Source organism: Perca fluviatilis, chromosome 13 (genome assembly GCF_010015445.1).
Source record: "Perca fluviatilis chromosome 13, GENO_Pfluv_1.0, whole genome shotgun sequence".
Taxonomy (NCBI): domain Eukaryota; kingdom Metazoa; phylum Chordata; class Actinopteri; order Perciformes; family Percidae; genus Perca; species Perca fluviatilis.
In genome coordinates, this window is record NC_053124.1 from 38,670,203 (window position 1) to 38,814,381 (window position 144,179).

A 144,179-nucleotide genomic window follows, 5' to 3' on the forward strand; every position below is an offset into this window, starting at 1 on the left:
AGCCATTCAGCTTGGATTGGTGACTCCTTTTAAGCCATTTTATTGTAATTGTTTTCTTCTCTCTTCTCGCTGCTACCAGTAGTATCTGTAATAAATACATATTTTTCCTACTGTGTATCACAACTGGTTTTATCCCTAGAATTTATATCAGAGGGTCTCTTAGCAGTTCAACACTTCAATTCAATACTTAATAAATGTAAAAATGGATTTCCAAAAGTTATCCAACAATGGGTATTGCCAAAAAATATGTGAGTGAGTAGCCATTGTCTCTCCACACCCCCTCTAATATTGACTTGATTGATTAGGATTCATTTTACCCACATCTTGTGGTGTTCTGAAAAATCTGTTATTTATCTTCCATAGAAATTCCTTCCACAAATTGGTGGTTTGTGACTTTGTGAGCCTGAGTAGATATCTCCAACCAAACTTCCTCACTTATTTCGAGCAGTAGCTCCCTAATCCACTTGTCTTTCACATAAAATGAATTATCTTTTGTCATTGAAGCAATTGTTCTACAAACATTGGTTATTGGTTTCCTCATATGTTCTCCACCCTGAATTTTTTAGCTACAAGTATTGACTTAACAGTTGTCTGTTTTTGATTCTGTTTCCTGCAGATGTTGAGCAGCTGTCGGTGGTTAAAGAAGAGGTTCCCCCTGAGCAGCAGGAGTGTAGCTCCAGTGTGGACCATCAGGAGCCAGAGCCCCCCCCACACATTAAAGAGGAACAGGAGGAACTGTGGAGCAGTCAAGAGGGAGAGCAGCTTCAAGGGCTGGAGGAGGCTGATATCACCAAGTTCCCATTCACTCCTGTCCCTGTGAAGAGTGAAGATGATGAAGAGAAAGCTCAGTCCTCACAGCTTCATCATAGACAAACTCAACACATGGAAACAGAAGCTGATGGAGAGGACTGTGGAGGACCAGAACCAGCCAGGAACTCACATCCACTTTTACAACCAGAGACTGAAGACCAGACTGGAGACTCTTCTGAACCTGAGACTGATGACAGTGCTGATTGGAAGGAGACCAGAGAACCTCAGTCAGCTTTAAACTCTCTGAAACATGATTCAAGATGTAAGAAAACATTCAGCTGCTCTGAGTGTGGGAAACGATTTGGCCGCAAGTCAAATCTGAAGCAACACATGATAATTCATACAGGAGAAAAACCTTTCAGCTGTTCAATTTGTGATAAACGATTTGTCTTTAAGTCATCTTTGAAGACACACATGAAAACTCACACAGGAGAAAGACCTTTTAGCTGCTCTGAGTGTCAGAAGAAATTTGGCCGCAAGTCAAATCTGGAAGATCACATGATAACTCACACAGGAGAGAAACCTTTTAGCTGCTCAGTTTGTGATAAAAGATTTCGCCGCAAGTCATGTCTTAAAAAACACATGTTAACTCATACAAGGGAAAAACCTCAGCTCAGTCTGTAAGAAATCTTTTGCACAGAAAGATTGAAAGATGTATAGAAAATGTATAGAAACACATAAGAACTTATATGGGAAATAAAATGTATAGCTGCCCAGTGTGAGTGTTTAAAGATTTATACAGAAGACATAACTGACACACCACATGGCAGTTCACATACACTACAATACAATACACTGCTCCAAATTATTTTGCACAACAGAGTTTTAAAGCATTGTATAGGTTGTAAAGTACTGAAAATGGTCATTTGCTGAATTTGCAGCATTAGGAGGCCATATTTACTGAAATCAAAAGCTATTTCAATCAAACACATCTTAACAGGGCAAGTTACATGTTAACATAGGACCCTTTCTTTGATATCACCTTCACAATTCTTGCATCCATTGAACTTGTGAGTTTATGGAGAGTTTCTGCTTGAATGTCTTTGCAGGATGTCAGAATAGCCTCCCAGAGCTGCTGTTTTGATGCAAGCTGCCTCCCACCCTCATAGATCTTTTGCTTGAGGATGCTCCAAAGGTTCTCAATATGGTTGAGGTCAAGGGAGGATGGGGGCCACACCATGAGTTTCTCTCCTTTTTATGCCCATAGCAGCCTATGACAGAGAGGTATTCTTTGTAGCATGAGATGGTGCATTGTCATGCATGAAGATGATTTTTCTACAGAAGGCACAGTTCTTCTTTTTGTCCCATGGAAGAAAGTGGTCAGTCAGAAACTCTACATACCTTGCCGAGGTCATTTTCACACCTTCAGGGACCCTAAAGGGGCCTACCAGCTCTCTCCCCATGATTCCACACCAAAAGAATTGTGCAAAACATGACTCTGCCACCTCCTTGCTGACGTCGCAGCCTTATTGGGACCATCCACTACTCCATCCATCTGGACCAGCCAGGGTTGCACGGCACTCATCAGTAAACAAGACTGTTTGAAAATTTGTCTTCATGTATTTCTGGGCCCACTGCAACCGTTTCTGCTTGTGAGTATTTGTTAGGGGTGGCAGAAAAGTTCTGGAGGATCCTACACCTTGAGGTTCGCGGGCCAGCAGCTTCAAATACCTGTTTGCTGCTTTGTAATGGCATTTTAGCAGCTGCTCTCTTAATCCGATGAATTGGTTTGGCAGAAACTCAACTCAACTCAACTTTATTTATAAAGCACTTTCAAAACCACAAGTGGAACCAAAGTGCTGTACATAAGATATAAAAACATAAAAACATAAAAAACAATACAAACAAAACAAACAACTTACAAAGCATTATCAAATGCTAAGTAAAACAAGTGAGTTTTAAGAGCACTCTGAAAAACCCCCAGAGAAGGACAGGTTTTTACAGACAGAGGAAGGTCATTCCAAAGCCTAGGAGCTGCAACAGAGAAAGCCCGATCACCTTTACACTTTAAGCGCGTTCGTGGAACTACAAGAAGTGACTGATCATTTGATCGCAGAGATCTGCTGGATTGACATTGGCTGATTAAATCAGTATCATACTCAGGGGCTAGACCATGCAGGGACTTAAAAACATACAACAGCGCTTTGTAATGGATTCTGTATCGTATGGGTAACCAATGTAGTGTCATTAAAACCGGAGTAATGTGTTCTCTCTTCTTAGTACCAGTTAAAAGTCTGGCAGCTGAGTTCTGAACGAGCTGCAAACGGGACAGAGAAGCCTGACTCACACCCAGATACAACACATTACAGTAATCCAAACGTGATGACACAAAGGCATGAACAACCTTCTCCATATCATTAAAAGTAAGAATAGATTTCAATTTAGATATTGATCTAAGATGGAAGAAACTGTTCTTAACGACAGCATTGATTTGCCGGTCAAATTTAAGCTCAGAGTCAAAAATGACACCAAGGTTCCTCACGCTCATACCCGTCGCTATGGGCGGGCCATAGGGGGCCGGGCCCGCCCCCAAAAATGCTTGTGCCCCCCCACTTGAGGCACAGATCTCTTAAAAAAATTACTTTAATTTTATATTATCATAGTTGCTAATTTTGTGTTGCATTAATGTTGCATTATTTATCATTAAAACATTATAAATATAAATAAACAATGGTGTGATTTTTGTTTGATTGATGGGAATCTACACTGCAACAGCCTATCACGGCCTTACTAAAAAGAAAGTTAGGCTACGACGTGACGTAGCCTACGTCAGTGTAGCCACTCAACAGTTACCGCACATTTTTGAAAGCTGGATGAGTTTACGGCCTACGCTTCAGTTCCTCATGGTAAGTGGTTGAAAAGCCCACCAACATTCTCCTCTGCCAAACTGGATACAACACCGACGCCTCCTGATGTTGTCGTTGGAGAAGGAGCCCCTGGACGACAGTCTGAGCCTCATGCTAGTAGCTCCGTGGAGCCCGACGACAATCTGAGCCTGATGCTAGTAGCTCCGTGGAGCCCGACCCTGGGCCTGGCAGGACCTGCAGGTCAAGTGCAACTGCGACTGGGGCAGCATTTGGGCCACAACTAACTGTTGAATCAGGGGGTGTGACGGACAAACCCAAACAGGTTGTGTTGAGGAAATATCCAGTCAAAATGTTTGGTTAAAAAAAACGTAGCTGTAGCTGGTATTTGAACAGGGACTGGCTTGCGTAGGCTACTCGGTGGAAAAGGACTCTGCATTTTGTTATGCCTGCAGGAAATTCACATCTGTATCATCGGACGCGACCTTCTTCATTAAGGGGTTTAAGATTTACAGACAAGGGCTTAAATAAGCATGCAGCTTCAAATGACAGGAGGGACTGGAGAGAGGACAGGCTGCCTCCACTCAAAGTACCGGTAGGTTCAAAGTCTCTGTGTGTGTGTGTGTGTGTGTGCGTGCGTGCGTGCGTGTGTGTCTCATGGCACATGCATAGCAATGCATATCCTTCTGTTGACTGCTTTAAAATGCAATGTTTGAGAGATGCTTCTGGTGTTACATCTAATATGTTGTATAGTCAAGTGTTTTATGGATATTCATAACATTGCTTCTATGTAATGTGTTGTAGGCTATATAGGCTACCTGGTCATATTGCTGTTGGTTATGTTTAACGTGATGATTACGTGCGAATAGTATAACAAGAGTATATGATTATTATACATATACGTACTGTACGGCAATAATAATTGTGCCCCCCCATGTATTTCATGTGCCCCCCTTAAGACTGAGGTCTAGCGACGGGTCTGCTCACGCTAGACAGTTTTTTCCCAGGAAACAAACCCAGGCAGTCATCATCCACACACACCCTATTTCCAAATAAAATCATCTCGGTCTTATCCTCATTTAATTGGAGAAAGTTATTTGCAAGTCAACACTTAACTTCTGCCAAACATGCTTGAAGAGACTGAATGGCACTGTCCTGCCCATGTTTCAGTGGTAGATAAATTTGGGAATCATCTGCATAAAGATGATACTGAATCCCAAATTTATCAAAAATAGAACCTAGAGGCAGCATATAAAGTGAAAATAAAATTGGTCCCAGTATTGAGCCCTGCGGAACCCCACACACAAGGGGGGCAACGGAAGAAGAATAGTCCCCTAAACTATCCTTCAAATAGGAAGAGAACCATTTAAGGGCTAAGCCCTGAATACCAACCTGATCTCTAAGACAATCAATGAGAATTTTATGATCAACCGTATCAAATGCCGCCGTAAGATCTAACAACAGCAAGACAACACGGTTTCCAGAATCAACACTTCGTAGGATATCATTAGACACCCTCAAAAGAGCAGATTCTGTACTATGACCAGCTCTAAAACCTGACTGGAATCTGTCGGAAATGTTATTTCTAATTAAAAAGTCATTAAGCTGTGCGTTCACAATTTTTTCTAGTATCTTAGAAATAAAAGGCAATTTTGAGATCGGGCGAAAACTACTCTTGTCAAATGGGTCTAAGCCGTTTTTTTTTAAAAGGGGCTGAATAACCGCATGCTTAAAACTAACTGGAACAACACCAGATGACAAACTAATATTCATAATAGACAGAATACTTGGGCCTTCCACATTATGCCTTTATCTGCACAAACCTGTGTGCTCTGAATCAGCCACAAATCTCTTCATGTAACTTGTCCTGTTAAGATGTGTTTGATTGAAATAGCTTTTGATTTCAGTAAATATGACCTCCTATTACTGCAAATTCAGCAAATGACAATTTTCAGTTCTTTACAACCTATAAAATTCTCTGTTGTGCATAATCATTTGGAACCGTGTATTTTGAGTTTTTTATTTTTGAAAAAATACTGTTTTCATTGGGTGGTTCAATGAAATTCGACTTATACCCTAACGGTTGGTGACTTAACATTTTATATATTTATATATATATATATCATTTGCATCGACTATTTAGGAAAATCAGTGTAAAATATAATTTGCATAATAATTTGGAACACAGTGTATACTTAAGAAACAGCACACATAGGCAGCTTTTATTTATATAGCACATTTCAGCAACAGGGCAATTCAAAGTAATAATTGAAAGTGCTCTTCTCAAAAAGTAAACATGTTGTTTGAGGTCCCACAGGGGTCAATCCTTGGCCGTCTTTGTTTTTTAAGATAACTGACCTAGCGTCTGTCTCCCAAACTGTTGAGTGAAATGAAAATAAACCGTAATTAGTTGGTTCAATTCAAAGTGTTTCCTTCTTTATTAAACTTCTTTTCCGATCTTTTTGCACAAGAGATAACTGAGTGATACATTTATAGAGGACTTCATCTTAAATGCCTCTACTTGTATTGACTCTTGTGTGCTGTTGTAGCTTTTACAATAATGTGAAGACATATAACTCAGACACATACAAGTGAAATGTTTCCACACACTTCTGAAAGACTTTTATTTACACTACTGAAACGCTGTCATATACACTATTGTAACATTTCCAACAGTGTGTAAGAGTGTTTCATTATTACGGTAATGTGATGACATATAACTCCGACACACACGAGTGAAATGCTCTCACACTCATACTTTACTGAAACTAATTTCACTTTTAATAGTGTATATGAGAGCATTTCAGTAGTGTATATGACAACATTTCAGTAGCGTGTATGAGATTGTTTCAGTAGGCTATATGAGAGTGTTTCAGTAGTGTGTATGAGAGGGTTAGGCCAGTGACTAGGCATTTTCTTGATGCCATGGAAAGACCAGACTATACCCTGTACAGAAAACCCTGTGTGAGCTTTTATATTTTTGCAAAAGCGTTGTTGAAGTGAGCCTGAGATCGGAGACTTTAACCGCCAACGACGGCTTCTTTATGATTGCTGTGCATATGATAATAAATGAATGACATTAATCAAGATATATTACTTGCTGAAAATGAGTTGCTGAACCAAAATCTTCTAGCAGGTTCCAATTTTAAATCTGAGGATAATGGACTGGAGTTGAGAAAAATGTCTCCATATTTCCATGAGAATAGTTTCTGTTCTGCTTAGAGGGATTCTTAAAATAAACTTTCATGTAACTTTAATCCAGTCAGGGGCGGATCTACCGGGGTGGCATAGGGTGGCAAATGCCACCCTAAAATAAAGCCTTGCCACCCCTGCTGCCACCCCAGTTGGCAGCAACGAATTACGGTAAAAGTTATGGCCAATTTGACAATTTACGAGCGTGCGTCTCCAATGTCCGACTACAGTGAATGCAGCATAAGATGACGCCAGAGCGGAGAGAGTCTGTTTTGTTTGGAAAACTGAGTGGCGCTAAGCGAGAGAGCCAGGAGTCGCGATGAATGGAGACACAGGAGGAAAGAGGTCAAAACGGATTAACTATCTATCCAGAAATGAAATTATAACAAAAGCACATTGCTTAGTTGCGATGCTGATTTACTATACAATATTACTAGGGTCTGACGTTTGTTCAGTGTAAAGTAGGCTACAAAAGCTAATACTGATTCAACGTCTGTCAAGGAAAACATCGTTACTTTGAATCTTACAGAAATGAAGAGGAAAGGTAGCATATTCAGTTTTTGTCTCCAAAGAGAAAGGCAAGAGAAATAGAAAATGAACAAGTGAGCAAGGTAGACGGAGAAGATGAGGTGGAAGGAGAGAGAAAATGGCAACAGAAACGTGACAGAGACAGAATACAAGGCCAAGGCTACCAGGGACAGGAGGAGGTGGAGAAGACCACAGCGGTGAAGATATGGAGGGAGAGCATCACCGAGAGGAGGAGGGAGAAAGCGAGAGACAAGAGAAGGTGCAGGGCTCAGACAGTGAAAGGGAAAGCAGAGTGCCTGGGGGGGCCATCACCAACCATCTCCAGTCAAGCTGGTCCACATGGTATGGAAATTGTTGATGCATAGTATATACTAAGTTAGATATGAATAAGAACAACAAATGAGAAAGCTTAAATATGAATAATTAGTGAAAGTTGTCAGTGTGAAAGTGTGATGATATGGGGAGATGAGTTTTTATATTTTGTGTAGAATGTATTTTAGATCTATTGCTCAGATTAAATATAAAAAATAAAAAATATATATAAATAAAACAAAAAATAAATAAATTAACCTAAAAATACTCTCCCAGGCTAAAATGTTAGTGTGTGTTAACACAGTCTGATGGTTATAACTAATCAATGACAGTTCCTAATTTTATACAAATGCTGCCTGCAACGCTTCCTCTCTGACACAGTCCAAAACAGTTTGCTTCCCCTCTCACACATCTGCCTCTCATCACCTGGGTCTTACCTTAATGCCTTTCCTGTGATAATGCCCCTTACTTCTATCATACTTCTCTCTCCTATTAAGTGAGATCACATTGTATGGTCACTTATTCCTAATATGAACTGTTTCAAATGAAACCTCAAATGCATGAGATGAAGTTTGTCTGTATGAGTTTGTAAATGGCAGCCTGTGCCCTTTTGTAGTGTGTATATACTATTTCTCATCAAACTGTGATAACTGATTAAATTCAGTAAATATACGTCTGACATATGTTGCCACCCCTCAAAAATTCCTGCCCCCCTCTCGCCACCCCATAAATATTTTTCTAGATCCGCCCCTGAATCCAGTTAATTAGGCTGCATGAAAGTAAGTGAAAATAGTAAATGGATTTCCTGCAGAAAATGCGTGTGATTGCTGAAAGATGAAAAGCTAAACTGGATTGATGTCTGAAATGTAAAAGAAGGAGGTGAAGTAGTAAGAATACTTGAAAACAGTGGGAACATGGGTGGGTCAAAGTAGTTGAAGTTTGACAGATTAGTATACTTGTATATGACAATAAACTATCAAATAAAAACATGAACATTAACCCGCTAGCAAGGGCGAAAAAGCATTTTTTGTTTAAAAGATTGCCAATAAAAAAACACTTACCCTAGAATTAAGCTGTAAAAACTAGTGCTGTCAGTTAAACACGTTATTAACAGCGTTAACGCAAACCCATTTTAATGGTGTCAATTTTTTTATCGCGAGATTAACGTTCTTTTTGGCCTAGGAAACTTTGTAGTTTTTTTCATGCTGTTGCAACAACTAGTAACGTTAGAAAAACTACAACACCACACCGGATCTAGCTAGACCGGAAACACAACAACAGGCACGCCGTACACACTTGTTTGGGCTTGTGAGCCGGCCAAAGAGTAGCAGGCTAACGTTACGTTCTTTGGGATTAATTGGGATTAATTGCGAGTTAACTATGACATTAATGCGATTAATCGCGATTAATATGTTAATCGTTTGACAGTACTAGTGAAAACCAAATTGTTTGTCGGATTCTCAAAATTATGACGGTCCCTGAATGTGCCTCGCTGAAATCGGCTGTAAAAAATCGCTGTAAAAAGCTCCAATGTTAAGCCAAAAAAGCACCCATTGAATAAAAAACTTGCATTGAACATTCCCTTCTTTAAAAAACAAATGTCAAAAATCAACCATTTGCATGATCAAGAAGCTGTAAAATGCATAAAATCTGGTGTCTTCTAACATACAAAAGACACAAGAGATTTGTTTACTGTTCACTGTTTACTGGGGCAGCTGTGGCTAAGTGTTAGAGAGGTTGCCTGCCAATTGGAAGGTTGGCGGTTCAATCCCTGGCCCTGCAGTTCCATGCCGAAGTGTCCTTGGGCAAGACACTGAACCCAGAGTTGCCCCCTATGCTGCGCCATCGGAGTGTAAATGTGTGTGAGCGGGGGGGTTTATCATCATATCTGATGAACGTACCTTGACGTACGGCAGCCTCGGCCACAGTGTATGAATGTGAATGGTTCCTGTACTATGTTAAAGCGCTTTGAGTAGGCGTTAAGACTAGAAAAGTGCTATATAAAAACAGTCCATTTACATTTACTGTGAGGCCAAACTGACTGAGACAAGCACCAAAACACAGCGCAGCCTACTGGTGAACAGTGGTAGAAGAAGTATTCAGATCTTTTACTGCAAAAAAAATACTAAAACTACACTGCAATAAGTCCTGCATTGAAAATGTTACTTCATTAAAAGTACATAAGTATCATCAGGAAAATGTAGTTTAAGTATTAGAAGTAAAAGTAACCTATGCAAAACTAGTAATTAAAGCTGTTACAATCCAACACTGGTGTTACCTTTGTAAAAATTTAATTAATAGGCTCTATGCACGCATCACTTCCGCATTGGCGTAAGGATGTTTGGTCATTTCCGGTTACTGGAAGAAAACATTTCACAGTGAGTAGACCGTTATGATGGCTGAGATGAAGTATGCTTGTCATGACTCCATCCTGCTTCAGGTTAATCATGCTTTAAATAAAGTTGAATCATGTGTATATACCTCTCACTTCATGTGTTTGTACTTTTATGAAAGTATCTGGTAAAAACAGGGCTACAAATGAGATCTCTGAGAGAGCCCACTGCTACCGCTCAATGAAGAAACTAAAGCCACCACACCAGCTGAGAGTAGGCATAGATTAAGTGACACATTCAAAGTTCTGTTGAACTTGTTCAAGGTTCCGTTCAACACAAGTTTTACTCTTTTAATGTTCCCACATTTCAGCTTTGATTACCATTGCTAAGAGAACACCTTTGGTTGTGGTTTTCACGATAGCTGAACAGTGGTAGCCTAATACAGAACAGGGTAGCTGAGTGGGAATTGCCATACTTTGTTGTTGGGTCTGTTGTAAACAAATTGGAGTTTGGTTTAAAATGCAAACAACAATGAGATTACTACTTTTGCCTGACTTGATGACTGCGAAGACAGTAAAATAGTCCACTCAGCTATTCTTCAAACTGCTGATGTTCTACTCAAAACTGTCCTGTCATATTTATATATTTATATTTTTATTTATATTATACATTTCTGTTGTTATTGGCACTAGGCTACAATGTCGCACCACTCACCTACTGCTCTGCCAATACTGTGTGAAGGTAGGTAAATGGCACAAGACAATAGGTAAGTGGTGCGAGACAGTAAGAAAGTGACACGAGACAGTAGATGAGTTGCTGTACACCAGTAAAAAGAAGAAAGAATAGGTTTTGCTCCTACTGCTGCTGCTTTAGAGCCTCTTCTTTCAAAACCCATTAAATTATGCTTCTGTGTATTTCAGATGACAGTACGTGATTCACAGCCAGATGTGCTTGTTAAAGACAGCGTCACCAAATGATGAGTTATATGCAGTTTGTTTCAACATTGTCACCTTATAAAACTATACCAGCCCATTATTGGAAAGTGCTGTTACTCTGACATTACATCACATTTATAGGTCGAGAACACCTCACTCTGGAGAAAAGAAGAGAAGAGAACTTGCTGTTTGGCAACGATTTTCGGTACAGTCCAAAATTATTTGTGTGTCAGAGTAACCCTGAAAAACCTCTGGCATGTGAGATTTGACAGTCTCCTCATCCAGACAAATACCCACAGCCCCTAGTACAGTATACAGGAAGTTAGCCCATGTATTTATGATGCGGCTTACAGTTGACTGGTGGATTTTGAATCTGTGGGCCGGATCCTTCAGCAACACACCCAATGACAAGTAATTCATAAAGAGAAAAAAATCTGTCAATGGGTTGAAGAACCTGAAAAAAGTAAGAATTCCATTATTACCTCATTACACAAATAGATTGTGACTGGCTCAACTTATTTAGCTGTAAGGATTTGATAAGATGATGCAATATATCTTGCTTTGTAAGAACAATTGTAAAATATATTCACCGTTGCATTGCCTCATCATTCTTCGTTACACTTTGTGCTCTTGTCATCCGTATGGTCTTGCGGGTGGCTATCTGCTTCCAAAAGGCCATCAGGTGGGCGTGACTTGCAAACCTGTGGTGTACGTGTTACATTTCTATATGTTAAGTGTCCATACACAACATTAAATTGCAAGCATGTTAGCATCCTTATTGACAGTTATACAACAACCTGGAACGTTTAGGCACTAAGGTCAGAAACTGGACCACACACACGTCAGCCCTTTTGCTTACTGCTCTTCTCAGTATTCTTAAAATACAATGCGCTAGAAGATAGCCTAGATCAAGATAGTTTTAGATACTTTACTCATCCCGAGGTTCAAGGTTTCCAGTAGCTTACAACAACACACATCACACATGCAACATTTAAACAGATAATAATGCTAGTCATTGTTGACAGCTCTAATACGTCTATATTAAAAAAAAGTGGACATTTTAATTTACCTTGTGAAAAACCTTATGTCATCATAAGATCTAGCAAACTGCTCCAAGCAGAACTTGCTGCTGATAGTTATCTCTTCAATTTGATTTTGGAGCCTTGCTATCTCTATATGAAGTTCTTCATTGTGGTCAAGGGACATAGCCAGCACAGCAGGTTCAGTACTGTCTCAGTAGTCATGGTCAGGAGGATAGTCCAATTCCACAGACGGATCATGCATGGTTTCTGTGTTGGGACGCTCGGTCCTTTCCCAAACTCCAGGCCATGGGGCTGGAAGACTAAATTGTTCCATTGAAAAAGCACTGGAACAGCTCCCTTCTTCAGATGTCTGCGCTAGTGATGCGCGGATTGTCTCATAACCCGCGGACCCCGCGGGTTACCCGCAGGTCGGGTTGGGGCGGGTAAATAAATTGTCACTTTATTTGCGGGGCGGGTTGGGGCGGGTCATTGCGTGCCCAGGCGTCACGCGTGAACGTCCACGAAAGTGGCGGCGCAAGCGCGCTCAACGTAAAAGAAGATGGAAGATGAGGTGAGGGAGAAATTAAGGTCAGGAATTTACATCATTAAAAGAAAAGAAGGTCAGGCTGCTAAATCTAATGTTTGGGACCGGTTCTCAGAAATAGTTGCAGCAGGAGACAACAGCAGTATCGGCTACGTGAAGTGCAATTCGTGTGAAAAAATATACAAACACGATAGCCACAAAACGGGCACTTCCAGCCTGTCAAGACATGTCTGTGGGGGGTCTAAGAAAAAGGACGACAGTGGCACGTCTCAAAATATTACCGCTTTCCTCAAAAGTAAAGTAGTACCAGCACATGTCAAGTCCGAGGTCACAGACGCTTGTGTTGAATTCTGCTGTCGAGATCTGCGGCCCTTCGACATAGTATCTGGAGATGGATTTCATACCGTAGCCCAGTGTCTAATTCACATTGGTTCACGTTACGGACGTGTGGATGCCAGCAGTGTACTCCCTCACAGGCAAACTGTTTGCGACAGAGCCAAAGCGACCGCGCAAGAAAAAAAAGAAATCCTCTCAAAGAAGATAAATAAAGCTCTGGATTGTGGCATATCTATTACCACTGACATGTGGACCGATGAGTTCAACAAACGATCCTACACGGCGTTTCCTGGTCACTTCATTAATGACGACTGGAAATGGAGAGCCGTGTCATAAGCGACAGCTGAATTTGACTCTACTCTCAAAAAAGACAGCGCAACATCCACGAGCAAATTTATTAAGGAGCTGCATGACTTTGGTATTGAACCTGCCGGCATATCAAAAGTAATGTTTGTAAGTGACCAGGGAGCAAACACAAAAGCTGCCCGCCGCGCTACGAAGTGGGTGCCGTGCACAGCCCATGTCATTAACATCGTTCTCAAACACACATTTGATGTTAAAGAGAACACGCCAACATATATGCGCGGACGTGAATGATGTCATTGCAAAGTGCAAAAGCCTTGTGACATATGTGAAAAATCGGAGATTGTAGTACAACTCCCACACACCGTGATACAAGAATGTGAGAACCCGTTGGAACAGCAAAGTTGCGATGATGCAGTCAGTCAGTAAACAGTATCGTGAAATCCAACAGGCCTTGCAGGAGAAAGATCAGCTCCACAGAATGGATGGCATTCAGCTGGATGTGTTGAACACAGTTACTGAGTTTTTGCTGCCTTTTAAAGCGGCGAAGTGAAGAGTTGAGGGAGGGTGATACGTATCCAACTATTCAGCTGGTCGTGCTTTGGTTTTTAAACTGAAGAAACACTCGCGAGCCCCAATACGGTGATCCGGATTACATGGCTTATATTCGGGCACAGGCGCGCGCAACGCTAAATGAGAAAATGTCCATCAGCGTCACCCACAAGCTTGGAACGTTTCTTTGTCCCCGTTTTAAGTCCTTGAAGATGTTTCAAGCGGAGGAAGCGGCAACGTGCGGAAACCAGGCCAGAAGACTTTGACAGTGCGCCGGTTACACCTCCAGCAAGTCTGAGGGCAGCAGACCGAATCAGCCGATGCCTCGAGGTGAGTATTGTAACACCAGCAAATAGATAGGTGTTTTAGCTATAGTGGTCTAATGTATGTTTTAAATGTTAAATATTGTTATATTTTATTTTTTAGTTGCGACGAAGCCGAGCGAATCAAAAGAAAAAGAGATGATTTTAGTGAGTGGGAGGATGAAAGTGATGTTGCCGCCGAGAAAGACGAGGTTCAGCTACATTGAGGGACAGTTCTTTTGGACGGAGAGGGACATTCTAAAATTCTGGCAGTCCCAGTCAATCTCCTTTCCTGTGCTTTCCAAGCTGTCAAAAATGATACTCTGTATCCCGGCCACAAGCGCATCAAGCGAGCGCACATTCAGCTCTGCTGGCCGGGTGCTAGAGTCTAGGAGAAACAGATTAAATCCCGGTACAGTGGATGCCATTCTTTTTTTGCACAGCGAACGCAAAAACGCCAAATGAACATTCCTGTGTGTTTAAAAAAAAAAAAATATGTAGCGTACTAGGTTGTAAACTGTTGGCTAAACTTTTTTTTTTTTTTTTTTTAGCCTATTAGATGATTATAAACGCTGCTTTAAATGTTTAAATAGTTTATCACATGATCTGATTTATGGTCTATTTAATTTATATTCATAATCTTCTGTTGTTGTCAGTTAAAAGGGCAATGTTTCTGCACTTTCAGGCTGTAATAAAGGATATTTTCATTTCCATTACAGTGCATGTCTATTTAATGGTCGCAGGTGCGGGGCGGGGCGGGTTGTAAAAATAGATAAAGTGGTGCGGGGCGGGCTGGGGCCGGGCCAAATAATTTCATTAATGCGGGACCCGCGGGTTGGAATAAAAGCCGACCCGCGCATCACTAGTCTGCGCCCAGCTGGAGTCGGAGGCTCTATCGCACCTTCAATTTGAAAGTGTTGGCTGCTGACTCGTGTGTTCGTTGTAAGGAAGTTGTCTCATCGGATGTTAATCGCCCACCGTTTATGTAATTCATTGTCTTTGGGAAAAGTAAAAAAACTAAGAGAAGAATTGCATCTTGCAGACACTGTACATTGCGGCACACAGCAGTGGTGGCTGGAAGAGCCGTCATCCCGTCTTTGAAAGGACACTTTTCGTACGTTTACACGTCATCGCGTTATTAGTCAAGTATTACAAGTAAAAACATTAACATAAACAACACAACAACTACGAAAATGAACAGTTTTGGATGTTTTGACGACAAGCATTCAATGGTAGCATACGGTAGCACAGCATTGTACAATAACCGGAAGTTTACATCCATCCTGAGATTTAACTGGAAATACGTCATGCTTGCCTGTTCTTTGTGTGAATGATTTACAGTCAAAATAATTTTTTTCCTGTATTGTATATACATGTGTTCCCATATATATATATGCATATATATATATATATATATATATATATATAATATATATATATATATATATATATATATATCTTACATTCTTACAAATCTTACATTTTTCCTTTTTGTTATGTTAATGCCATTATAACTTTGTTATACTGCTCAAAAGACATTTAGTAGCTATTCGTACTTCTGGTCATGGTTGTGCCTGTTAATTTGAGATACAGAACGTGCAGAGAGAGTGAAACATGTGATCACGGTGAGTAATAATGTGACATGAGCAAAAAAACGCTCAAAAATGGCTTGGTTTAACTTTCCCCTCAGACAAAGGTGACAAGATTCACCCTCACACACAACTTTTCATCTTACAATTATGATCAACATAAATGGTAACTTCGTTTTCAACCTGGAATGATGGGAACAACAATCTTTTTACATTTGGGTAAATAGAGTCCAGATACAATTAAAAAAAAGGCCCTTTAAAGGAATAGGTAAACTAACTACCATAATATTTAAAAGTTTTCTCAGAGCTGTGAAAATGCAATAAAATATTTGTCTTTCTTCAAATGTGTATTTTAATCATTTATCTTGCTGTGTGTTTTTCTAAAGAAGCCTAAAACACTTCCGGACCTTTATTTTGAAGCTCAGCAACTAATCTGCACCGGAAGCTGTAGTCTTCACTGCGGCTAACTTCACACTTTGAACAAGATGGCGTCTAGCAGAAAGGTTGTGTAGAGAAAGAGGTAAATGGGTAAAAGTCCAGATGCTGAGAGCGTTGGTGGAGCAGCGACTAACTGCGGCTGCTGAAGAGATATTTGGGCTGTTTGAAAGAACGATAGCAGAGTACGAGGAGGAACTTTGTCGTTCAAAAGAGGAGAACGAGCGACAACGGGAGCTACTGGACGCTGTTTACAACCCTCAGCTTCGGCTACACAGAGCAGGTTTGGTCCCTTTACTTCTTCCTCTCTCTCTGGTTAAACTGACAGCATGTTTGTTCAGCCTGTCGACGCTTCAAAGCCTCGACTGCTTCTCTGCAGCAGTACAGCAGTTACTCGGTTCAACCCAAGGCCCTTAGCTGAACGGCATCCCACTTTCTCCCCCATTTCCTGTTTTCAAAGTTGCTGACGATTGCATACTGCAGTATGTAGTATCTACTGCATATGTTCGTCAGTAGTATGCAGTATGTAGTATCTACTGCATATGTTCGTCAGTAGTATGCAGTAGCCTATGTAGTACCTACTGCATATGTTCGTCAGTAGTATGCAGTAGCCTATGTAGTACCTACTGCATATGTTCGTCAGTAGTATGCAGTATGAAACGATGCTGAAGTTAGCTTCTGATTCATCAGGGAAACATAACTTCCATTGCTGAGTGACTGATCCGCCATTTTTTTTAACCTCTGTATTGAAAGCGTGTTAGTCATTAAGGTCAATTATTAATTATGCCTAAACCACACTTAGATGAGTGGAAGCTTGATTCTATTTGTGAAAATGCAATAAAGGGGGATCTCCCTGTTCTTTGTCATATATAGACTGTAGAATATAAGCAGTTAAAGTTATTTTTGTGCACGCTGCAAAAGAAGCTGTGTGCAGTCATTGAGGAAGTGGTTCAAGGAAATGTCACTGACTCATAGAACGTTCAGCTTGAGCCGTTAACAGTAGTTTAAGCCTTTTATGGCGCAAGAGTGCATTGTGTACCGCACAGATAAGCAGGAACACAGGAAAGGCAGTTAAAGCTGCCAGAACAGACGAGGAAGTTGCACCACAAGGTCGTGTGTGTGTGTGTGTGTGTGTGCGCGCCTGTCTCTGTGTGTGTGTCTGTATCTGTGTGTTTTGTGAAGATAACAGTTTCTGTCTAGAAACTAGGAGACACCCCTCTGTGAGGAGAGAATAAGGGCGGGGGGGGTCCTGTTTTCTGTTTACCTCTTTTTACATCAGACACATTAGAATAAGTGAATTCTTCTTTTATTGCATTTTCACAAATGGATAATAAATAAAGCTTTCACTAATCTGAAACTGTGTTTTAAGAATATTGAGCCTCTGAATACAGTCAGAGGATCAGTCCCTCAGCAATGTAAGTTATGTTTCCCTGATGAATTGGAAGCTGACTGCAGTATGTAGTACCTGCAGTATAAAGTACGCAGTACATACTGCATATGTTCATCAGTAGTATGCAGTATGAACCAGTTAAATGGCTTTATTCTGCAGTATTCTAGGCCAGGCTGAGCCTTTGAACAAGCTCTTAAATCACTGGGCAAAAAAGAACTCACACCACCACTGCAAAGGAAAAATATAAGTTTTGGAGCTTAGCATTTTTGGTTTGTTTACTTTATAAGATGTGGAAAATTTAAGAAACTGAAACTTAATATCGTACAAACATTAATTATAAACTTAAATATTACATTAATATTATTAGATGTTATGTTATAATTTATTTACAAAGCTATCGAAGAGAAATGGGTATCTCTCTGCCCTGTCAGGCTGTGTGTGTGTGTGTGTGTGTGTGTGTGTGTGTGTGTGTGTGTGTGTGTGTGTGTGTGTGTGTGTGGTGTGTGTGTGTGTTTATGTTAAAAACGAATGAGATCGGGAATAAACGCCTCTCCTGAGAGAGCTTCAACTAGCTCACAGCGGGGCTGTGAAGGTGGACAGGCTGGGAGGCCAGCCAGCGAACCCGGCAGGCACCCGCAGACTGACTATGGAGCTTCTGAACTCCAACACCGTCAGAGCAAATTTGCAATTAGCCATCTGAAACAGAGGGATGTGACATCCTTCCAATCTATTGTCATCCTTCTTTAGGCAACATTGGCACTCCAGCTGCTTTGTTAATGCCTCTTTGGCTTTGAGGGCTTCCTCTTGCTGTCTCTGGGCCTCCTAGGTCTGCAGCTCTAGCCTTTGGCATTCAATATCACCACATGAGTCCTCTCCTCCAGTGTACCAGCAGAGAGAGGCTTCTTCCAGCAGAACCGCATCTAAACAGAGCAGTGACGTCAAGCAAAGGCTTATTATACGCGAGTTGCAGAAAGACGATAGTTTACAATTATTGTGATTCAAGTCAGCACGTGATAATTTTATGAGCCAGTTTGTTTGTACTGTAGTTTGTATCGTTTTCTTTCCTGTGCCTTGTAAATATAAAATAGGCCTATTTTAATTCAGATGGGCACAATTTTATGTGCATTGATTTAATTATTTTGCCCTGTCTGCCTGTAGAAAGTAGCCTACATTTCATTAAAATTACTATAGATCTACATCACTTGATATTATTTGTTATATAGCCTGCCTATCAATTGTAATTAATCGCAACAAACATGGAAAATATTTGACCTGAACTTTTCCCATTTTGTCCGGTAAAATGAGAACCTTACAGGTAACATGACCGGCACCACTTTTTTTCTAGCAGAAACTCTGCTAGTGGGATTACTAAATTAGCTAAAAGTAATGTCTAAATGGTTGAAATAGTTAGCTAAAAGTACTGACTAAACAGTTGTCTGTATTTGATTTTGTTTCCTGCAGATGTTGAGCAGCTGTTGGTGGTTAAAGAAGAGGTTCCCCCTGAGCAGCAGGAGTGTAGCGCCAGTGTGGACCAACAGGAGCCAGAGCCCCCCCCACACATTAAAGAGGAACAGGAGGATCTGTGGAGCAGTCAGGAGGGAGATCAGCTTCAAGGGCTGGAGGAGGCTGATATCACCAAGTTCCCATTCACTCCTGTCCCTGTGAAGAGTGAAGATGATGAAGAGGAAGCTCAGTCCTCACAGCTTCATCAGAGACAAACTCAACACATGGAAACAGAAGCTGATGGAGAGGACTGTGGAGGACCAGAACCAGCCAGGAACTCACATCCACATTTACAACCAGAGACTGAAGACCAGACTGGAGACTCTTCTGATCCTGAGACTGATGACAGTGCTGATTGGAAGGAGACCAGAGAACCTCAGTCAGCTTTAAACTCTCTGAAACATGATTCAAGATGTAAGAAAACATTCAGCTGCTAAAAGTACTGTCTAAACAGTTGAAATATTTAGCCAAATTACTGACTAAACAGTTGAAATAGTTAGCTAAAAGTACTGACAAAAAGTAACGAAATTAGTTTGGTAGATTATTTCTCTGTGGTAACAATGGGCCTCATTCACCAACCGTTCTTACGAAGAAATGTGTTCTTAACCCCCACTTACGTACTTTTTACGAAGATTCTGACATTCACTAATGTTTTCTTATCTTGGATTTGTTCTTATTTAAGAACACAATCTACGAACACTCAAGAGCACTCTTACGCACATTTGAGTGATGACAATTTACTCCAAATAATTGGTTACTGCATTTTATTTAATTCTACAGTCATTTACAATGATAGTATTGTACTGTAATGTATTTCTGATCATAAAAAAAAAAAATCATAGTATGCAAAGCAGCACTAACACTGCAATTTGCATCAGCAATTAAACTGATTAAATCCTATGTTATTTAGTGATTGATCGCGCTATTTATAGGGCCAAAATGCAGTGGTGGAATGTAACGAAGTACAAATTCTTTTGTTACTGTACTTAAGTACATTTTCTAGTATCTGTACTTTAATAATAGTGAGTAATTTCGGGTCCCTTGGGTAATAGTTACCTCGAAGCCAAACACCCTCGAAAAGCTTTTTCAGCTGGGTCGAACATTGGGAGAGTTAGCGTAGAGTAGCGTTATCAGCTGAATAGCTTAGCGCAGGGGCTAATGGACCCAGTGATGTATCTCGTAAATGACCCCACTAATAATGCCCGAAATGATACCAAACTTCTACAGTAGTACAAATAGGTTATGCATTCATAAAACGATGGATTGGAAAGTTTGTAAGTACACCAGAAGTTTATGTAAATAACACTTGCCTGCTGGCTTCTGATCTCTGGTGCTGCTGTAAGACGAGTGCTTAGGGCCGTCTACAAATTACAACACCGAAAAGAGATGCAACAAAAATATTTATTAATTTAATGATTAAATAAGGTAATGTCTCCAAACTTACTTGTCCTGCTAGGACAAGTAAGTTTCGGTAGTTTTGGTATCATTTCGGGCATTATTGGTGGGGTCATTTACGAGATACAAACCTGGGTCCATTAGCCCCTGCGCTAAGCTATTCAGCTGATAACGCTACTCTACGCTAACTCTCCCAATGTTTGACCCAGCTGAAAAAAGCTTCTGGGGGGTTGTTTGGCTCGAGGTCATGGTGCAAAGGACCCTAGGGTGAAATTACTCCGAACCATCACTTTAAGTAGAATCAATAGTGCATACTTTTGACTTTTACTTCATTACATTTTGCAGCAATTATCTATACTTTCTACTCCACTACATTTCTACAACGTTACGTTACATTTTTCTGATCAGTTTTTCCTCCTGCCAAAACGTCTTCCTGACCGTCACACGTTTGTCTCACCAGTGAAGTTTGGTTGCCATAGATACTGCATATATGGGGCACCGCCGATCCTTCATTGGCTTCCAAGCCGGCTTCGGTGCTCCAGAGACTGGGCGCAGCGCCGCTGACCCTCGGTAATACATCCTCCGGTAAACGTGAAAATGAAAATGTTTGTTTTTTATTATTCTCGTTTTTAAATCATAGTTGCCTCTCCACCACCGTCGTTTACTTCTCCGCCAGGCAGCATAAGACGCGTTCATATCTTATTTATTTGGCTGGACCTCTTCACATCTCCCCATTTTCGCTTACTTGCATTGTAAAAGAAAATAAAACCGTATTAAAATACATCCATGAATAAAACCAACCGCATTCCGATTCTAACAACATATTTCCGTTTTTATGCTGGTTAGGATAGGAACTTCTTTTAAAAGCCAGGCCTTGTTTGTGGTAGTGGACATCTTCTACTTTAACTAAAGTAAATATGTCTCTGGTTATTTGTACTTTTACTTAAGTACTGAGATTCAGTACTTCCTCCACCACTGCAGTGTACAAGTCATCTGCGACTCCGACAACAATCTCTTGAATGCAGTCTCCCGCTTCCCATGAGGTCCACAGGAAGTGTCATGTCCTTATATGGGAATTTGCAGGGCGTTTTCGTATGCTAATTAGGAACAACTGGCACGCGCTTTCAATTACGAAGACGTGGGATTCATCAATCCTAACAATTCTGTTGTTTAAGAACATGTCATGAATCCGACGTAGACTTTTCTTAGGGACTTTCTTAAGAACATATTTAAGAGAAAACTTAGAAAGATATTGGTGAATGAGGCCCAATGCTTTTTGGCAATAAATCTTATACCGTTGGAAAGCCTGTTTAGTTCCCTTTCAAATGGTGCCCCATTTGTAAGGAACATGCATTTGTGGGATGAGCAGCAGCACTGAGTATGTGGGTTGCGCCCATGAAAAATTTTCCAAATCTTCTCTGCCAATGCCAAACAGCTTATTCTGCCATTGACTCGTTTGGTGAATTGGATGTTTGAAGAAACAAGACATATTGGCAATTGAACAATTTATTCACAAACCACAGCCTCAGTAGCATGTGGAAGAACCATACACAGCCACAACAGCCTGGCACCTCCTCCTCATGCTGGTCACACACTGCTGCGGGATGGCATCCCATTCTTCAACCAGCAGTCCTGACCTCAACCCCATTGAACACTTGTGGGATCAGTTTGGGCGTGCTGTTCGTGCCAGAGTGACCAACACGACCACATTGGCTGACTTGCGACAAATGCTGGTTGAAGAATGGGATGCCATCCCACAGCAGTGTGTGGCCAAGCTGGTGACCAATATATCTTATTTCTTCAAACTTCAATCATCCAATCCACCAAACACCAAATGAGTCAATGGCAGAATAAGCTGTTTGACATTGGCAGAGAAGATTTGGCAGATTTTTCATGGGTGCAACCCACATACTCAGTGCTGCTGCTCATCCCACAAATGCATGTTCCTTACAAATGGGGCACCATTTGAAAGGGAACTAAACAGGCTTTCCAACGGTCTAAGATTTATTGCCAAAAAGCATTGTTACCACAGAGAAATAATCTACCAAACACAAATTTCCTTACTTTTTGTGCTAAGTTTAGTTGGTTAAAAGTACTGACTAAACAGTTGAAATAGTTATCTAAAAGTACTGACTAAACTGTTGAGATAGTTAGCTAAATGTACTGACTAAACAGTTGAAATAGCTAAAACTACTAAACCGTAAGATGTTATTGCAGGAAGTTGTCAGATTCAGAATCAGAAAGGGCTTTATTGCCAAGTAAGGTTTTTGCACGTACAAGGAATTTGTCATGGTGACTGTTGTCGGTAGATTGGCAGCTCTAACCTTCACATGCTCCAGTCCATAATGATAGCAGTTTAGTCTAAGATGAGCTAATAGCTAATACATCCATGGAGATACAGTACATACGCAACCGGGGAGATGATAGAGCCTGGGAGGCAGCGGCTAGCTAACGTGGCTAAACGTGCTAACACTGTCAACAGTGCTAACACAGCTAGTGGAATTACTCCCTAGTTCGCTAAAAGTACAGACTAAACATTTGAAATAGTTAGATAAAAGTATTGTCTAAACAGTTTTCTGTATTTGATTTTGTTTTCTGCAGATGTTGAGCAGCTGTTGGTGGTTAAAGAAGAGGTTCCCCCTGAACAACAGGAGTGTAGCTCCATCGTGGACCAGCAGGAGCCAGAGCCCCCCCCACACATTAAAGAGAAGCAGGAGGAACTGTGGAGCAGTCAGGAGGGAGAGCAGCTTCAATGGCTGGAGAAGGCTGATATCACCAAGTTCCCATTCAATCCTGTCCTTGTGAAGAGTGAAGATGATGAAGAGGAAGCTCAGTCCTCACAGCTTCATCAAAGACGGACTCAACACATGGAAACAGAAGGTGATGGAGAGGACTGTGGAGGACCAGAACCAGCCAGGAACTCACATCTACATCCACTTTTACAACCAGAGACTGAAGACCAGACTGGAGACTCTTCTGTTCCTGAGAATGATGACAGTGCTGATTGGAAGGAGACCAGAGAACCTCAGTCACCTTCAAACTCTCTGAAACATGATTCAACATGTAAGAAAAAATTCAGCTGCTCTGAGTGTGGGAACAGATTTACCTTCAAGTCACATCTGAAGACACACATGAGAAGTCACACAGGAGACAACTCTTTTAGCTGCTCAGTTTGTAATAAAATATTTAGCCACACGGCAGCTCTGAAGAGACACATGAGAACTCACACAGGAGAGAAACCTTTTAGCTGCTCAGTTTGTAATAAATCTTTTTCACAGAGTGGAACTGTACAGACACACATGAGAACTCACACAGGAGAGAAGCCTTTTAGCTGCTCTGAGTGTGGTAAAGCTTTTACTGAAAGTGGAAACCTAAAGAAACACATGATAACTCACACAGGTGAAAAACCTTTCATCTGCTCAGTCTGTAAGAAATGTTTTACACAGAGTGGACATGTACAAAAACACATGAGAATCCACAGGAGACATACAGGAGAAACACATGAATGTGTTGGTCATATAAACACAGAAGCTGATGCAGAGGACTGTGGAGGACCAGAACAAGCCAGGAACTCGCATCCACTTTTACAACCAGAGACTGATGACCACATTGGAGACTCTTCTGAGACTGAGACTGGTGACAGTGCTGATTGTAAGGAGACCAGAGAACCTCAGTCAGCTTTAAACTCTCTGAAACATGATTCAAAATGTAAGAAAACATTCAGCTGCTAATAGTACTGTCTAAAGATTTGAAGTAGTTAGCTAAAAGTAATGACTAAATAGATTAAATATTTAGCTAAAAGTACTGACTAAACAGTTGAAATAGTAGCTAAAAGTAATGTCTAAATGGTTGAAATAGTTAGCTACAAGTATTGCCTAAATAGTTGAAATAGTAGCTAAAAGTACTGACTAAACAGTTGAAATAATAAAGGTAAAAGTACTGACTAAACAGTTGAAATATGTAGCTAAAAGTACTGACTAAACAGTTGAAATAGTAGCTAAAAGTACTGACTAAACTTTTGAAATAATAAGCCAAAAGTACTGACTAAACAGTTAAAGTATTTAGCTAAAAGTACTGACTAAACAGTTAAAATATTTAGCTAAAAGTACTGACTAAACAGTTGAAATAGTAGCTAAAAGTACTGACTAAACATTTGAAATAGTAGCTAAAAGTACTGACTAAACAGTTGAAATAATAAAGGTAAAAGTACTGACTAAACAGTTTAATTATGTAGCTAAAAGTACTGACTTAACAGTTGAAATACACTCACCTAAAGAATTATTAGGAACACCCTACTAATACCGTGTTTGACCCCCTTTCACCTTCAGAACTGCCTTAATTCTTTGTGGCATTGATTCAACAAGGTGCTGGAAGCATTCTTTAGAAATGTTGGCCCATATTGAGAGGATAGCATCTCGCAGTTGATGGAGATTTGTGGAATGCAAATCCAGGGCACGAAGCTCCCGTTCCACCACATAACAAAGATGTTCTATTGGGTTGAGATCTGGTGACTGTGGGGGCCATTTTAGTACAGTGAACTCATTGTCATGTTCAAGAAACCAATTTGAAATGATTCAAGCTTTGTGACATGGTGCATTATCCTGCTGGAAGTAGCCATTAGAGGATGGGTACATGGTGGTCATAAAAGAATGGACATAGTCAGAAACAATGCTCAGGTAGGCTATGGCACTTAAACAATGCCCAATTGGTTCTAAGGGGCCTAAAGTGTGCCAAGAAAACATTCCCCACACCATTACACCACCACCACCAGCCTGCTCAGTGGTAACAAGGCATGACGGATCCATGTTCTCATTCTGTTTACGCCAAATTCGGACTCTACCATCTGAATGTCTCAACAGAAATTGAGACTCATCAGACCAGGCAACATTTTTACAGTCTTCAACTATCCAATTTTGGTGAGCTCGTGCAAATTGTAGCCTCATTTTCCTATTTTTAGTGGAGATGAGTGGTACCCGGTGGGGTCTTGTGCTGCTGTAGCCCATCTGCCTCAAGGTTGTGCGTGTTGTGGCTTCACAAATGCTTTACGGCATACCTCGGTTGTAATGAGTGGTTATTTGAGTCAAAGTTGATCTTCTATCAGCTGGAATCAGTCAGCCCGTTCTCCTCTGACCTCTAGCATCAGCAAGGCATTTTCGCCCCCCAGGACTGCAGCATACTGGAGGTTTTTCCTTTTTCAGACCATTCTTTGTAAACCCTAGAAATGGTTGTGGGTGAAAATCCCAGTAACAGATCAGATTGTGAAATACTCAAACCAGCCCGTCTGGCACCAACAACCATGCCATGCTCAAAGTTGCTTAGATCACCTCTCTTTCCCATTCTGACATTCAGTTTGGAGTTCAGGAGATTGTCTTGACCTGGACGACACCCCTAAATGCATTGAAGCAGCTGCCATGTAATTGGTTGATTAGATAATTGCATTACCAGAAATCTTACAGGTGTTCCTAATAATCCTTTAAGTGAGTGTAGTATTTAAAAGTACTGACTAAACAGTAGGGCTGCACGATTATGGCCAAAATGATAATCACGATTATTTTGATCAATATTGAGATCACGATTAATTATCACGATTATTTCTTGTTTTATTGTCACATAATTATATAATTATAACTGCTTTTGCATCCATATTGTGCTACATTCCTCCTTTATTGAAGGATACTGTGAAGGAGTATGCCATTTCAGCTGTTGTGCGACCGCTTTCCACACATGCATGTTTGCCGTGAAAGATACAGGCAACGCAATTTTCTGTTCACGTTAACGGCGCATGTGGTGCCTGGTATCTACCAGACGAAATAGCTACGTGGATTTCTGTGGCTCATTACACTGACACTTACATGTCTGCGTTGCGCTCTGATGCTCCGAGACCCACGTTAGAGGCAACGTAAACATCGCTGAATGTCACGCTAGTAAACACTAATAACACGTTACACAGCAGGTAACGTTAGCCTACCGTTAGCCACAGTAGTAACTGGATTAAAACACGGCTAAAATGCTGACTGCTAAACAGTGTAGTGTGTCTGTATTTCACTGTAGGATTCCAACAGCGGGACGTCCAACAGTCTGCTGCTAAAGCTATGAGCTAACAGACACAAACTAGCACTGGTCACTGCTGTTGTCTGAAAAACAACACAGACGGGACAAAACGTTGCGTTTACTGGTAAACTGGTAAACATTGTGACCGGCTTATGATGACCGACTGCTACCTGTTGTGGAATTTTCCTCACGTTACTCTGTCCTCTGTGACTGTCTACATCTAGAAACTAAGCTGCGCGGTGCAGGCAGGGAACAGCTCTGATTGGCTCATGGAGACATGTGATCAGACAGTGGTTTATGGAGCGCTAGATTGGCTTTGCAAAAACTGTTCTATGAAGAGAATGACGCATTTTAAATATCGCTTGATCACGCAAATTTGATCATGGGAAGCCAAAATCGTGATCGTGATTAAAATTCGATTAATTGCGCAGCCCTACTAAACAGTTGAAATAGTTAGCTAAAAGTACTGTCTAAACAGTTGAAATATTATCTAAAAGTAATGTCTAAATGGTTGAAATAGTTAGCTACAAGTATTGACTAAACAGTTGTCTGTATTTGATTCTGTTTCCTGCAGATGTTGAGCAGTTGTCGGTGGTTAAAGAAGAGGTTCCCCCTGAGCAGCAGGAGTGTAGCTCCAGTGTGGACCAGCAGGAGCCAGAGCCCCCCCCACACATTAAAGAGGAACAGGAGGAACTGTGGAGCAGTCAGGAGGGAGAGCAGCTTCAAGGGCTGGAGGAGGCTGATATCACCAAGTTCCCATTCACTCCTGTCCCTGTGAAGAGTGAAGATGATGAAGAGGAAGCTCAGTCCTCACAGCTTCATCAGAGACAAACTCAACACATGGAAACAGAAGCTGATGGAGAGGACTGTGGAGGACCAGAACCAGCCAGGAACTCACATCCACTTTTACAACCAGAGACTGAAGACCAGACTGGAGACTCTTCTGAACCTGAGGCTGATGACAGTGCTGATTGGAAGGAGACCAGAGAACCTCAGTCAGCTTTAAACTCTCTGAAACATGATTCAAGATGTAAGAAAACATTTAGCTGCTCTGAGTGTGGGAGAAGATTTGGCTTCAAGTACAGTCTAAAGACACACATGAGAACTCATACAGGAGAGAAACCTTTCAGCTGCTCTGTTTGTAAGAAATCTTATACACAGAGAGGAGATTTACAGAAACACATGAAGATCCACACAGGAGAGAAGCCATTTAGCTGCTCGGAGTGTGGGAAAAGATTTGTCTTCAAGTCATATCTGAAAAAACACATGATGACTCACACAGGAGAAAAACCTTTTAGCTGCTCTGAGTGTCAGAGGAAATTTGGCCGCAAGTCCAATCTGGAATATCACATGATAACTCACACAGGAGAAAAACCTTTCAGCTGCTCTGAGTGTCAGAGGAAATTTAGCTTGAAGTCAGATCTTAAGAGACACATGAGGATCCACACAGGAGAAAAACAGTTCAGCTGCTCTGAGTGTCAGAGGAAATTTGGCTGCAAGTCAAAGCTGAAAGATCACATGATAACTCACACAGGAGAAAAACCTTTTAGCTGCTCAGTTTGTAAGAAAAGATTTGGCCACAAGGAAAGTCTGAAGAGACACATTAGAACTCACACAGGACAGGATCCCTTCAGATGCTCAGTCTGTGAGAAATCTTTTACACAGAGAGGATATTTAAAGAAACACATGAGAATTCACACAGGAGAAAAACCTTTTAGCTGCTCAGTTTGTAAGAAATCTTTTACACACAGTCAAAGTTTACAGTCACACATGTTAGTCCACACAGGAGAAAAACCTTTTAGCTGCTCTGATTGTGGTAAAGCTTTTACTGAAAGTGGAAACCTGAAGAAACATGTAAGAATCCACACAGGAGAGAAACCTTTTAACTGCTTAGTCTGTAAAAAATCTTTTACACAGAGTGAAACTTTACAGTCACACATGAGAATTCACACAGGAGAGAAACCTTTTAGCTGCTCAGTCTGTAAAAAATCTTTTACACAGAGAGGAGATTTACAGAAACACACGAGAGTCCACACAAGAGAAAAACCTTTCAGCTGCTCAGTCTGTAAGACATCTTTTACACAGAGAGGGAGTTTACGGTCACACATGGCCGTATTCCACAAAGGAGAGAAAAGATTCTCCTGCAGTGTTTGTGACAAAAGATTTGCCTGGCGTTCTCATGTCAAAACACATAAATGTGTTGGTCATATAAACACAGAAGCTGATGTAGATGACTGTGGAGGACCAGAACCAGCCAGGAACTCACATCCACTTTTACAACAAGAGACTGAAGACCAGACTGGAGACTCTTCTGAACCTGAGACTGATGACAGTGCTGATTGGAAGGAGACCAGAGAATCTCAGTCAGCTTTAAACTCTCTGAAACATGATTCAAGATGTAAGAAAACATTCAGCTGCTAATAGTCCTGTCTAAACATTTGAAGTAGTTAGCTAAATGTACTGACTAAACAGTTGAAATAACTAAAAGTACTGACTAAACAGTTGAAATAGTAGCTAAAAGTACTGACTAAACAGATGAAATAGTTAACTAAAAGCAATGTCTAAATGGTTGAAATAGTTAGCTACAAGTATTGCCTAAACAGTTGTCTGTATTTGATTTTGTTTCCTGCAGATGTTGAGCAGCTGTTGGTGGTTAAAGAAGAGGTTCCCCCTGAGCAGCAGGAGTGTAGCTCTAGTGTGGACCAGCAGGAGCCAGAGCCCCCCCCACACATTAAAGAGGAACAGGAGGATCTGTGGAGCAGTCAGGAGGGAGAGCAGCTTCAAGGGCTGGAGGAGGCTGATATCACCAAGTTCCCATTCACTCCTGTCCCTGTGAAGAGTAAAGATGATGAAAAGAAAGGTCAAAAAAAAAATCTAATCTAAGCTGTTCACATCTACCTATACAGATAGCACCCTTTTTGCGATTGCGCCCTATTGATTTTTAATGTACAACAAGATGCAAACAGCAAAGTAAAGGCAGTATTATGAGTGTTCTCTTTTCCTGATGAACAAAACAATATCTCAGTGCCATCCCACGACTAACCATTGCTGTTCTTTTCTACTGCAGCATTCATATTGCAGAAAGGCTTTACCTTACACTCTATTTAATTACTTCAGGCCAAAAATGTTTAAAGGCAGATTTTTTTAATTGTTAATATGCAATTCAACACCAAGTCAAATCTATAAGATCAAGTTTGCAAGACTTCACTGTTTTTATTCAAGGGCTACTAATAATGAAACATAGCTTAGGCTATATACTTTTCAGTGAAAGCTTTTTTATTATTTAAATTCAAACTAAAAAATGGTTTTACAATAACAATAAATAAACACTGTTTTATTCATCTCAGACACGTCTGTGCCTTCCGTTAGCAACGACGCATCCATGACGGGTAGTGGCCTTGCCAAATAGTGGTTACCATTAGACGCGTACAAATCATGACGCTAATATGCGAGTAAACTTGTTCCGGGTTTTGTGCTATAAATTAATATTTAATAGCAAAGTTAGAAGTTGACAGTTTTAATTGCATGATTATTTTATGTCAACATACAGTCATAACCTACTGTTGTTAAAAGTGAAACCAGAATAGGCTATAAGGCTGTCTGTGCGTCATAGCACAAACACGATTGACACAATGGATCGCGATAATGACAAATAGTCTATTGCATTATTGTATCATTATTTCTATTATTATTTTATGTTAACATGCTCGGTAACATGCAAAACCTTCCGTCGTGAATTGTGAAAGATTGTGGACATGTCTTAACAGACAGGATAATAAATTGCATTCGGTACGGTTTATACAGGGTACCCCCAGGAGAAGTTAAATTTAAGACTTTTTAAGACATTTTTAATACCACCTAGGATGAAATTTAATGCCAACTTCACAGCCATATAGTGAAAAATCAGTGTGGATTTTAGGCATGAGAAAATAATGATTTACCAGGTAATGTCACCTGAATTTAATAAAACATTTTATTATAAAACTCAACAATCATATTTAGTTCACAATAGCTCTGTAAGGCGTGTTTGTACTCTAATAATATAAAATAATAAAGTATTTGTTGCATGAATCGCTCTTATGCTATGAAAAACCAAAATAAATAGGATGATAAAAAATAAAATATGTGCATTATGTCACAATTAGTTCCACCTTGTCTAGATAAGATAATATATAATGTAATATAATATGCCAATTTAAATGCCATTTGCTTCAGTGATTGTTTCATCCCGTTCTGCTTATGCGTCTAAAGGCTGCTGTAGCGGGAATAAGGAGTTGGGCTCTGTTTTTTTTTTCTCCCTGGTGATTGGCACATCTGGGTAATACCGTCAAATGTGCGTTAGCATGTTGGCTGCGTTTCAAACATACCCTACCAAAGGTGGAGCACCGCCGACACTGTCATCGTATTATTCACAACCCTCTCTCCGTTGCTAGCTGAACGGGAACCGGCAGTCGGGTCTTCCAGCTCCCCCGTTTCGTTAGCACTAGACTGACTGGCACACCGATCCACTTGTTGTGCTAACCTCGGCCACATTGCTCTCAGCCTCGTCCGCCAGCTGGTCCGCATCTCTGGCCAGACCTTCAGACACTTGCCCATTCTAACCGACGAGCTAACGTTAGCTTGTTGGTAGCACGGTACGAGAAGTTTTATTTTCTTTCGCGACAACTGATTGATTTGCGCCTGAGCTTGAATTTTGGATGTTACAGCCTAGCTACATCTGTGTGTTGCACGCTCACAATCGATCATACACCAAAACGTTCAACAGATTGGTCTACCTTATCAGCTGTCTCGATTGTGTCACTATAATCCAAAAACTTTTAGACCGTTCTTTAGTCCTCCAGACGTGTGTTTTTAAACAAACGGGCTAAGGAGACAAGTGTGTAGCTACGCTACAGCATTAACAAAGTGAAACTCATGGCTGATGCATCTTATTGAGCTTTCACTGATTGAGACGATTGAGACACAGGAAGTTCTCAAAAACACTATTAAGTCTGTAAACATTAAACATCACAAAATTCACATTCATTCAACGGACCTAATATTTCTTGTTGCCTTACAAAAATATTTTTTGTTCTCATCGGATCTGCATCGATCTCAGATATGGCATTTCTAAAATCAAATTGACGGAAATCCGTCATAGCAACGGAGAACTTTAATCCCTGCAGTCCTCACAGCTTCATCAAAGAGAAACTCAACACATGGAAACAGAAGCTGATGGAGAGGACTGTGGAGGACCAGAACCAGCCAGGAACTCACATTTAGCTAATAAATTACCGTCTAAACAGTTGAAATAGTAGCTAAAAGTACTGACTAAACAGTTAAAATAGTTTGCTAAAAGTAATGTCTAAACAGTTGACAATAGTTAGCTAAAAGTACTGACTAAACAGTTGACATAGTTTTTTCTTTTTTTCCTTTTTTAAGATTATGTTTTTGGGCTGTTCCGCCTTTAATGGACAGGACAGCTAGGTGAGAAAGAGGCTTGAGAGGGGGAAGACATGTAGGAAATCGTCACAGGTCGGACTCGAACCCTGGACCTCTGAGTCAAGGCATATACCTCTATGTACAGTGGGGAGAACAAGTATTTGATACACTGCCGATTTTGCAGGTTTTCCTACTTACAAAGCATGTAGAAGTCTGTAATTTGTATCATAGGTACTCTTCAACTGTGAGTGACGGAATCTAAAACAAAAATCCAGAAAATCACATTGTATGATTTTTAAGTAATTCATTTTCATTTTGTTGCATGACATAATTAATTGATACATCAGGAAAGCAGAACTTAATATTTGGTACAGAAACCTTTGTTTGCAATTACAGAGATCATACGTTTCCTGTAGCTCTTGACCAGGTTTGCACACACTGCCGCAGGGTTTTTGGCCCACTTCTCCATACAGACCTCCAGATCCTTCAGGTTTCGGGGCTGTCGCTGGGCAATACGGACTTTCAGCTCCCTCCAAAGATTTTCTATTGGGTTCAGGTCTGGAGACTGGCTAGGCCACTCCAGGACCTTGAGATGCTTCTTATGGAGCCACTCCTTAGATACCCTGGCTGTGTGTTTCGGGTCGTTGTCATGTTGGAAGACCAGGCCACGACCTATCTTCAATGCTCTTACTGAGGGAAGGAGGTTGTTGGACAAGATCTCGCGATACATGGCCCCATCCATCCTCCCCTCAATACGGTGCAGTCGTCCTGTCCCCTTTGCAGAAAAGCATCCCCAAAGAATGATGCTTCCACCTCCATGCTTCACGGTTGGGATGGTGTTCTTGGGGTTGTACTCATCCTTCTTCCTCCAAACACGGCGAGTGGAGTTTAGACCAAAAAGCTCTATTTTTGTCTCATCAGACCACATGACCTTCTCCCATTCCTCCTCTGGATCATCCAGATGGTCATTGGCAAACTTCAGACGGGCCTGGACATGCGCTGGCTTGAGCAGGGGGACCTTGCGTGCGCTGCAGGATTTTAATCCATGACGGCGTAGTGTGTTACTAATGGTTTTCTTTGAGACTGTGGTCCCAGCTCTCTTCAGGTCATTGACCAGGTCCTGCCTTGTAGTTCTGGGCTGATCCCTCACCTTCCTCATGGTCATTGATGCCCCACGAGGTGAGATCTTGCAGGAGCCCCAGACCGAGGGAGGTTGGCCGTCATCTTGAATTTCTTCCATTTTCTAATAAGTGCGCCAACAGTTGTTGCCTTCTGAGCTGCTTGCCTATTGTCCTGTAGCCCATCCCAGCCTTGTGAAGGTCTACAATTTTATCCATGATGTCCTTACACAGCTCTCTGGTCTTGGCCATTGTGGAGAGGTTGGAGTCTGTTTGTGTGTGGACAGGTGTCTTTTATACAGCTAAAGAGTTCAAACAAGTTTTAGATTCCATCTCTCACAGTTGAAGAGTACCTATGATAAAAATTACAGACCTCTACATGCTTTGTAAATAGGAAAACCTGCAAAATCGGCAGTGTATCAAATACTTGTTCTCCCCACTGTGTATATATATATATATATATATATATATATATATATATATATATATATATAAATATATAAATATATATATAAATATATATATATATATATATATATATATATATATATATATATATAAATATATATATATATATATTTATATATATATATATATATATATATATTTATATATATATATATATATATATATATATATATATATATATATATATATATATATATATATATATATATGTGCGCCTGCTCTACCAACTGATCCAACCGGGCCACAACAGTTGACATAGTTAGCTAAAAGTACTGTCTAAACAGGTGAAATAGTTAGCTACAAGTATTGACTAAACAGTTGTCTGTATTTGTTTTGTTTCCTGCAGATGTTGAGCAGCTGTTGGTGGTTAAAGAAGAGGTTCCCCCTGAGCAGCAGGAGTGTAGCTCCAGTGTGGACCAGCAGGAGCCAGAGCCCCCCCCACACATTAAAGAGGAACAGGAGGAACTGTGGAGCAGTCAGGAGGGAGAGCAGCTTCAAGGGCTGGAGGAGGCTGATATCACCAAGTTCCCATTCACTCCTGTCCCTGTGAGGAGGGAAGATGATGAAGAGGAAGCTCAGTCCTCACAGCGTCATCAGAGACAAACTCAACACATGGAAACAGGAACTGATGGAGAGGACTGTGGAGGACCAGAACCAGCCAGGAACTCACATCCACTTTTACAACCAGAGACTGAAGACCAGACTGGAGACTCTTCTGAACCTGAGACTGATGACAGTGCTGATTGGAAGGAGACCAGAGAACCTCAGTCAGCTTTAAACTCTCTGAAACATGATTCAAGATGTAAGAAAACATTCAGCTGCTCTGAGTGTGGGAAAATATTTAGCTTCAAGTCAAATCTGAAGCAACACATGATAACTCACACAGGAGAAAAACCTTTTAGCTGCTCAGTTTGTAAGAAAAGATTTGGCCTCAACTCAATTCTTAAAAAACACATGTTAACTCATAGAGGAGAGAAACGTTTCAGTTGCTCACGTTGTGATAAAAGATTTGGCAACGGGTATAATCTGAAGAAACACATGAGAACTCATACAGGAGAAAAGCTTTTCAGCTGCTCGGTCTGTAAAAAATCTTTTTCAGAGAATGGAAGTTTAAAGAAACACATGAGAATCCACACAGGAGAGAAGCCTTTTAGCTGTTCTGACTGTGGTAAAGCTTTCAGTGTTAGCGAATACCTGAAGACACACATGAGAACTCATACAGGAGAAAAACCTTTCAGCTGCTCAGTCTGTGAGAAATCTTTTTCACACAGTGGAGCATTAAAGTCACACATGGCGGTCCACACAGGAGAAAAACCTTTTAGCTGCTCAGTTTGTAAAAAATCATTTACACAGAGCGTATATTTAAAGGCACACATGAGAAGCCACACAGGAGAGAAACCTTTCAGCTGCTCTGAGTGTGATAAACGATTTGGCCAGAAGGAACATCTGAAGAGACACATGATAACTCACACAGGAGAAAAACCTTTTAGCTGCTCGCTTTGTGATAAAAGATTTGGAAATGATTATAATCTGAAGACCCACATGATAACTCATACAGGAGACAAACCTTTCAGTTGCTCAGTTTGTGATAAAAGATTTGGCGTCCGGTCAATGCTTAAAAAACACATGTTAACTCATACATGGGAAAAACCTCAGCTCAGTCTGTAAGAAATATTTTACACAGAAAGAAAATTATAGAAACACATAAGAACTCATACGGGAGAGAAAAGATATAGCTGCCCAGTGTGAGTGTTGAAAGATTTATATAGAAGACACAACTGACACGCCACATGGCAGTAGAGTTTACATTCTCTGCCCGAGCTCAAACTTGACGATATTTTTCACCGCTATCCTCGGGCAGGGCAGGGCCGGGCCGGGCCGGGCCCTTGATCAAGCATTTGTGTTTTCTTAATCATTACTTTATTAGCCTAATTGGGTGGGGCGAAAGCTATGCCTCTCCAGCTTCTCCCGTAGCTCTGGGTGTATGTCCTGCACTGACTTTAGTGGGAGGTAAACTGTGCCTCCCCCTCTGCAGCACTGTTGTCGACCAGTGCGTCGGCATGCAGACCGTGGCGAAGGACGGTATTAATTAGGTGATCGAGACAAGAAAGTCTCGTATATGGTTCCAGGGCTTTGATTATGTTGCTGCCTTGATCTGTTCCCCACACTATTCAGCTGAGGGAACTAGGGTCGAGTTTTTTTTTTTTTAACGTTTCTTCATTCTGATCCATTTGCGATCCATTCCATTCTGAATAAACAAACTGCAGTTTAGCCTGCTTTGTCCTTGTTGTATTATTCATTAAGATAATTCTAAACAGATTTCTGTAGTTCAAACAACTCTGAATTATAGTTGAGAACGTCAGTGATAACGGCCCATGTATTAAAAAATTGTTGGGTTTAAATCGGGCTCAGGCTCATAATTACAGTTAATGTGTCGGGCTGGGCTCGGACACAACGTGCACAGGCTCGGGTTGGTTCGGGCTTGATTTTTTTGGGCCTGATCCAAGCTCTACATGGCAGTTCACACAGTAGAGAGAAAATACACATGCAGTGTTTGTGATAAAAGATTTGCCCATAGTACTATGTCATAAAACATGAATGTGTCAGTTGTCACAGCTTCATCAGACTGAGGAGAAGAGAGGCAGAGCCTCCAGCCAGCAGAGAAACTCAACACATGGAAACATAAGCTGATGGAGAGGACTGTGGCGGACCAGAACCAGCCAAGAACTCCCATCCAAATTCACTTTTACAACCAGAGACTGAAGACCAGACTGGAGACTCTTCTGAACCTGAGACTGAAGACAGTGCTGATTGGAAGGAGACCAGAGAACCTCAGTCAGCTTTAAACTCTCTGAAACATGATTCAAGATGTAAGAAAAGATTCAGCTGCTCTGAGTGTGATAAAGCTTTTACTGAAAGTGGACACCTGAAGAGACACATAATAATTCACACAGGAGAAAAGCCTTTCAGCTGCTCTTAGTGAGATTTAGCATGAAGACAAATCTTAAGGTGCATATGATAATTCACTCAACAGACAAACCATTCAGCTGCACAGTTTGTGGTGAAAAGTTTCTCCGAAGGGGAATGTAGTTCGTCACATGCAACGTCACACCTGAGAGAAAAACTACAGCTGTACGGTTTGTAAGAGACGTTTTAAATTCAAAAGATGTCTGGAGACACATGACGATCCACACAACAGACGGAGAGAGAAGTCAGCCATGATTCGAAAGAGAACAGAACCACAGTCAGGTTTAAAGTCTCAGAAAAAACAGAAGTCCCGGATTAATGGATTAGTTGTCTACTATTAATAATATAAGATAATTGATCAATAAATAATGTGAAAACAGTGAAAGTTGTGTGATGTCAGCTTGGTAAATGTGAATATGTTCTAGTTTCTTCTCTCCTCTGCGACAGCGAATCGAATATCTTTGAGTTGTGGACAAATCAAGACATTTGTGGACGTCATCTTGGGCTTTTAGGAAACTTATCCACATTTTAGAGACCTAACTACTAAGATTGTTTATCTTGGGAAGAATCTAATCTATTCAGCTGTCGGGTTCTTCGGTACTCATCTCATCATCTCAGTTTGGAGTTTTTCTTCCTTCAACAGACAGACTGATGAAATGGAGAGAACTGTTGGATGTGTGATACGTGTAATTATTATTGACAATTGTTTCAGGACCATCAGACCTGCAGCAAGAATCATTTTTATTGTTCAATATATTCTTCTATTGTTCTGTTTCTTATTAAATTATATTTCTATGAGAACGTGCTGAAAATGTGTCACCAACCTGGCCTGGGGACTCTGACGCGTGGGCTTCAACAATTAATCTGCATGTAATCAGAATCACAACTGGCAGGAGGCACCATATTTGTTAAGAGGCTAAATGTTTCAAAGTACCATTTTAAATCAAATATTTTGGTGCTGCAGAGAAGTTGTTTGGTACAAATCTCTGCAAAAACCACACTATGATCTATTAAATGTTTTCCAATGAAAATAAAAACAATGGTGTAAAAATAATCGTTCTCTCTAAAGCGTGGTTTATGCTTCAGTGTTAAATCTAGGCCGTGGCTATGTACGTCTCTACGTGGAGATACCGACCCTACGCCGTAGCCGACATACTACACTATGACGTTCTCGGAGGGAATGAGGAGGACCAGTTAGACCCAGTGACAACGGGTCAGCGGACCTCTAACGTTAGACCCAGCAACAACTTTTTTCAACAAATTATATTATCACTTTTTTCTCACTTTGTTTTGACATGTTTTGTTATGACTTTTTCATTTTTTTTGACATACTGTACTATGACTTTTTTGGTACTTTTTCAACATATACTCTGATTTTTTTCCATTATTTAGACATACTTTACTATGACTTTTTAAAAATGTTTTGACATACTATACTATGACTTTTTCAATTACTTTTTTCAACATACTTTACTATGACTTTTTTGTACTTTTTCGACATACTATACTATGATTTTTTTCAATTTTTTCGACAAACTGTAGAATGACTTTTTAAAAATGTTTTGACATACTATACTATGACTTTTTATCACTTTTTTTGACATACTGTACTATTACTTTTTTGTACTTTTTTGACATACATATACTATGACTTTTTTCAATTACTTTTTACTAATATACTATGACTTTTTTTCAATTTTTTCGACATACTATACTATGACTTTTTTGTAATGCGTTTTTGACATATCATACAATGAATTTTTTCATTTTTTTCGACATACTAAAGTATAACTTTTTTTTAAACTTTTTTTGACATACTATACTATGACTTTTTTTTACTTTTTTCGACATACTATACTATGACTTTTTTTTTACTTTTTCGACCTACTATCCTTTGACTTTTTTTGTACTTTTTCGACATACTATACTATGACCAGTGGTTAAATTGGGCCGGGGCTCTCCGGGGCTCAGCCTCGGCACATAAGCCTGCTTGTTTGTCCGGATGTGCTTGCTTGCAGTCTAAATAAGTCACATAACATTTTATGAAAGTGATGCTTTTGAAAACATGATATTTCTGACAATAAATGAAAGATGTTTGAAATGGCATGCCTATTTTGTCTTGGCGGAGCTGAGAACAATAAGAACACGGCAACAACCAGCGCACCACTGCGGTCGGTAGGATTAACAGATAAAATACCTTCTCCTAAAGCTAAAAACCCCGTTCGCAGCGGTGGAAGCCCGGTGCTCGGAAGCTCCACCGGCCGCTACGAGTTCATGTCGCTGACCAAGCCGTTGAACCGGTTCTCGCTGTCGCAGCTCCTCCAGCGGCAGGGCTCCGAGCCGGCCACGGCTCGCCTCCGAGCATCTGAGAGCCCCACTCGGTGTCGTGTGTGTGTGTGTGTGCTTGTGTGTGTTAGTAAAGAGAGAGAATGGGAGAAGGAAGTTTGTGTGAGGTGGACCTGGTCACCACAGACCCAAATCTTCTCAGCTGTTGCTACTGTCATGCTGCGCTGTCTCTTCATGTGGCACATTATTTTGGCACATTGTATGGGTCACTTCTTATATCATAACAAGGTAATACAGTGTGTAATCAAGTGATGACTGATTAACAGTAATGTAAATGCTAAATGCCCTAATACCTGTTGATACTACTACAATGCAAAGTATAGGCTCTTAACCTGGCAGTTTTGCACATATCATGTAAGACTCCATTTCTCCATTTCTTTGCACAAAACTCTCCAGAAAAGTGCCATTTAACAGTTTATTTAAAAAAAAAAAAAATTCCCATAGGGGGAATACCCCTGGACGTCCCTAGGGAGAGCCCCCCCCATAACATATCCCAATTTAACCCCTGACTATGACATTTTATTTTTATTTTTTCGACATACTATACTATGACTTTTTTCGACATACTATACTATGACTTTTAGTGTACTTTTTCGACATACTGTACTATGATTTTTTTGTACTTTTTCGACATATTATACTATGACTTTTTTCGACATACTATACTATGACTTTTTTCGACATACTATACTATGACTTTTTTAATTACTTTGTTTGACATATTAATATGACTTTTTGTGTACTTTTTCGACATACTATACTATGACTTTTTTCAATTTTTTCGACATACTATACTATGACTTTTTTCAATTTTTTCGACATACTATACTATGACTTTTTTCGACATACTATACTATGACTTTTTTGGTACTTTTTTGACATACTGTATTATGACTTTTTTTCACTTTTTTCGACATACTATACTATGACTTTTTTTTCATTAAAACTTTTGACATAATATACCATGACTTTTTTACACCTTTTTTTCAACATCCTTTAACATTTTTTTCGCATACCTACAATACTATGACTTTTTTAAACTTTATTCAACACATTGTACCTTTCGACTTTACACCCTAAGCTCCGCCATAATTTAACCATAATCTTTTACTTTTTCGACATACTATACTTATGACTTTTTTGTGACATACTATACTATGATTTTTTTGTACTTTTTTCCATCTATACTATTTTTTGTACTTTTCATCATATTATACTATTTTTTTTTCACATACTATCTATGATTTTTACTTTTTCAATACTATATTATGACTCTTTTCTTTTTTATATACTATATTATGTTTTTTTTTTTTTGGATATAATATACTATGATTTTTTTATACTTTTAATATTATACACACTTTTCGTATACTATGATTTTTAATTACTTTTTTGACATACTATTGTATGAATTTTCTGAATTTTCACCCCATAACTATACCAATTTAACTCTGATCTATTAATTTTATTTTTTTCGAATACTATACTTTGACTTTTCGACATACTATACTATGACTTTTTTTTGATACCTTTGTCTTACATTCACTCTACATACTATACTATGACATTTTTGTACTTCTTTGACTACAATTGTACTATGACTTTTGGTACTTTTTTCGACATACTATACTATGACTTTTTTTACTTTTTTCACACTATACTATGACTTTTAATTTTCATTATACTATGACTTTTTTTCACATACTATACTATTTTTTTTTTCCTCACTATGACTTTTTAACTTTTTTCACATCACACCTTTTTTGACCACAATATTATTATACTATGACTTTTTTACTTTTCGACATACCTTACTATGACTTTTTGACATAATATACCTATGATTTTAAACTTTTTCAATTAATTATGATCTTTATTATTTTTTCGAGCAACTATACCTATGACTTTTTTTTGATACTCATACTCATTTTTTAACTATAACATTTTTACTCTTTTTCGACATACTATACTATGATTTTTGTACTTTCATTATACTATAACTTTTTCGACATACTATACTATGACTTTTAATTATTTTTTCATATATTATAGTATGACTTTTGTATACTTTTTCGACATACTTACCATGACTTTTTCGACATACTATACTATGACTTTTTGGTTACTTTTTGACATACTTGTATTATGACTTTTACTTTTTTCGACATAATTATACTATGACTTTTTTACTTTTTGACATAACTGTACTATGATTTTTGTACTTTTTCGACATATTATACTTATGACTTTTTCCCAATGCTAATACTATGACTTTTAATTACTTTCTTTTGACATATTATAGTATGAATTTTGTAATTTTTTTCGAATAATTGTACTTATGACTCTTTACTTTTCGATATAATATACTATGACTTTTTCGGACATACCATAATTCTATGACTTTTTGGTACTTTTTGACATAATTGTATTATGACTTTTTATCTTTTCGACATACCTATACTATGACTTTTTTAATTTTTCGACATATTATACTATGACTTTTATATCGTTTGGCGATACTCATACCTATGACTTTTTACTTTTTTCGACATAATTATTCACTTTTTCTTTTTGACATACTAAACTATGACCATTTTTACTTTTCTTTTGACATAATTGTACTTATGATTTTTTGACATATTATACGCATAACTTTTCGACATACTATACTATGACTTTTAATTCCTTTTTCGATATATTAGTATGACTTTTGTATTTTTTCGGCCATACTATACTATATATGACTTTTTTCGACATACTATACTATGACTTTTTGGTAATTCTTTTGACATACTGTATTATGATTCTTTTACTTTTTGATTACTATACTATGATCTTTTAATTATTCTTTTTCGACATATTACTATGACTTTTTGTATTTTTCGACATATTATACTTTTTTTATGCTTCTTTTTCGACATACTTATACTATGACTTTTTGTACTTTTGACATACTATATTTATGACTTTTTTACTTTTCGACATACTATACTATGACTTTTTTACTTTTTCGACATAATTGTACTATGACTTTTTTGGCACTTTTTCGACATTATACTATACTTTTATAATTTTTTTCTTTTTTTACATACCATACTCATATTTTTTACATACCATATCATGACTTTGTACTTTTTTAATATTGTATTTCTTACTTTTGACATACTATACTATGACTTTTTAGACTTTTTTTCGATATATTATATCATGTCTTTTTGTACTTTTTCCCAATATTACTATACTATGACTTTTTACATACTTTATACCATGACTTTTGGTACTTTTTTTGACATACTGTATTATGACTTTTTATTTTTTCGACATAATATACTTATGATTTTTTGGTACTTTTTCGACATACTGTACTATGACTTTTTGATTTTTCTACTATTATACTATGACTTTTTGTACTTTGACATAATTATACCATGACTCAATATATCCCAATTTAACCCCTACTATATATTTTATTTCTTATTTTCTACATACCATACTCATGACTTTTAAATATTTTTCGACATAATTGACTTATGATTTTAATTTTTTCGATATTATTCTTGACTTTACCTTTCGATACCATAATTATGACTTTTATTTTTGACATATTATAGTATGACTTTTATCGCTTTGACATACCATACTTATGACTTTTTCGCAACTTACTCACTTACTTTTCTTTCCACATACCATACTTATGACTTTTTACTTTTTTCGACATACATTGTACTATATTTTTTTAATTCTTTTTCGACATTATACATAACCCTTTTTCGACATACTTATACTATGACTTTTCGATAATTATACTTTTTCCATTTTCGACATAATAATACTATGACGTTTTGGTAATTTTTGACATACATTGTATTATGACTTTTTAACTTTTGGACATACTATACTATGACTTTTTAAACTTTTTTGGAGTATTATAGTATGACTTTTTTGTACTTTTTTCGGACATACTATACTATGACTTTTTTCACATACTATACTATGACTTTTGGTACTTTTTTGACATACTGTATTATGACTTTTTATTTTTTTCGACATACTATACTATGATTCTTTTTACTTTTTCGACATATCTAATAAATTTTTTACTTTTTTCGACATATATTATACTATGACTTTTTACTTTTTCTCTACTTCTATTTTCGACTTTTTTTTTTGTACTATACTATGACTTTTTTATTTTTTCCTCTCATATTTTTGTGACTTTTTCTACTTACTATACTTTTGTAATTTTTTCGCATACATACTTTTTCTATTTTTCGACATACTATACTATGACTTTTTTCGAAATAATATACTATGACTTTTTTATTTTTTACATACTATACTATGATTTTTTTGCATTCTTGACATAATTGTACTATGACTTTTTGTACTTTTTGATATACTATACTATGACTTTTCATTAAAAATTTTGACATAATATACCATGACTTTTTTATAACTTTTTTCCAATCCTTAACATTTTTTAACACTTCTGAACTATCACATATTTTTTTTTTTTAACATACCTTATACTTAACTTTTCTCTTTCGACATACTCATACTATGACAATTTTTCGACATACTGTACTATTTTTATGCACTCTTTTGAAATTCTTATACTTAACTTTTCGACAATTATACCTTATGCTTTTTCGACACTATACCTATGACTTTTTTTCCACTATACTATGACTTTTGTACTTTTTTGACACTGTATTATGACTTTTAACTTTTTTGACATACCTATACTATGACTTTTTAATTACTTTTTCTTAATTTATGACTTTGTAATTCTTCTTTTCACGACACTATACTATGACTTTTTTTGACAATTATACTTATGACTTTTTGGAATTTTTTGACATAATTAGTATTATGACTTTACTTTCTTTTCTACATACTTCATACTTATGACTTTTTTGCAATCCTTCATATAATTGACTATGATTTTTGGAATTTTTTCACATATTATACCTATGACTTTTTTATACCTTTTTCTACATTACCATACTATGACTTTTTAATTACTTTTTCGGGACATAATTATAGTATGACTTTTTGTGTACTTTTTGACATACTCATAATTCATGACCTTTTTGTGCAATTTCTCGACATAATGTAACTATGATTTTTTTGTACTTCTTCGACATATTCTTTTATGACTTTTTTTCGACATACTATACTCATGACTTTTAATTACTTTTTTCGATATATTATAGTGATGACTTTTTTGGTGATTTTTTTGATATACTATACTCATGACTTTTTCTCGACATACTCATACTATGACTTTTTTGGTACTTTTTGACACATTGTATTATGACTTTTACTTTTTTCGACATAATTATACCTATGACTTTTACTTTTTTGACATACTTGTACTATGATTTTTTTAATTTTTTCGCACATTATTATACTATGACTTTTTTCGACATGCTATACTTATGACTTTTTTAATTACTTTGTTTGATAGCATGAATTTTTTTGTAATTCTTTTTCAATAACTGTACTTATGACTTTTTGTACTTTTTTCAACATAATTATAATTCATGACTTTTTTCGACATACTATACCTATGACTTTTTGGAACTTTTGACATAATTGTATTATGACTCTTTCATTCTTTTTTCGGAAAATTATACTTATGACCTTTTAACTTTTTTCGGACATATTATACTATGACTTTTTTATACGGCTTTTTTCGACATACTACATTATGACTTTTTCTTTTTTTTCTACAATTATACTTAATGACTTTTTCTTTTGACATACTAAACCTTTAATTTTTTCGGACATACTGTACTATGATTTTTGTAATTCTTTTTCGACATATTATACATAACTTTCGACATACTATACTTATGACTTTTAATTACTTTTTCGATATATAGCATGACTTTTTGTGTACTTCTTTCACCTATACTCATACCTACTCTTTTTAATTACTTTTTCCTATTTGTTTATGAAGTCTTTTTGTTCTTTCGGACATACTATACTTATGACTTTTTCGACATAATTATACTTATGACTTTTTGTAAAATTTTTTGAATATATTGTATTATGACTTTTTATTTTTGGATACTTATACCTATGACTTTTTAATTACTTTTTCGGAATTATAGTATGACCTTTGTAATCTTTTCGACATACTATACTTATGACTTTTTTCGGACATACTATACCATGACTTTTTGGTAATTTTTGATACATTGTATTATGACTTTTTTTTTTCGATACTATTGTAATTATGACTTTTTGTACTTTTTCGCATAATTGTACTATGACTTTTGTACTTTTTCGACATATATACTATGACTTTTTATACTTTTTCGATACTATACTATGACTTATATCCCAATTTTAACCCTGATCTATGACATTTTATTTTTTTTTTCTACATACCTATACTATGACTTTTGGTACTTTTTTTCGCATACTCTAATTATGATTTTGTACTTTTTTCGCACCATTATTCTATGACTTTTTACTTTTCGGCAACTATACTAAGACTTTTACTCTTTTTGACATAATTATACTATGACTTTTATCACGTTTTCGAAATAATTATACTATGACTTTTTTCTTTTTTCGACATACTATACTACGACTTTTCTTTTCGACATACTATACTATGACATTTTTACTTTTTCGACATACTTGTACTATGATTTTTAAATTTTTCGCATATTATACATAACTTTTTTCGGACATACTATACTATGACTTTTTCGACATACTATACTATAATGACTTTTGTATACAATTCATACTATGACGTTTTTAAAATTCTTTTTTGACATACTTGTATTATGACTTTTTTAAACTTTTTTGGACATACTATACTATGACTTTTTAATTACTTTTTTTCGGTATTTATGGTATGACTTTTTGTAATTCTTTCGCGACACCATAATTATGACTTTTTCGATATACTATACGCGACTTTTTTGAATTCTTTTTGACATACTGTATTATGACTTTTACTCTTTTTTCTTTCACACCATAATTATGACTTTTTTTAATTTTCTTACTATTGTACTATGACTTTTTGTAATTTCTTTTCCCCCACAATTATACTATGATCTTTTATACGTTTTTCGAATAATTATACTCATGACTTTTTTAATTACTTTTTGACATATTATAGTATGAACGTGCACTTTTTTGATACTATACTCATGACTTTTTGTGTAATTCTTTTTCGACGTATCATAATTTCTATGATTTTTTGTACTTTTTTCATATTATTCTATGATTTTTCGAATACCATATACTATGACTTTTTAATTACTTTTTTCCGATATATTATAGTATGACTTTTTTAGGTAATTTTTGACATACTATAATTAATGACTTTTTTTCGACATACTTATACTATGATCTTTTTGGAATTCTTTTGATATATTATACTATGACTTCTTATACTGTTTTTACATAATTATACTATGACTTTTTACTTTTCGACATACCTGTACTATGATTTTTTGAATTTTTTTCATATTATAATTACTTACTTTTTGACTATTTACTATACTTTTTTTTCGACATACTATACTATTGACTTTTTTTTAATATATGACTTTTAATTACTTTTTTCGACATATTATAGTATGACTTTTTGTGTACTTTTTTGACATACTATACTATGACTTTTTGTGTACTTTTTCGACATAATGTACTATGATTTTTTTGTACTTTTTCGACATATTATTCTATGACTTTTTTCGACATACTATACTATGACTTTTTTAATTACTTTTTTCGATATATTATAGTATGACTTTTTGTGTACTTTTTTGACATACTATACTATGACTTTTTTCGACATACTATACTATGACTTTTTTGGTACTTTTTTGACATACTGTATTATGACTTTTTTTACTTTTTTCGACATACTATACTATGACTTTTTTTTACTTTTTTTGACATACTGTACTATGATTTTTTTGTACTTTTTCGACATATTATACTATGACTTTTTTCGACATGCTATACTATGACTTTTTTAATTACTTTGTTTGACATATTATAGTATGAATTTTTGTGTACTTTTTCGACATACTGTACTATGACTTTTTTGGTACTTTTTCGACATACTATACTATGACTTTTTTCGACATACTATACTATGACTTTTTTGGTACTTTTTTGACATACTGTATTATGACTTTTTTCACTTTTTTCGACATACTATACTATGACTTTTTAACTTTTTCGACATATTATACTATGACTTTTTTATACGTTTTTTCGACATACTATACTATGACTTTTTTTACTTTTTTCGACATACTATACTACGACTTTTCTTTTTGACATACTAAACTATGACATTTTTTACTTTTTCGACATACTGTACTATGATTTTTTTGTACTTTTTCGACATATTATACATAACTTTTTTCGACATACTATACTATGACTTTTTTAATTACTTTTTTCGATATATTATAGTATGACTTTTTGTGTACTTTTTCGACATACTATACTATGACTTTTTTCGACATACTATACTATGACTTTTTTGGTACTTTTTTGACATACTGTATTATGACTTTTTTTTACTTTTTTTCGACATACTGTACTATGACTTTTTTTGGTACTTTTTCGACATACTGTACTATGACTTTTTTGGTACTTTTTCGACATATTATACTATGACTTTTTTATACGTTTTTTCGATATACTATACTATGACTAACATATCCCAATTTAACCCCTGACTATGACATTTTATTTTTATTTTTTCTACATACTATACTATGACTTTTTGTGTACTTTTTCGACATACTGTACTATGATTTTTTGTACTTTTTCGACATATTATTCTATGACTTTTTTTACTTTTTTCGACATACTATACTAAGACTTTTTTTTACTTTTTTGACATATTATACTATGACTTTTTTATACGTTTTTTCGACATACTATACTACGACTTTTCTTTTCGACATACTATACTATGACATTTTTTACTTTTTCGACATACTGTACTATGATTTTTTTGTACTTTTTCGACATATTATACATAACTTTTTTCGACATACTATACTATGACTTTTTTCGACATACTATACTATGACTTTTTTCGACATACTATACTATGACGTTTTTGGTACTTTTTTGACATACTGTATTATGACTTTTTTAAACTTTTTGGACATACTATACTATGACTTTTTTAATTACTTTTTTCGATATATTATAGTATGACTTTTTGTGTACTTTTTCGACATACTATACTATGACTTTTTTCGACATACTATACTATGACTTTTTTGGTACTTTTTTGACATACTGTATTATGACTTTTTTTTACTTTTTTCGACATACTATACTATGACTTTTTTTGGTACTTTTTCGACATACTGTACTATGACTTTTTTGGTACTTTTTCGACATATTATACTATGACTTTTTTATACGTTTTTTCGACATACTATACTATGACTTTTTTAATTACTTTTTTCGACATATTATAGTATGACTTTTTGTGTACTTTTTTGACATACTATACTATGACTTTTTTTGTACTTTTCGACATTACTATGACTTTTTGTGTACTTTTTCGACATACTGTACTATGACTTTTTTTGTACTTTTTCGACATACTATACTATGACTTTTTCCAATTTTTTCGACATACTATACTATGACTTTTTTCGACATACTATACTATGACTTTTTTTTACTTTTTTCGACATACTGTACTATGACGTTTTTTGGTACTTTTTCGACATACTGTACTATGACTTTTTTGGTACTTTTTTGACATACTATACTATGACTTTTTCATTAAAAATTTTGACATAATATACCATGACTTTTTTACAACTTTTTTTCAACATCCTTTAACATTTTTATCACTTTCTCGACATACTATACTATGACTTTTTTTAAACTTTATTCAACACATTGTACTTCGACTTTAACCCTGGACGTCCCTAGGGAGAGCCCCCCCCCATAACATATCCCAATTTAACCCCTGACTATGACATTTTATTTTTATTTTTTCGACATACTTTTAAACTTTATTCAACACATTGTACTTCGACTTTAAACCTTAAACCCATACTTCCCTACTGTGTTTATGTGACAGCTGGAATTACTGGTTACTTTACATATTATAGTTTTACAAATGACAGCTATCGACCCCATGACTCCTGTTTATTGGCATATAGTAAAATGTGTGTTGTGTGTTCAGATGATGGAGTGTGAGTCGTCCTGTACATCAGTTAGCAGGACAGATCCTCCTCCTCCTCCCATCGCTGCAGGGTGAAGAGGACGGTTGGACGGTGGTGCGGAATAAGGCATGGATACCCGACCCGAGGCCGACGAGGAAGCAGACGTGTTGTAGATGCAACCGGAGCAGAGTTGGTGGTTATTCATGTTCTAACGTCTGCCCTGGAGGTAACCAGTCTCCGCTGGTTTTCTGATCACAGTCGGAAACGAAGCGATCAGGAAAGGTTAACACATTGAACATTTTAACAATATTAACGTGCGCTTGTTGCCCCGTGTGCGCTGATGCGCTCATCTGTTGACATTTCCGAATGCCTTCCTACAGTTGCTTAACAAAAGCGGGCTTTCCACACAAACAAACGTAGCCTACATGTGTCATTAGTATGAGGGAAAAAAATGAGATTTTAACTGTGTCGGGCTCGGACACAAATTTCTTAATACCTGTCGGGCTCGGGCCGGGTTCGGTCACGGCTCTGTCGGACGCGGGCCGGCCTCGGACAGAAAAATTCGGCCCCATCCGGACTCTAGTGCGGAAGAAGTGAAGATGAAGAGCGTTATGAACTGATAAACGAAGCCTCATCTGTCCTTAAGGACGGGACTCCGTGTGTGTGAGAGATACTGACAAATAAGTCAAAAGTGTGTTTTTAATGGACGCAAACTGTCTGCAGCCTGAAGGGAGAAGCTTCATTAAAACTCAGTCTGGTTTCTGTGGTTGTTTTTATATCAAAGCTGTTGTCTTGTGGTAAATGAACATTTTTAGACTGTAGATTTATGTTGTATAGTATAGTGTATAGCCAAAACGTCAACATTGTCATGAGGTTAGCATTTGTTCCTTTGTTTTACTTGAGGATGTACTTTGACAGAGTTCAAGGGATAGGTCATCTTTATTTTCACAGAAGAAACAGTCACACAAACGGACACGTGTAAAAAAAATAAATAAAAAAAAACTGGTGATGTCACTGTGACTGGAGGAGGGAGCAGGGTTGGGGCTCATTTGAATGCACTATTTATTATATGAACATAGAAACAGGTGAACATGTCAGAGGCGATTCACTGTGAGCTACCGAGATCAATACTGTGATCACGGTCAGTGAAAGGGTCGGCTGCTGTCGGGACGCTACAGTGTGCTCGTCTAGATCAAAACTCATCTGTGAGGTTTAGGAGTCTTAGAAGTCCTTGATCAATAATCATAATAATCTGCAGAAACTGAGCAAATGTCAGAGACAAGAGCTTAAATCAACCAATCAATGTATCCATACTATCAGACCATGACACATGAAATCAACAGAGATTTCTAACACTCCTGAGTCGCTCAACTGGTCCAGCGGCCACTCATACTTCAACAGAACCTCAGAGTCCACGGCTTCAGGCTGGAGATGTGGCGCAGCTCACCTGAGACAGATTGGACAGTGGCAGAGAGGGGAGACAGAATTTCCTAAAAAGTGATCTCCTCCAGGAAATGAGCGGGTCTTCCCTCGTCCATCCAATCCACAGCATGGGATGGCACAGCCTGCTTTGCATCTCACATATAGAACACTCAGAAAGTCATAAAAGTCAAGTATATCGAAAAAATTATTTATATTTACTTTTATATATATTTTATAGTATGTTGAAAAAAGTCATAGTATAGTATGTCAAAAAAAAGTCATAGAATGTTGAAAAAAGTTTTAAAAAAGTCATAGTATACTATGTCAAAAAAAGAAAAAAGAAATAAAAAAATCAGAATGACAAAAAGTAAAAAGTCTGTATAGTATGTCAAAAAATGGAAATATCATACTATAGTATGTCAGATAAAGTAAAAAAAAGTCGAGAACAATTCATAGTATGTAAAACAAAATGTCATAGTATAGTATGTCGAAATAAAAGTTGAAAAAAGTTAAAGGTTGTCAAAAAAAGTAAAAAAAAGTCATAGTATAGTATGTTGACAAAAGTTTTAAAAATACAGAAAAAAGTCAGTACAGTTTGTTGAAAAAAGTTGCCGCTGGTTTTAACGTTAGAGGTCCGCTGACCCGTTGTCGCTGGGTCTAACGGTTCCTCCTCATTCCCTCCGAGAACGTCTCCCGAGCTGCGTCAGGAGGCTCTCCTCCCAGCGAGCTTCGACAAGGTTTACTGAAGCGTATCGTCACTGGACAACTAACAATCCCCATTTTGTTGTGTACCCATCAAATGACCACGGCAAACAGTCCAATGGCCTTTCTATCCATTTTATTTCTATGTGAGGACACCATGAAGACTCCAGAGACTGTTGATATTCACTCCATGCTGATTTATTTGTTACATTTTAACAAACAAACCGAGCTGCCTCAGACACATCAACTGACCACCGGTGATAGTCAGTCCAATAGACAACTGAATCTAAGTTTCATATGACTCTCTTCTCATAGAGCGTTTTGGGCGGTGTCAGTTGGACACATTCACGCCCACAGTTACCTCATGTTGGTTACATCTTTAGATGGACCTGAACTGGTGATATTTTTACTTCCAACAGTCCTCTCATCTTCCTTTTCTTAAGTACACCTAGGTCGTAACAATAACGACCAGTGTTGGGAGTAACGGGTTACAAAAGTAACGCAATAACAGTATTCCTTTTTGCTGTAACGCAGTAATATAACGCATTACTAATTAAATTTCAGTAATATTATACCTGTTACAATCTCAGTAACGCGAGTTACAACGCATTATAACGCAAAATTTAGTGGAATTTAGATTTTTTATGAATTCACCAAAACCGTGAAATATTTCTTCACAGGAAAAAAAAACAAAAGCCATATCATTTCCTGTTGCTGCATTCGATGGTTGAGATGACTGCAGAGACGGATACATTTGCGAGACGGACACGGTACGTCAGCGCGGACAGCAGTGTGTCCCAGCTGCTGACAGATATAAACATGTCGGGAATTAATGTTTAGGCTTACTACACATAAATATCATTGCATTTTATCAGCTGTGGAGAGTAACTATGCCTGTAGTGGAATGGCTTCGAATGACGACCTAAAACACTTGTCTTTTACTGTTGACCATTTACTGTTCAATATGTTATTCATTTAGTTTTTTATTTAGTTTTACAAACAAGAAAGTGAACAACTTCAACTTGACTAACATGTTGCATCTAGCATCTCACTATCATCTCAGTAAGCTAGCAAGAGTACACAACAGACAACTTCAAAATAAAAGAACTTCATGTGACGGCTCGCAGTAAAACTAAATAACTGTTAAACAAATAATGATGTGTACCTTTTTCACATATCAGCTGTAAATACTGTAAATAATGTGAATAGTAAGTTTTAATCACATAATTGACAATTTCCTTTAGAGTGTTTTAAACTAAACTGAATTAATTTATTATTCAAGTGCTTAAACAAACATTTTACAACAATGCCGTACTTCAATACAACTGTAAGGTACTTTTGAGTATTTTCATTTTCTTCTTATTACTTCTCTATTTTTACAGATTTACTTTGCATATTCATATTAATTATACAAAATATTATGAATAATCTATTATGTATTAGTGGATACATTTTGGAAGTAACTTTCCCAACACTGATAACGACTAACGTACATGCTAGTCAACAGATGGTTTACTTCAAATGATTTCACTTTGTTTTCATCCTGGTCGGATACTCGGCATGTCCTGGTGTACCACACCGTTCATATCAAACAATTATATTTCTTTACTTTATTAGCTTTACCATGGCCTAATTAGTGGCATAGGAGACCCTATACATGTTAAAAGACCTTAATTATGTTGGTGTCACTGATCATATTACCTTGGAACATAGCAATGCACAAGTGAGTTTTTATGGTTTTATACAGATCATATGTCCATCTCAGCTTTGCTTCAAAGAGAAAACTCCTCCGCTCCCTGACAGGAAACACCGTGCTAGGCTAACTTCCCTATGCTACCTCCATCACATCTCCCTTGGTTAAACTAAAGATAGCTTTCAACCTGCACTTCCTGTCTCGCTGACACAGAGAGAAAAGTCTCCTCTCAGAGACTGCTGGGCCTAAATTGTGATTAAACATGATACACAAAATTAAAACATGAACCCAATGTGTATTGAATAAACATATTGATACATGATTAATAGTGAATCTTGCTAAACATACATTACTTAGAAAGAAGTGAATATATGTGTGGGCCCTATAAAATATCGGGTGGTTACATTTGTCTGATTTCTTGATTATAATTGATTATATGACAGACATTACAAGACAAAACAACATCTAATAAAATATTTAAAATAAGAGTTTACTTTTTCCTACCACAAAATATAATGTTGTCTATCTAGATGTTGATACATAAAGATTTTTGTTTGAAACTTGAGAAGTTTTACTTGGATTTAAAAGAACATTATTCCATGTCACCAGTCTCAGGTTGTAAAAGTGGATGTGAGTTCCTGGCTGGTTCTGGTCCTCCACAGTCCTCTACATCAGCTTCTGTTTCCATCGGACCAACACATTTATGTCTTTTGACATCAGAACGCCAGGCAAATCTTTTGTTACAAACACTGCAGCTGAATCTTTTCTCTCCTGTGTGGACTACAGCCATGTGTGACCGTAAACTTCCTCTCTCTGTAAAAGATTTATTACAAACTGAGCAGCTGAAATGTTTATCTCCTGTGTGGATTATCATGTGTCTCTTCATGTGTCCACATTCAGTGAAAGCTTTACCACACTCAGAGCAGCTGAAAGGTTTGTCTCCAGAGTAAGTTGTAATGTGTCTCTTCAGATGTCCCTTGTGGCCAAATCTTTTCCCACACTCGGAGCAGCTGAATGTTTTCTTACATCTTGAACCATGTTTCAGAGAGTTTAAAGCTGACTGAGGTTCTCTGGTCTCCTTCCAATCAGCACTGTCATCAGTCTCAGGTTCAGAAGAGTCTCCAGTCTGGTCTTCAGTATCTGGTTGTAAAAGTGGATGTGAGTTCCTGGCTGGTTCTGGTCCTCCACAGTCATCTACATCAGCTTCTGTTTCCATCGGACCAACACATTTATGTCTGTTGAAATCAGAATGCCAGGCAAATCTTCTGTTACAGACTGAGCAGCTTAAAAGGTTTTTCTCCTGTGTGGATTCTCATGTGTCTCTTCAGGGTTCCACGTTCAGTGAAAGCTCTACCACACTCAGAGCAGCAAAAAGGTTTTTGTCCTGTGTGGATCCTCAGGTGTTTCTTTAAAGTTCCACTTCGTGTAAAAGATTTATTACAAACTGAGCAGCTAAAAGGTTTTTCTCCTGTGTGAGTTATCATGTGGTTCTTCAGGGTTCCACTATCCGAGAAAGCTTTACCACACTCAGAGCAACTGAAAGGTTTTTCTCCTGTATGAGTTCTCATGTGTTTCTTGAGGGTTCCACTATCCGAGAAAGCTCTACCACACTCATAGCAGCTAAAAGGTCTTTCTCCTGTGTGAGTTCTCATGTGTGTCTTCAGATGTGACTTGGTGCCAAATCTTTTCCCACACTCGGAGCAGCTGAATGTTTTCTTACATCTTGAATCATGTTTCAGAGAGTTTAAAGCTGACTGAGGTTCTCTTGTCTCCTTCCAATCAGCACTGTCATCAGTCTCAGGTTCAGAAGAGTCTCCAGTCTGGTCTTCAGTCTCTGGTTGTAGATGTGGATCAGAGTTCCTGGCTGGTTCTGGTCCTCCAAAGTCCTCTCCATCAGCTTCTGTTTCCATGTGTTCAGTTTGTCTCTGATGAAGCTGTGAGGACTGAGCTTCCTCTTCATCATCTTCACTCTTCACAGGGACAGGGGTGAATGGGAACTTGGTGATATCAGCCTCCTCCAGCCCTTGAAGCTGCTCTCCCTCCTGACTGCTCCACAGTTCCTCCTGTTCCTCTTTAATGTGTGGGGGGGGCTCTGGCTCATGCTGGTCCTCTTGTTCCTCTTTAATGTGTGGGGGGGGTTCTGGCTCCTGTTGGTCCACACTGGAGCTACACTCCTGCTGCTCCTCTTTAATAACAATATGGCTTTTGTCATTTGGAGGCAAAGCTGAAACACAGACAGAAGTTAATGTCAGACTGCAGCGTTTCCCCCAGTAGCTCGGTGGCCAGTGTGAGAATGAGACTCTAAAAAAGCCAGAAGACTCCATGGGGCCCTACATGAAGTCAGTGCTACAAGCTAACTGGAGATTTTAAAATATGATTAAGTACCGGTTAAGATGACTTGAATTGTCATTATGTTTTTGTATCTTGTATTTGTTGTTGTTATAGACACACACAAATGCACACACACAGAGACACAAGCACGCACATACAGAGACACACACACACAAAAAGAGACCCACAGACACGCGCACGCACATACAGACACACAGTGAGACACGGACGCACACAGAGAGAGACAGACAGACAGACAGACAGACAGACAGACAGACAGACAGACACACACACACACAAACGTGAATTATACTAGAATCCAAGGTGGCACGCGCCATCGTGATGTCAAAATGATGTAATATCCTGCCGGCGCGTGCGATTTATGGCGCGCGAGCCGAGGTCGTGCACGGCTCTTTGTTTTTTTAGCGGCGTGCGACACAGCGGAAACAGGAGGCCTGAACGAGTTCGCCGACAACCAGATGCCAGGACTCTCAGAGTGACTGCAAGACTCTCTGGTAAACTTACTGGGTTAAGATGAGTTCTTTTATGGTGAATGAAAGGCTTGATCTGACGAATTAGGTCATCCAATCAAATCGAAGCATTGACGGCAATGCTGCTGCCAGTTCTGACGTTGTTTACCTTTTTCTTCTTCTTCTAGTCCATAGAAAGAGCAGCGTCTGTTAATTTCAACCAAAACAGAGTGGCGATTGTTGGACCATTGGAAATACAAACCAAGACTTCGGTAAAGTTAGACAGAAATTGGCAGATTCGCTGGTTTGCGGTTCAATAAATCTTAGATGAAACGTGTTACTTACTAAGGGTGTGACGAGATCTCGTTTTACGAGATCTCGCGTGACGAGATTTCTCGTCGAGGTGAAAAGAGTGAAAGAGTGACAGACAAGACGAACACAATATGTAAACATTGTAAGAAAGAAATGCCGTACTACTAACTAGTAGTTAGTAGAGAGCTGTGGTGGTGCTGTAAGTGTTTTTGCATAGTGCTCGTGTTAGCCGCGGTATACGGCATTTCTTTCTTACAATGTTTACATATTGTGTTCGTCTTGTCTGTCACTCTTTCGCCGTTTATTATTTCCGCAGGAAAACCAAAATGTTGCCACACAAATGATTTAAAAGTGGCAGGGGGATTTTCAATAGTAATTCCACGCTCCATCACATCGCCTCACGAGACAACTTTTCACCTCGACGAGAAATCTCGTCTCGTTCTCATGAACCCAATCTCGTGATGTGTTTCGTCTCGTGGAGTAAGCGTCTCGTCACACCCTAGCTTGTAACCTTGGTTCTCTGAGTAAAGACTATTTTTCCCAGTCATATTTCTTAACTGAAGTTTTCTTTAAATTAGTGTTAAAATCGCGTCTCGCTCTCGTGACCCCAATCTCGTGTCTCGTCTTGTCTCGTGAGCGAGTGTCTCGTCACACCCCTGTTACTTACACAATAGGCAGCTCTATCTAACCGTAGGAAGGTAGACAACAAGCTACAACCCGGTTTTTATCCAAGAGTACCGTCTACATATGTGGATAAATCCAATGCATCCCTGTGAGCGTTATGCTTTCAGCCGAGCGTCTAGGGACCGTCTACAAAGTGCAAAAGATAAAAAAGATACAAAGATAAAATTCAACAGCTTCACTGTTATTGAGTCTAGCTCTTCCAAAATCACTCCACACATCTATGGTCTCCCTCTGAACATACTACACTGACTAATCTTTTACAATATGCCTCAGCCTTTTTTTTATGAATTTTTATTGCCAATAATTCAATACCGTCAATGTTATTGAGTCTAGCTCTTCCAAAATCACTCCACATATCTAGGGCCTCCTTACCAACATACTACACCTTCTTATGTTGGGTAAGCAGGCTCAGTCTATTTTTAAATATTTTTTATTGGGGATAACATCCAATAGCTTCACTGTTACCGAGTCTAGTGCTTCCAAATTTACTCCACACATCTGGGGCCTCCCAAACAACATACTACACCTTCTTATGTTGGGTAAGCAGGCTCAGTCTATTTTTAAATATTTTTTATTGGGGATAACATCCAATAGCTTCACTGTTACCGAGTCTAGTGCTTCCAAATTTACTCCACACATCTGGGGCCTCCCAAACAACATACTACACCTTCTTATGTTGGTAAAGCAGGCTCAGTCTATTTTCTTATATTTTTTATTGTAGAAAAATGCAATAGCTTAACTGTTAGTGTGCCTAGTACTTCCAAATGTACTCCACACATCTGGGGCCTCCTTACCAACATACTACACCTTCTTATGTTAGGAAAGCAGGCTCTGCCTATTTTTAAAGATTTTTTATTGGGGATAACATCCAATAGCTTCACTGTTACTGAGCCTAGTGCTTCCAAATGTACTCCACACATCTGGGGCCTCCCAAACAACATACTACACCTTCTTATGTTGGTAAAGCAGGCTCAGATTATTTTTAAATAATTTTTATTGGGGATAACATCCAATAGCTTCACTGTTACTGAGCCTAGTGCTTCCAAATGTACTCCACACATCTGGGGCCTCCTTACCAACATACTACACCTTCTTATGTTGGGAAAGCAGGATCCAATTATTTTTAAATAATTTTTATTGGGGATAACATCCAATAGCTTCACTGTTACTGAGCCTAGTGCTTCCAAATTTACTCCACACATCTGGGGCCTCCCAAACAACATACTACACCTTCTTATGTTGGGAAAGCAGGCTCAGTCTATTTTTTTATATTTGTTATTGTAGAAAAATGCAATTGCTTAACTGTTAGTGTGCCTAGTGCTTCCAAATGTACTCCACACATCTGGGGCCTCCTTACCAACATACTACACCTTCTTATGTTGGGAAAGCAGGCTCTGCCTATTTTTAAAGATTTTTTATTGGGGATAACATCCAATAGCTTCACTGTTACTGAGCCTAGTGCTTCCAAATGTACTCCACACATCTGGGGCCTCCCAAACAACATACTACACCTTCTTATGTTGGTAAAGCAGGCTCAGATTATTTTTAAATAATTTTTATTGGGGATAACATCCAATAGCTTCACTGTTACTGAGCCTAGTGCTTCCAAATGTACTCCACACATCTGGGGCCTCCTTACCAACATACTACACTTTCTTATGTTGGGAAAGCAGGATCCAATTATTTTTAAATAATTTTTATTGGGGATAACATCCAATAGCTTCACTGTTACTGAGCCTAGTGCTTCCAAATGTACTCCACACATCTGGGGCCTCCTTACCAACATACTACACCTTCTTATGTTGGGAAAGCAGGCTCTGCCTAAATTCAATACCGTCAATGTTATTGAGCCTAGCTCTTCCAAAATCAATCCACCCATGTAGTGTCTCCCTCTGAACATACTACACCCGACACTTTATGACAATCTGGCTCAGCCTATGTTTTATGAATTTTTATTGTGAAAAATCTCAATCCCGTTAATGCTATTGAGTCTAGCTCTTCCAAAATCACTCCACACATCTAGGGCCTCCCTCTGAACATACTACACCTGACACTTTTTGAGAATCAGGCTCAGTCTATTTTTTATGAATTTCTATTGTGAAAGAAATCAATACCATCAATGTTATTGAGTCTAGTGCTTCCAGATCTACTGCACACATCTAGGGCCCCCCTCTGAACATACTACACCCGCCGCTTTTTGAGAAGCTGGCTCAGCCTATTTTTTTAAGTATTTGTATTGTGAAAAAAAATTCAATAGCTTCACTCCACACATACAAAGCCCCCTGCCGGTTGTACTACAGCACTTATTTTTTAAAAATAGGCACAGCAGGTGTAGTATGTTGATAGGGAGACCCTAGATGTGTGGAGTAAATTTGGAAGCACTAGGATCAATAACAGTGAAGCCATTACATTTGTCCCCAATTAAAATATATTATAAATAGGCTGAGCCAGATTTTCCAAAAATAGCAGGTGTAGTATGTTCAGAGGGAGGCCCTAGATGTGTGGAGTAAATCTGGAAGCACTAGACTCAATAACATTGATGGTATTGAAGTTTTAGAAATAGAATAGAAATTCATAAAAAAAATAGGCTGAGCCAGATTCTCAAAAACTGGCAGGTGTAGTATGTTGAGAGGGAGACACTACATTGGTGGAATGATTTTGGAAGAGCTAGACTCAATAACATTCATGGTATTGAGTTTTTTCACAATACAAATTCATAAAAAATTGCCTGGGCCAGCTGTTCAAAAATTAGGCTGAGCCAGATTCTCAAAAACTGGCAGGTGTAATATGTTGATAGGGAGACCCTAGATGTGTGGACTAAATTTGGAAGCACTAGCCTCAATAACAGTGAAGCTATTGCATTTTTCTACAATACAAATTATTTAAAAATAATCTGAGCCTGCTTTCCCAACATAAGAAGGTGTAGTATGTTGGTAAGGAGCCCCCAGATGTGTGGAGTACATTTGGAAGCACTAGGCACACTAACAGTGAAGCTATTGCATTTTTCTACAATAAAAAGTATTTAAAAATAATCTGAGCCTGCTTTCCCAACATAAGGTGTAGTATGTTGGTAGGGAGCCCCCAGATGTGTGGAGTAAATTTGGAAGCTGTAGGCCCAATAACAGTGAAGCTATTGGATGTTATCCCCAATAAAAAATATAAAAAAATAAGCTGGGCCTGCTTTCCCAACACAAGATGGTGTAGTATGTTAGTAAGGAGGCCCTAGATATGTGGAGTGATTTTGGAAGAGCTAGACCCAATAGCATTGACAGTATTGAATTATTTCCAATACAAATTCATAAAAAATAGGCTGAGCCATATTTCCAAAAAATAGTCAGTGTAGTATGTTCAGAGGGAGACCATAGATGTGTGGAGTGATTTTGGAAGAGCTAGGCTCAATGACAGTGAAGCTGTTGAATTTTTATCTTTGTATCCACTTTCGGTTTTGCACTTTGTAGACGGTCCCTAGACGCTCGGATGAAAGCTGAACGCTCACAGGGATGCATTGGATTTATCCACATATGTAGACGGTTCTTTCGGATAAAACCGGGTTGTAGCTTGTTGTCTACCTTCCTACGGTTAGATAGAGCTGCCTATTGTGTAGGGGTGGGGGAAAAAATCGATACAGCATAGTATCGCGATATTTCCCGTGGCAATACTGTATCGATACACAGACGCCAAGTATCGATCTTTTATTATTTAAATTGCACATGAGAATTTAACTTTTTGGTAGTAGAATAATAAAATCAATTGCTTATTCAGTCCACCAGATGGCGCTGTTTGTTTTCTGGTGAGGTCAGCGGGGTGACTGTCAGCGTGCAGGAGGATGTAGATAAAATAAACATGGCAGCGTCAGAGAAAGAAATTAGAAATGCACCATCGGCGTTTAAATCAAGTGTTTGGACTTTTTTCGGGTTTTTTAACAAGGAGGGGACAACTGAGATGTATATGAGACATGGGATTTGCAAGGAGTGTCGTATGCAAATAAAATACTCAGGGAATACCACAAACATGAGGGCTCATCTCACACGCCACCATCCAGAGTTAGCGTTAGCCGAGGACGGTAAAGCTAATGCTAAACCAGCTCCGCCGAAAAACCAACCAACACTGGACACACTTAGCTTGACAAAGCTACCTCCCAATTCAGAGCGAGCTAAGAAAATAACTCAAGCCATCGCCCACTTCATGTGCAAAGACCTGCGTCCATACAACGTTGTGGAAAATGAGGGATTTTGTCACTTGCTAAAAACACTGGAACCAAGGTACGCGCCGGTTTTTCACGGATACAGCCGTACCCAAGCTCTACAGAGAAGTTAAGCTTAAAGTTCAGGAAAGTTTGAAACCAGCAGAACGTGTTGCATTAACTTGTGATGCATGGACGTCACGGGCAGTGGATTCCTATGTGACTATTACAGCTCATTATCTCACAGAAGACTGGCAACTGCTGTCTCACGTTCTCCAAACTAGAGCAGTACACGAAAGTCACACCGGGGCAAACACTTAGTTAGTTAGCTTGACAGTCACATTTTACAGCAATAAATTTCATGTGAGATGAACAAACAGATGTTGACAAAGTTTTCCTTTGGGGACATAATAATGAAGTTGGAAAAAAGGTAATAAATTGCAATATATTGCAGAATATCGCAATATGTTTAAAATCGCAATAATATCGTATCGTGACCTAAGTATCGTGATAATATCGTATCGTGGTACCTCTGGTGATTCCCACCCCTACTATTGTGTAAGTAACACGTTTCATCTAAGATTTATTGAACCGCAAACCCACGAATCTGCCAATTTCTGTCTAACTTTACCGAAGTAAACCAAGACGGCTTTTGATAGTTTTATTGTGTTTCTGTCCACTTTGAATGCAGTGTGTTTTACGATGATAAAAGTCCTGATTATTTACATGGAGTCTGGTGGGTTTGGCGAAGGCCTGTTAAAGAGCGAAGATTACAATAGATCTTATGAACAAATGCTTATTTCCATACGTCCTATCGTCATATCGTTGCTGAGAGAAGAGATCCCAGGAAGGAGAGAAAGATCAACTGAAGGTTTAATGACCAAACCTGCTCTGTGTAGCCGAAGCTGAGGGTTGTAAACAGCGTCCAGTAGCTCCCGTTGTCGCTCGTTCTCCTCTTTTGAACGACAAAGTTCCTCCTCGTACTCTGCTATCGTTCTTTCAAACAGCCCAAATATCTCTTCAGCAGCCGCAGTTAGTCGCTGCTCCACCAACGCTCTCAGCATCTGGACTTTACACATTTTACCTCTTTCTCTACACAACAAACACACTCTGCTAACACTCCTCTCTGCTAGACGCCATCTTGTTCAAAGTGTGAAGCTAGCCGCAGTGAAGACTGCAGCTTCCGGTGCCGATTAGTTGCTGAATTTCAAAATAAAATTCAGGAAGTGTTCCAATTGCTGAGCTTCAAAATAAAAGTCCGGAAGTGTTCTAGATTTCCACGGGAAAACACACAGGAATATAAATGATTAAAACACACTTTTTTAGAAAGACAAATACATTATTACATTTTCAGAGCTCTGAGAAAACAAAGAACCAAATTAAAGATGATAATAGTTTGTTTCCCTTTCCTTTTAAAGTGTCAAACAGAAGATACAAGTTTTGGTCTTGCAGTGTAATTTCATCTGATTTGTTGTTTGTCTGAATGTGAACATCAACTTTACCTTCTTAAAGCAGAAAACACTGTGAATGGACCCAATCAATCAGGGTTTGTTATTGTGTTCCCACTCAACAGGAGATGCATCTCATGGCCAGTAACCTCTCTAAGCTGGAATTGTAGGTTATATTGTTGGCTGGTTTCATTTATAATAAAACATCAGATGTTGTAAACTACATGTGTTTCGTGTGCAGAAATCTTAATGTGTAAAAGTAACTAGTAACTAAAGCTGTCAGATGAATGTAATGGAGTAAAAAGTACAATATTTCTCTCTCAAATGTATCGGAGTAGAAGTAGAAAGTGGCATGAAAAGAAAAGACTCAAGTAAAGTACAAGTACCTCAACATTTGGACTTAAGTACAGTACTGGAGTAAATGTACTAATGCTGCGTTCATGCCACCTGGGAATAACAGGGGCCGCCCCCGTGATTACGTTGTTTTTCCGACTGGCAGCGTTCACATGGTCGGCATGCGTGTTCTTCTTCTTCTGTTATATTGGCGTTTGGCATAACAACTTGTTGCATGACTGCCACCAACGGTTGGGCTTAGCCGAGAGCATCAGGTGTGTGAAAACATGGAGGCCACAATAACAGAAGATTCTCTGCTGTTTTCTTATGCGAGCATCCAAACAGCACATGGACAGGTGTGTATTTGTGTTATCTGCAGGACAACCAACGGGAAAGGACACGGAGAAGGTGTTGTTTTTTTTATACATGGGCTTATTTATGAATAATTTGAAATGTTATGTCTGTGTATGTTTCTTGGCAGAGGCATTTGTCCACAATAAACAGTTTATGGTCATTGAAATATGTTCAGTGAACCAACGTCGCCTCCATCAAACGTCAGTTGTCAACAACGTGTCACCAACTGGGGAACTGTTAGCAAAACCTAGTCCGAGTTTCCCACCTCTGATTCCCACAGGAAGTGAAGTGAATGATGTTTTCACTCAGAAAAATGTTTTTCCAATGTCCATGAACGCACGGTTAGTTACATTCCTCCACTGATTATTACTGAGACACTAAACTGTATATAAAACAAATCCATAATAAAAACAGAAGCACATCAGCACATAACACTGTTATTATAACAGCAATATTGAAACAGCAGCACAATAATAAATATGTTTTTATACGTCAGACAGTTCATGCCTCGCCCTCAGCAGTTCTGGCTGCTCTACATTGGTTATCTGTGCAAGCTAGGGCTGATTTTAAGGTTCTTCTTTTGACTTATAAAGCCTTAAAGGGACTTGCGCCTGCCTACTTAAGTTCAATTCAATTCAATTTTATTTATAGTATCAAATCATAACATAAGTTATCTCGAGACACTTTACAGATAGAGTAGGTCTAGACCACACTCTATAATTTACAAAGCCCCAACAATTCCAACAATTCCAGTAATTCCCTCAAGAGCAAGCAGTGCGACAGTGGCGAGGAAAAACTCCCTCTTGGGAAGAAACCTCGGACAGACCCAGGCTCTTGGTAGGCGGTGTCTGACGAGCCGGTTGGGGGTGTGATGAACAGTGGCGATAGTAGTCACATTAATAATGGAACAGTGACTGGATGTAGCGGGAAGCTGCAGGGTTCAGCAGGACGCAGCATGACATTGCAGGGCATCGCTGAGCTCAGCAGGGAGTGCAGCAGGACCACGGCGACAGCTACAACCAGGGTCTTGTTGCCAACGTTCTCCAAGGAAATACGCTGGGGGAAAAAAAGCATAAGGACTCCGGTAAGTGAGCTACTTACACCATATATCCCAACACGCCCCCTTCGTTCTATGGATGCTGGTCTTCTGATCGTTCCAAATATTAAAAAAAAGATAAGCTGGTCACCGGGCCTTTGCCTTTCGCGCACCCTCCCTCTGGAATGGTCTTCCATCCAACGTTAGGGAGGCAGGCTCAGTGGATATTTTTAAATCAAGACTTAAAACATTTCTTTATTATGGATTACGTATTATGGACATGTTTAAAATTCATAACTTTTGAACGGTTGTTTTATTGTATTATGTATTATCATTCGTTGTTTTATTTCATGTCTTAACAATTTTAACCTGTGGTATTCCAATTACATTCCTTTTTGTGTTGTTGATTTTATATTTTATATTTAATTCCGCCTTTTATATTAGCTAAATTGTAAATTTTAGTTGTGAAGTGTTCTGAGACCATGGTCCATGGTGATAATTCACTATAAATAACAATAAATTGAAACTGAATCAGAATTGAGTCCTATAACACTTCGGTGTAACGTTAGCGGCAGGGCCGGCGATTGCTATAGGCGACCTAGGCGATTGCCTAGGGCGTCAAAAGTTTTGGGGGCGCCGTGTCGCCCTTAGGTCTACTTCCCATTAATAATAGAATTATGAATGACAAGCGAAATAACACGTGTTTATTAAACATGATCATCCTAGGGCGCCCCCTCAGTCACACGTTTACTTGTCACCCTTTCATTACGCAACGTTTCCAGTCTACGGGTCAGACTCAAACACACGGAGCTCTGAAGCAGAGCTGTGCGTCGCTTAGTGTCCACTCTCGCTGTAAAAATACAGACGAGCAGCGGCACAGACACGGAGCTGCTGCAGCGCGCCTTCCGTGGTCTGTGCAGCTTCAGGTTTATAATGGACGCGCTCTGCTGTGGGCATGCTGCGGCAGATGTGTCTCTATTTCTGCGTAGTTTTGTGTTTCCACCTCCGATGTAGAGCAGCGTAGCCTACAGCCACTTCCCTAAACTGTCTCATTCAGAGACCAGGGTCCCAAACGGGGCTCTGTGTCGGTCAGAAGGTCTGAGATCTACCGTATCAGCAGAGCAATCACGTAATGCACAGCAGACTATGGTGCAGGTGGATTATTTTCTGAAATATAGTGACTTTATTCTTGTAGTAGCCTATTGCATTATCACTTTATTTTTCTCACAATATCACAACTCCTCCAAACCTCAGAGAACACAGATGAGATATACTGTATTTTGAATGTGCACAAAGTTTTGAGCAGAAATCTTGCTCAAACACATCTGAAATATTACAGTCCAGGGGTTTATTAATTCATTAAAATGAATTCATATATCATTCAGGTGAATCATTTTAATATGCTCGTTTTTTTCAAGGTTACCTCAAGCATAGCTCCAAGAGCGAAAGAGGGAAGAGTAAATGATGCCTAGGCTACATGTGTGCTGACTCAGATATAATTAGAAACATCGATCCAAAGGAGAATAAATAGATGAAAGCAATACAGAATGCCTGAGAGCCTTACTGCAAACTATTCCATTATGTTTTTATATTTGGATTGTAATCTATGTTTCCCTTTAGATAAAAATATTTCCAAAGTGCATAAATATTCACCAGAATGCAGGAAATGCTCAAAATTTTCAGGGGGTGGATCCCCAAACCCCCCCATCATAAGTCACCATGCACACAAATCTGGAAACAAAAAACTGGCCTTTGGGTTGCCAGACCAGTTATGATTAGACCAAATGTTGGTGCCATCTAACTTCCATGGAAGCTAGAAACTAAAATGAACATACATTGCTACTCTATTGCTGACACAGCGCTGTGGAGATCTGGTAATGCAAGACTGTGGGGGAGGGGGGCGCAAAACTCAATCTCGCCTAGGGCAACCAAAGGGCTAGAACCGGCCCTGGTTAGCGGCCAGCTGACCTATTGTTGCTGGGTCTAACTGTTCCTTCCATTCCCTCCGAGAACCTTCTCCCGAGCTGCGTCAGGAGGCTCTCCTTCCAGCGAGCTTCAACACAGTTCACTGACGCGTATCGTCACTGGACAACTAACAATCACCATATTGTTATGTACTCATTAAATGACCACGGCAAACAGTCCAATGGCCTTTCTATCCATTTTATTTCTATGCAAGGACACCATGAAGACTCCAGAGACTGTTGATGGTCACTCCATGCAGATTTATTTGTTACATTTTAACAAACAAACCGAGCTTCCTCGGACACATCAACTGACCACCGGTGATAGTCAGTCGAATAGACAACTGAATCTAAGTTTCATATGACTCTCTTCTTATACAGCGTTTTGGGCGGTGTCAGTTGGACACATTCACAGTTACCTCATGTTCGTTACACCTTTAGATGGACTGATGGACTGAACTGGTGATATTTTTTACTTCTAACGGTACTCTCATCTTCCTTAAGTACACCTAGGTCCTTGTGACCCAGACAATAACTACTAATGTACATGCTAGTCAACAGATGGTTTACTTCAAATGATTTCACGTTATTTCATCCTGGTCGGATACTCGGCATGTCCTGGTGTACCACACCGGTCATATCAAACAATTATATTTCTTTACTTTATTAGCTTTACCATGGCCTAATTAATGGTATAGGAGACACTATACATGTCAAAAGACCTTAATCATTTTGGTGTCACTGATCATATTACCTTGGACCATAGCAATGCACAAGTGAGTTTTTATAGTTTTATACAGATCATAATATGTCCATCTCAGCTTTGCTTCAAAGAGAAAACTCCTCCGCTCCCTGACAGGAAACACCCTGCTAGGCTAACTTCCCTATGCTACCTCCATCACATCTGCCTTGTTTAAACTAAAGATAGCTTTCAACCTCCACTTCCTGTCTCGCTGACACAGAGATAAAAAAATGTCTCCTCTCAGAGACTGCTGGGCCTAAATTGTGCTACATTGTGTACATGATACACAAAATTAAAACATGAAACCAATGTGTATTGAATAAACTCCCATATTGATACATGATTAATAAGAAATCTTGCTAAAATACGTTACTTAGAAAGAAGTGAATATATGTGTGGGCCCTTTAAAATATCGGGTGGTTACATTTGTCTGATTTCTTGATTATAATTGACAGACATTACAAGACAAAACAACATCTATCAAAATATTTTTAAAAAGTGTACTTTTTCCTACCACACAACATAAAGTCTTCTATCTAGATGCTGATACATAAAGATTTTTGTTTGATACTGGAGAAGTTTTGCTTGGACTTAAAGACACAAACGTTATTCCATGTCACCAGTCTCAGGATCAGAAGAGTCTTCAGTCTGGTCTTCAGTCTCTGGTTGTAAAAGTGGATGTGAGTTCCTGGCTGGTTCTGGTCCTCCACAGTCCTCTCCATCAGCTTCTGTTTCCATCGGACCAACACATTTATGTCTTTTGACAAGAGAACGCCAGGCAAATCTTTTGTTACAAACACTGCAGCTGAATCTTTTCTCTCTTGTGTGGACTACCATGTGTGCCCGTAAACTTCCACTCCGTGTAAAAGATTTCTTACAGACTGAGCAGCTGAAAGGTTTTTCTCCTGTGTGAGTTCTCATGTGTCTCTGTAAATTTCCACTCTGTGTAAAAGATTTCTTACAGACTGAGCAGCTGAAAGGTTTTTCTCCTGTGTGGATTCTCATGTGCTTCTTCAGGTGTCCACTTTCAGTGAAAGCTTTATCACACTCAGAGCAGCTGAAAAGTGTTTCTCCTGTGTGGATTGTCATGTGTGACCATAAACCTCCTCTCGCTGTAAAAGATTTCTTACAGACTGAGCAGCTGAAAGGTTTTTCTCCTGTGTGGATTGTCATGTGTTTCTGTAAACTTCCACTATATGTAAAATATATCTTACAAACTGAGCAGCTAAAAGGTTTTTTTCCTGTGTGAGTTCTCATGTGTTTCTGTAAATTTCCACTCTGTGTAAAAGATTTCTTACAGACTGAGCAGCTGAAAGGTTTTTCTCCTGTGTGCGTTATCATGTGTTTCTTCAGGTGTCCACTTTCGGTGAAAGCTTTATCACACTCAGAGCAGCTGAAATGCTTTTCTCCTGTGTGGATTCTCATGTGTTTCTTCAGATTTGACTTGCGATCAAATCGTTTACCACACTCAGAGCAGCTGAATCGTTTCATACATGTTGAATCATGTTTCAGAGAGTTTAAAGCTGACTGAGGTTCTCTGGTCTCCTTCCAATCAGCATTGTCATCAGTCTCAGATTCAGAAGAGTCTCCAGTCTGGTCTTCAGTATCTGGTTGTAAAAGTGGATGTGAGCTGCTAGCTGGTTCTGGTCCTCCACAGTCCTCTCCATCCGCTTCTGTTTCCATGTGTTGAGTTTGTCTTTGATGAAGCTGTGAGGACTGAGCTTCCTCTTCATCATCTTCACTCTTCACAGGGACAGGAGTGAATGGGAACTTGGTGATATCAGCCTCCTCCAGCCCTTGAAGCTGCTCTCCCTCCTGACTGACACACAGATCCTCCTGTTCCTCTTTAATGTGTGGGGGGGGCTCTGGCTCCTGCTGGTCCACACTGGAGCTACACTCCTGCTGCTCAGGGGGAACCTCTTCTTTAACCACCAACAGCTGCTTAACATCTGCAGGAAACAGGAAACACACAGAGACGTTAACACAGACACAGAGAGACAGCATTAACAGTACAGTCTCTTTTCAGATCTCTTTACTTGGTAAAAAAACTTGTATTTCATGTTTCTGCTTTCTAACGAGTGCTGTAAAGACTGACAATTATACCTGAGGCTTACCTTATTCTTATTTAATTTTCTGGTCTGGTTTGAATCCTACTTAAAGATCAGAGACTACTTTGTGTCTATAGATAAACATCTGAGCGGACAAATATGAAATGCGGAGTTACCCAGGGCTCCATTCTGGGGCCTCTTCTGTTTAACATCTACATGCTTCCACTGGGTCAGATACAGTGGGGCTCGAAAGTTTGGGCACCCCAGGTAAAACTTTGTATTAATGTGCATAAAGAAGCCAAGAAAAGATGGAAAAATCTTCAAAAGGCATCAAATGACAGATTAGACATTTTTATAATATGTCAAAGAAAGTTAGATTTAATTTCCATCATTTACACAAAAAAATGGCATCTGCAAAAGTTTGGGCACCCTGCAGTTAATACCTTGTACTGCCCCCTTTGGCAAGTATCACAGCTTGTAAATGCTTTTGTAGCCAGCCAAGAGTCTTTCAATTCTTGTTTGAGGTATCTTTGCCCATTCTTCCTTACAAAAGTCTTCCAGTTCTTTGAGATTTCTGGGCTGTCTGTCATGCACTGCTCTTTTAAAGTCTATCCATAGATTTTCAATTATGTTGAGGTCAGGAGATTGTGAAGGCCATGGCAAAACCTTCAGTTTACGCCTCTTGATGTAATCCATCGTGGATTTTGAGGTGTGTTTAGGATCATTATCCATTTGTAGAAGCCATCCTCTCTTTAACTTCAGCTTTTTCATAGATGGCATCAAGTTAGCGTCCAAAATTTGCTGAAATTTTATTGAATCCATTTTTCCTTCTACTCGTGAAATGTTCCCTGTGCCACTGGCTGCGCAAAACCCCAAAGCATGATTGATCCACCCTCATGCTTAACAGTTGGACAGAGGTTCTTTTCATTAAATTCTGTGCCCTTTCTTCTCCAAACGTACCTTTGTCCATTCCGGCCAAAAAGTTCTATTTTAACCTCATCGGTCCACAGAACTTGTTTCCACAATGCATCAGGCTTGTCTATATGTTCTTTTGTAAACTTCAAACGCTGATTTTTGTGGTGAGGACGTAGAAGAGGTTTTCTTCTGATGACTCTTCCATGAAGACCATATTTGTACAAGTATCTCTTTATAGTGGAATGGTGTACCACAACTCCAGCGTCTGCCAGATCTTTCTGGATGATCGTGCAGTCAAACGTGGGTTTTGACTTGCTTTTCTCACAATCCTGCGAGCTGTTCTGTCTGATATCTTTCTTGGTCTTCCAGATCTTGCTTTAACTTCCACTGTTCCTGATGACTGCCATTTCTTAATTACATATCAAACAGAGAGTATTGGCATCTGAAAACGCTTTGCTATCTTCTTATAGCCTTCTCCTGCTTTGGACGTGAAATTATTTTAATTTCAGTTTTTGTTTCTAGACAACTGCTTAGAAGAACCCATGGTGCTGATTGTTGGGACAAGGTCAGATGAGTCTGGGCATTTAAAACCTTTGAGATTGACATCACCTGGTCTTTCCAGACGATGATTGAGAACAATCCATGACACTGTCAGGTCTCAGCTTTCCAAAGGGGGCGGTGCATGCTATAAACTCTGCAGGGTGCCCAAACTTTTGCAGACGCAATTTTTTTGTTTTCCGTTATTTTAAAAGTGTAAATGATGGAAATTAAATCTAACTTTTTGACATATTATAAGAATGTCTAATCTGTCATTTGATGCCTTTGGAGTTTTTTCCATCTTTTCTTGGCTTCTTTATGCACATTATATACATTTTTACGTGGGGTGCCCAAACTTTCAAGCCCCACTGTAACAGAAGACAGTCACACTGATTATTTGTCTGTATGCGTTAACGTTTGCTGTATGATCACATCAACACAGTCACATGACTTCTCAAACCTGACGGAGGTTCTCTGCTCTCCTTCAAAACCTCACAATTACCAATTATGTGTTGAGTTTGTCTCTGATGAAGCTGTGAGGACTGAGCTTTCTCTTCATCATCTTCACTCTTCACAGGGACAGGAGTGAATGGGAACTTGGTGATATCAGCCTCCTCCAGCCCTTGAAGCTGCTCTCCCTTCTGACTGCTCCACAGTTCCTCCTGTTCCTCTTTAATGTGTGGGGGGGGCTCTGGCTCCTGCTGGTCCACACTGGAGCTACACTCCTGCTGCTCAGGGGGAACCTCTTCTTTAACCACCAACAGCTGCTTAACATCTGCAGGAAACAGGAAACACACAGAGACGTTAACACAGACACAGAGAGACAGCATTAACAGTACAGTCTCTTTTCAGATCTCTTTACTTGGTAAAAAAACTTGTATTTCATGTTTCTGCTTTCTAACGAGTGCTGTAAAGACTGACAATTATACCTGAGGCTTACCTTATTCTTATTTAATTTTCTGGTCTGGTTTGAATCCTACTTAAAGATCAGAGACTACTTTGTGTCTATAGATAAACATCTGAGCGGACAAATATGAAATGCGGAGTTACCCAGGGCTCCATTCTGGGGCCTCTTCTGTTTAACATCTACATGCTTCCACTGGGTCAGATACAGTGGGGCTCGAAAGTTTGGGCACCCCAGGTAAAACTTTGTATTAATGTGCATAAAGAAGCCAAGAAAAGATGGAAAAATCTTCAAAAGGCATCAAATGACAGATTAGACATTTTTATAATATGTCAAAGAAAGTTAGATTTAATTTCCATCATTTACACAAAAAAATGGCATCTGCAAAAGTTTGGGCACCCTGCAGTTAATACCTTGTACTGCCCCCTTTGGCAAGTATCACAGCTTGTAAATGCTTTTGTAGCCAGCCAAGAGTCTTTCAATTCTTGTTTGAGGTATCTTTGCCCATTCTTCCTTACAAAAGTCTTCCAGTTCTTTGAGATTTCTGGGCTGTCTGTCATGCACTGCTCTTTTAAAGTCTATCCATAGATTTTCAATTATGTTGAGGTCAGGAGATTGTGAAGGCCATGGCAAAACCTTCAGTTTACGCCTCTTGATGTAATCCATCGTGGATTTTGAGGTGTGTTTAGGATCATTATCCATTTGTAGAAGCCATCCTCTCTTTAACTTCAGCTTTTTCATAGATGGCATCAAGTTAGCGTCCAAAATTTGCTGAAATTTTATTGAATCCATTTTTCCTTCTACTCGTGAAATGTTCCCTGTGCCACTGGCTGCAATAAAACCCCAAAGCATGATTGATCCACCCTCATGCTTAACAGTTGGACAGAGGTTCTTTTCATTAAATTCTGTGCCCTTTCTTCTCCAAACGTACCTTTGTCCATTCCGGCCAAAAAGTTCTATTTTAACCTCATCGGTCCACAGAACTTGTTTCCACAATGCATCAGGCTTGTCTATATGTTCTTTTGTAAACTTCAAACGCTGATTTTTGTGGTGAGGACGTAGAAGAGGTTTTCTTCTGATGACTCTTCCATGAAGACCATATTTGTACAAGTATCTCTTTATAGTGGAATGGTGTACCACAACTCCAGCGTCTGCCAGATCTTTCTGGATGATCGTGCAGTCAAACGTGGGTTTTGACTTGCTTTTCTCACAATCCTGCGAGCTGTTCTGTCTGATATCTTTCTTGGTCTTCCAGATCTTGCTTTAACTTCCACTGTTCCTGATGACTGCCATTTCTTAATTACATATCAAACAGAGAGTATTGGCATCTGAAAACGCTTTGCTATCTTCTTATAGCCTTCTCCTGCTTTGTGAGCGTGAAACTATTTTCAGTTTCAGTTTTCTAGACAACTGCTTAGAAGAACCCATGGTGCTGATTGTTGGGACAAGGTCAGATGAGTCTGGGCATTTAAAACCTTTGAGATTGACATCACCTGGTCTTTCCAGACGATGATTGAGAACAATCCATGACACTGTCAGGTCTCAGCTTTCCAAAGGGGGCGGTGCATGCTATAAACTCTGCAGGGTGCCCAAACTTTTGCAGACGCAATTTTTTTGTTTTCCGTTATTTTAAAAGTGTAAATGATGGAAATTAAATCTAACTTTTTGACATATTATAAGAATGTCTAATCTGTCATTTGATGCCTTTGGAGTTTTTTCCATCTTTTCTTGGCTTCTTTATGCACATTATATACATTTTTACGTGGGGTGCCCAAACTTTCAAGCCCCACTGTAACAGAAGACAGTCACACTGATTATTTGTCTGTATGCGTTAACGTTTGCTGTATGATCACATCAACACAGTCACATGACTTCTCAAACCTGACGGAGGTTCTCTGCTCTCCTTCAAAACCTCACAATTACCAATTATGTGTTGAGTTTGTCTCTGATGAAGCTGTGAGGACTGAGCTTTCTCTTCATCATCTTCACTCTTCACAGGGACAGGAGTGAATGGGAACTTGGTGATATCAGCCTCCTCCAGCCCTTGAAGCTGCTCTCCCTTCTGACTGCTCCACAGTTCCTCCTGTTCCTCTTTAATGTGTGGGGGGCTCTGGCGCCTGCTGGTCCACACTGGAGCTACACTCCTGCTGCTCAAGGGGAACCTCTTCTTTAACCACCAACAGCTGCTTAACATCTGCAGGAAACAGGAAACACACAGAGACGTTAACACAGACACAGAGAGACAGCATTAACAGTACAGTCTCTTTTCAGATCTCTTTACTTGGTAAAAAACTTGTATTTCATGTTTCTGCTTTCTAACGAAAGTGCTGTAAAGACTGACAATTATACCTGAGGCTTACCTTATTCTTATTTAATTTTCTGGTCTGGTTTGAATCCTACTTAAAGATCAGAGACTACTTTGTGTCTATAGATAAACATCTGAGCGGACAAATATGAAATGCGAGGTTACCCAGGGCTCCATTCTGGGGCCTCTTCTGTTTAACATCTACATGCTTCCACTGGGTCAGATACAGTGGGGCTCGAAAGTTTGGGCACCCCAGGTAAAACTTTGTATTAATGTGCATAAAGAAGCCAAGAAAAGATGGAAAAATCTTCAAAAGGCATCAAATGACAGATTAGACATTTTTAATAATATTGTCAAAGAAAGTTAGATTTAATTTCCATCATTTACACAAAAAATGGCATCTGCAAAAGTTTGGGCACCCTGCAGTTAAATACCTTGTACTGCCCCCTTTTGGCAAGTATCACAGCTTGTAAATGCTTTTGTAGCCAGCCAAGAGTCTTTCAATTCTTGTTTGAGGTATCTTTGCCCATTCTTCCTTACAAAGAGTCTTCCAGTTCTTTGAGATTTCTGGGCTGTCTGTCATGCACTGCTCTTTTAAAGTCTATCCATAGATTTTCAATTATGTTGAGGTCAGGAGATTGTGAAGGCCATGGCAAAACCTTCAGTTTACGCCTCTTGATGTAATCCATCGTGGATTTTGAGGTGTGTTTAGGATCATTATCCATTTGTAGAAGCCATCCTCTCTTTAACTTCAGCTTTTTCATAGATGGCATCAAGTTAGCGTCCAAAATTTGCTGAAATTTTATTGAATCCATTTTTCCTTCTACTCGTGAAATGTTCCCTGTGCCACTGGCTGCAATAAAACCCCAAAGCATGATTGATCCACCCTCATGCTTAACAGTTGGACAGAGGTTCTTTTCATTAAATTCTGTGCCCTTTCTTCTCCCAAACGTACCTTTGTCCATTCCGGCAAAAGTTCTATTTTAACCTCATCGGTCCACAGAACTTGTTTCCACAATGCATCAGGCTTGTCTATATGTTCTTTTGTAAACTTCAAACGCTGATTTTTGTGGTGAGGACGTAGAAGAGGTTTTCTTCTGATGACTCTTCCATGAAGACCATATTTGTACAAGTATCTCTTTATAGTGGAATGGTGTACCACAACTCCAGCGTCTGCCAGATCTTTCTGGATGATCGTGCAGTCAAACGTGGGTTTTGACTTGCTTTTCTCACAATCCTGCGAGCTGTTCTGTCTGATATCTTTCTTGGTCTTCCAGATCTTGCTTTAACTTCCACTGTTCCTGATGACTGCCATTTCTTAATTACATATCAAACAGAGAGTATTGGCATCTGAAAACGCTTTGCTATCTTCTTATAGCCTTCTCCTGCTTTGTGAGCGTGAAACTATTTTCAGTTTCAGTTTTCTAGACAACTGCTTAGAAGAACCCATGGTGCTGATTGTTGGGACAAGGTCAGATGAGTCTGGGCATTTAAAACCTTTGAGATTGACATCACCTGGTCTTTCCAGACGATGATTGAGAACAATCCATGACACTGTCAGGTCTCAGCTTTCCAAAGGGTGCGTGCTGTATAAACTCTGCAGGGTGCCCAAAACTTTGCGGACGCAATTTTTTTGTTTTCCCGTTATTTTAAAAGTGTAAATGATGGAAATTAAATCTAACTTTTGACATATTATAAGAATGTCTAATCTGTCATTTGATGCCTTTGGGTTTTTTTCCATCTTTTCTTGGCTTCTTTATGCACATTATATACATTTTTCGCGGGTTGCCCAAACTTTCAAGCCCCACTGTAACAGAAGACAGTCACACTGATTATTTGTCTGTATGCGTTAACGTTTGCTGTATGATCACATCAACACAGTCACATGACTTCTCAAACCTGACGGAGGTTCTCTGCTCTCCTTCAAAACCTCACAATTACCAATTATGTGTTGAGTTTGTCTCTGATGAAGCTGTGAGGACTGAGCTTTCTCTTCATCATCTTCACTCTTCACAGGGACAGGAGTGAATGGGAACTTGGTGATATCAGCCTCCTCCAGCCCTTGAAGCTGCTCTCCCTTCTGACTGCTCCACAGTTCCTCCTGTTCCTCTTTAATGTGTGGGGGGGGCTCTGGCTCCTGCTGGTCCAGACTGGAGCTACACTCCCGCTGCTCCTCTTCTCCAACAATCACTTCCAGAACATCTTGAGGTAAAGCTGAAACACAGACAGTGTGATTATTTGTACAATTTGACATCTGCAATTCCATTAAATGCAGCAAAATCCAACACTGAAAATTATTCAGCAACAATTTTAAGAAGACACACACACACACTTTGTCTACGTTTTCATCACTTTTTTTTGAAGTTTTTGTCTCTTATTTAACATTTGTTGTTGTTTTCAACTTTAGTCACTTTTTCTTTTCTTATTTTTTGGCACTTCTTTCGAGGATTTTTGACACATTGTCGTCAAAGAAATTATTCCGTTTAGTTTTCTTGCTCAAAGACTTTCAGTTTTGTTGCAAAAGACATACATTGTTACCAGGCACGGATTAATGCACTGGCTTGCGTAGGCTGCAGCCTAGGGGCCCCACGTGTGCAGGGTCCCCAGATTGGCAGGGCTCCAGACTGCGACCAAATGGTCGCATTTTGTGACCAAAATTTGAGAGTGTGAACAGTATGTTTTTTATTACACATTAAACGTGGAAGGGGCGCGTCAATTAATCTGGAATCTGGGGCATGCCGATGAGTGTGAGAAGGATAGGGAATGGCCACTGTAAGTGGCTAATGTGCGGAGGGGAGGGTCCTAGAAATAATCAAGCTTGCGTAAACATCTGTGGGAAGGAGACAGATATCACAACCTGCTCTGTGCGTCTGAACAATGAGCAAGCAAACTATTGACTTGTTCTTCTGACCTGCGGCTAGTGTGCTAGTGCCAGAGTCTACACTGTCACAGTCGGATGATGACTCAGAGTCAGAGGTTTGTGTGGCGAAAAAGGCCCGAACCCACCATTTTCGGGAAGACTGGCTGGAATTCAGCTGGTTGAGGTACTGTAAGGAGACAAACGCCATGAATTGCGAATGTTGCAGTCGCTACCCCAGAACTGCGGGGAACACGACAGTGCAGGCATTTCGCAGTTTAAACACAATACACTAGTTAAACACAATCTTAGCCTCAAGCATAGAGTATGCCGTAACATGTTGCACAGCGCTGTTGTTACCATGTTTCCATGAAAATCATGATGTTGCCATCCACAATACATTTACGAGTGGTGATCCGAAGCCGAAGATCATCCATTTGTTTGCTAAAGACATTGAGACGTACATTGGTGAAGAAAATGCTCCGTAGTAATGGGGGATAAGGAATAAACCTTAGCCTACCGTTAGCCCCCCTCTCTTTGTTTACGTCTCAACCCCAGCTTGCATGCACTTCCGGTCGGCGGAGCTGCGTTGGTAGACCTCGGCAGTGCTGTGGTGCATTCACAGATTTATTTGCATTTTTAAACATCAGAGGTAACGGTAAAAGTACAGGGTTCGGTACCCAACCTTATTTGGTGCAGAGAATACGGCTGGCGAAATCAATAGTGGAGTGGCAATCGGGAGAGTCAGGACTTTTCCCGGAGGGCCGGTAGTGTTTCGAGGCCGCGAGGGCCGGTCTGATAATAGTTATACATTGGGAGTTCTTAGCAACACCATCCGCCGGCCTGGTGTGCGTTCCAATGCGCTACTTGCGTTGGGCTAGTGTGGATCGTGTTGCTATGCTGTGTGTTGTTCATTCATTCAAAGCTGTCGGGGGCTAAAAATTAAAAAAGAAAGAAGGAAAAGGAGATGGCATGTCAAGGGATGTGACAGCAGTTAAATAAGTGGATGGTGAAAGGCAACAGGTAAGATTTAAAGTGTGACGTCTGTGCTTGGAGGCTTGCAAATATTCATGTTAACAGACTAGCTAGCATTTACTAACACTGGGAATGTAGCAGCCAAATAATATAATCCTACAATGAATCATTGTGAAAACTAAACTTTACTACTTTGGCCATGTCATCATCAAAAAAGCAAATTAGTACATTCATGATTTTGTCCATGCTGATATTAGCTTATTTATTTACATTTATTAAAAACGTTGCATTGTTTAGCTTTTCATATAGCTAAACGTCTAAACTCTGGGACAAGACCGTTATGTTTAAATACCTGCCATGCTGAGTCCAGAGAGACAGCTTTGTCAAGGCAGTTTGGGCTTCAGATAGCTTTTACACAGTGGCCATCATTAATGACAAATCATGTTATGCTATGAACGTGCACACACGTATTGTTTGTATCACGGTCGGTCAGTAAAGGAACAGTCTTAACGGTAGCGGTCGTTGCCGGTAACGTACTCGTATGACAGAGTGCACGACCAAAGCTTTGTGACTAGCATCTAATGATTAGCACGCCCTGTCTTACCGCTGCTGCCGTACGGTCTCTTCCTTCAACATGCGCTGCAGAAGCAAGCACCAGGCTCCCTCAGTTTGAGACACCAAGTGCTGAACGGCTTCCTGTCTCCACCCTTTGCCTCTTGTCCTCTATTCATGCCCAGCGCCATTTGTTTTAACTACTTTCTCAACTAAAGCTGCCTGTATCTACCAAGGGGGTAAGCGTCGCTTCAGAACTCAAACCTCCTATGGCGCCATTTTGACTCTACAAAGAGATCACCTCCTGTTAGCATTTCACTGACTAGCATACATTTTGGCGTCACTTTGACAGCGAATAACTTTACATCTTAAGTGTTTAAAGACTCTATTTGTCCGTTGTTTAGTTCTAAAGAAACACGACAATGTATAAAATGCTCCATTACCTTGTACCTCACGTTATGGCTCCGTAGCAGACGCTTTTATAACAATAGGGTTTGGGTCATAACCACGAGACTTACTGTCACACAGTAGAGGAATTACCGTATAGTACAGGAGAAGCTCACAGGCAGTTTGGACTTACGTTAGCCGTTTAGGTTTAATGACTAATGTTAACTAGCATGTTAGTGATCAGTAATTACTAATGTTAACTAGCACGTTAGTGATCAGTAATGACTAATGTTAACTAGCATGTTAGTTAGCAATAATTAGCCTGTGCTTATGTTATCTCCTTACATATACCTACGCTCTCCGTCTCTGTAAGATTGGGAATGATTGAGATTTCTCTCGGCACAGCTACCAGAAGACTTCACACTTTCAGACAGGTTGCTCACGTCACATCTACGTTGTCTCCGTCAGTTGAAGGCTGCTCAGTAAAGCAAGAGATCACCGGAAAAGTGCTTCTAATATCCTTCACTGGTCTCCGTCCAGAGCAACGGGGTCTATTGGTCCATTATATATATGTCAATGGTATCTACATGCTCCAAGTTTGATAAACTTTGCCTCCATCTTTTAGCCGCGTTACCACGGAGACCACACCGGCACGGCACTCTTACATTTCGGCAAAGACCTGCCCTACTTTGCATCTGATTGGCTAGAACTCGTTTCATTGGTAGGTGGAAGTTTGATGATTGGTTAAACCCATTGCATCAAAACAAATGTCATGTGGACTTTTTAATTTATTTATTTTTCTAAAATAGTCATATGCCGGAAATCGGGCACCAGGCCCGAGTACTTACCCCCCCACCCCTCCTTAAACATTTTCTCATCGAATCTACACGATTCATGTAGGTCACCTATTTTGGTTTCAAAACGGCGAATTTCGCCGAAAGGTGAGTGATTTTCATGTCTGAATATTTCATTCTGTATTGACAGGTGCAATATTTGAAAATCGCAAAATTAAGAGGCTAGATCTATGTAGAATCTGTGCTCTTGTAAACAATGTGTTCTTGTAAGCTATTTAACCATAAACACATTTTTGTATAGTATACCTTGGAGTCATCAAAAGGACAAGTTTGCATGCTAAATTTGGAAATTTAAATTTATACTTATTAAATATAGAGCATCCAATCCATAAATTTAATATTAATTTTGTGAAACTAGGACCACAACAGGTGTCAAAGGATGAACATCTCATTCTGAAAGAAAGCATTTCATTCTCCCACTGCTAACGTTAGCGGTCTGATTACCCAATGTCTAACTCATTCCCTCAAAGAACATCATCTGAGCTGCATCAGGAGACTCTCCGGTGAACTTCGACACGGTTTGTGTACCCATCAAATGACCACGGCAAACAGTCCAATGGCCTTTCTATCCATTTTATTTCTATGCGAGGACACCATGATGACTCCAGAGACTGTTGATATTCACTCCATGCAGATTTATTGTTATAAATTGTTATTTATATGTTACATTTTAACAAACAAACCAAGCTGCCTCAGACACATCAACTGACCACCGGTGATCTAAGTTTCATAGGACTCTCTTATACAGCGTTTTGGGCGGTGTCAGTTGGACACATTCACACCCACAGTTACCTCATGTTCGTTACATCTTTAGATGGACCAGAACTGTTGATATTTTTACTTCAAACAGTTCTCTCATCTTCCTTTTCTTAAGTACACCTAGGTTGTTGTGACCCAGACAATAAATACTAACGTACATGCTAGTCAACAGATGGTTTACTTCAAATTAGGGCTGAAACGATTCCTCGAATAACTCGAATAATTCGATTACAAAAAATGCTCGAAGCTAAATTTTTTGCCTCGAAGCTTCGTTAAATCAATGTAATTAAGGTTGTACGGTTCACTGTGTTTCCGCACGGAAGGAAGACGAAAATAGCGAGGGTCTAAGAGAAGAGACAGGCGAGAGAAAACGACTTTAACTCTGCTAACAGCCATGTTTTAACAACAAGCTAAAACGAAAGCTGTCGGTTTGTAGTCTAACTGTTTATTAGTTTGCTTCTAATCTTTGGAAACTTAGCCGCTGTCGGAGACAAACCTGCTCCTCCCCCCAGCATGGCCACTTAATATGCACGTGAATGACGTCATCATGCATTCTTTATTCTTTCTCCTCACCATTGATATATCTATGCTCCTCACTGTGTATAAAGGCCCGTTCACATTGTACGCGCAAACGGCAGCGCTGCGCTATGAAACCCATTATTGTCAATGGCTTACGCGCGCAAGAACTGGTCTGCCGCTGCGCTGAGCAAAGCGCAGCGCAAGCGGCATCTTGCGGCATCTTGCGTCTGCCGCGGTCAAAGTTCAACATGGTTCAACTTTGACCGCGGCACGCGCAAGAGCGGCCGCGGTGCGCTGTGACGTGCATTCAGGTGTCTGAAAAAAACACCGAATACACGTGGATCCACAAACGGAACATGGACGAGAGGTTGATTTGGGCCGTCAGCGACCTCCTGGAGCTGTATGACACAGTTCGAGGTCGTACAGAGACCTCGGACGCAAAACTATGCTGTGGTGCATATTTCCACAATAATAGGCATGCCAGATGTGTAGCTTATTGTAGCCTCCTAATTTAAATCATTCAGGTTTGTTTTAGCTATGTGAAATCAACATGGACATGTCTCCACTAAAAACAGTGAGTGCATTTCTTAAAACAATTGGTGTAAACGGCACCGCATAGTGACTGATCTGCAAAAGCGTGTATTTAGATCGAAATCTTTTATGTGTCCAAAGCAAGTATTTATACCCATGACCCAATCAAACTGACCAGTCCTTACGCCATCGTTTATACCAATATAGTGAAACTGCTTTGTGTTGTTGTCCATATTTAACAGTTCACTCTGTAAGTATAGTGTAATGAACAATGCACATGAAAGGGAGCACTATTCCCTATGGGACACATTATTGTCATCTCTGATCTGAGAAATGTGCCAAAGCAACTGAGAAGAAGTGTACTGTTGTGAGCTGCAAAAACCAAATACCAAGTTGATATACAGCTCCATACAGGTATTTGTAGGATATATTTGTATTTGTAGGTTTATATGAAGTAAAATATGTTTGGACTGATTGACACAAGTCATGTTCATTTTCATTGTAGTTCACATATAGGTATTTAGGTATATGGCCGTTACACAGAATAACTACCCATTTACAAGTGTGTAAGCTCCAGTTTTGGAGGAATTAATTGCACATATGCATTAAACAAAGTGTTTTCCAGACTATGAATGAATGATGATGAATGTATGAATTCAGGTTCATGGCTTAGCTTTATTATACCCAACTGCAATAACTGCAGACATCTCGAATGTAAACATGCAATGACACACAGTGTTGACATGCAACATTTTATTTAGAAATGAAAACCCATTCATAACCCATCCGCGAAATCGTAGGCCCGACTCTCGTCAGCAGACTGTCTGCTCCCTGTTGAGCCAAAATGACCCCTGGAACCGGCCACAGCGAAAGCGGAGCTCCTGCAGCCGGAATTCCCCCAAGTGCTCTCTGGACCTGAGGGTCTCGTGCCCCCACACCTTTCTTGCTGCTGCTGCTGCAGGTGCCTTCCCCTGTCTTCTCCTCACACCCAGGGCAAGTGCCAAGGCTTTCTTTTGGTTCAAAGACACAAATCTCTACTGTGTATCCTACATAATGTTGCGTACTGCTCGTCTGATTTATGTATTTATGTATGACGTAAATTTGCGCTGCGCCTGGCGGCAAGCACAACAAATATATTTGGGAATAGGACAACCTAGTAAATGTGAACGGGCCCTTAGGCTTCTGAAAATGTGTCCCCCAGAACAGTGTAGTTGAGTAGCCCTTCTGTAAGCTTTGTACCGTCACATTTACCCTCTGGTCAGTGAACAGCTCTTTTGCATATCCAGTGCAAAGAGCCAGAGGCAAGAAGGGGAAGGGGGTGAAAAATATTAACATTTGGGCCACCAAAGATGTACTATTGTAATGTATTTTTTTTTTAAGGGTCTTGGAATTTGGTAATACATTTTTTTTTTGCTTTTTCTAAAAAAGGAAACCTGTCTTATATACAAACGACAAGTTTCCTTTTTTTTAGTAAAACAGCAATAATAAATATTTACTATTGCTGTTTACTAAGTATTTCTTACTAAGTATTTCTTATCCGATTACTTGATTAAATCGATGGAATAATCGGTAGAATACTCGATTACTAAAATAATCGATAGCTGCAGCCCTAGTTCACATGCTCCAACACGTCCTCCACCGCTGGGAAACTTTTAAAAAACATCCTGTTTTACACGGCTGCATGTAAACGGGAACATCAAAGGATAAATTCTAGGTTACTTTGACAAAAAAACTTCCAAACCTGAGCTGCAAAATACAGAACTGAAGCCCACGTACAGACTTTGTTGTGATTTGATGTTTGTTATTAGACTGGGTAAACCCAGCCTGATCTGCTGGAGGTTTGATTTCTCCCTGCAGCTCAGGCTGGAAACCTGTACCTTTATCCATCCTGCTTCTGTTACAATTTTCCGGGGACCAATCACAAACGATAGAGAAGCGACCAAGCAGCTTGTTGTTTACTCAACAAGCCGGCCACCGAAGCGCAGCATGGCAGCAACCCGTTGATGCCGCTGTCGCAGCTACGTCACCCGGATCGTTGGTCCGATTGGTTGAAGGACTATCCAATTGGTGATAGCCAGACTAGTTTGTTATGTCAGTTAATGAGCTTTGTGTGCAGGATTAATAATGCCCTGGGGCAGATTTCAGCTGTTTCTGTTTTTCGGCATGGATATTTTTAGATTTTTTTTATAATTTTCAAATGGTTTCATTTTTTTCTCTCTTTCATTTCATTAAATCATTTGTTGTTGTTTTCAACTTTTGTCATTATTTTTCTTTCTTTTTTGGCACTTCTTTTGAGTTTTTTTGACACATTATTGTTGTTTATGACATTTTTTCCCCCCTTCTGTTCAGTTTTGTTGCTCAAAGATTTTATTTTTTGTTGCAAAAGACATACATTGCATCAGAGGAATATTCACTTTTACCAGCCATGGAAACAGCTTCTTTTGTATGCATGCATAGCTTCTATTTCTTTAAGATGTAAACAGCTTCTATATACACACATAGCTTCTATATATTTAAAATTTAAACGTATCCCACCTGTCCCGCTGACAGCTTCCTCTCAGACGTCATGTTAAAGGGGTGATAGAATAATTATATACGGTATTTCACATTGTTCCTAGGTTTTTCCTTTAGGAACAAATCTTGTTTTAGTCGATGCCACATTTCTCTCTATAATTGATTATCACAGTCCTCGGCCCGCTGTGAGCTAGATGGAGCTCGGCGATCTTTTCCCATAGGATTAAATGGGACACATAGCCTAGCTAGCAGCTCCTCCTAAGGAGACCCCTCAAATTCACAAAGAAATGCCTTAAATTGAAATCGGACAAAAGTGTTAGCTTTGTTAAGACCTTAGGGGAGCTGTGATATACATGCCGTGACGAAATTCAAACTGTAAATATACGATAGTTATGCTGGCAGCCGGCCAGCTCCGCGGAGCCCCCGAGCCGCAGTAGTCCAGTAACCCAGAAACGAAAAAGGCTTTCATGTTGGAATGACCTACAGAAAACACTCAAACTACAGTGTCTAATTTCCTTAAATGATTTTAAAGGTTGTGTGCAAATGTTTTAATTAATGGCACTTTTATTTAATTGAAATGCACTTGAGTTGTCTTTGCCTTTTCTGTATTTTGTTTTGTGATTGTAAATTGTTTTATATGTAACTAATTTGTTGTGCTATCTTGGCCAGGTCTCTCTTGAAAAAGAGATTTTATATCTCAATGAGACTAACCTGGTTAAATAAAGGTTAAATAAAAGGTTGAACCGTATATGTTTGAGCCTGAATCAGAAGAAGAATCTGATGTAGAGGAGCAACCAGTCGCCCACTTCACAAATGTGTTCAGTAATCAATAAGGGTGTGACGAGATCTCGTTTTACGAGATCTCGCGTGACGAGATTTCTCGTCGAGGTGAAAAGAGTGAAAGAGTGACAGACAAGACGAACACAATATGTAAACATTGTAAGAAAGAAATGCCGTACTACTAACTACTGCACCCGCGAGTCGCGGGTGCAGTAGTTAGTAGAGAGCTGTGGTGGTGCTGTAAGTGTTTTTGCATAGTGCTCGTGTTAGCCGCGGTATACGGCATTTCTTTCTTACAATGTTTACATATTGTGTTCGTCTTGTCTGTCACTCTTTCGCCGTTTATTATTTCCGCAGGAAAACCAAAATGTTGCCACACAAATGATTTAAAAGTGGCAGGGGGATTTTCAATAGTAATTCCACGCTCCATCACATCGCCTCACGAGACAACTTTTCACCTCGACGAGAAATCTCGTTCTCATGAACCCAATCTCGTGATGTGTTTCGTCTCGTGGAGTAAGCGTCTCGTCACACCCCTAGCTTGTAACCTTGGTTCTCTGAGTAAAGACTATTTTTCCCAGTCATATTTCTTAACTGAAGTTTTCTTTAAATTAGTGTTAAAATCGCGTCTCGCTCTCGTGACCCCAATCTCGTGTCTCGTCTTGTCTCGTGAGCGAGTGTCTCGTCACACCCCTAGTAATCAATGTCTTTATAATGTATTTAACAGTATATAAATAAAAGGTCACATTACCTTTTGCTACATGCCATACGTCGTAGGGGTTGGTGATTTTAGGTTCTCCAAGGGACTTTGGACTCCGAGGGTGACGATCGGTGAGACTACAGTCCAACTTCTCACCACTTCCATGTAGGAGGTCCAAAGTTCTTATAAGACCCTCCTCCTCCATGTAGCTCCCCCCCACCTCGCTGCTCTGTGTAGAAAGAGAGACACACATACAATGATATCCATTAAACTTTTTCCATTCTGTATCAACACTGGGGATTATGTACACACATTTTTTTGAGCACAAATTATATACATCATATTTCACAAAAATACGCAATTTTGGCTTAGCCCATATATCGTCAGCCCACTGCTTTTTTTTTTTACTTATTTTTTATCGTATCGTAGACAGTCAGCATAGACATACATTGTAACAAAGAGGTATCTGATCAGACCACAATTTAGAAATTAATAAGTAAATACATAGAATGGAATAAATACAGTGAAAACATAAAAAAATTCATAAAGATAAAAAAATAAATAATAATAATTAAGTAATTAAAGGAAAGTCGGACGCTCTCCTCTTCAAAACATTTTAAGCATGACAGGGGTCCATCTCTTCAGAAATTTGTCCCTCTGGAGCCTCAGGTTGTGAGTTATTTCTTCCATTCTGTAAAGCTCCCACACCCGCTTGTTCCACCACTGAAATGTTGGTACAGTGGGCTTAAGCCAATTTACAGTGATACCCTTAATGGCTGCAGCAAGAAGGATTTGCAGAAGGTATATATCATCCCTTCGATCAAAACCATAAGGGGTGGCTCCCAACAAAGCAACCGGCGGATCTCTACTGACTTCTATGTTAAAAATATTGGCCAATGCTGAACAGATATCATCCAAATATTTCTTAAGTTTCCCACAAGACGAAAAGGTGTGGACAAAGCTTAAGTCAGTTTCTCCACAGTTCCTCCAACAGCAACTTGTTGTTGAGGAACTATACTTTCCAGTTATGTGTGGCGTTCTAAAGTATCTTGCTACCATTTTCCATTTTAATTCTCTCCAGCTATTGGAGGAAGTCACTCTGTGCGCCTCAGAACAGATTTTAACCCAGGATTCCAGGGAGATAAACTCTGCCTACCATTTTGCTTTGATATACAAAGTATTGTGTGCTTCCATACTCTGGAGCAATTATAAAAACAAGAAATAATTTTCCTCTCACTTTCACCTGATTGAACCCTGATGAAATACTGCTTTACCGCAGATGGTGAGCAAATTTTCACAAACTCTTCCCGCTTATTAAGGAACGGTCTGATTTGAAGGAACCTGAAGAAATCCATGTTTGGAAGCCCAAACTCCTCTGCAATCTGGGAAAAAGACTTTATGCTATTTGACTGAACTAGCTGGTGGATATAAATAAGTCCATATCTAGCCCAGTGTTTGAAGCCTGCATCCAATCGTAGTGGCACAAAATCAGGAGTGAATTTTATTGTAGATAAAGAGGATATGGAGCTTGGTAGCCTATATGTCTTCTGTATTTCTCTCCAGATTAGGGCCGTGTTTTTTGTCCACATACTTATCCTACATGATTTCAGTGATATGTTGGAGAAAGATATCTGTTGAAGTGTATACTCACATTGTGATATTTCTATATTTAACCACCTGGTTGAGATATCGTTAATGATCCAGGCGACCATGGGCTTTAGTTGCGCAGCCCAAAAATATTCTATTCAATTTTCAATTCAATTTTATTTATAGTATCAAATCATAACAGAGTTATCTTGAGACACTTTACAGATAGAGTAGGTCTAGACCACACTCTATAAATTCCAAAACCCCAAAAATTACAGTAATTCCCTCAAGAGCAAGCATTAGCAGTGGCTGTTGCGACAGTGGCAAGGAAAAACTCCCTTTTAGGAAGAAACCTCGGCAGACCCAGACTCTTGGTAGGCGGTGTCTGACGGGCCGGTTGGGGGTGTGATGAACAAAATATAATTGTAGGCATGGTAAAGAAAGACCCCCATCAGGTTTGGGGAGCTGCAGCGTTTTAAGTCGTATTCTGGGCCTCTTCCCTGCCATATAAAGCGGGATATCAAACGGTCCAACATACAGAATATTAGTTTTGGTATGGGAATGGGGAACATCTGAAATGGGTAAAGCAACCTCGGAAGAACATTCATACGGATAGATTCTATACGTCCCAGCAGGGACAAGGGGAGAGAAGACCAGCGGGCCAAATCCTGTCTGATTTTATTAATTATTTTGTCATAATTAGCATTGTATAGTTTATCTAGCGTTGGTGTTATTACAATGCCAAGGTACTTAATACCTTTGGTTGGCCAGTGAAAATCGCTATCGTCTTTAATTTGTTTTGGAATTTGCCTGTTGATATCCATTGCCTCAGTTTTATTGACATTTATTTTGTAGCCTGAGTAGCAGAGATGGGAGTAAGTCACACATGGGCAAGTCGCAAGCAAGTCTCAAGTCTTAACCTTCAAGTCTCAAGCAAGTCCAAGTCATTTTTTGTGACAATCAAGCAAGTAAAGTCATAGCTTTGGTCAAGCAAGTCACAAGTCAAGTCATACCAAAGTTTCCATTTTTAAACAAGCTAAAGACAGTGATTATGAACTGCTGGAGTTTTATTTGCATTTTTTACTCAAAAGACATTGCGTCCACATACATTGAAGAGTTTAAATTAACACAGATAAAAAAATCACAGCCTAAAACTGATATTAGGCCAACAATAAATCAACATTGTTCAATATGCCTCAAACATGACATTAAATCATGAAATTCCTTCAAACAATTAAAGTATAATGGTTCCTAAGTCAAATAATATTCTTCAAACATGGCTCACTTTTATGAGACAGAAACACATCCTTTAACCTTTCCTTCTCTTAAAGAACAAAACACATTCTTTAGGAGTAGCTGAATCCCACCACATTTGCTTATCACATGGAATGGAAAGTATATGATATTTGACAGTGTATTTGTGAGTGAATGTGTGCGTGTTTGAGAAAGAGAGAATGAAAAGTTATTAATATTGGTGAGTGAATGTGCGTGTGTGTGAGAGTGCAGAGTGCGTTGTATGTGTGCCTAGCTTTAATTATTCACATACTTACGTCTGCATGTGTGTGTGTTTATGAGAGAGAGAGGAGAGAAAAAGAGGGAGAGGAGAGAGGGAGAGGGGGGGGATGACAGAGAGAGTGACAGAGAGTGACAGAGAGAAAAAAAAAGAAAGAGAAGAGAGTGAGAGAGAGAGAGAGAGAGAGAGAGAGAGAGAGAGAGAGAGAGAGAGAGAGACGTTTGTGTTGTGTGTGTGTGTGCCTAGTTTTATTCGCTCAACAAAGAGGGGAGGGTGTGCTTATTCATGGCCAAAAACTGAAGGGACTTCTGTCCATCACAAACGTCCAAATAGAGGTTCAGCTGAATATGGGGACTGGAACCCGAATCTCTCACGATTTTAAGTGTCTGATGAAATTCGACGTCGGAAATAAGTACTGCAGACCTTACAAACTGCCATATGTTTTCTCTTTGCCTGGTCAGATGTGTAATCCTTATAGCCAAACTTTATTATTTTCTGTGCAGAGGGATAGGCGCCGATTTATGTTTTCCTCCGTGGGTGCTCACACGCGCACCCTTTACAAAAAAAGTGTTTGCATTTCAGATCCTTACGGACAGCGGCCGACACGAACACACACGGCATAATAAAGCCAGGACAGCGCCACTTCTCACAAATACAGATAGGATTGGAGATGAAAAGTTTAACTGGCACGTAACCGCGATCAGCTTCGTGGGAAATTAAGAATCAATGCCACGACATAACCAATCACACTATGACAGACGCTCCACAACTGCAGTGTTTAATTTTAGATTAACGTAAAAATGAACTGGCAGTCTGGCACTCGTGGGCGGTCAGTATTTTACGTGGGTGCTCCGGAGCTCGAGCACCCACGGTATCGGCGCCCATGAGAGGGATCCATGACGTTAAGTTAGCCTACTAGCCATAGCCAGTGTTGTTTACTGACGGTCTGCCGCCGCGCGCCGCGTCATCATATCAACGGTTCCTGCGTATGCAACAGCACTAAAATCGTAAAATTAACTCCTCCTCAATGTCAGAAGGGAAAAATATATTTATTAAACAGAAAATCAAGTCATTTCAAGTCATTTGACTCAAGTCAAAGTCAAGTCTCAAGTCATGAATATCAAGTCAAAGTCAAGTCGAGTCTTTTATGAATGTTAATCAAGCAAGTCTCAAGTCCTAAAATTTGCGACTCGAGTCTAACTCGAGTCAAGTCATGTGACTCGAGTCCCCCATGTCTGCTGAGTAGTACCCAAATGTTTTGACATTATCCATTAAAGCAGGTATAGAACCTGCTGGATTTGATAGGTACAGGAGCACATCATCCGCATATAACGAGATCTTGTGCTCTTCTTCTCCTGCATTAATTCCGGTTATGCTTGTATTGTCTCTAATCATTTGCGCAAATGGCTCAATACAAAGGGCAAAAAGTACTGGCGACAGAGGGCAGCCTTGGCGTGTACCTCTTTCAAGATCAAAAGGTTGTGATAGGTGCCCATTGACCAGGTAATGAATCAGGTAATTGTTTAACATTAATATGGTCTAAAAATGTTTTTATCTCATTCTCACTTGTGGAGACTCCTGAGTTAGTGTAAAGAGTCTTGTAGAAGTCGGCAAAGGCTTCTGAGACCTCCTCTGGTTCTGTCAAGAATTTATTTCGGTTATTAGTTTTAATTTTCATTACTACTCTGGAGGATTGTTGTTTCCTCAACTGAAATGCAAGTAAACGGCTTGCCCTTGCACCATGTTCATAGTATCTTTGTCTGGTGTACCGCAAAACGTCTAAAAGTCTGCATGTATCAATCAGGGACTTTAAAATGTCTTGGGAGTGCGTAGTTTTATGTTGTTGTTCAAGAGCTTCTATTTTACTTTCTAGCCTTTTGCGTTCAGACTCTCTATTTCTTTTTTGCACTGGAAAAAACTATAATACGACCCCTTAAGTATGCCTTCGCGCAATCCCACAATATCAGTGGAGATGTTTCTGTAGGAGTTTTAAATTCCAGATAACTGTTCAACTCTGTTTTAACAAATTTGACAATCGTTGAGGAGCGATGTATTAAGCCTCCAGTTTTTAGAGCCTTTCGTTTGACTCAAGCACCACTGAACTACTACTGAAGAGTGATCTGAAAGTGTGATTGGAAGTATTTTACAGTCTGTTATCCTATGCACCTCTTCCCTAGGGGTGAACAGGAGATCAATGCGTGACTATGACGAGTGTCTATTAGAATAGAATGTGAAGTCTTGGCTGTTTGGGTGTTTATATCGCCAAATATCTACTAACCCTATTTCTTGACAGTGATGGTTTAGTGCTTTACCCATTTTGATGCCTGAGGTAGATGCTGACATTGGGGTTCTATCCTTTAGTTGAGACATTACACAATTCATATCCCCACCTGCAATGACAATCCCATCACTCTTGTCTAGAATGAGACCAAATATTTTTTTAATAAATATTGGGTCGTCTTCATTGGGAGCATAAATATTACATAGGGAGATACGGTGGTCGCGACACTAGTTGCAGTCTTCTCCTGAACAGGGGTGGCACTAATGAGGAAAGGCTACCGACGCTGCTCTTTCTACGGAATAGAAGAAGAAGAAAAAGGTAAACAACAGCAGAACTGGCAGCAACATTGACATCAATGCTTCGATTTGATTGGATGACCTACTTGGTGGGATCAACCCTTTCATTCACCATAAAAGATCTCATCTTAAAGGCATACTATGCAACTTTTCCAGCTTCTGTCGCCCTACAGGTTGTGTCAATGTAAGTTGTAAGTTCCAGTTTACAAGAGAGACTTGCAGTCACTCTCAGAGTCCTGGCATCACGTTGTCCGCAAACTCGTTCAGGCTTCCTGTTTCCGCTTTGTTGCGCGCTGCTGAAAAAAATAGAGTGGTGCGCGCCATCTGCTCGCGCACTCAAAATCCTTCGTCATTTTGACGTCACATTGGCGCGCGCAAGCTTGGATGCGGTGACTGTAAAGGTTGTTTTCACTAGACGCATCCAAGGTGGCATTGTGACGTCAAAATGACGTAATATCCGGCTGGCGCGTCTGATTTATGGCGCGCCAGCCGAGGGCGTGCACAGCCCTTTTTTTTCGCCGACAACCGGATGCCAGGACTCTCACAGTGACTGCAAGACTCTCTTGTAAACTTACTGAGTTAAGATGAGTTCTTTTATGGTGAATGAAAGGCTTGATCCCACCAAGTAGCTCATTGAATCAAATCGAAGCATTGACGGCAATGCTGCTGCCAGTTCTGTCGTTGTTTACCTTTTTCTTCTTCTTCGTCTAATCCATAGAAAGAGAAGCGTCGGTAGCCTTTGCTCATTAGCCCCACCGCTGTTCAGGAGAAGACTGCAGCTAGTGTGCGAGCACCAGTGCAGGTACTCACGCCGATCCCATGACGTCACATTTGTACGCGCCAGCTGAGCTGCGTCTAGTATATAAGACGCTTTAACAGCCTTCAGGTGGGTAACGTTACAGCTTAGCAACCAAACTATCATGATTCTACTCAGCTTCAGTTAGCCATCTTGCTGGAAGAAAAAAAAATAATAACCTGACAAAGATCTGGACAAACATGCATCGTGAACTGTGGATTTACATGACAACACAGATTAATTATTCGCATGAAACACAGTCAGGAAAATGAAATAACGTTAGCCCCATTGCCAATAAAGTCAATCATCACATGTTCTACCTATGCTAGATACAGCTAGGATACGTTAGCATTGCTAATAAGCGCTAGCGACATAAACCATACTTACAGCTTGCGGTGGTGACGACCACACGGTCGGAACAGTCCCTTTTTTCAGCAACAGCAGCTTAGCATATCCTGCTTTAACTTGTCCAAGGTTTTCAAAGCTGTCTTTGATGAAATGCTTCGAGCAAATTAATAATTTAGTGTCGAACTTGACAGGGATCTTCTTATAGAGAAACATCAGCCATGCCCGTCGAGTGTTTGGTTCCTTGGGAAAACTATGCAAAGTGCCACCATCCCCTGTACAGCCTGGAACACTGCATTTACGACCGTGGCTCATTTTCAATATCCTGGAAAAACTTCCAAACTTTCTTCTTTGTGATTTCCGTGGAGCAGCGTGCAGGAAATACAACAACACGTTAGCAGGAGCTAGCTGCTAACCTTATCTTTAGCACCGACGCTCTTCGACATTAAACGCGTTTCCGGTCGGAGAAAGAAAACTAACCTGCTCTGAGTAGCTTCGTGTAGCTTTTAAAACCACATCCAGCAGTTTCTTTCTTCTTAAGAAACTAGACACTGGCGCCTTTTACTCCGCCGTCCCACGATGTGACAAACAAACAGTTAACGTTAGTTCCGGGGACGGACGGTATTATGGGTCGTACCAACAACTTCCGGTCAGATGTTTGTTTACTAATGTAACCGAGGGTTTCTTCTGTTGCCTAGACTCAGGTTTGACTATAAAATAAAGAAACACGGGCGTCCAATGCCGGAACAGAGACGGCACTGCACGTCTCACTTTATTCAACCACAACACAGGCAATACTACACTTTATCCACTTCCGCTTTTGCCCTTCACAATAAAAGCTCTATGGTTTACTTGAACTTCCTCTTAATCCTCCTGTTGTCCTCGGGTCAAATTTGACCCGTTTTCAAAGTTTCTGTATCAGAAATATAGGTTACTTAAAACAAAATTGCTTCAAAAAGAACATGGATGGTTCCATACAATGCTTTCTGCAAATAATATGAAGGATTGGATCATTACTCCTTGAATTGTGGGGGTTTTATTCAACTTTATAGCATTTGAAAAGAAATTGAAATGGTTTTAAAACGGTTTCCTGACAAAACGTTGACATATACCAGTCTGTGATCCACTCCACATCCTCTGATTTTAATTGTTATTCAAAATAATTCATAATTTGTGCTTTTTTAAACTCAGAAAGTAGGTATAAGCAGGGTTTACATTGGGATTTGTTATGTGGGGGGTCTCTCCCTAGGGGGGTCTGGGGGTATGCCCCCCTGAAATTATTTTTGAAAAATAAACCATTAAATGGCACTTTCTGGAGAGTTTTGTGCAAAGAAATGGAGAAATCGAGTCTTACATATGTGCAAAACTGCCAGGTTAAGAGCCTATAATTTGCATTGTTGTAGTATCAACAGGTATTAGGGCATTTAGCATTTACATTACTGTTAATCAGTCATCACTTGATTACACACTGTATTACCTTGTTATGATATAAGAAGTGACCCATACAATGTGCCAAACAAAATGTGCCACATGAAGAGACAGTGCAGCATGACCGTAGCAACAGCTGAGAAGATTTGGGTCTGTGGTGACCAGGTCCACCTCACACAAACTTCCTTCTCCCATTCTCTCTCTTTACTACTACAACACACACACACAAACACACAAAGCGCCGAGTAGGGCTCTCCGATGCTCAGAGGCGAGCCGTGGCTGGCTCGGAGCCCTGTCGCTGGAGGACATGCGATGGCAAGGACAGGTTCAACGGCTTGGTCAGCGACATGAACTCGTAGCGGCCGTTGGAGCTACCGAGCACCGGCTTTCCACCGCTCTGAACAGCGTTTTTAGCTTTAGGAGAAGGCATTTTATCTGTTAATCCTACCGACGGAGACACTAGGTGTTATGTAGTTGACCCACAGTGGTGAATTGTCTGCAGTGGGTTGTTGCCGTGTTCCAATTTATTGTCAGAGATATCATGTTTTCAAAACCATCACTTTCATCAACTTTTATGTGACATATTTCCAGTAGGCAAATGACAGCAGGGACATCCGGACACAAACGAGCAGGCATATGTGCCGGGCCTGATCCCCGGAGAGCCCCGGCCCAATTTAACCACTGGGTATAAGTTAATATTAATGAGGTTAATTGACCATGAATTCCAGAAATAAGTGTAACACTAGTGGTAATAGGTTGGAATGAAGTAGGCTAAGAAGATGTAACACAGAATGGGGTGATAATTTATACTTTACAGACCAAACAGAAGGAGGACAACACAAGGGTTAACCTTCAACTGAGAGGTAACACATTAAAATACCTTACACTTAAACATTTAAATAAATAATGTTACAGCTGTAACGTTGCTAGAATCAGATATCTAGTTAGAATATCAGTAACATAATGAATACATGGACACATTATTTCATTAAGGAAATGATGGAATAGTAACTTGATCCATTGATTGATTTTGACGGTGTTTTCTGCTATGGAGTTGTTTGGTTGCATATTGAGAAACGACAGATTGACAACACTTTGATAATTGTAATTAAAGATGTAAAAGCAAAGATCCTCTAAACTAAAGATAGCACATTTCAAGCATCAACATGAGGTGTCTCCAACAAGTAGCTCTAGAGCAGGTCGCCAGTAGTTCGCGAATAGGTTGACAAAACTGAGCTAACTTTAGTGGGCCATAGACATGTAAAGTGGTCCTGTTTTCTTGGACCGTGATGGGAATATTTTCTAAATAGCTAACTATGTGGGCTAAAAGAAGTGTAAAACAGCCATTATCCTTGACGTGAAGTTAAGATTTTTCATAAGCTTTGGGTATTGCAATTTCAGCAAACAGTAGCTTCATTCAGTTATGTGTGTTATGTAAGTAAATGTAAGGTATGTGATGCAAGTAGCTCTTGGCCACTTTCGTTTTTTTAAAGTAACTGTCACGGGGCGGAAGTGGATGTTTTTATTTGAGCATGCTTTTATTGGATTTTCTGTGGTTTTATTTGCTGTGTTTTGCATGCTTTTATTTTGAAATGTGTGGTGTGTTTTTAATGTAGTCACTTCCGCCAGTGAACATTTTAGGCTCGTTCAAGATGAGCCAGATCTGCGCAGATCTGCGCAGAATCGATCACCGGCGATCGCCGCCCGTTGCATGCCGGTTAAATTTGTGTCCGACTTGATCCCGACTTGCTCTGACGTCATGCACACGTGGGCAACGATAATCTCACGAGACCAAGGCGGCCGCAGTTCTGAGACGCAGGTAGCACAGTTGCTTTTCACCAACTGCAAGAGCCAGGCGGACGCAGGCGGACCCAGGGCATGCTGGGAAACGCCGGCCTCTCAGCTGATCGAACAGCTGATTGGTTCAGAATCGACTCAACATGATGACGTTTTATATAAACTTTTCATTGATTTTGAATCGGAGGGATTTTAACTGCTATTTGTCTGATTTAAAGGCTTATTCTGTACAGAACACATGTTGTGTGGCTGATAGTGATGTTTAGAAGTCAGAGAGACTAAATCTGTTCAGATTACGGATCATCTACAGTCTGTTGTTAATTAAAATCAGCAACAGATCGCATGTAGAGCATTCTGACAGCTACTCTGTCATAATAAAATCAACTGGAGACTGTATAGGAGCAGATATATGGGTCTGATAACATTTTATTAAATCGGAATTCGGACCACAGTGTTTGTGTCACTTCCTGTTGAGCCTGAAGGCTGATGGAATCAGCTGGAAAACTGTCCGATTTGAGAGCGGACTTTTGTCACCGCCCCCTGCTGCTGCCGCCTGCTCTCGTCTACTTTACAGGCGAGGCGCAGTTCATCTTGAACGAGCCTAGTAGCAGGCCTAATCAGGCTAAATGAGTCACACCTGGGAGCCAGAGGGGATTGACTGGTTTTTAAATAAAAGGGCAGGACAGCAACAAGAGGAGGCGCATGGGAGAAGGAGGAGGCCATGGAGAACATGAGGGAGGCCTTGGAGAACATGAGGGACCTTTGGACTGTTTTAACTTTATTTTTAGTGGTTGTTTTTAGTTTTTTAAAATCTTTTTTAAAGGAGGAATTTTTGTTTTATCCTTTAGGCCACAATAACAAAAGATTCTCTGCTGTTTTCTTATGTGAGCATCCAAACAGCACATCGCCAGGTGTTTGTTTGTGTTATCTGGAGGACAACGAACGGGAAAAGACACGGATAATGTGTTGTTTTTTTATACATAGGCCTATTTATGAATAATTTGAAACATATTATGTCTGTGTATGTTTCTTGGCAGAGGCATTTGTCCACAATAAACAGTTTATTGTCATTGAAATATGTTCAGTTGAGGTGTATTGTCATCCTATTTTATCTGATCATTCTATAATTTGTATTTAGGCCATATCTGAACTATCTATATGTAGCTAGGAGTGATGAACTTTACTCTACTTTTGGGGGATACTTCTATAGGAAAAGGGCCACAGGACACATCTGGCATGCATTATCAATGGGCCCCCAGGATGTTGACATAGAGCCAGTTGGCATGAAGCCATTGGTCAGTTATCGAACCCACCCTAAGTTATCAAGAATAGATATACCATGTGTTAACAGCAGAACCTCAGAGTGACTTTTGAGAATCTGGGAAACTGGTCGCTCTCCGGGCTCTTCAGAGCTTGTAAGTTTGAAACCAGCATCAGCTTTAAATACGGTCCTAATCTAGTCCTCACTAGCAAGTTTCAAATAATTTCACTGGAGTTACCGTTATTATTTTTCACGTGATCAATACCGAATTCAATCTAATTGGATGGGAATATACTGTAGGCTACGTTGCATGTAACGCACCACTACAAGACGACTCGACAGATTCGGCCGCATTCTGCATTCATTTGCGGTAAATAATTGCAGCTTGATGGTGGTAACGTTAGCACTAGTAGTATGGACGGCGACATGATTGAAAATGAAGAAAACAGAGATCCCAGAGATTAGGCAGACAAGCAGCAAGACATTCCCAATCATCCCTGGCCTTATCTGAGAGAGATGTTTGAGATAGGCTAGGAGGCATCAAGTATGACTCCTGGTCAATGTGCTGTGTAACTCTAAAAGTATGGGGAACTTCTTAATTAATCTATGTTTAGTAATTCATATTGTATCCTTTATTTTCTTTCTATATTTGAGCACACACACATACATGTAGATTCCTTTAAATGTTAAGGGGAAGATTAAAAAAAGAGAAACTGGATCTGTGAATTCTCACAGAATCACAATTGAATCCATATCTTGCTACTCAGTCAGAATCTTATTAAGCTGGAGTCCCAGTCTCTGTCACAATAATCATATATGTGATGTTTGGCAGACATCCATTTAAAATGTAGACAATGGCATATAAAGAGCCTGGTTTTTATGTCCACTGAAGTTTCTCATCTTGCACTCTAGTAACGTGTGTGGTCCAGGTAGCTTTGCATAAAAAGTGGTTGTCATTTGCAAGGCTACTTTTACTTTTATACTTTAAGTACATTTCAAAGCCTGTACTTTGTTACTTTTACTTAAGTAAAGAAGTTAAATCAGTACTTCTACTTTTACCAGAGTATTTTTTAACACAAGTATCTGTACTTCTACTTAAGTACGGGAAGTGAGTACTTTTGCCATCTCTGGTAGAGACACGGTGTCTTACATCTCTGCGTCTTTTTCCTGCCACTGTGCAGGCCCAGATGGCTGCCTATATTTAGCCTAGTATGATTGTGATTTATGTATGCCTATTATAAAGAAACTAATAGTCTGTAACTTTTTAGAATTTGTCACATACTGTCAGAAAAGAAAGACTTTGCATAGTCTGTTACTTTGGCCTTTTTTTTGGCCATTATGCGGTTTATGAACACTTAATCTACTCGTGGTTGTTTTAAAATAAACATACATTGTCATCTAGACAACCGATCCTGGTGTGTCAAGCTCCTTGTTTTAGAAGACATTTTGATTATGCATGTATTGCTAATAATATATAATTTACATTGGTTGCACTACTGTATATAAATAACAATAATGTTTATTTACGTATTCACACAGATATTTAAATAGGCCTATTTTATCATCGCTGGTTTTTGGAGTTGGCTGTGCAGTAGACCCTATGTTGGGGTATAGTTTGTACGCACCGTCAGCTCAGCTGTACTTCATGGAGAGGAGGGGTGAGTGAGTTTTTAAAAGGAGACAGAGGTAGAGTGGTCTGCAGAATACAGAGCCTGTGTAACATAGTATCTTTAGACTCTACGTGGACCATGGACACTAAATTTAGACATTTCATTTTATAAATACTTATTACATATAGAGCATCTAATCTGTACATTTAATATTCATTTTGTGAAACAAGGACCTTAAAAGTCCAGTGTGTAACGTGCTTAGTTGTTTATTATCAAAATCTTTGTTGCCCGTTCACAAACTTGTCCTTTTTCATGAATATTTACCTCCACCATCAATTCCAAGTATTCCTTTTGGCTTGAAATTTTACGTTTGCATTTGCATGAACTGGGGTAGACGCTCCATAATCATGCGCAATCTTGAAATACATTAGCCGGTAAGGAACATACAGCTCCTCCTTTCGCGTTTTCTCGGTCACTTGATGAACTCACAGGTGCTGCTAATGGGTATCGTAGATTCCCGGCCCCGGCAAGTTTGAAGAAGGAAACATGGAGGACCACACGTTATCTTAATACATTCTGTGGCGGTGTGGGACAAAAAAAAAATCTACCAGGAAATTTCGTAGACCCTCAGGGGGCGGGGGAGAGATGAGTGTTTGGAAATAAGAGGCTGCTGCGGCCCACTGTACAGCTTAGTTTGACCAGCGGGCAGCAGCGGCGGCCGGAACGGGCAATGGCAACGGCGGCCGGAGCGGGCAGCAGCCGGAGTGGGTGATCAGACCGGCTGGAGCGGCCTCAAAACACTACCGGCCCACCGGGGAAATTCCAGACTCTTCCGATTGCCACTCCACCTCATGCACGTATTCAAAATCCAAGTTTCAGGAACAGGAGTCTTTTTCTTCGCCCAGAAAAAGGAAAAGGATATTGAAAAAAGCAAAAGACAGGCTTTTTGAAGCGTGAAGGCTACCGTAGCTGTAATATGTAATTTGAACTGCGTGGTGCAAAAGAGTTGATTGCGATATATGATCTCAACGCTTGATGGGAGAAATTCCTACACATTGGACCTTTAAGCAATCATTCTTTGAAAAGTACGCAACAGGTGTCAAAGGATGAAAATGTCATTCTGAAGGAAAGCATTTCATTCTCACGTTTTTAGACCGTTCTGTTAGACAGCAAAGGCAAGATGGTCTACAGCTTAAGTCAAAAGCATCACTTAAACCTAACAAAAATTCCATTTGACATCATTTTTAATTTCAGTATATTGTATAAGTGCAGCAGAGCAAATAAATTAACAGCTATTGAATTAAAATAGTTTCTACAGTATGATACCTGACAGGTCATATGGTGAAATTAAATTACAAATATACTTAGGTAAAATATATACAAAGGTAATCCAGCTCACTGTCTGAAGTTAAACAGGCATGAGAGGCGTCAACACAGGCAATTTGCTGGACATTAAGAACAGAGTCAATAGTTTTGAACAACATACAAGGGTTGTTTGAGTTAGACAGAATCATTTCAGATAGATATTTCCTTTTTGCTTCTTTCAAAATTGTCTGATAATGACGCCAGCAATCTCGTACCATTTGAAACGACACATGCAGTTTGTCCTTCCATTTGCGCTCAGCTTTACGGCACTCATGTCTTACAGCACGAACTGGGTCATTTAGCCAGGGCTCGGCTGTTGCTTTAGGCTGCCTACTCTTCAAAAGGAGCTACCCTGTCTATAACCATTTGAGAAGTGGAGTTAAGCCATAAGCTGAGCTCTTCTGGATCATCAAAAATAGAGTCTGGTATGGCACTATTCTGACTGAAGACAGATGAGAACTGAGCTGCAGTGGAAGGGTTAATTATCTGACAGCGCCTAGCAGCAGCGCAAGGTTTAAATGTATTACAAGCAAGAACAGACTCAAATAATACAGGAATGTGGTCAGAGAACACTGCATCGCAGATCTCGAAATTAATAACAGACAAAGCAAATGATAAAGCAAGATCAAGTGAGTGCCCGTGTTCATGTGTGGGGCCAGACACATATTGCACAAGATTAAAAGAGTCAATAAAGATATAAGAAGTATTTTGCCATTGGCTAATCAGGACAACACACATGTATATTAAAAGCCCCAACAATAAGGACACGGTCATATTTAGGCAGCCCAGCTCAAATAAGCTGAGTTCAAAGCTTGTGTGCATGGAATCTAGCGATAGCTGTTTACATTTTTATATATATATATATATATATATATATATATATATATATATATATATATATATATATATATATATATATATATATATATATATATATATATATATATATGTCATTCTTGTAGACAGTCGCCTCTTCCTCCTACTCGACCCGATATCCATGGGGAGTTAAAATAACAATCATGCGGCAATAATTCAGAGAAAGCACTGGATTCCCCAACAGTCATCCAGGTCTCTGTCATAAAAAAGAAATCCAATCCACGGGAAATGAAGAAATCATTCAGAATAAAAGTTTTCTTCGCTAGGGATATAGCGTTAACCAGGCCGAACCTGGCAGGAGCCGGCAGGTCTGCAGCATAGACTGCCCTGGGAACCTGACACAGAGGCCGCAGGTTTTCGAAAATTCACCCAGCGCCCACGGGGACAAGGAGAGGAGAGTCAACAGATGGTTTACTTCAAATGAGTACTGCATGGACTACGGCCATGTGTAACCGTAAATTTCCTCTCTGTGTAAAAGATTTCTTACAAACAGAGCAGCTGAAAGGTTTCTCTCCTGTGTGGACTCTCATGTGTTTCAGTAAATCTCCACTCTGTGTAAACGATGTATTACAAACTGAGCAGCTAAAAGGTTTTTCTCCTGTGTGGATTCTAATGTGTTTCTGTAAACTTCCTCTCTGTGTAAAAGATTTCTTACAGACTGAGCAGCTGAAAGGTTTTTCTCCAGAATGAGTCATCATGTGGTTCTTCAGGTTTCCACGTTCAGTGAAAGCTCTACCACACTCAGAGCAGCTAAAAGATTTTTCTCCTGTGTGGATTCTCATGTGTGACCGTAAACTTCCTCTCCGTGTAAAAGATTTATTACAAACTGAGCAGCTAAAAGGCTTCTCTCCTGTGTGGATTCTCATATGTGTCTTCAGATCTGACTTGAAGCTAAATCTGTTCCCACACTCAGAGCAGCTGAATGTTTTCTTACATCTTGAATCATGTTTCAGAGAGTTTAAGGCTGACTGAGGTTCTCTGGTCTCCTTCCAATCAGTACTGTCATCAGTCTCAGGATCAGAAGAGCCTCCATTCTGGTCTTCATTCTCTGGTTGTGAAAGTGGATGTCGATGAGAGTTCCTGGCTGGTTCTGGTCCTCCACAGTCCTCTCCATCAGCTTCTGTTTCCATGTGTTGAGTTGGTCTCTGATGAAGCTGTGAGGACTGAGCTTCCTCTTCATCATCTTCACTCTTCACAGGGACAGGAGTGAATGGGAACTTGGTGATATCAGCCTCCTCCAGCCCTTGAAGCTGCTCTCCCTCCTGACTGCTCCACAGTTCCTCTTTAATGTGTCGGGGGGGCTCTGGCTCCTGCTGGTCCACACTGGAGCTACACTCCTGCTGTTCAGGTGGAACCTCTTCTTTAACCACCAACAGCTGCTCAACATCTGCAAGAAACAGGAAACATACATTGAGGAAAACCGGGACTACATGGTTCTGCATACTAACTTCCAGAGCGCTCAATCTGTAAAGACCATGGACGTATTAAGAGAACTGGATACAGTGTTCGACGCAAAGCCCCATTCATTCATTCTGAAGATAGCTAGCCTTGGCAGTTTGGGAATAGAGACATTTATAACATTGCATCCATGTTACAGGCTTTACAGTATACAGCGCTCTGACACATCATTAGATAATACACATGATGAATTACAGCCTTTATATCCATTTTTACAGCTACAGTATAGGATCTCAGGAGATCTGTCGTGAGCCTGCAGTACAGGGCGATGTGGGCACATAACCACATCACCAGGGGACTACGGTTCAATACAAACACTGAGGAAGTGCATTGAACAAATCAATGATTAGCCCGCAGGGTTCAACGTTAAGGTTTTTTATTTCCTTGTCCGGTTGGGAAAGTGAAAACTTTTTACTTGCCCCCACACAAAAAAACATTTGAAAACAAGTTTGAAAAACCCGTCAAAAACGTAAAAAAGAAAACATCAGTGGGGGTCAGTGGGGGTCAGTGGAGAGTGCTGAGGGGGTGCAGTTGGTTGTGGGATGTCAGAGTAGGAGCGGGTGAGGGGTGTGAATGTGGGCTTATCCATCCTGCAGTAAAGCACTGCACGTTCGAATTCTGGGACAAACCAAAGGCCAATCAATTGGTAGAAGATCCAGGAGAATTTCAGTTGACTGATATTTTCAATGTTTGAATATAGCTCTTATGTATACAGTACTTTAAAGGGGTGATAGAATGATTATATAGGGTATTTCACACTGTTTCTTAAGGTCTCCTAATAAGGTATGTAACATTGGTTGGGCTGAAAATGGCCCAGGTGCTATTCTTTTGGCCCTTAACCATCCCTGTGGAATGTCTCTATTTGGAACGACAGCTTTTCTTCCAAATGTGGTATGCTCATTTATATTTATCAGCTGCACGCTGATTGGTTGAGCGAACCACATACACATACAGTGGAGACGAGACAGCAGGTCTCATATTTCAGACACTGCAACGTTATACATGGTTTGTCTGCGATTTCGTTATTAAATTCACTTCTGAGACTTTTTTATGTGAGAAATCAACTATATAAAGCTCAAATATGGGCCATTTACGAAAATTGATGGCTAGTTGCAAATTTGGTGAGGCGTGTCTGACTTCAGGAGAGCCACACAGTCTGCTCCTGCTGGGCTCCATACCCAGGGGAAAGTTAACGTTTCTGGGTTACTGGACTACCGGGGCTCAGGGCTCCGCGGAGCTCGCCGGCTGCAAGCTGCCGGCATAACTATCGTATATTTACAGTTTGAATTTCGTCACGGCATGTATATCACAGCTACCCTAAGGTCTTGGGGTGGGCGATATATATCGTTTACGATAATATCGTCATTGTTGTGTTAACGATGTGCAAATTGACATTATCGAGTATTTAAATTACTTAGAAAAAACCACTTCAAAACACGCATTGGAACCGATTGGAACGCTACACATTCACTTATGTCAAAAAAGATGGCGGCGCGCTATTGTGCAGCGGCTATTAGCTTTCCTGTCGGTGTATATTTATACAAGTACAGCCACACTGAACTAATCAGTATAGGACTACGATACAACACAAACGTTACGAGAGCCTTCCAGGCGGCTCATAACATCCCGGAGGACATAGCCAGACCGGGCGCTGCGTGGGTTGTTGTCTGCATCTAGCACGCTGAGCTAGCTACCGGCAGGATGAGAACATAACTCCGGCAAGACCAGAGGAGGAGGACTGCATTTTTGTGCAGAATGAATGGAGTACCAACCGCAGGATCGTTGTCCAGCATGGCTCACCTGACCTGGAGCCCTGTCGGTAATATACAGGCCATTTTATTTACCACGAAAACAGCACACTGCCGTCTACATAGCCCCTGATGCTAACGTTAGCACAAGTTTGGCTCACTGCTTACCATAGTGAACTAACTCCAGCGCGATCATCTGGAGGGGATACATATTATAGAGGGGACTTTTACAAGGCGTCCTTAAAGTCTGTACTCCCCAGCTTTTTCCAGCATGCAGCTTGTGCTACTAGAGGGAAGAACACACTAGACCATGTATACTCTAACATAGCATACAGAACTGCGCCTCTCCCTCACCTGGGCCAGTCAGGTCACATCCAACTATTTCTGATCCCAGCATAAATCCCAGTCAGAAGGACTATACAGCCAAGTAGAAGGACTATCAAAACGTGGCCCGACACTACCCTATCTCACCTCCAGGACTGCTTCCAATAAGGACATGGTTGTGTGCAATATGTTACAGAACAGAGCCCTTTATTATGATTTCATCTGGCTTGTATGCTGCACAATTGACATTACAACAGAGGTGTACAACTGAATGTTTACTCAGAGTTCAATGTTCCTACACTAGTTCAATTAGTATTAGTATAGTATTCGTATTTTGTCTTTAAATTGTTTTTACTTGAATACTTACATTTTAAAGAAAATAAATAATTGTTTTCATTCAACATTGTGCCCATTATTATAATCAGTGATTAAGTAACTCAGACTTTTAAAAACACAATTTTAAAAGGACATCATCTAATTAGTTATTGTCAAAATCTGCAAAAATATCAAGATATTTTTTGTCCACATCGCACACCCCTACTAAGGTCTTAATAAAGCTAACACGTTTGTCCGATTTCAATTTAAGGCATTTTTGTGAATTTGAGGGGTCTCCTTAGGAGGAGCTGCTAGCTAGACTATGTGTCCCGTTTAATCCTTTGGGAAAAGATCGCCGCTATACTTTCGGCATTACTATGGTATATTTACACTTTGAATTTCGTCACGGCTACCTAAGGTCTTACAAAGCTTAGCTAATCGTTTCTTACATGTTGTATCATGTTTCAAAGAGTTTAAAGCTGTCTGAGGTTCTCTGGTCTCCTTCCAATCAGCACTGTCATCAGTCTCAGGATCAGAAGAGTCTCCAGTCTGTGGTTGTAAAAGTGGATGGGAGTTCCTGGCTGGTTCTGGTCCTCCACAGTCCTCTCTATCAGCTGCTGTTTCCATCGGACCAATACATTTATGTCTTTTGACAAGAGAACGCCAGGCAAATCTTTTGTTACAAACACTGCAGCTGAATCTTTTCTCTCCTGTGTGGACTACCATGTGTTTCTTCAGGGTTCCACTAAAGGTGAAAACTTTACCACAATCAGAGCAGCTAAAAGGCTTCGCTCCTGTGTGAATTCTCATGTGTATTTGTAAATTTCCTCTCTGTGTAAAACATTTCTTACAGACTGAGCAGCTGAAAGGTTTTTCTCCTGTGTGAGTTCTCATGTGATCTTCCAGATCTGACTTGCAGCCAAATTTCCTCTGACACTCAGAGCAGCTGAATGTTTGCTTACATCTTGAATCATGTTTCAGAGAGTTAAAAGCTGACTGAGCTTCCTCTTCATCATCTTCACTCTTTACAGGGACAGGAGTGAATGGGAACTTGGTGATATCAGCCTCCTCCAGCCCTTGAAGCTGCTCTCCCTCCTGACTGCTCCACAGTTCCTCCTGTTCCTCTTTAATGTGTGGGGGGGGCTCTGGCTCCTGCTGGTCCACACTGGAGCTACACTCCTGCTGCTCCTCTTTAATAACAATCTGGCTTTTGTCGTCTGGAGGCAAAGCTGAAACACGGACAGAAGTTAATGTCAGCTAAACTTCAAAGATTGCAGGGGTTCCCCCAGAAAAGTTGTTTAGCTCGGTGGCCAGTGTGAAAATGAGACTCTAAAAAAGCTAGAAGACTCCATAGGGCCCTACATGAAGTCAGTGCTACAAGCTAACTGGAGATTTTAAAATATGATTACGTCTAAGTACCGGTTAAGATGACTTGAATTGTAATTATAATTTTGTATCTTGCATTTGTTCTTGTTATAGACACACACATACATACGGAGGGCTGTAGCGATACACTAATCTCACGATAAGATACACGATATTCAGCTCACGATACGATATATATCACGATATTCAGCCAACGATACGATTCAATACGATTCGATATAATTCGATACACTTACATCATTTTCTGAAAGATTTAAAGCGGACAGAGTGATTCTGGTGACATCTTGTGAGTGTTCCATTTACTTGGATTTAATTAATTGAACTGAAAATATCAATTACACAATATATGTCTCTGACTGGACAGAGAGTCTACAGCAGGGATCATCAACTACATTTTTTTCAGAATTTTTCTAAGCACTCTGGGGGCCAGACTTTCAAATAAAGAAAATAAGATGAATTTATACCTAATACGCCTATTCTTGTTCAAAATTTTCACTTTCTTACTGAATTAATGCTCATATATATATATATATATATATATATATATATATATATATACATACATACATACACACACACATATACACATACATATAATATATATATTTTTTTTTTTTTTTACACATGTATTAGTGTTAGCAAACTCGGAACATGGAAACTCCATAATGATAACTGGCTCTTTAACTAGAAAAAGATCTCAGACTAGGAGGCAGTTCACTGAGGAGTGATGGTTAAAGTCTGTGATTATGGAAAAATTATTGTAGTACAGAGATGGCAAAAGTACTCACTTCCCGTACTTAAGTAGAAGTACAGATACTTGTGTTAAAAAATACTCTGGTAAAAGTAGAAGTACTGATTTAACTTCTTTACTTAAGTAAAAGTAACAAAGTACAGGCTTTGAAATGTACTTAAAGTATAAAAGTAAAAGTAGCCTTGCGAATGACAACCACTTTTTATGCAAAGCTACCTGGACCACACACGTTACTAGAGTGCAAGATGAGAAACTTCAGTGGACATAAAAACCAGGCTCTTTATATGCCATTGTCTACATTTTAAATGGATGTCTGCCAAACATCACATATATGATTATTGTGACAGAGACTGGGACTCCAGCTTAATAAGATTCTGACTGAGTAGCAAGATATGAATTCAATTGTGATTCTGTGAGAATTCACAGATCCAGTTTCTCTTTTTTAATCGTCCCCTTAACATTTAAAGGAATCTACATGTATGTGTGTGTGCTCAAATATAGAAATAAAATAAAGGATACAATATGAATTACTAAACAGATTAATTAAGAAGTTCCCCATACTTTTAGAGTTACACAGCACATTGGCCAGGAGTCATACTTGATGCCTCCTAGCCTATCTCAAACATCTCTCTCAGATAAGGCCAGGGATGATTGGGAATGTCTTGCTGCTTGTCTGCCTAATCTCTGGGATCTCTGTTTTCTTCATTTTCAATCATGTCGCCGTCCATACTACTAGTGCTAACGTTACAGCCATCAAGCTGCAATTATTTGCTGCAAATGAATGCAGAATGCGGCCGAATCTGTCGAGTCGTCTTGTATGGGGCCTTACATTCAAACGTAGCCTACAGTATATTCCCATCCAATTAGATTGAATTCGGTATTGATCACGTGAAAAATAATAACGGTAACTCCAGTGAAATTATTTGAAACTTGCTAGTGAGGACTAGATTAGGACCGTATTTAAAGCTGATGCTGGTTTCAAACTTCGCCCCCCCCCCCCCAGGTGTGTCTGTAAAACACGGACAGAGTCAACTTCTCTCTTTTGATGCTTTACAAGCAACGTGAAACCAGCTAACAGGTGAAGAACACAAACAACTAAATCACTAGCTAACCTACTGTAACTGTGCAGGAACTATAGACCAATACAACAACATTAAACATTAAATGAACTGACAACATAAGTTATACGACTTACAGTTCTCAAGGACGCACACACACCATCTCAACTGATTATCCTCCGGACAGCTATATTACTATCACTATATATAATATTACTATAATACTAGTCTCTCTTTCTTTTTTATCACTTTTTTCTGTGTGGCGCACGCGCCCGCTCGCGGTGTGAGGCGCGTGTCCGCGCTATTCTCCGACATTACGACCTCTTGTACAAAACTAAAGTAACGAGCCAATTTTTAAAATGTAAGGAGTAGAAAGTACCGATATTCGTGTTAAAATGTAAGGAGTAAAAGTAAAAAGTCGCCACAAAAAAAAAAATAGTAAAGTTAAGTACAGTAACGAAGTATTTGTACTTCGTTACTTCCCATCTCTGGAGCTCGGGCATCGCTGTACAGAATCCCGGCATGTGAATAGAGATGTAAATACAGGGGGCTGGGTTTTTGCTCTAAATGCTTGAAATTATAAATAACAGAACGCATTTTTTCCTCTTTACATTTTGTGAATTCATGATTATTCTGCGGGCCAGACTAAAAGCTTTGACGTTGGCTGCTCTACAGCGACACTAGCGGCTGGCTGACCAAATCGCTCTTCCTGCAACGCGAACGGAAGTAAACACGGGGGATTTTTTTTAAGCCGCGAGTATCTGTACATTTACGGCTTAAAAAGCGATACTTTCTTGGGGAAAAAAATATCGATTTATATCGCAGAATCAATAAAATTGCTCAGCCTTAATACGGAGACACACACACATACAGAGACACACACAGACACACACACAGAGACACACACACGCACGCAGAAACACACACAGAGACACAGAAACACACACACACACAAAGCCTCAAATATATTAAAATATGATTATGTCTAAGTACCGGTTAAGATGACTTGAATTGTCATTATGTTTTTGTATCTTGTATTTGTTGTTATAGACACACACACACAAATGCACACACACAGACATATGCACGCACACACAGAGACACAAGCACGCACACACTTTAAGTCTCAGTGGTTACAATACTGTGCTGTTGTGTTCCAAGGTGAACATCACTACTATGTAACAATCGCCTATACAGTCCTAAGGGAATAACTAGCGCCCTTTACATTATATTACTTTATATAGAAAGACGCTAGGAATAACTACTAAATAAGAACCTTTGTTTATATAGAAAACAGCCTCGAGATCACCATCACCAAACCCACCAGAAATAATCTGGACTTTTAGCGTGTATAGAGCCAGCATATTTCCACATGTAAATCAGTGAATTAAGGTTTTATTTCAACCAAACCAGAGTGGTGATTGTTGGAACAGTGGAAAGATGAACCAAGTCGGCTTTTAATAGTTTTATTGTGTTTCTGTCCACTTTGAATGCAGTGTGTTTTACGATGATAAAAGTCCTGATTATTTACATGGAGTCTGGTGGCTTTGGCGAAGGCCTGTTAAAGAGCGAAGATTACAATAGATCTTATGAACAAATGCTTATTTCCATATGTCCTATCGTCATATCGTTGCTGAGAGAAGAGATCCCAGGAAGGAGAGAAAGATCAACTGAAGGTTTAATGACCAAACCTGCTCTGTGTAGCCGAAGCTGAGGGTTGTAAACAGCGTCCAGTAGCTCCCGTTGTCGCTCGTTCTCCTCTTTTGAACGACAAAGTTCCTCCTCGTACTCTGCTATCGTTCTTTCAAACAGCCCAAATATCTCTTCAGCAGCCGCAGTTAGTCGCTGCTCCACCAACGCTCTCAGCATCTGGACTTTACACATTTTACCTCTTTCTCTACACAACAAAAACACTCTGCTAACACTCCTTTCTGCTAGACGCCATCTTGTTCAAAGTGTGAAGCTAGCCGCAGTGAAGACTGCAGTTGCTGAGCTTCAAAATAAAAGTCCGGAAGTGTTCGAGATTTCCATGGGAAAACCCACAGGAATATAAATGATTAAAACACATTTTTTGAAGAAAGACAAATACCTTATTAAATGTTCAGAGCTCTGATAAAACAAAGAATCAAATTAAAGATGATGGTAGTTTGTTTCCCTTTCCTTTTAATGTGTCAAACAGAAGATACAAGTTTTGGTCTTGCAGTGTAATTTCATCTGATTTTGTTTGTCTGAAGGTGAACATCAACTTCACCTTCATAAAGCAGGGGCCTGTTTCACAAAAGCAGAATATATAAATCCAGGATAACTGATAAAGCGAGCCTTGACCTAGTCTAATCTGTGCAGCCTGGCTTGGTGCGTTTCACGAAGACCAAGCCAGGCTGAGGAGGAGCGACTAGGTCGGCTGAATGCGTAAGTAGCCTAAAAATATACATAATGGACCACTGCTCTGAATTGAAACTGTCATAATCATACCATTCAAGGATTAGGCTACTAATCATTTGCACAAATTAACAGTTGTACTCTTTGCCTTAAAAGTAAGCAGAAGATAATGTTACTCAGGAAATTTACCATGAAGATCAATTTTCTACAACGCTAGAATATGCGTAAATATATATATTAATATATTCACTCTGTTTTTCCCTCTCTCTATCTCTCTCATGGGCTAAAATATAAATTTCCTAAGTGATATTAACTTCCACTGCTCGCTTTTAATCCAACTGTTAGTTTTTGCCAATAACAGTGATTCCCCGAATGGTTTCAGTTAAGAGCAGTAGTTCATAAATGTATATTTTTAGACTATCATTCAGTCGGTCGGTATTATCTGCCACGCTTTAAATTTTTTTTTTTTTTATAGAGGACGAGTTTCCTTCTCTACATATATGCCTTGCTCCCTCGTATCTATGGACATAGAAAATAAAGACACTGAAGAAACTGGACTCTAAAATCTATAAACTAAAGTGATAATTAAGTGATAAATCCCATGCATACTGTAAACATGAATGGAACAGAGTGTATTCATCAGTTATTTCCCTCCAGCAATATATAAGGTCAAAAACCATTGAGGTGTCCTCTCCCTGTTGTTATATGAATGTACAGTAGCCTACATCACTATATAGTTACTGGTCCAGTGAACTAAGACTATCATTTGGGAGGATTGTACAATTAGGATATGTTCTTAAAATTGTACAATCCTCCCAAATGATAGTCCCAGTTTACTGGACAACACAAATTGTGTGCTAAGAATGCCAAATACAATGCAAACATGATCCTTATTGTTAAAGAATTAAAAAAAAAAAATGAATCAACTAAAATAATTCAAGGGGCATTGGTCAACTATAGAAATGTACAGCATTGTATGTATTGCCCTTAATAACAGATTTCATTTAAAACATTTTACATTTTAATAATACACTTCATTTTATCAGCCTTTTCTAATTATCTATTAATATATCTAATAATAGATATATCTATATCTAAACAACTGCCATATAATATTCATCAAACTTCTAACAACAATATGAAAAGCAGTCTCCATACAGCAATATAACAGTAACAATGACTGTCACATGAATAATTATAAAAAAAAAAAAATGGTCACAACTTTAAATAATAACTTAATACTTAAATGAACAGCAATATGCACCTGTTGTATTTGAATCCAGGCTGATAATAACAACAGGGTAAAACCACTGCTGGGTGACCAGAAAAGGCTCCAGGATTAAATAAATCCTGGCTGTTAGCCTGGTCGGGAGCAGGCTAGCTGTTAGCCTGGCTGTTAGCCTGGTCGGGAGCAGGCTAGCTGTTAGCCTGGCTGTTAGCCTGGTCGGGAGGAGGCTAGCTGCACAGAAGAAATCTCCATGGTGATTTATGTACCTCCGCTTTCGTGAAACCGAATCAAGGCTTAATTCATCCAGGATAAGGGGGAAATCCTGGCTTATTCCCTTATCTTGGTTTTGTGAAACAGGCCCCAGGAAACACTGTGAATGGACCCAACCAATCAGGGTTTGTTATTGTGTTCCCACTCAACATGAGGTGCATCTCATGGCCAGTAACCTCTCTAAGCTGCTCCCTTGAGGGATGGGTTAAAGAATGAATTTCGCTACATGTATGTGTATGTGACAATATAGTAACTTTACCTTTACCTTTAAGCTGGACTTGTAGCCGTTATATTGTTGGATAGTTTCATTTATAATAAAACATAAGATTTTATAAACTACATGTTGTTTCGTGTGCAGAAATCTTAATGTGTAAAGTAACTAAAGCTGTAACAGATGAATGTAGTGGAGTAACTAAAGTAACTAGTAACTAAAGCTGTCAGATGAATGTAGTGGAGTAACTAAAGTAACTAGTAACTAAAGCTGTAACAGATGAATGTAGTGGAGTAACTAAAGTAACTAGTAACTAAAGCTGTCAGATGAATGTGCGAAACCTCGAGGGTAAGTGGCGCTCCACCAAAGTGGAAGAATCCCGTCTGGATTGGCAAGAAAGTCTCAAAACCTATAGGAAGGCCTTAAGAAAAGCCAGATCAGACTATTACTCTTCACTAATAGAAGAAAATAAGAACAACCCAAGGTTTCTTTTCAGCACTGTAGCCAGGCTGACAGATAGTCACAGCTCTACTGAGCCATCTATTCCTCTAGCTCTGAGTAGTGATGACTTCATGAGCTTCTTCAATGATAAAATTATAACAATTAGAGATAAAATTAATCACCTTTTGCCCTCAACTTCTAACAGTTCATCTTTAAATACAGGACCGCTAGAACGAACGACTAATCCGGACATATACTTAAACTGCTTTTATCCTATAGACCTTCAACAATTAATGTTAAAGATATCCTCAGCTAAGCCATCTACCTGTCTCTTAGACCCCATCCCAACGAGACTACTCAAAGAAGCGTTACCCGTGGTAAACACTTCACTACTAGATATGATCAATATGTCCTTATTAACAGGTTATGTACCGCAGTCATTTAAAATAGCTGTGATAAAACCTCTTCTGAAAAAACCGACCCTGGATCCTGAGGTCTTAGCAAACTATAGACCTATATCTAACCTTCCCTTTCTATCCAAGATCCTTGAGAAGGTGGTTGCTAATCAGTTATGTGATTTTCTACATAGCAACAGTTTATTTGATGATTTTCAATCAGGATTTAGAAAGAATCATAGCACAGAGACGGCACTGGTGAAAATTACTAACGACCTTCTAACAGCTGCAGACAAAGGACTTGTCTCCATTCTTGTTTTACTAGATCTTAGTGCTGCTTTTGATACTATTGATCATACAATCCTGTTACAGAGATTAGAACACTTAGTCGGAATTAAAGGAACTGCACTAAAATGGTTTAAGTCTTATTTCTCTGAGCGATCCCAATTTGTTAACATTAACGATAAACCCTCCAAGCACGCCAAAGTCAGCCATGGCGTTCCTCAAGGCTCAGTGCTTGGACCAATTCTATTTTCCTTATATATGCTTCCTCTAGGACATATTATTAGGAAACACTCGATTAATTATCACTGCTACGCAGACGATACCCAATTATATCTGTCAATTAAGCCAGATGAAAGTGGTCAGTTAGCAAGACTTCAAACGTGTGTTGAGGATATAAAATCCTGGATGACCCACAACTTCCTGATGTTAAACTCAGACAAAACGGAAGTTATTGTGATAGGACCAACGCACTGCCGAACTTCGCTTTCGAAAGATATAGCTACTCTGGATGGTATTGCCCTGGCCTCCAGCACTGCTGTCAGAAATTTGGGAGTTATTTTTGATCAGGATATATCCTTCAACGCCCATTTAAAACAAACCTCAAGAATAGCCTTTTTCCATCTTCGTAACATTGCCAAAATCAGGAATATCCTGTCTCAGAATGATGCTGAAAAACTAGTCCATGTTTTATTTAACTAGATTCGCAATACTGCAATTCCTTATTATCAGGTTGTCCAAATAAGTCCCTTTAAGGCTCTCCAGCTGATCCAGAATGCTGCAGCACGTGTTCTGACGAGAACTAAGAGAAGAGATCATATTTCTCCTGTATTAGCTTCTCTGCATTGGCTTCCTGTGAAGTCTAGGATCAAATTTAAAATCCTCCTCCTGACTTACAAAGCTCTAAATGGTCAAGCACCATCATACCTAGAAGAGCTCTTAGTACCTTATTGTCCCACTAGGGCACTGCGCTCCCGGAATGCGGGGCTACTTGTGGTTCCTAGAGTCTCTGGAAGTAGACTGGGGGCCAGGGCCTTCAGCTATCAGGCTCCGCTTCTATGGAACCAGCTCCCAGTCTGGGTTCGAGGGGCAGACACCGTCGCCACATTCAAGAGTAAACTGAAAACCCTCCTCTTTGACAAAGCTTATAGTTAGGGGATGAGGAGTTGCAGCGTCCACCTACGACCCGCCCACCTGCTTCTCCTCGTAGTTAGTTATGCTATTACAATTCTAGACTGCAGGGGTTGCTGTTTCCTTCCTATGACACACTGAGCTGCTCTCTCTTCTCTACTTGTTACTTCTGTATGCATCCTGTCCCAGAATTGCTTGTTACTAATCTAGCTCTGGGGAGTTTACTCCCCGGAGTCCTTATGTTTCTTCTTCGCAGAGCTATGCTCTGTGATTCTCTGCAAATCCCGGCCGCATCCTGCTGCATCCTGCTGCATCCTGCTGCATCCTACTGCATCCTGCTGCATCCTGCTGCATCCTGCTGCATCCTGCTGCATCCTACTGCATCCTGCTGCATCCGCTGCATCCGCCGCATCCACCCATGCTCTGCAGCGCCACGTTTCATCCCGCAACGCCCTGCTGTGATGTTCCTATGCACAGAGTAGTCTGGATCCGGTATAGGGGACTGCACTACTCAGTATGACACGATGTGCCCTGCTATGACATGAACTTCCACGATGACCTTCGACGTCACTGTGACCTCTAATGTGACTACTATCACCACTGTTCATCACACCCCCAACCGGCCCGTCAGACACCGCCTACCAAGAGTCTGGGTCTGCCGAGGTTTCTTCCTAAAAGGGAGTTTTTCCTTGCCACTGTCGCGATAGCCACTGCTAATGCTTGCTCTTGATGGAATTACTGTAATTGTTGGGGTTTTGGAAAGTGTCTCGAGATAACTTTTGTTATGATTTGATACTATAAATAAAATTGAATTGAATTGAATTGAATTGAATGTAGTGGAGTAACTAAAGTAACTAGTAACTAAAGCTGTAACAGATGAATGTAGCGGAGTAACTAAAGTAACTAGTAACTAAAGCTGTAACAGATGAATGTAGTGGAGTAACTAAAGTAACTAGTAACTAAAGCTGTAACAGATGAATGTAGTGGAGTAACTAAAGTAACTAGTAACTAAAGCTGTCAGATGAATGTAGTGGAGTAACTAAAGTAACTAGTAACTAAAGCTGTAACAGATGAATGTAGTGGAGTAAAAAGTCCAATATTTCTCTCTGAAATGTAGCGGAGTAGAAGTAGAAAGTGGCATGAAAAGAAAAGTCTCAAGTAAAGTACAAGTACCTCAACATTTGGACTTAAGTAAAGTAATGGAGTAAATGTAGTTAGTTACATTCCTCCACTGATCATTACTGAGACACAAAACTGTATATAAAACAAAGCCATAATAAAAACAGCAGCACATCAGCACATAATAACACTGTTATTATAAACAGCAATAATGAAACAGCAGCACAATATTAACTATGTACATATGTACGCGTCAGATGTTTCACGCCTCGCTGTCGTCCATTAATACCTGACAATGGACACCTCGAAGGGCATTAACCTGCTTATACCATGGTCACACACAACATATTTTTAAAATATAAGTTTATATTTTAATTAGTTTTACAATCAAAATCTAAAGTTTTTCCAAACAATAACTCTGTTTCCCTGGTTATGCCTGAGGGTTAGACTAATACCTGGAACAATCATTCCCATCCTATAAGGTTCTTATGCAAAGCAAACGTTGTTCACTCCTACAGGAAATAGGTAGGACCTTAGATACAACTTGCCAAACCTTAGCAACCGGAGATAATTATAGTCCGCTCAGCTCGTAGAATCCTTCAGCTCAGCTACGAGACAGAGAGCTAATGCTATGCTAGCAAGATTCAAAGTCAATAACAGTTACAGTACAGTCGGGAGTCAGTAAAAATAATTTGACAGTATGTTGAACAACAAGACAAGCTAGCTATCAGCCATGTCATTGTCCCCAAAACAATATAACGACTTTTTATGAACAATTTGATCTGCGATGTGTAAGGTTATGGTCGGCTGCAGCCTGAACTAGCGACCTGAACAGTGAACGGGATGTGAGCTAACGTTATTCGCTGTGAAACAAAGTCTTACTTCTTACAGCGTGTGTATTAGCGCCATCCTGTGGTGTTCAGAGAACAAGGCACTGAAGCACATCACAGTGTTGGAAATAATACCAGATTCACATTTTCTTTTTGTATTAATGTAGCGCATTCATTTAGAACAGTAAACAGTCAGTTTCACTGGAACTCCTTTAGTAGGTGTCCTACATCACTTTTTTATGGACACCCTGCAGCCAATCAGAATTGAGTCCTATAACACTTCAGTGGAACTATAGCGGTCCGTTGCCCACTGCTGCTGGGTCTAACGTTAGCGGCCAGCTGACCTGTTGTTGCTGGGTCTAACTGTTCCTCCTCATTCCCTCCGAGAACGTCTCCCGAGCTGCGTCAGGAGGCTCTCCTCCCAGCGAGCTTCGAAACAGTTTACTGACACGTATCGTCACTGGACAACTAACAACAATTGCCATTTTGTTGTGTACCCATCAAATGACCACGGCAAACAGTCCAATGGCCTTTCTATCCAATTTATTTCTATGCAAGGACACCATGAAGACTCCAGAGACTGTTGATATTCACTCCATGCTGATTTATTTGTTACATTTTAACAAACAAACCGAGCTGCCTCAGACACATCAACTGACCATCGGCAATAGTCAGTCCAATAGACAACTGAATCTAAGTTTCATATGACTCTTCTTTTACAGCGTTTTGGGCAGCGTCAGTTGGACACATTCACGCCCACAGTTACCTCATGTTTGTTACATCTTTAGATGGACCTGAACTGGTGATATCTTTACTTCTAACAGTCCTCTCATCTTCCTTTTCTTAAGTACACCTAGGTCGTTGTGACCCAGACAATAACTACTAACGTACATGCTAGTCAACAGATGGTTTACTTCAAATGATTTCACTTTATTTCATCCTGGAGGGTACTCAGCATGTCCTGGTGTACCACACCGGTCATATTCAAACGATTATATTTCTTTACTTTATTAGCTTTACCATGGCCCAATTAATGGCATAGGAGACACTATACATGTCAAAAGACCTTAATCATTTTGGTGTCACTGATCATATTACCTTGGACCATAGCAATGCACAAGTGAGTTTTTATGGTTTTATACAGATCATAATATGTCCATCTCAGCTTTGCTTCAAAGAGAAAACTCCTCCGCTCCCTGACAGGAAACACCGTGCTAGGCTAACTTCCCTATGCTACCTCCATCACATCTCCCTTGTTTAAACTAAAGATAGCTTTCAACCTGCACTTCCTGTCTCGCTGACACAGAGACAAAAGTCTCCTCCCGAGACTGCTGGGCCTAAATTGTGCTTAAACATGATACACAAAATTAAAACATTAACCCAATGTGTATTGAATAAACTCCCATATTGATACATGATTAATAGTGACATATAGCTAAAAATACGTTAGTTTAAAAGAAGTGAATATATGTGTGGGCCCTATAAAATATTGGGTGGTTACATTTGTCGGATTTCTTGATTATAATTTGTTTATTTATTTGATTAGGACAATGCACATTAATGAACATTTCTGTAAATGCGCCAGTGTTAGTCACCAGTCGGCTAATTTTCAACTGTAGTCCTAGTGTGCATGTCTTTATGGTGGGAAGAAATCGGAGCAACCGGAGGAAACCCACAGGGAGAACAACTTTCTTGCTGTGAGGCAGAAGTGCTAACCATTGAGCCACCGTGCTGCCTTGATTATATGACAGACATAACAAGACAAAACGATATCTAATAATGTATTTAAAATAAGAGTGTACTTTTTTATACCACACAATATAATGTTGTCTATCTAGATGTTGATACATAAATATTTTTCTTTGACACTTGAGAAGTTTTGCTTGGACTTAAAGGGACAAACATTAATCCATGTCACCAGTCTCAGGATCAGAAGAGTCTACAGTCTGGTCTTCAGTCTCTGGTTGTAAAAGTGGATGTGAGTTCCTGGCTGGTTCTGGTCCTCCACAATCCTCTCCATCAGCTTCTGTTTCCATCTGACCAACACATTTATGTGTTTTGACATGAGAACGCCAGGCAAATCTTTTGTTACAAACACTGCAGCTGAATCTTTTCTCTCCTGTGTGGATTGCCATGTGTGACCGTAAATTTCCACTCTGTATAAAAGATTTCTTACACACTGAGCAGCTGAAAAGTTTTTCTCCTGTGTGGATTTCCATGTGTCTGTTTAGGTGTCCACGTTCAGAGAAAGCTCTACCACACTCAGAGCAGCTGAATGTCTTCTTACATCTTGAATCATGTTTCAGGGAGTTTAAAGCTGACTGAGGTTCTCTGGTCTCCTTCCAATCAGCACTGTCATCAGTCTCAGGTTCAGAAGAGTCTCCAGTCTGGTCTATAGTCTCTGGTTGTAATAGTGGATGTGAGTTCCTGGCTGGTTCTGGTCCTCCACAGTCCTCTCCATCAGCTTCTGTTTCCATCGCACCAACACATTTATGTGTTTTGACATGAGAACGCCAGGCAAATCTTTTGTCACAAACATTGCAGCTGAATCTTTTCTCTCCTGTGTGGACTACCATGTGTGACCGTAAACTTTCACTCTTTATAAAAGATTTATTACAAACTGAGCAGCTGAAAGGTTTTTCTCCTGTGTGGATTCTCATGTGTGTCTTTAAATATCCACTCTGTCTAAAAGATTTATTACAAACTGAGCAGCGAAAAGGTTTTTCTCCTGTGTGGATTCTCATGTGCATCTTTAAATTTCCATTGTGTGTAAAAGATTTCTTACAGACTGAGCAGCTGAAAGGTTTTTCTCCTGTGTGAGTTATCATGTGTGCCTTCAGGTGTCCACGTTCAGTGAAAGCTTTACCACACTCAGGGCAGCTAAAAGGTTTCTCTCCTGTGTGGATTCTCATGTGTGTTTGTAAATGTCCACTATGTGTAAAATATTTCTTACAGACTGAGCAGCTAAAAGTTTTTTCTCCTGCGTTTGTTCTCATATCTTTCTTAAGATGTGCCTTGAAGCCAGAGCAGCTGAATCGTTTCTCTCCTGTGTGGACTATCATGTGTCTCTGTAAACTTCCTCTCTGTATAAAAGATTTATTACAAACTGAGCAGCTGAAAGGTTTTTCTCCTGTGTGGATTCTCATGTGTGTCTTTAAATATCCATTCTGTGTAAAAGATTTTTTACAGACTGAGCAGCTAAAAGTTTTTTCTCCTATGGGAGTTCTCATATGTTTTTTAAGATGTGCATTGAAGCCAGAGCACCTGAATCGTTTCTCTCTGGTCTGGTCTTCAGTCTCTGGTTGTAAAAGTGGATGTGATTTCCTGGCTGGTTCTGGTAATCCACAGTCCTCTCTATCAGCTTCTGTTTCCATGTGTTGAGTTTGGCTTTGATGAAGCTGTGAAGACTGAGCTTCCTCTTCATCATCTTCACTCTTCACAGGGACAGGAGTGAATGGGAACTTGGTGATATCAGCCTCCTCCAGCCCTTGAAGCTGCTCTCCCTCCTGATTGCTCCACAGTTCCTCCTGTTCCTCTTTAATGTTTTGGGGGGGCTCTGGCTCCTGCTGGTCCACACTGGAGCTACACTCCTGCTGCTCAGGGGGAACCTCTTCTTTAACCACCAACAGCTGCTCAACATCTGCAGGAAACACAGACAGAGAAATGTTGTGGAACTGTATGTTATCACCTGGATTGTGATTGTTATAAAGAAATACTGGTTGTTCAGACACTACTCAGTCCTTCCAGAAAAACGCAGAGTTTTTTTGTGATTGTTGCGGGCAAAAATCCTTTATTATGCGGCACATTTTCTTAAAAAATGCGATGGAATATGCGGGATATTTATGCAATTGTATGCGATGAAATTGCGGGAACTTACAAAAATTGCGCGAACTTGCAAAAACTGCGGTTTGATGAAAAGAGTGATTCCCCCAACACCCTGCTTTTTTAAAACTTACTTTCCAAAAATAGTTTACAGATATTCAGTCATTGCAATAAGTAAACAAATAAGATACAAAAATATATACAAATAATATAATATTAAAGTAAAAATAAAATAGTCTAAACAGAGGGAAATAAAAGATACAAAAGACAAGAGACTTTTGAAAGAGACGATTTAAAAATCGTTAATAATATAGACAGCAGGAGCACTTAAACAAAGAAATTTGAGTAGATATCAGATATTAAGATAACTTTCGTATTGGATACCAACTTAAGAGACTCAAAGTACAACATGTCAAATTCAACCTCCAACACCTGCTTTTCGATGATGTTCCGCGGCGTAATTAACTCTTACGTTCATGCAACGGTTCCCATGGCAACAAGGGAAAATGGCTGCTCTTGTGTGAAGTAAACGCAATTTTTTTTTCAACTTTCTGCTAAGATATATGTGACTTTATTGCAACGAAAATGTGGAGATTATGAAATCATGCAAGCACCGCATATTTTGTGCGGAAATCTGCAATTTATGCGGCGAAAGTGCGGCATATTTGAAAAAATGCGGCCCCCGCATGAATATGCGGAGTTTGGCTGATTATGCATTGAATTATGCGATCGCATAATCGTGTTTTTCTGGAGGGACTGACTACTAGTCTTCCTTTTCAGCCTTGGAAAACTGTTGGAAAGGCTGTTGGCTGACATATTAGCGCCCTCTTGTGGTGAAATAATGCAACTGCGCTGTTGAGCACAATGTGGCGCAGTCGGTAATTAAAGTTACTATATGTAACTTTTAAGTGTTCCTGTAACTGTCAGTTTTCATATTATGATCTTAAATGAGCTGTAACAGCAAACAAGACTAACAGTAAAAAGAACGCTATTTTTAGGTCGTTTTTAATAGTGCCGTTGCTCAGGTTAGATTTTCCCCACGTAGTCACAGAATGATTTATGGCAGGTAGACAGCACAACATTAACACATTATGAAGGGTCACAGATTTTTTTTGTAACACCGGAAAAGCCTGTGTTAGCATATCCAGCCAGGTGAAAGGTAGCAGAATATTTATTTTTATAGGCTAGGTGCAGTTGTATTTTAATGTTATTTTAGAAGTTATCTGCTGTAGTTATGGCTGATACTGGGACAGGACCATCACAGAAAAGAAGGAAATTAAATGAAGAACAACTAAAAGCTAAAAGGGAAAGTCATGACAGGTGAAAACGCGAGTCAACTTTGGTTGGGCTTTCAACAATATTGCGTAGTAATAGCCAATAAGCTGTAGCCTACCGCTAGCCCCCCTCTCTTTGTTTACGTCTCAACCCGGCTTGCATGCACTTCCGGTCGGTGGAGTTGTGTTGATAGACCTCGGCAGTGCTGTGGTGCATTCACTGATTTATTTGCCATTTTAAACGTCAACTCCTAAATTTACCACATGCTGCTGTACTGCTCACTCACTTGGGTGAGAGAGGTCAAAATGTGACAGTAGAGAGCAGAGACCGCTTCTATGAAGAAAAAAATAAAATACACATGATGCCAAAATAACAATTTACCTTATTTGTGTGAGTTTTGTGAGCTCCTCTCTCTCAGGCTCCCTCATTACTCAATATTTCCCAAACTGGGTGTTTGATACTTAGATAGCTTAGATACTCCCCGTTCCATGGAAGTTTAAACATCTTAGATATGATTATTTCAGTGTAAACAAAAAAAGAGACAGAGAGGAGAGAGGGAGAGCCTGTATGAGGCAATAATACAGTACACTGACAATAACACTGTTTATATTTCTGATGTGCATTTGTTAAGCACCATTCAATTAAAATGTGACTGTCAACTAAAATAAAACAGCACATTGTAGTTTCTGTACTTATTACCAAAGCATTTATCAGTAAAACAGTTAACAAAGGGGAAATGTGAAAAATTGCGTTGAAGGTCTATTTAAGTTGTGCGCCCCTATATTTTCTGCCTGTGCCCTTAAAAAAAAATTGTTAGGGGCTACAGTGCTCCTAGTAAAAAAAAAAGTTAGTCTGGAGCCCTGTACACTCATCTGTGTATAAAGTGAAAAGGACAGGTGAGCTGACAGCCCTGGGGGGATCCTGTGCTCAAAATTTTAGGTTCAGATAGAGTCCCATTAATGCTGACGTGCTGTCTATTATTGGTTAAGAACGAATGATACCATTTGATAATAAGGGGGTGTACTTTAAAAACATTCAGCCTCTTAATTAACAGATGTGGCTGCAGCTTATTAAAAGCTGAGCCAAAATCAACGAATATGAGGTAGAATCCTCTACATGTCTGTTAATACTCTGTGTCACAGCAATGATGGCGTCATCTGTGCTTCTTTTACTCTTATATGCAAACTGACAGGGATCTAAAAGACATCTGACCCGTTTTTCATCACCACTGGGATTCAAATTTAGTTCTCTCCTTACATCTAGCTGTCCTAAATTTGTGATTAAGTTCTTTCTGCATAATTTTCATACTTACAAGGTAAATGAGTTGACGATTAATCTAGCGATTATTTTTTCGATTAGTCGATTAATCTAACGATTAATTTTTCAATTAGCAATTATTTTCCCATTGCTCAATTATTAACAATTTAAACAAACAAAAGGTTCAAGTCTCTATTTATTAAAATTGTTTAACACTGCACTGTTCAAGTAAAATGAATTTGTAGTGCAACCTGAAGCCAGATGTAGGCTATCAATCCAATCACAAAATAAAGTCACTTTCAGGAGGAATACAAAAATAAAAACAAAGTAAACAAGTAGCCTGTATTTGCTGTTTTTAACAGTAGTAGGTAAAATAATGAACAAGCTCTTGTTTAACATCCAAGCTCTTCTCCCTTTAATCTTATCGTAAAAAAAGTAAAATTTTAGCAACATATGAAATCAGATGTATCAAATAAATCCAGCATAAGGCAAATTGCAGAGTGTCTAATACAACAGTCTGTAATGGATTGGGTCACTCATGATGATGGTAAACCAAAAAAATAACACTGCAGACTGACAGCATTTAATAATGCTTATTGTTAAGTCATAGCGTGGCATTAAAACGAATCAAGGTTATTAAGAGTTAATTATGAGCACTGGCCCAATTTTAACCCAACTATTTTTTAATACGTGGGCCGTTATACCGGACGTTATAAAGGACTTGCTAGATATCTGAAACAATCTGGCATGGTTGCGCAATTATCGAAGACCGTGCTACAGATGGGGGAGACACGATTTAGCACAGTTTACCTCACACTCAAGTCAATGCAGGACATCTAACCAGAGATATGGGAGAAGCTGGAGAGGCATAGCTTTCTCCCCACCCAATTAGGCTAATAAAGTAATAATTAAAAAACACAAATACTTGATGAAGGGCCTGGCCCGAGGGTCAAGTTCGGGCTCGGGCAGAGAATCTAAACTCTACTTGGGAGGGAAAGGGACAAAAAGGTGAGCAGAACTTACGGTGTTTTACTGCTGTTATCCTGACTCAGGGAGGCATTTTACAAATTCTACAGACTACCATGTTGTTGTTGGCATTAAGAGTAAAATACTCCCACACTTCAGAAGACCGTGTGCAAGCCTTTTTCTTAAAGTGTTGAACTTCCGAGGAATCTGTACTTATTTTTATTATTTATTACTATACTTATTTTTAACCAATTCGTTATTTTTAGATTTCTACGCGTGACGCATCGAAGCACATTATTTGTGTCGATGCATTTATGTAATCGATTATGTCGACAACCGTCCCAGCCCGAGGGGTGCTGAGGATTGACACACTACTGCTGAGGAGAAAGGATACTACGTTATTCAAGGCTTTTTAGGAAAGAATTAATGCTAAGCCTCAAGAGTACTGAGAAAGACCTTGCTAAAGATCCACAAAGGGCTGCTGCGTACACTGCTGAGAATAAAGAATTGGAAACTTCTAGTGGTGTAGTCAAACTGCAAGCTGAAGTTGCCATCTACCACCAAAGGCATGCTCAGAAAATCTAGAGCTTTGGCTGTCGCATGACAAAGCAAAGACACATGAGTCAACACTTGGACGAACTGGCACTGTGAAACAGATACCCTTGGCTTTAAGCACTGCCGCTTTAATTATGAACAACCAACAATGAGGAGCATCTTTCGAACTCTGGAGAGTCAGTACGACCTACTTGGGACAAGCCCAGAGATTGGGATGATCCACAGTTACCTGATGCCGGGAGCTGGAATGAGCTAGAAACTCTGCCCAATGATTGGAAACGGAATTAGGTATCAAAGAAATATGAGCCCAATCGGCCACATGGTGGCGCTATAACGAAGGCTTAAATAGACGATTTTTGAGAGGCCACGCCACTCACACCGTAAGTCAGACTGACCTGAAATTTCTAACACATATGCAGCTCAATGTGCTTTTTTAAATGTTTTACTTATTTGCATAATGTGAAAATCAATTAAACAAATAGAACTTTGTCAATTTCGAGTCTATCAAGACCAAAATTTACAGCTTTAATACAATACAGCTTTTTGGGACTGAAATATACATTACTACATAAATGAGCAGGATTTGGCAAAAAACATGGCCGCCATCAATCAAAGAACTTCTTAAAGGGCGGGGCTAGCAGTGAATTCCCTATAACTCAAGTTCTGCCCCAGCAATCTTGTCTAAAGATTATCACCTGACACCACAACTGGAATGTATGAACGAAGTTGGGTTAAAATCCAATTAAGGGGGCGAAATCGCAGGACTTAAAAGAAATGCCAATAAACCAGAGCATGTTTTTCTCCCATCCATGAATGCTGTGTGCACTAGCCAGACCTTCCTCCACAGCACTGTGGAGGAAGGTCTAGACATGCGAGACTAGTGTGAAAGGAAACCTACTCCTAAAATAAAATAAACCGGGTTCTCTTGAACTTTTATGCTCTTGCAGGGTTTCTGCAGGTATCAGCAAATCTCATTTCATGCTTTTTCATGCCACTTTAAACTATTTTCATGCCCATGTCCAACTTCAGATACTTTCACACACAAATTTTAAGCATTTGACAATGCCAATTTTTTATATTTGAAAATCCAAATTTAACTGTCAGATGGCTCACAATACGGTTTACAGTCATTAAACGCAACACAAAGTGCTTCACAAAATAAGAACACAACAGAAATACAAATATTTAAAACACTGTTCACTGAGCAGCTCGCGTCTCTGCCCCGCGGATCTCAAAACAACATGCACCAATAATTAAAAGTAATGAACCTATACTGCTTACGGCAGTAGGCAAATTCGCCAAAATCATGTCAACCAGTCCCAAAACTTGCATTTTCCCATTTTCCCGTCATTTGATATTTCCTCCGTTCTTTCGCCACAGCGTACACTCACTCACACACCATATACAGTAGACTCACACTCACCGCACGTTGCATTACTAGCATCCGGTGACGCGACTTCGTGTACCAGCCGTAAAAAACAGCCAATTAAAAGGTTCCGCCTGTCAACCATTACGCTATACTTCCGATCAAAATTAGATTTAGATGTTTATATAATCAAAATAAATCGTGAAAAACAAAGTTTTTATTCCATCAAGTTTACACAATTTTTAATGCCTTTGAACATCGAAGTTCATGCTTTTTCATGCTAGTTCATGCCTAGATTTTCACAAAATCTATTTAATTACTTTTCATGCTTTTTAATGACCTGCGGAAACCCTGTCTTGACTTCTGCAGATTTTTTCCCCTCTAAAAACCATGTTAATGTTGTTCCTACCTTTCTCTTCATCATCTTCACTCTTCACAGGGACAGGAGTGAATGGGAACTTGGTGATATCAGCCTCCTCCAGCCCTTGAAGCTGCTCTCCCTCCTGACTGCTCCACAGGTCCTCCTGTTCCTCTTTAATGTGTGGGGGGGGCTCTGGCTCCTGCTGGTCCACACTGGAGCTACACTCCTGCTGTTCAGGGGGAACCTCTTCTTTAATCACCAACTCCTGCTGCTCCTTTTCACCAATAATCACTTGCAGAACATCTGGAGGTAAATCTGAAACACAGACAGACATTTATTAAAAAGGTGCCCTGCCACACAAAACCGTTTTTACTTGCATTTTTTTTTTTTTTAAATATGTTAGGTCCATCTGTGTTTGTGTTATGTCGTGAATGTGAAAATGAACTGCTACCTCCTCTGTCAGCTCTAGCCACTGAAAAGAAATAAGCGGAGAAATCAGGCCAATTACAAAAGCTGGTCAGTCTGACATTGTGTTGCCTGAGCTCATTACTATTCATGACCAGTTGCGCTGGGTAAAGGATACCGATAGCCAGGCTCTCATTGGCTAGCTGTTAGGCAATCAGAGTCAAGCAGCTTAGCTCGTTGAATATTTATGAGTCTTCCTGTAGGCTTTATATACCACGCTAGAATGGCTTGAAACAAGGTAACCAAGACATTTTGCCACAAAAAAATGTTACAGAGTAGAACTTCAGACATTACCACAAAGTAATGAAATACATTTGGCAGGGCACCTTTAATATAAATCTTAATGATACCCTTAGAAAACCTCATGCCTCCACTGTGCCCCGGCTGTAAAAGCCGTGCCAGTCTGTCTGAGAAAATCTCTGAGCTGGAAGTTAAGATAACTTGCTGCACCATTTAGAGAGGTAGAGGCTCTGCTCAGGGCTAGGGGGGTGTCTAACTGCACGTCATCACTGCTCATGCACACGCATTCATTCTTGTGGGGGGAGGGGCTTAGGAGACCGTTTTGGGCTTTACCTGAAAGGGGGGAGGGACTGAGAAGTTGTTGATGTTAAAATTTTTTGGCCAAGTCCTGGATCTTCACAATCCTACCTAGAACACCTTTAACCCTCCTGTTGTCCTCGCATCAAATTTGACCCTTTTCAAAAGTTTCTACATCAGAACATTTGGGTTTTCTTTCAAACAAATTGCCCAAAGATAACACGGCTGTTCCATACAACGTTTTTTGCAGGTAAAGTTAAGGATAAGGACTTTTGGGCGTTTTATTACATTTTATAGCATTTAAAAAAATGAAATGGTTTCCAAAAAAGTATCCTGACTAGGGATGGGCACTCGATCGATAATTGATTATTAAGAATTTCGTCGATCATGTTAATTTGTTATCGATTAAACTAATGCTGGTTGCGTTGTGTAGTGTGAGACTTGAAGCAATTAAATGAATTTCAGAGTGTGGCAGCAATTAAACATTTTACCACCTGGGGGCATTATTTGACTCCATACTCAGTTACGCCACGAAGTGTTCGATTTCATAAGTTTATCAAAAAAAATTAATCAGAAGAAACGAACGGAAGTGGGAGTGGGGTGGGACCATTTTGATAAAAAAAAAACAAAAAAAAACAAACGTACTACTTAGTTCACTGCAAACACGGAGATGCCGTATATAAGTACAACATGGCCACGACTCAAATGATTTAGCCGACCACTAAACAAAGTGCACCCGACCCTGGTTAATGTCGGTGGCGGCCGCGGTGCATCCTGCTCTTAGTCTCAACCTAGCATAAACTCGATGTTAGCACGGAGGAGCTGCGATGGACAACGAGCAGAGAAAATTACCCAAGGGACCTGCAAGTTCATTGAGATGGATATTGGAACCAGCATATCACATTTCGTCACGACGTACCATCACCAGACTGGTAGAAACTCACTACAAAGAACGGAATAAGGTTCCCCGGGCTGGCCAAGTTAGCTGGAGGTACCTGTGTATCCCGGCAACACAGGTTTTTTCGGCGGCTGGACCGACGGTCACCAGGTAGCGGTCGCATCTGACCCCAGATCCTCATGTCACCATGCTTATCTTTCTCAACAAAAATCAGTAGACTGGTGCAGAAGTTGTATGCGAGTTAGCCTACTGGTTATTTTTTTATTAGGCTTTGTCCGTGCCTTGGATAGTTAGTTAGAGAGAGTTACATTTTGACAAAACCTGTCAGATCTAAGTATTATGTTTTTGGTTAAGTTGTTATTTAATAGGCTTCTTTTTATTTATTATTTTGGAACAAATGAGGGTCTCGGTTTAAGAACACAAGCTCGCAGCTGCAGGTTCTGCTGCATCAGAGCACCGCAGCGCATATATCTATCATCTATAATCTCCAGTTAATTAATTTGAATATATAAAAATATTAATGATTAATCGATAGTCGATTGTTAATTCTCCCGACGATCGACTAAGAAAATTTAATTGAATGCCCATCCCTAATCCTGACTAAACTTTGACAGTCTGCGATTATCGACTATCGACTATCGACTATATAACTATTTGGCGAAAATAATTTACAATTTCTTCTGCTTTTTTTTTTAAACTAAAAAATTAGGCAGGACATAATTTCTGCAAATTTTTGTTTTCCATGAATTCCAAAAATAAGTGTAAAAATAGGGGTAATAAGTTGATGTTGGTGATGAATCTGGTGGGGAAAAAGCGACAAAAATTTCACCAAAAAATAGCAACAACAACTTTATAAAAAGTCAAAAACATTGAAAAAAAGTGTATATAAAAGGGTTGATCTTCAATGTTTACCCAGGAAGACAACAAGCTGCATAGTTGACAGGAAGACAACACAAGGGTTAAAGGGGTGATAGAATGATGATATAGGGTATTTCACGCTGTTCCTTAAGGTCTCCTAATAGGATATGTAACATTGGTTGGGCTGAAAATGGCCCGGCTGCTGTTGCTAATGCTACCCTGTGAAATAGCCCTAGAATGAAACGAGAGGTTTTCTCCCTTACATGGTATGCTCATGAATATTTAGATGAGCTGCGTGCTGATTGGTTGGTTTACAACGAGCGAGACGCAACATGACCGACAGCAGTCACTGAAACATCCAAGGTGGAGATACCATGGAGACATTAGGTGTTGAACCGAATATGTTTGAGCCTGAATCAGAGGAAGAACCTGATGTAGAGGAGCAACCAGTGTGTTCAGTAATCAATGTATTTAACAACATAAATAAAAGGTCACATTACCTTTTGCTACATGCCATACGTCGTAGGGGTTGGTGATTTTAGGTTCTCTCAGGGACTTTGGGATCTGAGGGTGACGATCGGTGAGACTACAGTCCAACTTCACACCACTTCCATGTAGGAGGTCTAAAGTTCTTATTAGACCCTCCTCCTCCATGTATGAGCTCCCCCCCACCTCGCTGCTCTGTGTAGAAAGAGAGACACAAATACAATAGGTATCCATTAACCTTTTTCATTTCTGTATCAAAACTGGGGATTATGTAGACACATTATTCTGACCATTTTGACCATATAACAATGATAAGACCGATAAGGCTTATAAGGGGTTCTAATGACACTGTTGTCAGTACTACTGCATATGCATGTGATCTATTGCAAATACCTGCACCAGCTGTATGTCTGCGATTTCGTTGGTCTGCACATCCATCATTGTGTAGCTCCCATACTTTGCAGAATGTCCTAGAAGTTTGTATATTTTAAGTCAATAAACATGAGAGTTCACTCTAAGGCAACACCTCACCTGAAATCTATGGTATAATGCATACACATTCAAACAGAAAGAAAAACAGTGTACCTGATGAGTCTGCTCGCATATCACCCCCGAGAACGACACTGTTTGCCTCACTGAGCATTTTAAGCTTTTGGGTTTGCCGTTCGGTCCGGCTGTGGATTATAGACGGTTCCAGGTATGTCCTGGCATGTCTTCTGAAGGCAGCATAAGTACGTGTTATCAGCTGCATTGCCTCAAACATCTATACAAGAATTAAAAGTAAATTAGTTGCGTAGTGAAGGTTAGACAAACACATTCTGCAGGGGACAATGATCACGGTACCTTTTTCAGCTTCGAAAAAGAAACTCCACAAAAGTAAATGGCAGCAGACCGCTGAAGGTTGCCCACAGGTGTGCTCCCAATAACTGGCTGACTCTTCCACTGTCTGAAGAACTGGCAGTGAGGGCATAGCTGGTCAACAGCTAGGAAGGACCCTCTTCTGCGTGGCAGGACCTTACAGACCCTTGTGCACACAGGGCAGGTCTCGAACAGGCTGAGGAGGCATTGCTCAAAAACTATGTATTTTGTATCATCATACGAGGACACTGGTGATGTACTACAAGAGATAATAAAGAAAAAACAACATTGTCCATCTCAGTCAAAAATCTACTGCACAATCTGACAACAGTCACAATGTACTGTATGTAAATAACACTGCTGCATTGGGAGAGTTGTAACTTTACTTACGAAAGCTGAGATGATTCTGTCTCTGTTGTAACTGACTGAGGATCAGCGCCTGCATAGGAAACCTCCTCCAGCTCCTCCTCCTCCTCACATTCAAGGCGAGGTCTCTTTGCTGGCCTCAGACCCTTCAAAGGAGATGAAGATAATGGCCCAGAGACTGGCGGAGCCGTTGTTCCTACTGCCCCACTCTGGCACAGCACTGTTGCCTGTATGCCTTCAAAGGGGGAGACTATTTTAGTGGGGAGTCTTATGGATTGCTTAGTGCAGTGGTTCCCAACCTTTTTTCCTTGGCGCCCCCCCTACTCATGTCTAAGAAAGGCTGAGCCCCCCCCAAAACGAAGTTGAGGTAACTCTCGAGATAGAGCCTTACTTTCTTTTTTGATATAGATCCGTTATCAGCACTGTTACATTTCACCGCCATGTTTCATTCATAAAATAGTGATGCCGTGGCGGCAGAAAAAACAAGCATACAACAAAATATATAGTTTTTAGGGCTGGTCCGAATACCATTTTTTGAGCTTCGAAGCTTCGGTAGTAATGAGCATCGAATATTTGAAGCTTCGGAGAGAGGGGGCTGAACATATTATTATCTCTAATAAAGGCAGGAATCTCTATGTGTCTGTCTGTTTGCATTTTGATTATTTTGAGAACCTTTCATCCAAACAACTTCACAAGGGAAATATTAAACTAAGTCTGTCACATCATATGAATACAACTATAAAGATATAATCTGCCTGTTCCCAGCATAAGCACAACACTTAGATGCTGTGACGATATATGCTAAATGTAACGTCTCTTTCACATTAGCAAGTGACTGACCTATCTGACCTACCATATGTTGTTCGACGTTGTTGATCCGGCATCATCATTAAAAAGCAATAATTGCATAAAAAACGGTTATCTCCCCAATGTATATGCGCCAATAAAAGAAAATAGAAATGCATTAATAAATTTAAAAAGCAATAATTGCATGAAAACCTGTTGTTGACGAGTCTCGAAGCTCGAGTCTGAAGTCTTTTGGGTCGAGTCCGAGTCAAGTACGAAGTCAGCTGTTTGTGCGACTTAAGTCAGAGTCTCAGACTCGAGTCTCCATCTCTGAGTCATAATGCTACACGTTTGGAACACACAAACACCATGAGGGGTCTGGTTTTGTAAGAAGAATTAGAAGGGTTACCTTTGCTTCGTAGGTGAGGTCTCAGTGTCATATAAGACAGTTGTGTCCCGCGAGATGCCACGCTTGGAGCATCTGTTTGGCATGCTGCGTGTTTCCTGTGTCGTTCTTGTGATGTACTCTGAAATTAAAATGTGCAAATAAATCTATTGTACATTCGAATTGCGATTGAAGCTCTACCAATTCAAAATCGATCCATATAATTTTTTTGTACTGTATGTCTACTGCAATCAAATGGGAAAAGCAACTACATTTACATTTATTTATTTTTTTTGAAAATCGATAATCGATTTTGAATCCAATCTCGACATTTTCTGAATCGTGCACCCCTATCCAATAACGTTGTTTAGTTTCCACTTCTGTTGTCTCGACTTATGTAACTATCGTGATTCTACTCCGCTTCAAAAACAAAAAATAACCTGACAAAGATCTGGACAAACATGTATCGTGAACTGTAGATTTACATGACATCACAGATTAATTATTCGAATGAAAACACAGTCAGGAAAATGAAATAACGTTAGCCCCATTGCCAATAAAGTCAATCATCACATGTTCTACCTATGCTAGATACAGCTAGGATACGTTAGCATTGCTAATAAGCGCTAGCGACATAAACCATACTTACAGCTTGCGGTGGTGACGACCACACGGTCGGAACAGTCCCTTTTTTCAGCAACAGCAGCTTAGCATATCCTGCTTTAAACTGTCCAAGGTTTTCAAAGCTGTCTTTGGTGAAATGCTTCGAGCAAATGAATAACTGAGAGTCGAACTTGACAGGGATCTTCTTATAGAGAAACATCAGCCATGCCCGTCGAGTGTCTGGTTCCTTGGGGAGACTATGAGAGGTGTCTCCATCCCCTGTACAGCCTGGAACACTGCATTTACGACCGTGGCTCATGTTAAAGTTCCTCGCGGCTCTGCTCCTCTTCTCCCCGTCCTGTTTCAGGATATACAACAACAACACGTTAGCTTAGCAGGAGCTAGCTGCGGCTAACCATATCTTTAGCACCGACGCTCTTCGACATTAAACGCGGTCGGAGAAAGAAAACTAACCTGCTCTGAGTAGCTTCGTGTAGCTTTTAAAACCACATCCAGCAGTTTCTTTCTTCGAAAACGAAAAACTAGCGCCTTTTACTCCGCCGTCCTCACCAAGATGTGACACACAAACAGTTAACGTTAGTTCCGGGGACGGACGGTATTACGGGTCGTACCAACAACTTCCGGTCAGATGTTTGTTTACTAATGTAACCGAGGGTTTCTTCTGTTGCCTAGACTCAGGTTTGACTATAAAATAAAGAAACACGGGCGTCCAAAGCAGAACAGAGACGGCACTGCACGTCTCACTTTATTCAACCACAACACAGGCAATACTACACTTTATCCACTTCCGCTTTTCACAATAAAAGCTCTGTGGTTTACTGTAACTTCCTCTTAACCGTCCTGTTGTCATCGGGTCAAATTTAAACCAGTGTTGCCAAGTCCGCTTATTATAAGCGACTTTGGGCTTGTTTTTCTGTCGCTTAAAAATATTGGTAGTCGCGGGTCACGTTTTTTTGGGCTTGTTTCTAAAGTGTAGTTGCTTATTTGGGCTTGTTCCCAGCTCCATAGTAAGTTGTCAAGCAGATATTTTCTATATGTTATTTAAACGTAGGAGTTTGTGTAGCTCTCTTCACGACAACACAGACACAGGTTGGTTCTTTGGAACGGGCGTTTATTGCTTTGCTCTTCTGTCCTTAATGCATCCACATCACGCCGTGAGAACTACATGAATGAACACAGTAAGCACGTCCAATTAATTATACATTACCGAAGACAAGTACAAATTCCGCTTGGCGAGAATATAAACAAAGTTTCACATATAAGATAAAATACCTCGTTGGCTGCTTGTCCTGAAAAGAGGTTCTTAAATCCTAGGAAAATCCTTCACAGTTCGTTTTGACCTCCGACAACAGTGAAACTCCAACTTAATTAGCAGAGCGCCGTAACGTGCACACCTTAGGTTTCCTTTTGTCCATTGACAAATTCCGCAGCAGCGGAAACCAAAACAGAGAACTTTAGTTCCGAGAGAAACAAAACACAACGGACTTAAATCTAACTATTACATCACATTCATTTTAACCTTTACATTAACACATTTCCTATTTATTTACTGTATGAGACTGAATATAAACTATAAATTTACTATGAATTTTGCATTAATTATGCATCATAAACACAGCACATATTTAACAGCACTTACAGTTTGTCTTGCCTGTTCCTTCTGTCCCTCCCCTTTCCCCATACACACAGGAGACAGCAGAGTTTTTTCCCACCCACATCCTGCTTCTAATTGGCTCTGACCCAGATGGCAAAGAGTATTAGCCAATCAGAGGCAGAGCAGGGCAATCTGTTTTTTTTCTGTTTAGGAAAACGTCAGTGAGTGATGAGAAAGATAATGGTGGTGTTATTATTCACATATATGAGTGAAAAGGATTTTGGGTGATGAGGGAAGTAGTTCTTAATTTCCGGCAGCAACCTCTACAGGGTGTCCAGTCAGAACACAAACCAGGCTTGTCAAGGTCGTTCAAAGATTTATAAAAGTGTTTTAGACCAAGCCTCATCCTCACCTGTTCAAATGGTTTTGACTGGACTGGTTTTTAAACCAGTTTAGTTTATTTAAGTCTTTTCTAACTCACTCATTTGTTTATCAGAGCAGGAGTCACTTTATTGCTGTGACCTAAAATTATCAATAATTTCTCCTGTTTCTGGGTTATAGTTATTTAAAAATGGGATCTTCTGCAGTCCCTGCAATAATAAATAAAGAATTTGTGAATTCAGGATGATATTTAGTGTGTGCAAATTTTAATCATCAGAGGTTTACTGTGTATATAATGTACTTGGTACATCAGTCTGTATTTTAAATCCCATCAGTTTTCTAATGTTAAATAATGTTAAAAGGTGGTTTAACTCCATCTTGTAGTCATTGTGCTGAAGCTCGAGGGGGAAGAAAAATAAATAAACTACCATGTGTACAGTTTTGCAAAACTGCGCCCAGCTTACCAATCTGTCCACATGGATGTAAATTGACAATCTGTACCCAAAGTTTAAAATCCGTCCCCACGGATTGTAAAACTGTGCACATAGTATTTATTTTTCTCTTCCCGGAACCTAGGGGGGCTCCGTAGAAAAAGTCGCTTGTTCTGGGCTTGTTTTCACAGGCCTGGTTGCTTATTTGTCTCGCGATATCTGGCAACACTGATTTGAACCATTTTCAAAGTTTCTGTATCAGAAATATAGGTTACTTAAATGTGTGCAAGATACTTGCACACTAAGTTACTTATATGCATCTTGCACACTACTTTGGACTATTACCTTTTGCACATCCCACCCCATGTGTACTTGTCTTGATATTATTATTCTTATATTTGTATTTTTGTATAATATGTTGATATGTGCCTATATGTTTATTGTTGTCTCTTTTGTACAGTATGTGTAAAACCAAACTGCCTCAAGAATAACATGGATGGTTCCATACAGCGCTTTTTGCAAATAAAATGAAGGATTGGATCATTACTCTCATTGAATTGTGGGGTTTTATTCAACTTCATAGACTTTTAAAAGAAATTGAAATGGTTTCAAAACAGTTTCCTGACTAAAAGTTGACATATACCAGTCTGGGATCCACTCCATATCCGCTGATTTTAATTGTTAGTCAAAATAAGTCATAAATTATGCTTTTTTTTAACCCTTGTGTTTTTTATATCAGAAATATGCGTTTCTCAACCAAATTGCCCCAAAATATCACAGATGCACCATGCTTCGCAGGTAAAATGAATGATTACTTTTTTGGATTTTTGTTGTTTTATTCTATTTCATAACATTTGAAACACATTTTTTAAAATGGTTTTAAAACAGTATTTTGACTAAACTTTGACATTTAGTCTGTGATTCACTCAGCATCCTCTGATCTTAACTATTAGTCCAAATAATTCATCATTTCAGCCTTTTTTCAAACTCAAAAATGAGGTATAATGTCATTTAAATGAGGTTTATTGAACATGAATTTAAAAAAAAACATTGAAAAGAGGGACAAAAACAACAGAAAAAGCACAAAAAAAAAATTCATTTTCAATTTTGTCCCCAGAAGGACAACACGGTAATGGTCGACGGGAAGACAACACAAGGGTTAACTCAGAAAGTAGGTATATGATAATATTAATGAGGTTTATTGACCATGAATTCCAGAAATAAGTGTAACACTAGTGGTAATAGGTTGGAATAAAGTTGGCTAAGAAGATGTAACACAGAATGGTGTGATAATTTATACTTTACAGACCAAACAGAAGGAGGACAACACAAGGGTTAACCTTCAACTGAGAGGTAACACATTAAAATACCTTACACTTAAACAACATTTAAATAAATAATGTTACAGCTGTAACGCTGCTAGAATCACATATCTAGCTAAAATTTTGATTTGTTAATTAAAGGTTTGTAGTAGTTGATTTTGAACATTGCACAGTACTGCATACATATATATAATAAAATAAATATAACAGATAAATAAGAACATCTCAGCGCAATGTTCCAAAATTATTGTGAGTGATTCAAATAACAAATTCCCATGTTCAAAAAGTAGTAGGAAGAAGTTAAAAAAACAACCTTTTCTGGTCCTACCCCCTTTTTCCATTTTTATCTTTTAGTTAAATACAAAACAATTTGATGCTTCACTTATTTATACATGTTTACATACACATACACCGTATATATACCTACCTACACTCACATAGACACACATGCATACACAGACACGCATGCATACATACACACAAATGCATACACATAGACACACACATGCATACACATACACACATACATACACATAGACACATGCATACACATAGATACACACATGCATACACATACACACATACATACATACACATAGACACACACATGCATACACATAGACACATAGACACATATGCATACGTACATGCATACACACACACACACACATTTACATTGGACTTGTAATCTAACGCTACTTTACTATTTCCAAACCAGTAATCAGATTAAAGTTACTTATCCAAGTCACTGTGCGTTACTATTTTTGTCATTTTCCTTAGTAAAAATATATATTTTTGCTTTATTCTTGCATCTCGGGGAGTGAAGCCACGTATGCGACAAGTCACATTTTCAGCATGTGGACAGGTCACGTGTACCACGCAGCGACAACAATGGAGGGAGGAGAGAGATGCGCGTTTTCTAGCTGGAAATACAGTCACTATTTTGAGTTTGTGTCAGCTAAAGACGGCAATATTAAGGTTGGTTGTACACTCTGTGCTGGTGGAGACTACGTCACATTTGATGAAACATTTGGAGTCGCAGCGCTGCAGTCAAACTTACAGAGAAAGTCCCACCAGGTGGTGCGAAGCAGAGAGCAGGAGGCCCCCCACCACCCAAACAACAAAAGCTGGACTTCGGTGCAAAACCAGTAAGTGGGGGAGAGTTGAAGAAGTTGGTCTGGCAGTATGTTGTAGAGGAAATGCTGCCCTTAAACACGGTTGACTGGCTCTCTTTCGTGCCATAATAAACCAGATCCTACTACTGGCCACGCTGAGCTGCCTCACAGTAAACCGGTTGTCATTTTTATGATGAGTCTGTGGGGGTGTTGTCGGCAGTTGCTGAATGTAACTAACTGCTGAATGTAATAAATAAAGTTAAACTTGTAATCCAACTTCGTAAAGTAACTAAGTTACTTTTTCAAAGTAACTGTGGCAACACATACCAGAGGGTACTGCATGGCGCTGCAGAATGCTGTGGTAGCCGTTTTGGTTCAGGGTTCCTTTCACTCTGTACAAATCACTGACCCTGGATCCAGCAAAACAGCCCCAGACCATCACGCTTCTTCCTCCATGTTTGACAGTTGATGTCACACACTGAGGAACCATCCTTTCGCCTACTCGTCGGCGTACAAATATCCTGCATGATAAAAATAAATAAATTAAATTTTGATTCATCAGTCCATAACACCTTCTTCCAGTCTTCAGTAGTCCATTGACAATGTTTCTTGGCCCAGGCAAGCCTCGTTTTCTTCTTCTGACGTCTTAGCAATGGCTTTCTTGCTGCAACTTGACCCTATCAAACCTGCAGCTCCAAGTCTTCTCTTTCCAGTTGAAACTGAGACTTGTTTATTACGACCACTATTAAGCTGTGCTTGGAGCTGTTGTCCTGTGAGCCGCCTATCACGCAAGCTGTTGACTCTAAGAAACTTCTTCTGATTCTGTTGTGGCTTTGGGTCTGCCAGACCTCTTCCTGTCAGAGTTTCCCCCAGTTTCTAAGTGCCTTTTGATGGTGAAGAATACTGTACTCACTGACACCTTGACTTTCTTCGCAATTTCTCTGTAGGAAAGACCAACATTCTTAAGTGTTATGATGGTCTGTCTCTCTTCCATTGTTAATTGCCTTTTTCCCGCCATTTTTATAGCAACACACTACTTTCTGCAGTACAATACTGTTCATATAATGCTCACGAGGGTACGGTACCACAGTGTGTTCCAACAATACTTTTATCCAAACAGAGGGGGTGGTAAGTAATCCACACCAGTTGGAACACCTGTGGGAATTGGTAGCACCAACTTTCAAAGCTTGATCAACCTCCATTGCTGCAGAACAGCTTTACGTTGTTAACCCATTTCTTCTTCCCTGAAAAAGGCCTTTTTGTAAAATACTGAAATGTACATAATGTTTCAGTTTTGGGTAACCATATATATATATTTTTTTTTTATCTCAGGCAGTTCACCACTTACCTTTGTACCATTTCAAGCTATTCATTGGACTTGAACTGCTAAAATTTCAATAAAAAACTAGAAGAATTGGGGTGTTCTAAAACTTTTGACCAGTAGTGTATATATAAAAACTACTATTTATTCTCTTTACTTATATTTATTGTTTGTTTGTCCTGTGCTCCCTATGCACTCATACAGTAAGGAGATGCAACATCAGTTATTCTCCCAAAACAGTGCGTTTATCCACCGAGCCCCCCCAGTTTCCACAGTATCCAACACAGAAAACGTCCAAAAAGTGACAGAGAGAGCCCGCTGAGCTGTTACAGCGCGCCGGTACTTTGTCTCCGGTGAAGCATCTCATTTTGGATAATCTGGATATTCAGGGTCTCATGGCAGAGTTTATCAGCCGGAACGCAAATCTACATTTGGTGTACTGAAATCATCATAAAGGTCTTACATCTCTGTGTCTTTTTCCTGCCGCCCAGATGGTAGCCTATGTTTAGCATAGTATGATTGTGATTTATGTATGCCTATTATAAAGAAATGAGTAGTCTGTAACTTTTCAGAATATGTCACATACTGTCGGAAAAGAAAGATTTTGCATAGTCTGTTACTTTGTGGCAATAAGGCCGTGTTTTGGCCATTATGCGGTTTATGAACACTTAATCTACTCGTGGTTGTTTTAAAATAAACATACATTGTCATCTAGACAACCAATCCTGGTGCGTCAAGCTCCTTGTTTTAACAGACATTTTGATTATGCATGTATTGCTAAAAATATATAATTTACATTGGTTGCACTATATAAATAACATTTTAGTTTATAAGCACCATGTCAAAAGCATCACTTAAACCTAACAAACATCCATTAAACATCATTTTTAATCATTTTGATCAAATGAATTAACAGCTATTGAATTAAAATAGTTTCTACTGGATGATACCTGACAGGTCATATGGTGAAAATAAATTACAAATATACTTTACTTGGGCAAAAGAGTAAAGGTAACCCAGCTCACTGAAGTTAAACAGACAACTTGTATTGGTGGACAATAACATTATTTTCTAGCTCTCCCTACCTCCCTTTTGACATCTAATCCACGCAAATATTTTTTTCTCATCAGATCTGCACAAATCACCTATTCTGGTTTCAAAACGGCAAATTTTGCCAAAAGGTTAGGAGGTTGCATGCCTGCCCACTGCTGCTGTGTCTAACGTTAGCGGCCAGCTGACCTGTTGTCGCTGGGTCTAACTGTTCCTCCTCATTCCCTCCGAGAACGTCACCCGAGCTGCGTCAGGAGGCTCTCCTCCCAGCGAGCTTCGACACAGTTTACAGCCCCACATATTGTCACTGGACAACTAACATCAACCACCATTTTGTTGTGTACCCATCAAATGACCACAGCAAACAGTCCAATGGCCTTTCTATCCATTTTATCTCTATGCGAGGACACCATAAAGACTCCAGAGACTGTTGATATTCACTCCATGCGGATTTATTTGTTACATTTTAACAAACAAAATCAAATTTTCATGACTCTCTTCTTTTAGAGCGTTTTGGGTGGTGTCAGATGCACACATTCACGCCCACAGTTACCTCGTGTTGGTTACATCTTAAGATGGACCTGAACTGGTGATATCTTTACTTCTAACAGTCCTCTCATCTTCCTTTTCTTAAGTACACCTAGGTCGTTGTGACCCAGACAATAACTACTAACGTACATGCTAGTCAACAGATGGTTTACTTCAAATGATTTCACTTTATTTCATCCTGGAGGGTACTCAGCATGTCCTGGTGTACCACACCGGTCATATCGATTATTACATATCGGTCATATAACGATTATATTTCTTTACTTCATTAGCTTTACCATGGCCTAATTAGTGGCATAGGAGACACTATACATGTCAAAAGACCTTAATCATTTTGGTGTCACTGATCATATTACCTTGGAACATAGCAATGCACAAGTGAGTTTTTATAGTTTTATACAGATCATAATATGTCCATCTCAGCTTTGCTTCAAAGAGAAAACTCCTCCGCTCCCTGACAGGAAACACCGTGCTAGGCTAACTTCCCTATGCTACCTCCATCACATCTCCCTTGGTTAAACTAAAGATAGCTTTCTGGTCCTCCACAGTCCTCTCCATCAGCTTCTGTTTCCATCAGCCCAACACATTTATGTCTTTTGACATGAGAACGCCAGGCAAATCTTTTGTTACAAACACTGCAGCTGAATCTTTTCTCTCCTGTGTGGACTGTCATGTGTGACCATAAATTTCCTCTCTCTGTAAAGGATTTCTTACAGACTGAGCAGCTGAAAGGTTTTTCACCTGTGTGAGTTCGCCTGTGTGACTGTAAATGTGCACTCTGTGTAAAAGATTTCTTACAGACTGAGCAGCTGAAAGGTTTTTCACCTGTGTGAGTTTTCATGTGCGTCCGTAAACCTCCTCTCGCTGTAAAAGATTTCTTACAGACTAAGCAGCTGAAAGGTTTTTCTCCTGTGTGAGTTCTCATGTGTATCCGTAAATCTCCACTACGTGTAAAAGATTTCTTACAGACTGAGCATCTGAAAGGTTTTTCTCCTGTGTGAGTTTGCCTGTGTGACTGTAAATGTCCACTCTGTTTGAAAGATTTCTTACAGACTGAGCAGCTGAAAGGTTTTTCACCTGTGTGAGTTATCATGTGTGTCCGTAAATCTCCACTCTGTATAAAAGATTTCTTACAGACTGAGCAGCTGAAAGGTTTTTCTCCTGTGTGACTCATCATGTGTCTCTTCAGGGTTCCACTTTCAGAGAAAGCTCTACCACACTCAGAGCAACTGAAAGGTTTTTCTCCTGTGTGAGTTCTCATGTGTCTTTTCAGGTGTGGCTTGGTGGAAAATCTCCTCCCACACTCAGAGCAGCTGAATGTTTTCTTACATCTTGAATCATGTTTCAAAGAGTTTAGAGCTGACTGAGGTTCTCTGGTCTCCTTCCAATCAGCACTGTCATAACTCTCAGGATCAGAAGAGTCTTCAATCTGGTATTCAGTCTCTGGTTGTAAAAGTGTATGTGGATGTAAGTTCTTAGCTGGTTCTGGTCCTCCAGAGTCCTCTCCATCAGCTTCTGTTTCCATGTGTTGAGTTTGTCTCTGATGAAGCTGTGAGGACTGAGCTTCCTCTTCATCATCTTCACTCTTCACAGGGACAGGAGTGAATGGGAACTTGGTGATATCAGCCTCCTCCAGCCCTTGAAGCTGCTCTCCCTCCTGACTGCTCCACTGTTCCTCCTGTTCCTCTTTAATGTGTGGGGGGGGCTCTGGCTCCTGCTGGTCCACACTGGAGCTACACTCCTGCTGCTCAGGGGGAACCTCTTCTTTAACCACCAACAGCTGCTCAACATCTGCAGGAAACACAGACAGAGAAATGTTGTGGAACTGTATCTTATCACCTGGATTGTGATTGTTATAAAGAAATACTGGTTGGTCAGTCAAAAACTGTTGGAAAGGCTGTTGACTGACATATTATGGCCCTCTTGTGGTGAAATAATACAACAAATGTAACTTTTTAGTGTTTCTGTAACTGTCATTTTTCATAATATGATCTGAAATGAGCTGTAACGGCAAACGAGACTAACCGTGAAAAGAACGCTATTTTTAGGTAGTTTTTATTAGTGCTGTTGCTTAGGTTAAATTTTATGGAATGACGTTTTATTCAGAATTAAATAAATGAATAAATACATAAATAAATGAATAAATACATAAATATATTAATAAAAGTACCATGAAATAATTATTTAATTATTTCATCTTCATCTTTTATTTCATAAGTCCACATTTATTTATTTCAAGAGACTTATTTCATAAGTCCACATTTATTTAATTTATTTCAAGAGACTTATTTCATAAGTCCACATTTATTTATTTCAAGAGACTTTTATTTTCCTAATGCCACATTTATTTATTTCACTCTCTATTTCAAGTTCTTATATGCAAATCAGGGGGCGTGGATATCTCTCACATTCAGAACAGAGCCGTGGGCAAAAAAAGACTGGCGAAGTGAGAGTGCAACACGACCGGCAGTTCGCGGTACTCTTTACCCAGCGCACAGTCACCTATTCTGGGGTAACTAGACCACCAACTAGCGCTGACCTGCACCACAACAGACAGCTCGTGGTACTCTGTCCACTGCGGGTTGACACGACAGCTGGGGCGTTGTTAAGTGAGCTAGCGGGCAAACGACTGCTCTAATTCACATTAAATTGAGCATTTCTGTTGAAGGTGAAGTGAGACAAGGTGAATGGGATTTTTTTCTCGAAGAGAAACAGGTATCTCTCTCGAAAATTGTTAAAATTGTCCTGCTGTTGGTCTGCCAAAGAAGTCCCATTCACCTTGTTCTGAATGTGAGAGATAGCCACACCCCCTGATTTGCATATAAGAACTTGAAATAAATAGAGTGAAATAAATAAATGTGGCATTAGAAAAATAAGTCTCTTGAAATAAATAAATGTGGACTTATGAAATAAAAGTCTCTTGAAATAAATAAATGTGGACTTATGAAATAAAAGTCTCTTGAAATAAATAAATGTGGACTTATGAAATAAGTCTCTTGAAATAAATAAATAAATGTGGACTTATGAAATAAAAGTACCATGAAATAATTAAATAAATGTAATTATTTCATGGTACTTTTATTAATATATTTATGTATTTATTCATTTATTTAATTCTGAATAAAACGGCATTCCATAAAATTTAACCTAAGCAACAGCACTAATAAAAACTACTAAAACTAATTAAACTAATAAAAAGTCTCTCGAAATAAATAAATGTGGACTTATGAAATAAAAGTACCTTTTATTTAATTATTTATGTATTTATTGCCTCATTTATTTATTTCATGATGTATTTCAAAGGCATATTTATTTATTCATGTATTTATTCATTTATTTATGTATTTATTCATTTATTTAATTCTGAATAAAACTTCATTCCATAAAACTTCTCCCACGTAGTCACAGAATGATTTATGGCAGGTAGTTTACAGCCCCACATACAGTATTGTCACTGGACAACTAACAACAATCGCCATTTTGTTGTGTACCCATCAAATGACCACGCCAAACAGTCCAATAGCCTTTCTATCCATTTTATTTCTATGTGAGGACACCACGAAGACTCCAGAGACTGTTGATATTCACTCCATGCAGATTTATTTGTTACATTTTAACAAACAAATGGAGCTGCCTCGGACACATCAACTGACCACCGGTGATAGTCAGTCGAATAGACAACTGAATCTAAGTTTCATATGACTCTCTTCTTATACAGCGTTTTGGGCGGTATCAGTTGGACACATTCACGCCCACAGTTACCTCATGTTCGTTACATCTTTAGATGGACCTGAACTGGTGATATTTTTATGTAACAGTCCTCTCATCTTCCTTTTCTTAAGTACACCTAGGTCATTGTGACCAAGACAATAACTACTAACATACACTACCGGTCAAAAGTTTTAGAAAACCCCCCCAAAAAAAGTAAGGTTACCCAAAACTGAAAAATAATGTACATTTCAGTATTTTACAAAAAAGGCCTTTTTCAGGGAACAAGAAATGGGTTAATCAACGTAAAGCTGTTGCAATGGAGGTTGATCAAGCTTTGAAAGTTGGTGCTACCAATTACCACAGGTGTTCCAACTTGTCTGGATTACTTACAACACCCTCTGTTTGTATAAAAGTATTGTTGGAACACACTGTGGTACCATACCCTCGTGAAAATTATTGTATTGTACTGCAGAAAGTAGTGTGTTGCCATACAAATGGTGGGAAAAAGGCAATTAACAATGGAAGAGAGACAGACCATCATAACACTTAAGAATGTTGGTCTTTCCTACAGAGAAATTGCGAAGAAAGTCAAGGTGTCAGTGAGTACAGTATTCTTCACCATCAAAAGGCACTTAGAAACTGGGGGAAACTCTGACAGGAAGAGGTCTGGCAGACCCAAAGCCACAACAGAATCAGAAGAAGTTTCTGAGAGTCAACAGCTTGCTTGATAGGCGGCTCACAGGACAACAGCTTCAAGCACAGCTTAATAGTGGTCATAATAAGCAAGTCTCGGTTTCAACTGTAAAGAGAAGACTTGGAGCTGCAGGTTTGATAGGTCGAGTTGCAGCAAGAAAGCCATTGCTAAGACGCCAGAATAAGAAAAAGAGACTTGCCTGGGCCAAGAAACACTGCCAATGGACTACTGAAGACTGGAAGAAGGTGCTATGAACTGATGAATCAAAATTTGAAATCTTCGGTTCATCACGCAGGATGTGTGTGACATCAACTGTCAAACATGGAGGAGGAAGCGTGATGGTCTGGGGCTGTTTTGCTGGATCCACGGTCGGTGATTTGTACAGAGTGAAAGGCACCCTGAACCAAAACGGCTACCACAGCATTTTGCATGTATACTGGTGTATACATGTATATAAGTTTCTTAGAGTCAACAGCTTGCGTGATAGGCGGCTCACAGGACAACAGCTTCAAGCACAGCTTAATAGTGGTCATAATAAGCAAGTCTCTGAACTGCATGGATTTCAATAAAAACCTGGAAAAATTGGGGTGTTCTAAACCTTTTGACCAGCAGTTTACATGCTAGTCAACAGACGGTTTAATTCAAATTATTTCACTTCATTTCATCCTGGAGGGTACTCAGCATGTCCGGGTGTACCACACCCGTTATATCAAACGATTATATTTCTTTATTAACTTTACCATGGCCTAATTAGTGGCAAAGGAGACATTATACATGTCAAAAGACCGTAATAATTTTGGTGTCAGTGATCATATTACCTTGGAACATAGCAATGCACAAGTGAGTTTTTATAGTTTTATACAGATCATATGTCCATCTCAGCTTTGCGTCAAACAGAACTCTCCATCAGCTTGACATGAGACTTGAGCTTTTGACATCAGAACGCCAGTCAAATCGTTTGTTACAAACACTGCAGCTGAATCTTTTCTCTCTTGTGTGGACAACCATGTGTGA

General features: G+C 39.5%; 5 protein-coding genes and 1 long non-coding RNA gene across 6 annotated transcripts; 2 read left to right on the plus strand and 4 right to left on the minus strand.

The window, feature by feature from the left end:
• Positions 1–20,775: 20,775 nt before the first annotated feature.
• Positions 20,776–27,353, plus strand: LOC120571005 (oocyte zinc finger protein XlCOF8.4-like; the record flags this gene model as incomplete). Its single annotated transcript, XM_039819690.1, has 4 exons — positions 20,776–20,855; positions 23,284–23,564; positions 23,637–23,684; positions 26,911–27,353. Coding segments are annotated over exons 1-4 (852 nt in total), but the record flags the coding sequence as incomplete, so codon positions are not given.
• A 165-nt stretch (positions 27,354–27,518) lies between these two features.
• Positions 27,519–36,128, plus strand: LOC120571006 (oocyte zinc finger protein XlCOF7.1-like). The gene is made up of 2 exons (XM_039819691.1): positions 27,519–27,835; positions 34,099–36,128. The coding sequence occupies exons 1-2, from the start codon at positions 27,519–27,521 to the stop codon at positions 35,009–35,011; spliced, it is 1,230 nt and encodes a 409-aa protein (XP_039675625.1). The 3' UTR covers positions 35,012–36,128.
• A 17,652-nt stretch (positions 36,129–53,780) lies between these two features.
• LOC120571007 (oocyte zinc finger protein XlCOF6-like) lies at positions 53,781–93,327 on the minus strand. The gene is made up of 6 exons (XM_039819692.1): positions 93,172–93,327; positions 84,722–84,880; positions 81,479–81,667; positions 68,006–68,413; positions 67,130–67,843; positions 53,781–54,444 (listed from the first exon to the last, which is right to left on the minus strand). The coding sequence occupies exons 1-6, from the start codon at positions 93,325–93,327 to the stop codon at positions 53,926–53,928; spliced, it is 2,145 nt and encodes a 714-aa protein (XP_039675626.1). The 3' UTR covers positions 53,781–53,925.
• A 6,557-nt stretch (positions 93,328–99,884) lies between these two features.
• Positions 99,885–100,972, minus strand: LOC120571064 (gastrula zinc finger protein XlCGF71.1-like). The gene has a single exon (XM_039819768.1). The coding sequence runs from the start codon at positions 100,934–100,936 to the stop codon at positions 100,223–100,225; it is 714 nt and encodes a 237-aa protein (XP_039675702.1). The 5' UTR covers positions 100,937–100,972; the 3' UTR covers positions 99,885–100,222.
• A 14,229-nt stretch (positions 100,973–115,201) lies between these two features.
• LOC120571008 (gastrula zinc finger protein XlCGF8.2DB-like) lies at positions 115,202–118,515 on the minus strand. Its single transcript, XM_039819693.1, has 2 exons — positions 117,606–118,515; positions 115,202–115,212 (listed from the first exon to the last, which is right to left on the minus strand). Exons 1-2 carry the CDS (start codon positions 118,504–118,506, stop codon positions 115,202–115,204), a joined length of 912 nt encoding a protein of 303 aa, XP_039675627.1. The 5' UTR covers positions 118,507–118,515.
• A 13,576-nt stretch (positions 118,516–132,091) lies between these two features.
• Positions 132,092–132,624, minus strand: LOC120571096. Its single transcript, XR_005641187.1, has 2 exons — positions 132,270–132,624; positions 132,092–132,158 (listed from the first exon to the last, which is right to left on the minus strand). It is a non-coding gene; the product is annotated as an uncharacterized LOC120571096 (long non-coding RNA).
• Positions 132,625–144,179: the final 11,555 nt, after the last annotated feature.

What these genes read in the sequence shown, in the direction of transcription:
- LOC120571064 (XM_039819768.1), bottom strand. Translation starts at nt 100,936, where the DNA reads ATGGAAACAGAAGCTGATGGAGAGGACTGTGGAGGACCAGAACCAGCC.
- LOC120571008 (XM_039819693.1), bottom strand. Translation starts at nt 118,506, where the DNA reads ATGGAAACAGAAGCTGATAGAGAGGACTGTGGATTACCAGAACCAGCC.
- LOC120571006 (XM_039819691.1), top strand. Translation starts at nt 27,519, where the DNA reads ATGAAGATCCACACAGGAGAGAAGCCATTTAGCTGCTCGGAGTGTGGG. An exon ending in CAGAGGAAATTTGGCTGCAA is followed by an intron (nt 27,836 to 34,098) that starts GTCAAAGCTGAA and finishes TTGGAAGGAGAC; the next exon opens with CAGAGAACCTCAGTCAGCTT.
- LOC120571007 (XM_039819692.1), bottom strand. Translation starts at nt 93,327, where the DNA reads ATGCCTTCTCCTAAAGCTAAAAACGCTGTTCAGAGCGGTGGAAAGCCG. An exon ending in AGGGCTCCGAGCCAGCCACG is followed by an intron (nt 84,881 to 93,171) that starts GCTCGCCTCTGA and finishes CTTTCTACACAG; the next exon opens with AGCAGCGAGGTGGGGGGGAG. An exon ending in AAATCACCAACCCCTACGAC is followed by an intron (nt 81,668 to 84,721) that starts GTATGGCATGTA and finishes TTGAACCAAAAG; the next exon opens with AAAGCCTTGGCACTTGCCCT.